The sequence below is a fragment of the Rousettus aegyptiacus genome, unplaced genomic scaffold (assembly GCF_014176215.1).
Source record: "Rousettus aegyptiacus isolate mRouAeg1 unplaced genomic scaffold, mRouAeg1.p scaffold_m13_p_5, whole genome shotgun sequence".
NCBI lineage: Eukaryota > Metazoa > Chordata > Mammalia > Chiroptera > Pteropodidae > Rousettus > Rousettus aegyptiacus.
This window is the reverse complement of record NW_023416308.1, coordinates 49,166,092-49,267,144: the sequence shown is the minus strand read 5'-3', so window position 1 is coordinate 49,267,144 and position 101,053 is coordinate 49,166,092. Positions and strand designations below refer to the sequence as shown.

At 38.3% G+C, this 101,053-nt stretch overlaps 1 protein-coding gene across 2 annotated transcripts; it reads right to left on the bottom strand.

Annotated features, from left to right (window-relative positions):
- Positions 1 to 33,922: 33,922 nt before the first annotated feature.
- On the bottom strand, positions 33,923 to 86,316 carry SLC35F2 (solute carrier family 35 member F2). 2 transcript variants are annotated; one of them, XM_016160589.2, is made up of 9 exons: positions 86,060 to 86,172; positions 72,679 to 72,916; positions 49,496 to 49,671; positions 47,449 to 47,576; positions 43,752 to 43,911; positions 42,745 to 42,901; positions 42,181 to 42,233; positions 39,192 to 39,346; positions 34,755 to 34,960 (listed from the first exon to the last, which is right to left on the bottom strand). In XM_016160589.2, the coding sequence occupies exons 3-9, from the start codon at positions 49,638 to 49,640 to the stop codon at positions 34,775 to 34,777; spliced, it is 984 nt and encodes a 327-aa protein (XP_016016075.1). In that variant the 5' UTR covers positions 49,641 to 49,671; positions 72,679 to 72,916; positions 86,060 to 86,172; the 3' UTR covers positions 34,755 to 34,774. The 2 variants fall into 2 exon arrangements, with proteins under 2 accessions (XP_016016074.2, XP_016016075.1); XM_016160588.2 differs by lacking the exon at positions 72,679 to 72,916 and having other exon boundaries at positions 33,923 to 34,960; positions 86,060 to 86,316.
- Between the last annotated feature and the right edge of the window lie 14,737 nt (positions 86,317 to 101,053).

Below are 101,053 nucleotides of genomic sequence, written 5' to 3'. Positions count from 1 at the left end.
TTGGAGGAAAAATCCTACTGCTTATTCATGAGTCAGTTTGATTTGTCTATTTGATTGTCCCATTTAAGTTTATCTAACATTATGCCAGGGACTATTGTGCCCAAAACATTGACAAATTCACAGATAAAGTCTTTAGAAGCTTCTGCATATTAATAGTTTATCCAATGATATCATGAAAGGGTGAGATTACACTTGGTATTTAGTTTGTCATTAGTTTGACCTAACCCTCTCCAGAAAAATATGCAAGCTGCCCAAAGTCACCTGACAACTGTTCAAAGGCCCAAGGGACAGTTTAACCCCGAGGATCTCCCAGTCCATTTTAAAAAATCAACATTATTGTCTCTCATTTAAGAAACTAAAAATAACAAGATTTCAAACCTCAGTGCCAAAGCTAATTCATCCCTTTTAATTAACCTCACTTAACTGTGCTGATACTTTCCTTTCTCTGAGCAATTTCCATGACTTAACAGTGCTCATTACATATCAACTTTGTTTCATGGTTCTATCCTATCTATCAGCAGGAAGACATGCTAAATAATCATTGACATTACTTCTATGCCTATTAATCTAGAATTTATCCAAGAGCCAAAAATATCAAAAAACAATATCAATATTGATATCAGCATTGAAGATCTAATTGGCATTTACCTTTCCCCCTCTCCATCACCACCATATATATTCGTAGGTATAAAATATTATAACTTTCAGGAATTAATGCTGAGCGTATGCCTAATTGAGAGCTAAACTATTATTTTAAATTTATTCCCCATTTCCATCCACCTTTTTACTGTGGGAAGCAAAAAGTGAAGACCTCATGTCAGCCATGAATTCTACAAGTATGTTACACAATGGGAGAATTCAGCAAGGCCTTCATGAAAGACGATAATCTCAGCACATCACAGTAACAAGGATGATGATCATGGTGCGTTTTTCACCTTCACATCTTTCACATCTAGCTGTTTATGAAGCTGCTCAGAAAGAAAGGAAAAAACAGTTTTCTGCTGTTCTCTTTCATTATCCTAAACACATAGTCATGTGTTTAATCAAGCTCAGAGAAACAGGGAACCCTATTTCCTGAAGTTCTCTCCATGTCCTTGAAACATTAATGACTAACAATTATTATCTGTATTCTTAATCACTTGTGGCACATGTGTAACTATTGTCTCCCTAACTGGATTTTAATTTAAAAGGTAGGAATAGTTTATTGTTTTGTTTCTCTAGCTATGCATCGAACCAGGGAAGAATCATAATAGATGCTCTAGAATGTATAGCAAGGGGCTCAGCTTGAGCCTCCATCACATCACACCTCCTACTGAGATCCAGACATATCTGAGTATGCCCGGAAAATATGAGTGGGGGGAGTTGAGGTCAAATCTTTTCATAAAATGGCCCAGAAGCCACCTGGAAGATAAAACTCTGAAAAGAAATGGTCAAGAAGATACATGGTTCAGCAACAGGGAGAATAGATAGACATTCTATTGTAGATAATACTCATTCACTGTATTTATTTGTTCAGGCCCTCTGAAAAGCAGATGCCAAGATGGAACTAAATGCGCAAAAGGAAAATGTAGGGAAAATGCCTATGAGAAAAAAATATGGGGAGCGAAGCAGAGAACAGAGAGTCATCGAACAGCAAAAAAGGAGGAGAAGAAAAGAAAGGCTGTGAGGAAGCAACTTAGACTGCAATTGAGTTCTAAGGAAAGTTTGACAAGTCTGTTAGGAAACCTCAAGTCAAAGGCGCTTGTCAGAGGTGTCCCATATCTCCCAGGGATGAATCCCATGGGAGCGTCCCATGGAAAGCCTGGACTCTGTATAAATGTGTTAATGATTTCAGAAAACAGCAACTGAGGACCACTTCAAGTATGGTATAGTCAGATCTGATAGGCACCTTCTTGTTGCCATCATACCCACATACTACCCTCCTACTTCTCCACAGCTTGGAGTCTGGGTCCTAGGAGGAGAAAGAGCTGTGGGTAAAAATTCCATAATTCTTTTAACAATTAACCTAAGTGTGTAACATTGACCAGGACACAGAGATTCTCCCTCTACCTGTGCCATCTTGCAGACCTCAGCACATCCATAGAACCAGCAATGTAATATCCTTCCATTGAAGTGTCACAGAGCCTGGCTAAAGCAGCAGTGCTGATCAAGAGTTATTTGCAATTTGTTAAGCTATGTAGTCCTTAGTAGCAAATAGCAACAGAGAGGAGCTTGTGCTATATAGAGCAAGAGAATGGCAGGAACTCTGTGGCAGCCAACAGCTCTTGTGTGTGACCACTTGTGAACCACCCCCTGAAATCTCTGGAAATAATCAGGAGGAACTTACAGGAGCATGCAGTCTTGCATAATAGGTGGAGCAAGAGCCAGAAAAATTTGTATTAGTCCTGTTTATAATAACCCATTTTAGTCCTGGATTGGTGACGTGACACCTGTTAATTTCATTTGACTTGGAACCAATTAAATTTCTCTTCTTTGAAACAAGTATATTTTGCTCTATAATAAGATTCTGCAAGCAAACAGCCTTCTCTCAGCACATTAACCATAGCTACTGCGAAGGGATGGGGCTGGGAAGTAGCAGCCAAAAATGTGTTTACTACTACGCTAATACCATCTGCCCTCAAAATGCTTCCAGATTTCAGATTGGCTTTATTTTTCTGATAGAAAATAAGAATTCAGCAATCTTTTGATGTGTTTTTACTGAGTCGTTCAGGATGATTCGAGCTTGAAACATTCTGTTCCTTAGTGAATTTGATCAAGGACATTTTCACTGAATCTCATTTAAGAATCTGTCAGTCAGAGTGACATAATTGCAGTTTCAGCAAGAATAATAAGAATCGAACAAAATTTCTTGTTGTTCTCTGTCAACAAGTTCATTTGGCGTTAGCCTTTGGCTATTAAAGCAGAGAGAACAGAGTCATGAAGAATCATGAAAATCTGTCTCTGCTCCCTGTGAAGGCAATGAGAAACGGAAGTGCCTAGATGCAGCAATGTGGAAAAAGATTAGCTGGGTTCAAGCTACAGGCTAAGTTTCCTTTTGGATGAAGGATGTGTTATCTCCGAGGGCAACTGGACACTGATTCTACAGCCTGGAGAGTAACCTAACCTTTTACACTTTTACAGTAAACGAGCGTGGAGTTGCCAGGGACTAGTATTCTCTGAATTTGGGAAGCTTATCAGGGAGAGGTAGTTCAGGCCTATTCTTATTAGCTTGCATTTTTCTGGTTCTTCCCCTTATTTGCCAAGGTAGAACAGGCAAATTGGCCCATACCTCAGTCCAATTATATCTGTGTCTTTGTGGGGGTATGCCTTTTGTGCTAACAAAAGTCCAACAAGATAACATTTTCTCCCTCTTCTATTCTATCCTTCTTTTGCTAGATGTTACAACACTCACTAGGCACTTACGCATCAATCACTCTCACTGAGTAACAAGCACAAGTACATAAGACATTTGCTGACATATCTTGAAATACGGCACTAGATACAGCTTAGGCTCAAGCTGAGGCCCTACCCCATTAGTATCCTTGCACAGGTAGTGCGACATACCTTGCTCTCTTTCCTTTGGGGCCACAGTGGAAATTGACATCTCTACACTTTGCATATGATTTATTTCAGTGATTTCCTGTAGCTCTCGAATTAAGTTCAAAATCTTCAGTTGCAGAGGCCCAATTATAATCTCACTTTTAAACTCACTGCCCTCCTCTCCAGCAATCCCAAACTTGCACTCCCTCTGACATTCTCTCCTTGTGTGCATGTTCTATTCTCTTTGCTTCTTTCTTCCTCCCTTCCCAAGCACCTCCCACCTTTGTTTGATGATTAACAGCAGTTATTGATTCAAGCATCATATTCCCTGATCCTTAAGGCTAGGATGGATGGGCCTCTATGTAGCCCTAAACACTGCTAATTTCACTCTATTGCATTGACCTTATTGTCCATATCCCCTCCTTAAGAACAGGATTTATCTGTCACTTCTAGTCATGTAGTATGGCGGTCCTCAAACTTTTTGGCATCAGGGACCAGTGCTCCTAAGAGAATCTAATGCCTGATGATCTGTGGTGGAGCTGAGTCAGTGATGCTAGCACTAGGGAGTGGCTGCAAATATGAACGAAGCCTCACTTGCTTGCAGTGCACCTCCTGCTGTGCAGCCCTGTTCCTAACAGACCACGGACTCATTCACTATATTTTAAAGTTTTGTGACTATATTTTATTTTATTTCCACGATTTCCAATAGGTTCCTTTTTATATCTGACTCTTCTGCTTTTATCACCTGCTAACCCTGTTTTATGGATGATAATTTTGCCTTTGAGGAATTGGGTGAGGTTTTTTTGGACAGTTTAAAATGTTAAGGGCCTTCCAAATTATTCTGTTATCTCTCTTTCTATGGTTATGAATTTTCCTACTTATGGATTCTATAGACTATTTTTCCTGACACTGAATATCTTTGAGTTCTTTTTGTTTGAGAGATCGTTCTCAGTTCAGGTTTCTCCTACATTTGGCCTACATGTAGAGCAGAACTAGTTACCTCACTCTTGTCTTACCAGTTGTTTCACAAATAAATAAATAAATAAATAAATAAATAAATAAATAAATAACCTGTTTCAGCTACCAGTCTTGGACAGAACAGGCTTCAGATGGGTAGGTGAATTTACTTCCCTATCTTTAAACACAGGATACATAGAATATTTGAGAGCAAAGAAAAATAGCCCTTATCACTCATAGTGAAAAAGAAAACTTGGTCTCCATCTTCATCATGACTGAAGCATGTTTAGTCTCTGATCTTGTGAAGGCACTGAAGCCTGCAGAAAAGTTGCAAAAATCACCAGCGAGAAACTAAGCAGCACTCGGAGAGTTGGAGAACTCTGGTTTATTATGCTGGCAGTCCCAGAAGAGCTAGCGCTCTGAAGATCTGGGCCCAGAGCTCAATTGCAAAATTGCTTATATAGAATTTATTTGGTATGGGCTGATTGGTTAATTTGTCCTCAGATGGTTACAAAGCAGGGGAGTAGCTATGGGTTGCAGTCAGTTACAAAGAGTTACAAAGCACAGGAGTTGCTAGGGAGTTATATTTGTTGCTTAGACAGAACAAGCAAAAGGGAAGATGAATCTTTAGTTAATTTTGAGTACGGCCTATGCAGCAAGCATATCTACAGAAACAGAACAAAGAGCTGATTAGGCTTTTGAGTGAAAATTCCTCTTCATTTGTCCTGTTTCTAATCCCAGCTTCCTAAGAACTGTTTTCCTTCAGGCCCTGCTTGTCTCTGTAGTTTCCCTCTCTGCATCTGTCCATAGTAGTTATTTTAGTTGGTTTTGAAAGTGATTGTATATATTGTTTAATATTTGATCTCTCATTCCTATGTATTTAGAACAGAAGGTAGAGATTTCTGCATGTACTCATTCTGTCATGCTGACCCAGAAATTTTGCTTCGATCTTTTAAATATATTATTACTGAAGTAAAAAACAAAAATGAAACTTTAATAAATTTAAAAATCAAGAAACTTAAACCTAATTCTTGGATGCTGAGGTAGAAGGGTAGGTGAATCATTTTTTTCAATTATCTCATTATGCTTCATATCATTATATAGACAATTGTAATACTAATTCTTATCACAATGATGTTCAAAGTATGTGGCTTCTTAAAACACTTGAGGCTCAAAAATTTCCTGGAGGAATAAATACAGTTTGAATTATTATTTACATTTTTCAAATGAGAAAAATTAAATAAGTCACACAACTAGTTAAATGGTCAACCCAGGATACATGAAAACAATATTTATGATCATCGAAAGATATATATTCCAAATCAAGTGCTCATTTTTTCACAAGACAAATGATACCCAAGCTTTAAAAAAATATTTATTGACAAAATGCATGCTGACGAAATGTTTAAATAGCTTTAAATAAATTTATAGTATATTAAATTCTATAATCTTAATAAATATTTGAAAAATAGTAGTAAATGTTATGTATTCAGTCCATAGACTGTGCTTGGTATAAGTAAGAACTCACAAACCTTGGTGGTAACTCCATAGCACCCAGGCATGCATCCAAACTACAACATTCATGGAACACCCTCAATTCCTTAAAGTTTCAACAATATTACATAATGAAACTCTACCTGAACTTCTCAAAGAGTTAGAAGAGTCTCGATATAATTTGATTATGGCAGAATCCAAATTGAATCATTCAATAGAAATACAGATATATGTATGTGTATTAGAATAATAATACAGATATACATATAAGAATATAGCTATATATATATACATAAGAAAATCAGTAGGATGTATATATATATATCTTATAATTCTTAGAAAATAATAAATTAAGATTAAAAGAATAGAAATATTAGACAAAGTGGAAGATAAGACAGAATATTAAATCTACCACCCCTTTTCTAAGACTGATAATCTTCAACTCTACTAATTATTAAAAGATGTTAGAGAAATTTTTCTTTTCAATGCAGCCTGCCCTTGAACTCATTACAGAAAGGAAGATCTTGCTGATAAAAACCAGTACTACCTTTTGTGAATATTTTTCATGGTTATTAGAGATTGAAATATGGCCTGGCCGTCATATTTTTTAAAACTATCTACAGAATAAATCTTCACAGGCAATTTGATTGCAGCGAAATATAATTACTAGGTAGAACTACCTCCACACAAACTTTTTAATCAAACAGATAGCTCTTCTTTCTCATTAAGAATAAGACAAAGTGTTTTTATTATTCATTATGACTAGCATTATTTTATTAAATAAAATTAATTTTTCTGAATGTAAAAAAATACACACTAATTGTGGAAAAAGAGAGAAATGTTAGGAGGAAAAAATAAAGTAGAAAATAGCAACATTTGCCACTATTAATGTTTTGTCACTTATCATCCAGTCTTCTATACATTTGTGTTTTTTTCATATCTGAGAGCACAATGTCACATACTTAGAATAAAAAAAACAGAGGTATACTACAGGAAAAGACCTGAGTTAGCAACAGTCATCCCCGTGGAGTCCTCATGGAGAGGTTGTGAGGTAAGGAGGAAAGGTTTTTTATTTCTTGCTTTAATCACTTCTAAACAATTTTTATGTTTTACTAAGAAAAAAAATCAATAATAAACTATATAATGAGAAATAAATGGAAGAAAAATTCTATTCTCTTTATTTTTAACTTTGTTTATAATATTCTTATGGTCCTAAATTTACACAGAATTGTGGAAGCTGTAAATTGAAAGGTTATTTTGTCCAATCTCTATTTTATAGATGAGGAAATTAAGGCCAATATAAGTTAAATGACTTGACATCAAGATCACATCTTAATCCCTTTGAGCTATATGCTTTGGTTAATATTAATTTACTTTGAGTAGTTAAAAGGCATGTGCCTTTTACCGATCCGCTTTGACATTAGTCTGGATTTGGCATAAGCACTATTCTCAGTCATTAAGAGCTTTCCCAACAGACTAATTCAAAGTAATTCCCCCTTCTTACTCTCTTTCATAGCATTCTGTTATTTCCCATTATGGCATTTACCACAAATTTTAATTATAAATTTACTTGTGGTTATTTACTGTTTTCTTCCCAGACTCTAATTCTTCAAAGGCTACCGTGCATGTGTTCTATTCTCCATTGCATATCTAGTTCCTAGCACAGTGCCTGGTATGTAATAGGTGCCTGATAACAGTCAGGTCATGAAGTTTTTTACTGTGGTTTCTATTTGTTGACTGTCCTTTTGCAGACACCCAAGTTAACTCATTGAGCGCTTACTATATTCTAGATACTGTAATAAGCATATTATATATGTAATTGTACTTTAATCTCATAAATTACCTATATTAATATCACTATTATAGAGTGAAAAAGGCAGAGCCTGGGAGAGTTTAGTTAAATGTCAAAAAGTCAAAAACCAAGCAAGTGGGAAACACAGGGTTTAATCTCAGGTTTAATTACAGGGTCTAAACTCTGAACGCTTATACTATGTAGCTGCTAATTTCCTGGATTCAATAGATGTTCAAGATTCAGTAATAGAAATAGCATCTTTTTATCCTTAATTTAACAGTTTTCTGGGCTTCTGGGTTAAGATAGCAGATTGAATATATGCAAATTCACAGACATTGCATATAATTTTGATCCCTCTCCAAATCCTACTAAAATGACAGTAGAGAGATATTTTTCAAAGGCATAAAGCCATAAAGATGAGGAGAATTGAAGAGAAGTAAGCAACAAATAAATTTGGAAGCTGTCAAGCAAAAGGACAGGTATAACTGATTTAGCAAAGCTAAGAGACCTGAATTTTAAACTGGTAGTAGGGAAAGCCAAGAGCCAATCTGATTCATACTGTACAGATTGGTGGCAGTGGGGATGAAGAGTAGAGTCGCTAAAATAAGGAGAGTCAGTTGAGAGCTTTCCAAGAAATTGTTAGGTTCCACAATCTCTTTATGCCCCCAACCTTGGCACAGTCAACAACTGCCCTCCTCCAATCTAAGGAGAAGACTGGGGTTTTTTTCCCTGAAGAGAGTCTCTGGATTAGGAAATCATAGGCAGAATTAAAGGCAGAAGTAGTCTACAGAAAGGGAAATTTAAATGAAAGCATATCTGGATGGTGAACCCACCTCCCACCTGAGCCTTCTTCTACTCATATTCCAGAAGAATGGAAACCAAGCCTTTACTGAAGCTCCCGGCAGAATTTTGGAAGAGCTCTCTCAAGGAATCTGAGCAGCCCAAGGGGAAAGGATACTGATATTGGAATTCCCCCAATGAAGTCTCCAATAGCTCATCTTACAAAGAAATGCACACTCGGCAAGCCTCACTCATACTCAGAGCCTTTTTAGCAGTTTTCAGTCTTACATACTTAAAACTTAGCAGAAAATGTGTAAGTTCAAGTCTAAAATAAACAGAAGAAAAGCAACTTGAAGGAAACAGATTATATAAAGAGAAGAAAACATGCGAAGAGGAAGAAATTAGATTGGTTTCCAATTCATCAGCAACACTGGAAGCTAGAAGACAATGAATAAATTACTCTAAAATTCTGAAGAAAAACTGTATCCATCTGAGAAGTCCATCTCCAGTTAACAAGCAATAAAATAAAAGGTAAAACAAAGATATTTTAAGACATCCTCAGTTTCAAACAATTCATGTCCCATAAATTCAGCCCCGACTTATATGATCTACCAAAAAGAGGTGTTCACCCATAAAAGAAGACACAGGATCCAAAAAACAGGAGAGTCCAAAGGAATATCAAGATAGTTATGAACAAATTATCATCTCAAAGTCACATCTGTATGCCTGAAATAAAGGGCAATCAGTCCACAATGGAGTAGGTCAGACTGCCATTATAGATGCCTTCAGGAAGATGCAACCCACTAGGAAACCTGAAGCATTTGAACATCTTGAAAGATTTAGAGAATCAACAAAATTTGAGGTTGAATAAGTGATAAATATTAGAAAAGCAAGGAAGCAAACAAAAAGATGGCAACTTTTACTCTTAGGAAAAATTAAATTTTCTGCAGAAAATGAAAAGTAGTTTATTACATGGCTCAATTAAAAATAGCATTTCCATAACTCAAATGTAGACAATGAATATTGGGCTAAATAAAATTAAAATATAACTCTATTGGGACATGTGGGGAGACAAAGAGAAATAAGTTTTTCTACTATAGCGAGAAATCAATATAATGCTTAAAACTGAAAATTCAAGGAGTATATAAACACTTTATTTGAAAATATGTAAGTAAATATGAAATGATTCAGCAAAAGGTGAAGATGTTAGCCTCCAGAGGGAGAAGAATTGGAGTAAGTGCAAGACTGCTGTGGTGTTTTGTAAAGCTAGTCTTTAAAATTAAATTGAAAATTAAAACCAACAAAAAATTTTTTTAATGTAGATAAATATTCTTGAATGGTAAAATGCTTTCTCTCTCTCTCTCTCTCTCCCCCTCCTCCTCCTCCTCCTCCTCCTCCTCTATCTTCTTCTTCTTCTTCTTCTTCTTCTTCTTCTTCTTCTTCTTCTTCTTCTTCTTCTTCTTCTTCTTCTTCTTCTTCTTCTTCTTCTTCCTCCTCCTCTTTCCCTCTCTCTCATTATAAATCTTATGCCAGTCTCTCCAGGCAATTAGCTGGAGAAGAGGATTTGTATTAAATATCAAATCGACTTACTCTAGTAAATCTGTAGAACTCAATTAGAAATCAAGATGATCATTTCCTTTCTGGCACTCTCCAAAACTTGCTGGAAATGGAAATTCCAGTTTTATCTTGAAACAATCTCTTTAATAACTCAACTTTCACCTTTGTGTAACCAACCCTGTATTTCTTTCTGGTTATCTCCACAAAAACTCTACATGATAGTGTATATAGATTTATGAAACTTCTTCCAGACTTTATTCCATTTATATTTTTTCTAACCTTGTTATTTCCCTTGGCAGATGCCTGCGTTAATATTTGACCCATGCAAGGAGTGTTCAGCCAAAGAAAGTCCTCAATCTTTAGTCAGTGGCCTGAGACAGATGGTGAGGCCCAGTTGGTGCCTTAGGGAACTCAGATTACATTTCCAAGGCGTTCTCATGTAACAGCTGTGTGCCTTTGATCAACACACTGAGAAATACAAACCCTCACGTCCTCCTCAGCACAAAAACAGCCAGCACCCTGTTCTCTTGGATCAAGGAAAAGCATGCCAACTGATTTATAGGACTTCATTGCAGTAAATACCCACATTCTCAGGAGATTTGCAGAGACACCAGACAATATGAGTCAGACAGAAGAAGGACCTCTGCAGGAGTGGGGGGGGACACCAGGGGGACTGTTTCCCTTTGTTGCTGCTACACCCTCAGCACTTGGAACAGTGATTGGCACATAGTAGTAGTTCAATAAATATTTGTTGAGTAAATTATTGAATCAATATGCTGCCACTCTACCTGACATGTCCTTTACTTTTCTCAGATTAACATATTTCTGCTCATCCTTTAAGATCCAGTTCATCTATCTCTTGTACAGCTCTCTTTGACCCACTCAAACTCTTTCTTCTCTATATATCTGCACTTTGAACACATTTTTATTGTTTGCTGTTATAACACAGCATTACAGTTACCTGTCCTTTCTACAAGACTTTTAATTACTTTAGAGTTAAGGCTTTACCTTATTCACCTCTGTATCCATGCTACCTAGCTAGCATAGTGCCTGAATATTTATTTCTTCATTCATTCAGATTTGAGTACTTGCTATGTTCCAAGCACTAGAATGGTCTCTGGGGATACAGTGAACAAGACATGAGCCTTTCATGCTCCCAACCTTACTTTCTATTAAGGGTTATAGAAAACTAGAATAAGTGTGATAAGTGCAATGATGAAGGCTGTGCATTCATTAAGAGAATACAGAGGAAGAGCATCACACTTAAAATATGAGGAATCAGAAAAAGCCTCCAAGAGGAGGTTTCCTAGAAAAATGAATAATGTCTTCCCACAGAAAACAGAGAAGTTAGCCAGGAAGGGTGAGAATGAGTGCCCCAGGGAGTATAGCAAATTTGGGGAATGGAAGAAAAGAAAAAGGAACAGAGAAAAAGAAAGGGAAAAATAGAGAAAAGAAGGGAGAGATAGAAAAAGCAGTGAAAGAAGGAAGTAAGAGATACTGTATTATTTGCCTTGTAATACTCCTTATTTCATATATAACCTTACCAAGAGTCCTGAAATTGCCAGGTACCCCATCTGATTTAGAGAATCTCTTTTCACTCCAGTTGCAGAATTATTGGTTATTGTAAAGCTGAAAAGGGCCTTCAGTATCTAATTCTATCTCTTATTCTACAAATATAAAAATTGAGTCCAACAGAAGTTAGTAATAACTATGTTTTGCTTTTATCTCTCCTTACAAAGCATTTTCACCTCTATGTAGTCTTAACCCAATTAGCCCTGTAAAGAAGCAACAGTTTTTTTGTTTTTGTTTTTGTTTTTGTTTTTTACATATCAGGAAACTGAGGCTCAATGGTACTAGTGGTAGAGCTGGAAGCCAGACCCTCTGGCTTATAGTCAATGCTAGTTCTAATACACCTCAACTACTCTACCAAAGTCACACCAGTAGGAACATCCTCATCCAAAACTCCGTCCAGAAGGCAAGAGCATCCTGACACCTGATACTGACTAACACAACTAATTATCACAGTATGTCCCAATTACAAAAACACTTGTGCTGAGTGACTCATTTGCCAATAGCCTGGGGGACACTGGAATAATCGAGATTTACTTGGTCTTGCCTTCATTTGGTGTCAGGTTATATAGGTCAGCCTTCTTACAAATTAAAAGATTATTATTTGACTATATAAAAATGTAATATGTCTATAAAAGCAAGACTCCATAAACAAAATTTAAAAATAACCCATAGACTGAGGAGAAATATTAACCGCATATTTAAAAGCAAAGAAATAATATCCAGAGTTTAAGGAATTGGTGAAAGTCAATAAGAAAAGGACTTATAACTCAATAGAAAACTGGGCCAAGGATATGAATAAGCAATTTTCAAATAGAAAAACTTAATAGCCAACAAAGACATGAAAAATGCTCACTATAAATCAAGATGCATAGTAAAACAATAAGATAATCTTTCACCCCAATCAGATTCGTAAGAATTGTATAGTCTAACAACAGGAAGTATTAGCGAAGATGAGACAACAAAGAACTCCACTTTGGGAAGGAATCAGACAATGTATAGCCAAGCTGAAAATACTTTATGACACAGCAATTAGTTCCATTTCTAGACAGATAGATGATAGATAGATGAAAGAAAGAGAGAGATTTTTTAAAAACGCACATGCACAGAGATATGTAGGAGGGTCACGGAAGCACTGTTTGCCACTAAAGTTTATAAAAAACAAATTCCAAAATGCTATATATTATGTTATCATCTCTATAAATTAAAATAATTGCATAACACTTAATACATATGTATAAACAAAAGTGTTAAAGCATGGATTGAATATATACCAAATTCATGATAATAGTTTTCTCCAGAAAAGAAGAGGAGTAAGATTAAGAGAAGGGAACATAAGAATTTTGACTTCGTTGGGCTTTTTTTTCCTTAAAAGTTTTTTTTTAATCTGAACCTTAAAATTAAAATATATATAATTCTTTGTTCATTACTGCACCAAAATTATTTTTCAAAACATTTTAATAAGCATAACATTTCACGTATAGGTTTAAAATATTTCCTCTTCCACCCTAGATTTAACACTCTCAGTTTCCTGATCTGTTAAAGGAAGAAAAGGTAGATTAGCTCTAAGATTCCTTTCAGTCCTGACATCTTAGCCTCCTATGAAATCTTAAAGACTTGAATAGATTGTAGATGAGTGACCTTGTGTTTGAGTAAGGTCTGGAAAGGGGCTAGGAATATACTGTCAGCTGTTACAAGGGAAGGAAGCCCTGGAACATTTTAAACTATGAAAGCTTCTTCTTTTCACAGTAGCCTCACCCCAGAGGCATTCCCCAGTTAGTGTCTTATCTATTTATATACTGAGAACCCTATCTAAATTAAGCTTTCACACAAGGTTTATATAGTGACGAGGTCTGGACATTCTGATACCATTTCTCTCCCCTGACCCTAAGCCACAAGCCTCGATATGAAACTTTGTTATCACTAATTCTTGTATAAAACGTTAGGCTTAAAGATTTGGTGACCATATATCCCATTGAACTGAGAAGTAGAATTTGTGATCTGACACAGGTTTGACAAAGGGACAGAATGTTTACAGTCATGATGGCCTCAGCAAATCCTTGGTCTTGTATGAAACTGAAGGAGCCAGTTAACAGGCTAGATGAAAAGATTGCAGAACCAAGGATTTTATAAATATCTGAGCAGAGAAATGCAAATCAAAATCACAACAAGATACCATCTCGTACCTGTTAGAATAGTTGTAATTACCAGAACAAGTAATATCAAATGTTGGAGGGGATGCAGAGAAAAAGGAACCCTCATACATTGCTGGTAGCACTGCAAATTGGTACAGCCACTATGGAAAACAGTATGGAGGTTCCTCAAAAAACTAAGAATTGTTCTACCATATAATCCAGCAATCCCTCTACTGGGTATTTACCCTAAAGGCTTAAAAACTCATATCTGAAAGATATTTGCACACCAATGTTCGTAGCAGCATTATTCACAGTAGCCAGGACATGGAAGAAACCGAAGTGTCCTACAATAGATGATTGGCTAAAGAAGCTGTGGTACATATATACTCAGCCTTAAGAAGAGATGAAATACTGCTATTTGCAACAACCTCGAGATAATCATGCTAAGTGAAATAAGCCAGACACGAAAAGTTGAAAATTACATGATATCACTTATATGTGGGATATAAACCTAAAAGCAACAAATTAACAGGACAAACAACAGAAACTCATGGACGTGGACAATAGACTAGTGGTTACCAGAGGGGAGGAGGGAGGGGAAAGGGGAGAGGTAAATGGAGCAAAAAGTGTCAAATATGTGTGACAGAAAGAAATCTAACTGGGAGGTGAATACATGATGTAAATATATATATGCCTTATGTTAAAATGCCCATTATTCTTGTTTCCTCTCCTGATGGTGTCAGCTAGTTCTTGAATTTCTCTTTCATTATTTTTCATTCTTCAGTTTCTCTCTTCTTCCTTCTGATGTATTTCTAGATTTCTGTCTTCAATATCACTCATATCGCTGATCTTTTCCTCCATATGGCCGACTCCATTTCCCAAGCTTGCTATTTCATTTTTCAACTCTTGCAGTGTGCTTTTTTTTTTTTTATCTCCAGAAGATCTATTCTGTTCTTTTTGAGGGTTTCAATCTCCTTGTTCTGCTCATCTAGGTGTTTTTTCAATTCCTGAAATTATCGATATGACTCATTTCGGTACTCACTGAGTTTTTTCAGAAGTACCATCCTGAATTTTCTGTCATTTAAGTCACTTATTTCTATGTCAGTAAGCTTATTTTCTGGAGATTTTTCTCCTTCTTTCTGCGATGCCTTCTCATCTTGGTTGTTCATGGTGTTTAATGGACTATTTCTCTGCCTTGGAATTAATAAAAGTGTTTTCTGTTGTGGTAGCTCTTATGCACAGATCCCAAGCTCATATGTGTTGGTGTACACTTTGTGTGTTTTTGTTCAGTTTTAGATGTTGAGCTTATTGTTGTTTTAAGGAGAGAGATCTGAGGACATCTCATTCTACCATGTTTCCCAGAATCCCCGCCTTATGTTAAAATGTACAGCTAAAACTTATCAAATTTCATTAGCCAATGTCACCATAAAGAAATAAATTAATTAACTAAAATTTAAAAATATATATTCAAGCTGTCCTTTAGGTGCACACAAACACTTCAGGAGAAATCTACTAGGGATAAGTTTCATTTAACCAAAAGAGGACTAAGAAAACCAGCAAAAGGACTAACAGTGAGCATTTAATATATTTCATTATATAATTAAAAATAAAACAAGGGTTGAAAAACAGGTAGAATTGTATGTAAACAAAATAAAAACAATGTTTCCAAAATCATGGGGAGAGAAGAGATAAAGGGGAAAACATAAAAAAGATACTTGATTATGAGGAAAAAAGATGTCATTCTAAATTTATAGTATTTATTAGTTTTAAAAAGAGAAACTAGGAGTACTAGAAAAGATTTTAAGACAAAGAAAACTATTATATGCACTCCCATATTTGTTGCAGCATATTTATAATAACCAAAGCATGAAAGCAGCCTGTATCCATCACTAGATAAGTGGATAAAGAAAATGTGAGATACACGTGCACACACACGCGCACATACACACAATGGAATTCTATTCTACCATAAAAAAGAAGAAAATCTTTCTATTTATGACAACATGGACGAACTGTGAGGGCATTATGTTAAGCGAAATAAGTCATACAGAGAGAGACAAATACTGCATGATCTCACTTACAGGTGGAACCTAAAATAAACAAAAAACCAAACTCATAGACACAGAGAAGAGACTGGTGGTTGCCAGAGCTGGGGGATGGGGAGTTAAAGAAATGGGTGAAGGGGGTCAAAGGTACAAACTTCCAGTTATCAAATAAGTAAATCCTGGGAACATAATGTGCAGCATGGTGACTGTAGTTAATAATACTGTGTGCATATTTGAAAGTTGCCAAAAGAGTAGATCATAAAAGTTCTCATCATCGTAACTAATGTATGGTGAGGAATAGTAACTAGACTTACTGTGGTGATCATTTTATAATATATACAAACATCAAATTATTATTTTGTATACCTGAAACTAATACAATGTTATATGTCAATTATATCTCAATTTAAATTAAAAAAAACTATTACAGCTCATAAATTTTTCTAAATACCAAAAGAAATATTTTTAAGTAGTAAGGAAACATAGTAAATATAATACATACAATAATTCTAGAATTGCATAAATGGCAGAGTTGAGAAGGAGTGATTTCTAGGATATATTGGTAAGTGAAAAAAGCAAAATACTAAGGCGTGTGCGTAGTGTGCTACCTTTTGTGTTTAAAGAGGGAGAAAAGAAATGGAGATGTTTTTATTTATTTTAAAAGAAACACGGGGAATGTAACCCAAAAAAATGATATTGATTACATACAAGGAACGGGGAGAAATGAGGAGAAATGGATAGGAAGGGGAGTGATGCTTCTCTGAGGTATTGTTTTGACTTTTGGAAGTGTATTAAAATTCTACACATTCAAATAAGGAAATTAAATCAACGAGAATGAGGGAGACTTAAAAATGAGTATAAACAGAAACAAATGAACCTAATTGTATTTAAAATGGGGCGGAGCACAAACAAACCTACCTACTGACCTCATTTCTAGTAAGTTTGTTTTTCATGGCAGCATGGATGCAACAATTCTGAATCTATCTTATATCTTATATTTACTGTAGGATTGAGTAAATGTGATTATGTTTGAGGAAGCTAAGTTCTCACTGTGGAAGAAAAAAGGTACAACTACAGAATGGGCAAAAAAAAAGGAATATCCCTGTGCAATGTTCAATTGGTATTGGAAGCATAAGCAGGAACTCATGATTTCTAAAACATACCAGCAGCAATGAGCATTCCTAGTGCCCAGATCTCAGTTTAGAGTAGAAGTTGCATCACCACTTGAGAGGGGGAAAATGATGTTGGAAAAAAAGAAGCTTTTTTCAACATCATTTTCAACTTTTTTATGGAAAAAAAATTAACGTGGATCCACACTTCACACCATTAATCAAGGTAAATTCCAGATGTATAAATCATTATATGTTAAAAGTAAATCCAAAAATCAAATAAGAAAAAATGTAAAATAAAATCTTCCCTCATGTGCAATTTCACTTTCTGAGGTTTTAGTTACCTACCATGTACAAGGTTAGAAAATATAAGGTGGAAGATTCCAGAAGTAAACAATTCATAAGTTTTAAATGGCACAGCATTCTAAGGAGTGTGATGACATCTTGCAGGTTTCACTCTGTCTTGCTTGAACATGACTCATCCCTTTGTCCAGGGTCTCCACACTGTATACGCTCCTGGCCCATAGTCACTTAGTGGCCATCTTGGTTATCTGAACGACTGTTGGTATCTCAGTGCTTGCGTTCAAGTAACACTTACTTTACTTAATAATGGCCCCAAAGCTCAAGAGTGGTGATGCTGGCAATTCAGATATGCCAAAGAGAAGTCATAAAGTGCTGGTTACCTATTGTCAGAAGGTGAATAGGAGCCTAACATATGTCAAAATGCCTCTGTCATTCACCTCACTTCATTTTTTCACATAGGCATTTTATCATCTCACATCATCACAAGTAGAAGGGTGAGTACAATACAATGAGATATTTTGAGAGGGAGAAAGACCACATTCACATAACTTTTATCACAGTTTATTTTTATAATTGTTCTATTTTTATTATTAATTATTGCTATTGCAGGCATACCTCAGAGATATTGCAGTTTTGGTTCCAGACCACCATAATAAAGGGAATACACAATAAAGTGAGTCGTAATCTTTTTGCTGGTGGAGAGTGTCTTGAATTTGTGAAAACTGCAACACCTGTGAAGTACAATTAAGCAAAATGCAATAAAACGAGGTAAGCCTATAATCTCCTAGTAGACCTAATTTATAAATCAAACTTTATCATAGCTATGTATAGGAAAAAGCATAATATATATGAGGCTCAGTCCTATCTGCTGTTTCAGGAGTCCACTTGAGGTCTTGAAAAATACATCCTTCAGATAAGGGGAACTATCCTAAAATCAAGGATAACCAAGATGGCCACTAAGTGACTATGGGCCAGGAGCGTATACAGTGTGGAGACCCTGGACAAAGGGATGAGTCATGTTCAAGGACTTAATTTTAGGACTTAATTTAAAGGTTGTACCGGGAAGACCTGAAAAGAAAACAAAGGACCTCCAATTTTTAAGATAAGTAATATGAATGAATAAATAAATAATGAGTAAATAATATAATTCGCAAAATTAAAAAAAAAATGACTGGAAAATATATGCCCCTCAAGTCAAGATCTTTCTCTTCCTCCAATATGACAAATTTTCTTGTTCTGGCCATTCAGTCTCTGCAACAATCATTGCCTCAGTTTTGAATACTCTTCCCTTAAAACTTCCTATGACCGACTCCTTACTATTCGGATCTCAGTTTAAATGTTATCTTTTCAGAGAGTTTTTTCTATCCCACTCCACCTAACACAGTCATCCCCTACCTGCCCCATCATCTTTATTACATCACCCTGTTTTATTTTCATCACATACTTATTATTCAGTGACATATTCTTCCTTATCTGTATGTTAACTCCTCTCTCTAACCAGATAGTAAGGCCCACGGAATAGGAAATTTGTCTGTCTTGTTCAACTGGTATTCTCAGTATTTGGCACACAGTTGGTGCTCAAGAAATATTTGTTGAGCTAATGAATATACTGATGTATGGAAAAAGTAGTACAATTCCTGTTGCCAGCTTAATGAGCTTTCCAGACAAGAGTGTTTGATCATAATTAATGACTAATTAATGGAATCTTGCTAAGCAATGCCAAGCATCAAATGGAGAATTGGACAGGATGACCATTTAATATGCCCCTTCTAAAAATAATATTTATGAGTCAAAGGAACACAGTTCCCTTGGATACTTTTGTTTTGATCACAGTGCCTGCAGGTCATTATTTTAGTCAAATGGATTAAGCCAGTTGAAATTCAACCCTCTATAGGACTATGCACATTCTAAATATCATCAACCCAGAGGAGCCCTGATGTTAATTCCATCAACAAGAGGTGGTATTGGTGCAGAATATTCCACCGGGCAGAAATATTCTAACCATTAATCTTTGTGACTCAAGGTCACTCACAGTTGCTTCCCACTTTAAATCCTGTGGAGTGACAGTCACCACATGATAATGGAAAAATCCCTACAATTTGCTAACCAGGTCTCATGAGTGAAGATCCAATGAGTTTCTTATGATCCAGTCTCAGGAGTAAGATGTCATGGTACCACACCTGCCATTTTGGTTAAGGCACAGAGACCTGATTTAACAAATTGTTGAATTTATTTCAACAGAGTACTTGCGTGCTTGGGAAATCTGTCCTACAGCTTCTCGGCATGCCATGATATTTCTAATGATCCATTTATGTAACCTTCACTTGCGCAGTGTGGTGTGAGCCTTATCCCTGTGAATTTGCAGGAATATGTGTTTATGATGTTTTATTTTTGTTTTATTTTGTTTTACCTTATATGAAGAGTTAAATTAAACATAACCCTAATTCTTAACATATTATCATCATCAATCTATGTAAAACACCTCTCTCGCTTTATCTCTTTACTCTTTCCCTTCATTCCTGACCCCTAAAGTCACTAATTATAATATATTTTATATAATGTTCTGAATTAGGCATATATCCTCATGAAATTTGTGGCTCTGTGTGTTTATGTATGTTTAACATAATTTCAATCATTTCTTACTTCTATCACTTTGACACTATTTTTAAGATATATTTATTTCTGTGTGAATATCTAGTTAAAAGCTTCTATCTCAGTCTGTATCCACTGTATTTTAATTATCCATCTTCTTGTGCAAGTGTTATTGCTATTGTCAACAGAATCTTATTTTTTTATATTATTTTCAAGTTTGTTGTTAGTGGCAAAGAGAAACTATGTTGATTTTTTTATAAGTTGACCTTATAGCCAACAATTTTGCCAAATATTTGTATTAGTTTTCATATTCATGTTGAATAGATCAGGTTTTACCTGTTTCGTTTCAGCTTGTACTTCTTATGCCTTTTTCTTATTTTAGTACTGGCCAGGATATCCTTTACTATGTTAAAAAGTAGTAGTGAACAAAGCTATTTATTGCAGTAAAAGACTGGAAAGAATCCAAATATTCATCAATGGGGAACTATTTGAATAAACTATAGTATAGCCACATGATTTTATATAGTATTAAACAACCATAAAAGGAAGTGAGGAAGATCTCTTATTTCACTATGGAATAATATTGGGGATTTCTTGTTGAATGAAAAAGCCAGGTTCAGAACAGAGTGTACAGCGTGCTTCCTTTTTATCTAAGAAAGAGAGGAGATACAGGTGTGAGAGAGAGAATTTGCCTCTATAAACTGTTAAAAATGATTCAAGGAGACAATTTAGGTGATAAAAACAAATTTTATTACACACTTCGTGAAGCAGGCAGTCTCTGTTCCCAAGGGTCTAGAGAACTGTAAAATTGGGCAGAATACAGGGAGCTTTTATAGGATAAAAAATAAGAAACAAGGAAGCAAGTATAGAGCCCAAAGTTGACTTCATTTTGGGATTTGGCTGACCAAAAATACTGATTTTCTAGTCAAGCAGAACATTTACAGGGACACAAAAGTTATCTAAGTTTCAGCTTGCTGATGTGGCACCTGGGGCAGGAGCAGCTCCATCGTAGGCCTAGAAATTTATTTCAACAAAAACTCTCCAGGATTTGGTGCAAAGTGGAGCAGAGCCAGGGCCTTAATTGTTTATACCTGTAGAAGGATCTCCTGACCTGACATTCTAGCTCAGTGATTATTGTCTGTATTTATTTTCCTTAGTGCCATATCTATTCGATCCCATTTTCGATTATTATATTTTTATACTTAAGATAGCTAGCTACTCGATTCTTCTTAGTTAATTTTTGTCCCAGCTTCCTGTTACTGATATCATATGCTATCTCTTTGAGTATATTTATTAAGCTTATTTTATTTTAAAAGCCTTATTTTATTTAAAGTCTTAGTCCGTGTTTTACATTTGTTAAGGAGAAAGCCACAGGCCCAAAACCTACATTTAATACCTTCTTTAGTTGCCATTTCAATCTCTCCCAGAAATGTAATCTTAATCAATCGGTCTGAAATTTTCTGGTCAACACCTAGGAGGCAATCTGTCACATAGGTCCTCTCCATCCCCCATAGAAAAGAGAGGCGATCTGCACGATAAAAATGTTTGCCATTCCCTTCCTCATTCAAAAGATATCCTGATCTAAAAATAATACTTTCTTTTCTTCTATTACTAGCTCCCCTGCCCCACACTTCTTCCTACAAAAACCTTCCGTTCTATTCGACCCCTAGGAGTGCCCTGCCAGCTGCTAGATGGGATGCTGCCCAATTATGAATCTCTAGATCTTCAAACTTACTCAGTTGAATTTTGTTTTCAATAATTCTGTTTCCTCTAGTCCATTTGCACGGTGTTCTTTCTCTCAAACAGATAGGACTCTTCCATTATCTCAATATTTTTGCCTATGAGTTCTTTTTCCCCTGGTGATATTCCCAGAGTGAAGAGCTAAGGCCTAGACTCCTGCTTGTATTATTCCTGGGGAGTTGTGGCTATTCTAGTTTTTTCATCTTCCCCAGGTGACTCTGCTTTGATCTCCAACTTATTGGAGAAGCTGCATAAACACTTCAAACATCTCCCCTGAAAAATATTTTTTCTCTATACATTATAATTGTCCAACCCTGTATCTGTGGAGGTGTGATATTATGATGGAAAATAAACGTTGATGTAAGAATTTCCAAATCTGTAGAGAATTTTTATGAGTTTATTTAAGTTTAATTGAGCCAAACAAAGGATACACCTGAAAGCAAGATCACAACAGACTGAGAAAAATGCCTTCCAGAATGACAATTTGCAGTTTCTTTTATGCATTTGGAAAGGAGGGAATTAAGGAATTTTAAATAAAGGTGGAAGAAAGCAAGGCAGGGATTGTATTGCAGGATGGTTAACAAGATTATGTGCTTCCTCTGAGGGGTCTGAAAAAGAGGATTACTCTGGCAGCTCAAAGGTGTGTTAACCTAGATGCACAAGAACAATGGATGGAGCATGCTTGAGGAAAGATAAACTATTTACTAAAAAAGTTATATGCCTGGCATAAGATTATGCACCATTGACCTGCCCAGTTAGGAATTTATGATATGATTACCCTGTGAGGTCACTGTCTGAGAATTCCTTTATTATCCACAATTTCTCCTTTTAGCCATAAATCGATCCAAAGGGATGCATTGGTGACCAACCTTTTGGCTGGATAGTGTAGGAAGGCTCATTCCTGGGAAGTCTCAGTATTGACATCTTGTTGAAACAGTAGACCACTGGGGATGGGGCAATACCCTAACCACATGATGTGAACTGAGGCCAAATTTTGCCAAAAAAGAGAGAAAAGGCAGGTAAATGGAAAGCAGTCAGGTTTTCATGGCTTTCATTGCAAACACACACGCGCGCACGCACACACACACACACACACACTCTGGATCATTTCTATTCTGTGCACTATAATGATCTGAGTCTTGCCATCTGTCTCATTTTTCTGTATTTTGCATCTAGTATAACATTTACAAAAGCCATAAAAAGAGTATTAACAGTTATCATACACATCTTCAATAACCATAAACAGTTGGACTTTATATAAAAACCCAAATAACAAATATAACTATTATTGGCAGTCAATCATTTTTAAAATCTTTGTCTCCTGGGAGCTCATTGTGAAAGGAAGCAGATACCTATTTGGCATTTTTTAAAGTGTTTTTATCAAGACTCCACTTCTCGATGGAGAGAAGTACAAAGTCACACTCCAAGGCCTTGGATCCAGAGAGAAAAACAGTCTGCACCCATGTTTGTAATCTACTAAAGGTGACTAAGAACACAGTCCCTGGAGACTAACTGCCTGAGTTTGAATGCCAGCTCTTTCACTTAGCGGTTGTATGACCTTGGGCAATACTCGACTTTTCTGTGCCTCAATTTCTTCATCTGTTAGGTGAAGATAATGAAAGCACATATCTCATAGCGTTGTTGTGAAATGAAATAAGTTAATGCTTTTAAAGAGCTTAATGCAATGCCTGCTACAGAAAGCCTATATGTGTTTTGTTTTGTTTTCTTTTCAAGTTTATCTTCCACTTTGTGTCTACCTCCTTGCCTGTGCTCATCATGTTCTCTCCTGGAACAAGAGATCAGTCTCTATCATCCTCTCTCTTCCCATCAAAATTCTACCCATTCCACAAGGCTCTGCTCAAATGACTGCTTTCCTCTGCAATCTCCCTTTTTCCTTTCAATCATCACTCCAATATCACTCTTTATCTCTTTGATAACAGTTGTCATATTCTGCCTTACATGGATAATAAGTATATTTATTCATCCACAAATAATAATGAGTTCGTACTAAGTTCCAAGCACAGAATAGAAGGCAATGAATAAGATATACAAAGTCCCTGGACTGCCCTAACTACAGAAAGAAGAGACTTGTGTCAATGTTTGTCTCTTCTAGATCATACCTCCTGAAGGCAGGGATGAAGTCACATTCACTTCATCTTTCACATGCTCTAACCATAGGAGGCACTCAAAAACTGTTAACTGGATTGAAATATATTTGAATTAAATCAAATGTTACCAAGTTGACAAAGTTTCATTTGGATCACTAGTTAACTCTCATTTTGGTCGCTTATGACCAGGAAGAGAGCTAAATTTCCTTTAAATCTTCAATAATGGCCTTTCTCAAACCATCTCTTCAAGCTTTCCCTATTCAGGCTCTGAAATTAAGACGGATTTTTTCTCCAGCTAAAATCAGAGGGTCAGTTTCCAGAGCAAGTGTCTCTTGTTGCTTTTCATAAAGTCTGTATGAACAAAGCCTCTGGTAAGATGAAATCTGTGTTCATGACTCAGTGCTATGACCCATGGGGTTACTATGAGTGAATGTGACATGGCTGAGCTCTGACTCTGAAAATACCACCATGTCCTGAATCACAGAGTGTGTCGATGGGACTAACTCTGTAGGCGCCTCTACCGTGGAGTGCTATGAGAAGTCAGTATAATGCAAAATTAAAACAAACTAATTCATAATACATATGTCAAAAAACTCGTAAAGTTTTTATTTTTCTTGTGATGGCTATTTTTAAAAGTAGAAATTAACAAGTTCAGAATTTTTTTCTCATTTGTATAGGTGTGGCTGGGAGGTCTCTAAACATGTGTATGGGGTCAGCTGTTGTTTTTACTCATATTTAACAACACCAAGATGGAGAAATAGATAGGGTAAGGGATCTGACCAAGATCACAAAGTCAATAAGTAGCTGAACTGAAACTCCAGATTTGCACCTTACACTTTTACCAATAAAGCATACTGCACAGATATCAAGATATATGTGTGTGTGACGTGTTGGGATAAGAAATAGAAAACATCTACAGAAAAACATGGATAATAAGTATATTTATTCATCCACAAATAATAATGAATTCCTACTAAGGTAATCCGAGGAAGGCTGGGCTTCTGAAGGTCTGAGTTAACCTGCTATCTCTCTGTGGATGCAGTTGCTATGGGGAGTATAAATTCTCAGGAGGCATGGACCAAAATCTCCGGGACTGCAATCTCAAAGCGAAGCACCACACAGAGACCTTGGGCCAGGCAGGGAGTTGGTTCTTGCCTAACTGCCATGTAGCATGGCTTCTTCTGCTGCAGTGGATGTGGTATAAGAATTAGGTTTTCTTTTCAGGGTGAGGAGGCAGCAAAAGTGTCAGTCCATCTGCCGTGTCCGCTATGGGGGCTGGGCAGAGAGTGTGAAAGAGATGGCAAGTAGTTTATTCCTTTCGTAGAGGGTAAATTTTCACTTTCACAGATGGATGATAAAACAAATCTGAATGCAGTCTTACAAATATCCGAGTTCTAATTAGGAGCTTAATGTTTGCAGCCCAAGCTGGGGGAATACGGAGCCTCCAAAGTAATGCGGTCTCAATCAGATAAATGTCCTTTCTCTAATTATTAATTATTATAAAGTCAATAACAGGATTCAGCTGAACAAAGTCCCCGGGGGCCTCTTGTTCCTGGCAAAACTCCAGTATTTATTTTCCAAAATTTTTATTTCAACACCGCCACCTAGTGTCCAGTTCCCTGAATTACCAGGCCTCAGGTTACCCCTTCAGGGAGAAGCTATTTAGGTCTTAGAAAAGTTAACAGTCTCTGCCTTGGGAAAATATCTATGACAATTTGTTGAATGGAAAAAATTAAGTTAAAAAATGGTATGTACTATATATCTTTGTACATATAGACTTGTTCAAATGTGTATATGCATAAAAATCTGGAAAACTATTCTCCACATAATTGATGGTTGTTAAGATTTAAAGGAACTTTTGTCACTTCCTTATTCTTATCTGTACTTCTTCACATTTTCATAGCAATAATTGATCATTTGTGTAAATAAGGGGAAAGTTGAACTTCAAATGAGCCCCCAAGATGAGAATTTACCCAAATATATAAAGTAAAATATATTCAACAGAAATGTATTGAGCATCCAACTATGTACAATGTATTCTTTTGAACTTTAAGTACACTGCTAAAGTCAGATAATGTCTTTCTACTGTAACACTAGGTACCATTTAATGTATGTTTACTATGTGTTAGTCACTATACTGAGCTCTTTGCGTTATGAACCTTAAAACAATCATGGAGTTGAAACTGTTGAGGTGAGAATACTGAGACTCAGAGAGGTTAAGTAACATACCCAAATTTACAAAGACTGTATGAGATTCAAATCCAGTTGCTTCTCTAAAACCTGAACATTGAACCACTATACAATTCCCCTCCAACTTTCTAAGAGATTCCGCCCCACATTATCCGTAAGTATGGATAGAAAAGACAGTTAATTTTTTTGAATGCCTACTAAATGTCAGGCGCCATTCTTTAATCCTCATAGAAATCTATTAAGTAGACATATCTTAGAGTACAATCACATGAGAAGTAAGCAAAGTCCATCTTTAGATAACTTTACCTAAGGTCGCAGAGGTAATAAACACAACAGATAGTGTGTTAAGCACTTGTTATATGCCGGGCCCTTTTCTAAGGACTTAACATGTATTGATTGTTTTAATCCTCCAAACAACCCCATGAGGTAGTAGGCATGATTATCCTTCTCATTTTGCAGATGAAGAAGGCTCAGAGAGGTTGAGTAACTTGCCCAAGACTTAACCTAGTAAATAAAAAATCTGATTTTTGAACACAGGTTTGACTAACTCCAAAGCCCAGATCTTTCCCTCTATCTGATGCTTCCTTGGGCTCAGGGTAGTGATCAACACATATTTAAAATAAAGAATTGAAAGATAAGTCTGCCACCATTCCAATTTAACAGAAGAGAATCTGGAGCCCATCAACTTGAACACAGTAACATTCCATGGTCACTCAGTTTGTCAATGAGATTAGAATTCAGATTGCCTGACTCAGCCCTCTTCACATCCATAAAGTTTCTTTTGCTATGTAGAAAGGTAACATGCTCACAAGTTCCAAGAGTTGAGACTTGGACTTCTTTGGGCGGGGCGAGGGGGAGGTGCGGGTAGGATGAAGGGTGACGGGACAGGGCAGGGCATTATTGTACTAACACAGCAGAGTAATCTTTAGAGTTTTTACATATTTGAAATTATAATTTTAAAAATTTGTTCCCATAATTGTTTATTTTCATTAAATCAACAATGAGTCCTTAAGAAGGTTGCTATTTGAAGTGCCAGTTCTCCTCTCACAGAGAGCAAACCCAAATTTCCTTATTTGTTTGGTGGCAGCCTCCTAACCCTCTGGGAGAATTCTAAGGTTGAAAGGCCATACTCCACAGCGACACTTCTGGACTGTACGCTGTTTACCACCAGACCAAAGTTCACATGGAGCTGGTAAGTCTTACTTTTTGTGCAGCATCTCCTCCACAACCTACTATGGTTTCTTATCCTGAGAAGTACCAAGACAGGTCACAGTTGGAGGGTACAAGGTGGAATCTGGGTGAATCCTATAGAAAAGAAACAATGCAAGATGAGGTAGGTTTGAATAAAAGGAGTCAATGAGCATGAAAAGACTATTGGACACTCATGTAACCAATACTCCCAGCCAAGATGTGGACTATCTCCACATCCCAGAAAGTTTCTCCCTGTGCCTTTCCAATGACCCTTGTGCTGCCCTTAAGGCAATAACCATTCTGATTTCTATTCCCATTAATTAGTGTTGCCTGTTTTTGAACTTCATAAAATGGAATCATATAATACATACTCTTTTGTACCTGGCTTCTTTCACTCAATATAACATTTTTGAGATTTAGCCATGTTATTACATATATCAGAAGTGCATTCCTTTTTATTGTTGAGTAGTATTATATTTATAAATATGCCAAAATTTATTAATTTTTTCTCTTGTTGATGGATCAATTGTTTCCAGTTTTTGCTATTATGATTAAAGCTGCAATAAACATTATTGTTAGTAGAGGCCACCGGACTGACAACCCCTATTAGCTCAAAGGTTCTCTCCCCTTTAGCACAGTAGGGCAGTATGTAGTGTCCTGACAGAGATGCACACAAATAACCCCTAGGTTCCTCCCCAACCAAGCACCTGGTAGAATTGCATTTCTACATCCTTTTGAATTTGGATGTGGTCGTGTGATCTGCTTAGGCCAATGAAAAATGATATATGTCACTTCTAGGCAGTCGTTAAGAACCAAGGAAGAATTTTCTGTTTCCTTCTTTCCCTCCGTTATGGCTGCTCCATTGGCCTGGGTCCCAGAGTGAAGACAATTTGAAGCGGACACACAGTGGACATGCCGTATGGGCAAATTTCTGTTGTTTTAAGCCAATAATATATTTGGTATTATTTGTACAGCAGCACAACCCATTTTGCCCTGATTGGCCTCAATTTCCTCATCTGTTAAATGGGGATATTAATAAATTTTACCTCCTTAGGATGTTGTGAAGTTTAAATAAATAATGCATGTTTTTTAAAATTTTAGCACACTGCCAGATGCATACTACTTTTAGGTCAACAAGAGCTATGAGAGTGGAAAGTAGCAAAGAATGGCTCAAGATCATCCAGATTTTTAATGACAGAACCAGTTTCTTTCCTCCCAAGGAGTTGCCTGGAGATTCTACAAAAGTGGTGATTGCCTATTCAGATATAAAGATTTTGGCTTCCAAATATTGTCATTTTCACCAACATTCATGTTAACATTGGAGTGATCATAATTTCCTCTAATTCCTCTTCTATTTAACTTGCTCGTCATTTCTCAATAACTTATGTTCTAACCATAGGAACTACAACCTGCTGATCTAGGTTTACCTTTCTCCCAATTAAAGTAGCATTTCTTCAAGTATCTTCTAAAATTCTTTGTTCTGCCCCATTTTAAATAATGCCCAAAATTAGACTTCCTGGGAGAGATTAATGTGCAGTTAACAGATATCACCATTGTGCATCACCCTGAATAGTAAATCATCTTTTGGTTTCTTACATCAAAAAATTATTACTACCTGCCAAATCAAAAATAGTTATTCACAAGTTTAGGATTGAATGGAACATGAGAAAAACATAATCAACAAATACAAATGCAGTGTTAAGAGTCCCTGTTTTTGTTTTTGTTTTTCAATTATGAGTCCCTTGTTTTTAAGGCTTTATGTTTGGTGCTTTATTGAATATTAATTTAAAAGTGTGTATTTGTGAACTTTCTCCTTTCGTTAGTGTTTCAATATACCACAAAGTAGGACAAGATCTGTTCACAAGAAGTTTATAATTTCATTAGCAGGATAATATATTCACATGGATCGTTAATTAGGAAAGTTAGCAATACAAGGCAGAATTCAATATTTTCAAATTCAATATTTTCACAGAATCCCCACTTTCCTCTATTACATATTAATACCACAAACTGACTTTTGAAAGCCCTAGGTGCCTCAGCCTAGAACAATGTCTGACTCTGTTCTCCGTAAACATATTTTCGAGTGAATAGATGAGTGATGCTGCTGCCAGCCAAGTTTCATTCCAGCATTATCCCCACTGAACAGGTTTTTGACTATTTTGCCTCATCTTGCCCATCCTATTTTATCAAAATTAGTGAGAATAAGATTCCAAGGATGAATTTAATTTTTATAAATGTAATATAATAGAACAAAAATGTAAACTATATTTTCCAAAAAGTGCAATCACAAAAGCGATGTATCTATAGCTTCATCAGAATCACTAGTCTATTAAGCTATAGAGGGGAAAATTTTTTTAATGTATACAAAATACTTACAAAATGCTAAACATTATCACCAAAATATGTGTCTAAAGTATGAGATGAAGTTGAATATCCTGTATTAGCTCTCTTGGAATGAACCTCCTCACCCTTTACAACATGTAGGTGTACTGACCTCCACATTAGACAGTCACATACATTCTGAGGAATGCAGTATGTTTGTGCTAGGGGATAACTGGTGTGCGTCAACAGAGTAGGAAAAATGAGGAAATGTTACAGGCACTCTGAAGAGGTAGGAAACTCTGTGGACTCTGAGGAGGAGATGGACTTGAGCTGAAACTTGGAGAACAAAGTAAGCATTAGATACACAGAGATGAAGTAGAAAGAGGAGTCGTACCTATGGAGAAGTGCCTGTAAAGTGTGTGAAGATAGAATCCAAAAAGCTGTGAGCATAATCAGGGAGGAGTCTTACTGGTTGGGTTGGTGTGAACAAGCAGTTGCCGGTGATCATATTGGGATAGCAAAAACAGAGTCCATTAGGCTTAGCTTGCACTTCATTCTAAGAATAATTGGGTGCCATCAAAGGTTTCTGGATCAATTGGGGATATTTCAGACAGGTTCCTCTGGAAGGAATACGTAGTATTGCAAGAATTTTAGAAATATGTAGAGAAAAAAGAAACTGCTCAGAGACTCAGGTTAGACAACCGTAGGACTGGTCCAAGCAAAAGTAATAAGACTTTGAGCTGGTGAGAGGACAAAGAAAAAGAGAGAGAATCAGAGAGCCAGACATGAGAGACGTCACCAAAGAACAGACATTCATGCCATTTTGATTTTGAAGGGTGGAAAATACATCCAGTATAACTTCAAAGGTTTGAATGTGAGTAGCGCTATAACATTGCCGTTAATAAAGTTTGAAAATCAGAAGTGGAAACTCAAAGGTGAGAGCAGATGATGGAGCAAATGAAGGGGATAGAAATCACGATGTGTTTCATTTTAGTTTACTGAGTTTAAGGCAATGGTGAGAGCGAGTTGGAGAAAAATCCATTTTAGAAGGTTAAAGAACATTCTAAGGGTGCAAGCCTATTGTAGTTGGGGGTCAAATGGAATTCTGTCTTTGGTATCCCCAGTTACCTACCTTTCTTGAGCTCATCCTAGTACCAGGGGCCTAAGGCTCTAATCTTTCCATTTCTTTTCCCTGCCCTATGCAGGCCCATCTGGGAGATTCATTTGAATGTTTTCCCATAACCTAGCCAGACTTCTTAAGAGATAAGCCTGCAGTCATTGAACTTCAGGCAATTAGAGAGTGTCCTGTTCTCTACAAATAGCTCTCCCAGACAGTGTCTCCCGGCCTCGCCTACAGTCCTCCACCTCTGCTCTCCACAATGAGATAGGGGCTTGGACCATATTTCTACATCATGACCAGAGACTTCTCAGGATAGTACACTGTGCTAACCAGTCAAATTTGGTTCTTGACTGAGCCAAATCTCCCTGCTCTGGCATGTCTCACACTTGAACTAGCAGGTCAGGGATGAAGCCTTGGCACTCCCCCTTCAGCCTAGTCCCCCAAACTGACAGTAGAGATCAAATATATATTGCATACCAATTGTCTCCAACTAAAGGTACCACGTTCACTCAATCCAACAGACGGACTAGGGAAATAAAGTACTACAGGAAGATTCCAGATGTGTGTCAGGGATGGAAGCAGACTCCCTGAAGCTGCTGCAATCAGTCTTATCAACAGCAATTTCTGGAGAAATAAGGTGTCAGGGGAACAGGGGGAAGGTGATGATGATGATGGTAGTAGTATGTGTGTCTATGTGTGTCCCCCATCATGTAAATGTGCATGCACTGAACTAGCAGGCTTTTCATGACAACCAAGGTGGATAAGGTCTCACATGGGATCACAAGAACAAAATCAGAATAGGAATCTGAAAGAATGTGAAATACTCAGGCAAAAACGAGAAAAACACAGTTACCAGGTAGAGAGATCAGGGAAGGTGACCCTGCATGGAAACTCCAGCCACTAGTACTGCAAGTCCTATATCTCACACCTTGTGCATAAAATCAGGCCTCCCCAATGGGGAAGGCCCTAAATACTAATACTTGATCGAGTGATGATTATATGGCATCATCTGCACGGTCAATTGGAGCCAAAAGTTGTTCAGATGGTTCATTTTTTTCATTGGTATCACTCTTTCCCCCTTTCAATCTATATTTCCTTCTCCAAAAGTATCTACATTTTAAATTAAGATTGCTAAAAGAGGGTACTATTTAAAACAAGAAATACAATGCATGATGAAAGCATTGGGAGAAAAAACTTTGGGGTGGTTAAAAATTTTGCTGTTCTTGCAAAGGCTTTCTGCCCCTTGATATACCACTTATATATGGCCAGACTTCTCAAAACACCCTTTGTAAGACTTGGAGAATCGCATGTTCAGCTTTACCTAATTTCCTCATAAATCTCTCGCCTTTTAATCAGCTAAGTGGCTATCTGCTCAATTTCCCTGATTTATTGATATCTTTTGAGGGCTGAGGATTTATGTCCAGACACTAAGTGATTAAATGTAGATGAAAATGGCACATCACCATAATAATGATAGAAAAAGGAATCGTGACTAAGCATACATAAGACCTCACAGAGACAAATGCAGACAGCTTCTTAAAAGAGCAGGCTCCAGAGCTGCAGAAAAAACTGCAATCAAGCTGGGTTTTACACAAAAATCTTCTCAACTCCTCTCACTAGAGATGCCGTCACATTCGCTGGCTCGGCAGTTCCACAGAATCGTGGCCCCCTCAGAATTCACTGTTTCAAGAAGCAAGGAGGAATCATAGGCTGCTAGCTAAACTGAAAGGAATCCGGGATTCTGTTTTCTTCTTATCTGCCAAAACTGTACGACCTGCAAAGGATGTTTCCACTTTTCTGAAACCTCCATTTTTCAACTGTAAATCAAAAGCAATCCCTGCTGAGAACAGTTGTTATAAACCCTCTTTTAAAATAAAGCATTTTAAGAGGACATTAAGGAGGCGCTATAAAATGAGTTTATTCTTTGTCACAGGTCTGTTATAATTGTTAGAGCGCCACCTGCTGGAAACACCACTGATAATACATAACCAATTTTCTGTGAGATGCTGGTTATCAGAAAGGTGAGAAGCATTAGCTACCTATTCACAAAAGTGAACCTAGTTTCAAAATACAAGTAGTAAAAATGGCACCAGCAATTTTCTTACAGTGTCACCACAGTCCAATTGCACAATTTATTACTTCTCTACAACACTAGGGGACAATCTAGCAACTATTACACTGTTCAGCAGAGGTGGTTTTTAATGGCATGAATAACTACAAAAAATATTGGAAAATCGATATTATTTTAATGGACTGAACGATAATTTACAGGAGGTTCTCGACTTAAGAATGTATTGTGTTTCAAAACATTGCATACGACAGATGTTTAAAAACACATTGCCCAGACTGGTTAAACTCCTAGTCTTCACAACTTATTTAAACCAGGATGAAGAGCCTTGCAGTACTATCATTTAATTGCCGAGTGTCATTTGCAGTACTGCTTCTCTGGAACACTAAATTCTAAGTTTCAACGTGGGATGCCCAGATGGGACTGGCTTTGCCCCGCCCCAGAGCAAGCAGGCAGGGGGAACCACTTGGATTAAGTGGGATGGGTGGAAAGAGCACAACGGGGTAGGATAATTTACTACATACACACATCTGCATACAAGGCTTTACTTTAGGTCAACCTTCCCTTTAAATCTGAACTGGAACCAGGCTTCATTTAATAAAAAACAAACGGGAAAACCAAAAGACTAGAAAGATGAAAAAAAAAAAAAAAAAGACTGCTGGAAGAGTTGGGTACCTGACCTGGAAGAGATCAACCTGTGGCAAGATGGAGCTGCTAAATGGCAAGCACTTCAGTAAGTGCTACAAGGAAGATATGAGTAAGTGCCCCGGGTGCCTAAAGGAGGCGGACCCAGCCAGGCTGGCCTGGAAAGATGACATTTGAGCTCAGCCCTGACAAAAATGTGGGATGTTATCACCTGAGATGCCCTTCTTCATCACTATCCCTATATATATACAAGTTTATTCTTAAGCAAGGTATTTTAAGAAATAATCAGTTATTAATCAAACTTAAAGTCTTCCCCCAAAATGCCAAACATTTTAATGTAAAGTTTTTTCACACATTGACAGTTGTTACTGGGTAGGAAGTGAAAAACAAACATCGGTTTTAACCGGCTGCAGAGAAGGAAAGTTTATTTCATTCTAAAAAGTAATTTAAAAAAAGAATAACATTAAGGTAATTCAGAATTTTAAAATGTTTACTCTGTTTATATGTTTATATCTGTGAGCTCACTCTGAATTCCCCTCCATCTTGGCATAGCCCCAAATAGACAGGTTTGTTTTACCTTACAGAAGACGTGATTCTGAAAAGTTGGATGTGGAGAAATCTTGAATATATTAAGTGATTTGAAATCTACTAGGGGAACTGGTTAATCAAAGAAATCACACAGTGGGTATATTTTCATGAAATCAAAATCTTTTAATAATATGAATACTTACCCTCAATTTATTCTAATTTTACCGAAAAAAAAAGTTCACATACAGAGTATTTGTATGGTGGCATGCTGGTAGTTGCTATCATAATGATGTTATCTACCTATTAACACTTTGTACTGAAGAAGTATAAAAATCTCATGGCACAGAAATATTGAATAAGAAGCAGTGTAGTATCCTCTTTTAACAATTGAGAGAGGGTTCCTCGGTTTATTGTACCCCGCTTTAATGCTTCTATGGTACTCACGCCTGCATCTCAGGATTTCACCCATGCTGCCCTACCCATTTTCCTGCCATACGCAGTCATCAGACTTCATCTGTGGCTGTGGAAAATGAGTACCTCAGAAGTACAAAACCCAGATCGCCAACTGAGGAAACCTACTCTAAAACCATCACAGACCACCCCTGACCACCCAGTGTGACCTAGACAGCCCACTTTCAGGCCCTGTCCTGAAGCTGGCTCACGCCTGGGTACCTGCCCCATTCTGCTTTCCCACCTGTGCCTCCAAGACCTCAGGGTAGGGCCCACACCTGGTCTCTCTGACACTAATAGATACTTGTCCTCAAACACACAGAAACACAGTCCTGGCTTTGGCTTCTGCTTTATTTTGCTATTTCTACTTTTGATACATTATTTTGTATTTCTTTGTTAAATCTAACCACTGGATCCAAATCCAATGCTTTGGAGTGATTGCGCTGAGTCTGACAATTTTCCAAGTGTCCCCTCAGCAGTCGACAGGCTCTGCTTTACCCTGGTGACTGCTCTTCATTTCCCAAGAAGCCTCGGGTGTGCGTGTGCACCTCGTTCTCCAGCTACAAGACAGCAGAGTGGGTCTCCTGGAGGTTCTCCTCAAGCTTCAGTCCCAGATTGTCGATTCCAATGGTGGTAACTGGTGGCACGCTGCTCTCGGCCGGCTCCGCCGTGCGTGTGGAGGTGGAGCAGTACAGAATAAACCCCAGCATGATGATAGTGAAGGACAGGATGTAGAGCCCAGAAAACTAGGAGAGAACAACAACTGTGGATTATGCTCCCTCACATACACACCTTTGCATCTGCCTTTTGCCAACCGTGCTTTTAGGATTACCTTCTCATAATCTTTTTTCCAAAAGTTGCCTAAGAAGATGCTAAGGCCCAAAACCCTCCCATATGTGCAGCCTGGTGAATGCCTGGGCTCTGACAACATCACCTGGCACATCAGCCAAGTGGTTCCTTGCATCTCTAGGAAATAGAACTTCTGCCTTTTTCTGTGATAATCTAGCTGCACCCTACCTCATAACTAGTTCTACTTAAGGAAGGGAATCAAAGGCCAACATGGATACCATGAGAGAACCCAACACAGGCCCAAAGGCTACAACCAACCGAAGATCAAAGGTGCACGTACAGATACGACAACCTGTCAATGCCCCTCATGTATGCTATTCCAATAAAATTATCTTGTCTCTGTAGGTAAGTGTTCCATGGTAAAATTTATGGTAGACTGAGCAGATTCAGATTTTTAGAGCTGAAAAGAATCTAAGACATCATTTTTTCAGAAGAGTCTAAAGCCCAAAGAGGTTACTGGTATAAGGTCCAGTAGGACAATCACAGAGAATGGAGCCCTGCAGGAAACATCGCCTATCCTCTCTGCTAAGAGGACCGATTATAGCAAGAGCACGTTCTGACAGATACACCACAGGATGGATGGGGTTCCTGCCGACCTTCCCCAACCTGCCCTTTTTTAGGCCTGAAAAATCACCACCCAGTAATTAAGACAGAACGCTAATTCATTGTGCATTTTTGCTGAAAATGACATTCAGATATACCCCAAAGTTTAAATAAACAATAAGTACTCTGTATATTTGCTCTTGTTTGAACTGAGGATCCATACAAAAGTTCAAGTATTAAGGAAATTAATGTTTTTAAAAGCATGAAAAATAAAACACAGAAAGAGAATAGGAAAAGACTGACCAAGAATGGTGTAGTAAAAATTAGGGAAACTATATAGCATAACTATGTGTAATTAAATGCCCAGGATAATTTTTTCCCCGTTGGAACAACTACACACAATTTATGAATGGTTCTGCTAACCTGATTTTAAAATTAAAAATGGGGCATGCAATTTTATTAAAGCCAATAACTATTTTTAAGTTAGTTTAGATTTCATAGTATGCCCAATAAAAAAAAGTTTTAATGAGGGATAACAGAGAAAAACAATAACAAAACAGAATGGGTTGAAAAAGAGAAAGAAGATGAGGGAGAAGAAAAAGCAAGATACACTTTTAAAAGTAAAAAGAAAACTAAATAAGATTATTTATTCATTCATTCATTCATTCATTCATTCATTCATTTATTGTGACATTGGTTCTAAATAACAGTTTAAATGATCATTAGGTAGATTGCTGGTCATCTCTAGCTTTGTGTGAGCTTCTGTGGGTCACGGTTGGCTTCAACATAATTTTTTTACAGATGCTTGATTACTTGTTAACCTTAAACCTTTAGGACTCACTTTAAGGAATGGATAGCTACAGCTGTTCCCAAAGCAGAAAAGCCTTCACTGGATTCAATGATGATGCAAAGCCAGTGATAAAGTTGAGATGAGCAACCAAACTAATTTCCTACTACTGGCTGTAATTCTCAGATCCAATACTCAGCACAGTGCCCAATACATAGCTGGTGTTTAATAATGTTTGTTGGGGAAAAAAAGATTCAGAGAATATTAGGGGAAGTTAAAGCTATTTAGAGTACCTTGAACTTTCATATTTTATAATAAAATATTTTATCATGCTCTCCCATAAAATGTTCACTGTTACCTGTGAGAAGACCTATATAACTTATTCAAAACATGTCTTATTTGGTTCAGTGGTTTTAAATGTTTAAAAGAAAAAGTATCTTGACCCTCTTAAGAAGGCAGGTGATTAAATCAAGACATCTGTATTAAAAGAGAGAAATTCTGAGGGAGTGAGGTAAGTCTCCTAAACTAGAGATTCCTACCTTTTTCTTTATTTAAATTCTACCCTTTGTGTCTGGATATATACAGAAAGTTTCCGTGGCTATTCTGTTTAATAGGTATTTACTCAAGATCAATTCCAAAGGAGGCAAAGTCTGATACAGATGAATGTAGTAATTTTTCAATCTCTATTCAACTGTCTGTTTCAAAAAATCAGAGCTAAAGTTATTTTAGATACTACAATTTAAAAAAAAAAATGATGATATACTGGACTTATGACTCTAGTCTTTAAAAACTACTTATAAAATGGTAGGTATTTACTTTATGCTCTGATCAGTTTTCCACCATTGTAATTTACTCTGAAGATCACAGCTGACCTACTCTTTGCTCCTAAGTCTTGAAACAACTTTTGACCAAAAGCAATAAATCTGATCTGAGAGAAGAGTCAGCTGCTAGACAGTCAGGGACAAGGAAACATAAAGCAAAAGAATTGGAAAGGAATTTACAGTTTGAATGTTCCAATTTTGAAAATAACAGTTTAAAGTCATGTGGCCAAAACAATGATCCAGAGAAGAGCATTTTCATATTAAAGTTAGGGCACTTAAAGAGCAAATATTTACATTAAGGGAGCTTTGGTAGTAACAAATGTACTTTTTACCTTTAAGCTTTTATTTCTTTAACCTTACTTCCTCCGTGGACATTATTTTACTTATGACGGAAAAGTAAAAGTTAAACTACTAGAGCTAAATTGGTATGTCTGGTTTAAAAAATAAAAAAGCACATGTGAGCAGAGCCATAAATTTTGTACTGGTGAGCTCCTGGGCTTTTTTTGCTTATAGTAGCTATCAACTGACATTGAACTTCTGGTCAAAACTCTTATTATACTAATACTAAGATACTATTTGCCTTTTTCACTTTCATTCTCTTACAAGTGTACAATGGAATGTTCCAGAGGATACATGACATGTGACATCACAAGGCAGAATGAAGAACTAGATGTGAGAATCCAGCCATTTTCCATTAAGCCATACATTAAAGAGATTTTCAAAAATGTAAATCATTGCCATTTCTGCTAAACTTTTTAATTGGGGAAATCGTTTTTTCAAAAATATATTTTACACTAACATGAGTTTATTACTTTTTAATGAGTTACTATTTTTAAAATATCTTGGTTTTAAATTCTAACATGATAAATCATAGATGTAAGTGGCTTGTAGTCCTCAATTTTTAAGCATCTAAAAAGGGTCCTGAAATCAAAAAGTATAAGAACTAAGCTCCTAAGAGTTTTCAAATTAGCTGTGAAGTACAAAAAAATCTACTTATTTAGTTCTCTCTAATGTGTAAGACTTTAAATTCATACATAAACTTGAGATTCTCATCTTAATAATGAAAAGAGGGAGAAAGGTACAGTAGAAAGAAGACAGAACTATAAGACTGATAGGTGAAGATTTAGTCTTGACCTTACCAAAAACCAGCTGCTCAGGGGAAGTTACTTAATTGCACATAACCTCCCTGGGCCTTTATTTCCCCAACTCTAAATAAGAAAAGGTGTATCAGATTCTTTGGAGAAGATATATTCATTCTCCTGCTTCCCTTGACACTGATCCACTTCCTCCCATCCCACTGTCCTTGGAATTACCACGCGTAACAAGAGCTTTTACTGATGGGAGTAGGTAATACTTGTGAATGCTGTGGTGGTGTGGAGACAGAAAAAGTCTGAAAAATCACCAGACTGAATTACCTTTAAAGTCTCTTCCACCCACTACATGCATAATAATATAACTAACCCCCTTCCCTGTCCATCAGGTACTCCAGACTTTTTATCTCTATACTAGGGCTTTGCAATATATGAGTGCATCATCAAATCAACATGTCATACCCTTTAAACTTATACAACGTTGTAGTCAATTATCTCTCAATAAAGCTGTGGCAATGGGAGTGGGGTGGTTGAGAAGCTCAGAATGCCCAGCCTAGGTTAGATGTTCTCTCTAAGTCAACAGTAACTCTGGGACTCCTTGTTTGTCACCAGGCAACACGCATTAGCATTTCCATACACTAGTGTCCTGGACTACACCAAAGAGGAAATCACTGCATTTCACCTTTTAGAAAAACCCTAGGAGAGCATTTCTTACTTGGGCCATTTTTCTAATTCAGAAGCAGTAACAAAAGGAGAGAGAACTGTTCAATGAAATTCTTGCCAAAAGAAAGAGGTTTTATTTTTGTATCTAAAATCTTGAAGAAACCTGCTACGTCTTTTGGACTAAGCAAGTGTTCTTATTTGAACATGATTTCTATTTGCTTACCTTATAGCCAAAGAGAAAGAGTCCAAAGAAAAGGCTGTAGAGGTCAGCTGTCAGGATGCCCAGGTTGACAGAAGTGGCACTAGTAATTTTAATCACCAGTGGCATGAAGCTGTACAGACAAAACATACAGAGGGCAAATGCCACAAACAACAAGGCTGTTTAAAAAAGAAAGAAAGAAAAAGAATATCTATTATTATAGTAAGAAATGAGAATGCTTAAGGTTTGGCTACCATATAAAATTCCCTGATCCTTTAGCATATGATCTGCAAAGCCCATTGTTATCATCAGCACTGCAATGGGACATATAAAACTCTCAGAAAAAAATAATAACAAGATGTGATGTGAGTGAAGGACCTCAAAAATCCAAGAGAGTGTTAGATAGTCAAGCAGATAACTTTCACAAGATGTCTGAGGACTCAAACTACAGATCTAATTGAAAGCTACTATAATTGAGGTTAGTCTTGTTCAGAATTCCTAGTAAAGAAAGGCTATTCTTGAAGGTAGAGATTAAAGATTAACTTCTATGGAGAGTCACTTACAAGTTCTCAGAGAAACTCAGTGTAAACCACTGTAGCTCTCTGTGTACTGAATTACTCTGTGATTTCACAAAACTGCCTAAATATTATTAAAAGGAAGTATTTATTTCTTTTCTTTTTTTATTTTCAAGTATACAGTACATTGGTTAGACATCTATATAGTTCATAAAATGATCCCAATTACTCCCTCCCCCCAACCCTCCGCTTACCCAACATATTAATGCTAACTACATTCCCTATGCCATGCTCCCCATCCCTGTGACCAAGAGCTACTTCTTTAGCCCTTTACCCCATTCTCCCAGCTCCCTGCCTCCAAACCCCCTCCCCTCTGTCCAACACGAAATTGTACACTATATTTGTGAGTCTGTTTTGGATTAGTTTGTTATTTTTATCCCTTAGATTCTGTATATAAGTGAAATCATATAGTGTTTATCTTTCTTTGTCAGACTTAAATACCTTCAAGGTCCAGAAGCAATATCTTTTTCCATCCTCTTACTTTTCATATGCAGGGGTCTTGTGTTCTTATCTTTTCAGCCACTCTTTCTTTTGGTTGGAGCACTTAATTCTTTTCCATTTAAGGTACTTGTTGATAGGAATGTAGTTGTTACCATTCTTTATTCCTGTTTTCAATACATGTTTTTTCTTCTTAAAGAAGTCTCTCCAACATTTTCTGTAATACTGACTTGGTGGTGATAAATTCCTTTAGCTTATTTTTGCCTGGGAAGCTCTTTATCTGTCCTTCAACTCTAAATGATACTTTGTTGAATTATTCTTGGTTATATACCCTGGGTCTTCATCCTGTCGAATATTTTTTGCCAAGTCTCTGTCCTGCATAGTTTCTATTGAGAAATCAATGCCAGTTTTATGGGGGCTCCCTTGGAGGTAACTATCTGCTTTTCTGTTGCTGCCTTTAATATTCTTTCCTTGTATTTAACCTTTGGAATTTTAATTATGATGTGTCTTGGTGTGGGCCTCTTTAGAATCCTGATTTTTGGAATTCTCTGAGCTTCCTGGGGTTTTATGTTCATTTCCTTTGCCATGTTAGGAAAGTTTTCCATCATTATTTCTTCAAACAGCTATTCAACAGCTTAATTTCTTCAGTTACACAGATCAGATGAATATTTGGAGCCTTAATAGTGTCTCATATCCTCCTTAAATTATTTTTATAGTCTTGGCATCTTTTTTCTTGCCATTCTGATTGAGTGTCCTGTTTGGCTTTCCTGTCCTCTAGATAGGGCATTTGATCCCCTTCTTTATTCACTTTGTTTATTCCATTTAATATACTTCTCATCTCAGATAATGTGTTCTTCATTTCAGACTGGTTCCCTTTTATAATTTCCATTTTCATTTTTATGTTTTCTATCTCTTTGCTGAAGTTCTCACTGAATTTATCTACACTTCCCAAAAGTTCATTGAGCATCTTTATAACCAGTGTTTTAAATTCTGCATCTGTTAGATTACTTGACTCCATTATTTCTGGATCTCTGTTCTGTTCTTTCATATGGTTTCTGCTTCTTTGTCTTTCCATTTTGACTACCTTTCCGTGTCTGTTTCTACGTACTAAGCAAAGCTCCTAAGTCTCCAGTCTTATTAGTGTGGATTTGTGAAATGTGGCCTGTTCCTGAGAGGGATTCAGCTGCAGGCCAAACTTAGCCCAAGCCTCTACCCCTCCAGAGCCACCTGTTAAGATTCAGTAAGCAATCCACAGATGCTATGCTTATAGTTGCCTCAAAAGGCCACACCAGGACTAGGCTGCCTCCACTGTGAGTCTCAGTTAAGGAGCACCTGACTCGCTGAGGGTACACCGGGATGTGGCTTGGGTGGAGCCGCGAGTTGGGGCAGGCGGGGTTTCAGGGAATCTTCTGGGTGAAGCGACCTTTGTTTTCCAGGTTGATGATGTCTCTGCTATGGCAACACTGTGTGGGGAGTGGGGAAGGCTCGACAGGAAACAACGGATACCGCGAGCACTTCGGTACAAAGCAAGTCTCGCCTCAGCCCTCACTCCGACAATGTCTCCCTGTAAGTCCCTGCCGCCCGCTGTGCGCAGCCGAATCAGCACTGGTGCTCAGAGCGAGCAGGTCCATCACCGCAAAAATCCGCTCACTGTCATGGGCCTTTTCAGAGGCAGCTGCCACTGCTGCAGCCTCCGTCTCACTCAGCTGCTGGGGACTGGGCAGCCCTGCATCCTCACCCCGCCCAACCTTCTGCCATTGCAGGGTGATTTCCTGGACTTCTCCTTAGTTGTATGGCTTGTTCACCTAGATCCCAGGTGATTTTTTTCTTGCTGCTGCTCCTTATTACCATCACAACTTTGATTTGGTATCCAGAACGATGAACAGAGCCTCTATCATCTATGCTATTTTTTTTCTCACCCTGAAGTATTTATTTCTTGATGTGTGTTTGTCAGTTAGAGGAAAGGATACTGAGTAAAGAATTATCATTTATGTACATACCAATTTTCCAATCCCAGTCAATGTTGGCAATATCTTTATATTCCACAAGCAATCTAAGATTAAAACAAGAGATCACAGAGAGATCCACATATTAATTTTCACTATTTTATAAACATTTTAGTTGTTACACTTTAGATAAGGTGAGGAATGATATCGACTTTTGAATTATTCTTAAAGTATAAAAATAACTGTCTTTTTAATAAAAATTACTAACAATAAAATTAAAGGAGTCAATAAACACATATTTGACTCCCTCAGAAGCACTCTTCAATAGTAATCAGCTATAGGAGAAAGACAGTTAGGTTTTTCCTTTTAATAGGAAGTTAATATTTTCTGTAAATAATTGAAAAAGAAAGTCTTAACTGGTAATGCCTGGACCACATGTATAAAAAAATGATGCCTAATTCTTGACATTCAAAAATCCTCTGCTATATTTAGCAAGTTACTGAGCTCAAATTTGAATTTGGACCAAATAAACACTGAATATTAGTAGTTAGAAAGTTTTCATCAATGATATAATTGCTTTTTTTTTGTTTGCTTTTAAGGAAAATTTTAGACTCTTACAGCTGTATGCCGCTGATAATTGTTCCAAACAAGCCCACCATTCCTAAAAATTCCTGTCTGCTCAGCTTCTTCACAATGTATTCTTCACACACGTTAGAAACGGCGTAGAGGCAAGCCCCAATAAGGACCAAGACGTCACCAATCAGTACATCACTACCTACAGGAAGACAAGCCAGAAAAAGGAGCACATTATCAATAGGGTAACCTTTCTAGCTTGCTTCCAGGAGTTTATCTGGCTCATGTTTACTTGACGTTAAGATTTTATGGAAGGAGAAACCCAATTTCTAGAAGTTTAAGGACACTTGATCTTACTTCCCTGCACAATTCTTCCGTGATTTTTCTTATTTTGATTCTCCAGACAGTAAGAGACTAGTAATATGGTGGTATATGCCATAATTTAAGGCCTCATAAAATGATTCCATGACATGAGAAATCAATGAAATTTATTGAAGGCAATTAATTGAAAACTAAAGGAAAAGAAGCTAGGTAAACAAGATAATTTCTCTCCTAAAGCAGATATTGAAGTCACCTGTAGACTGGGTGAAATCATTGACTCCATCGAGATTTTTATGCTATTGATTGTCTGAATTTTGATCCAGAGACTATCGAAGTGTTTTAATCTACAGAATGACTGAAAAAAGTCAATCATCCAGTGGACAAAGAGTCTCTATTTGATTTTTTTTAAAAAATCTATAATAGGTTTTCCAGTAACAAATCCAAATGCATGGGCCAAAAGAAGATTATTGCAAATCTATAAAGAAACTTCTTTCATGAGACAAAACTAGTGTGACAAAAAGGAACAAGAACTGTGGGCAAGTAGGTACATAAAGAGTGCTTTGTGGAAGTGGTTACAATACCAGAAGCAAGTAAATCTAAAAATATATTGAAAAGACAGTTAACCAAGACATGTTTTCTGCCTTTTACTATGTCTTCGAAAAATAAAAGTGAAAACCTAAGCACAATCTTTTGCTGTGACTGAACTGGAGAAACAAGTAATACATTCTTACCTGAATCGTTTTTCCTTTCCGCTAATATGTCTGCACCAACCATAGTTCCTACACCCAACAGAGAGACAGCCACAGCAATGAAGTGGACCACTCTGTATCTTGCATAAAGAATAAACCATGAGAGAGCCATCAACACAGGAATCCCAAAGCAATCCAAAAGCTGCATGGAAGGAGAAACAAACAGCTTAAAACATCTCTCATTAGCTAAAACATGGGTAATTAAGTAATAATAAGTTGGTATTTATTGAGCTCTATACTAAACACTTTACCTGGATTAACTTCATTTACTCCTCACAGCAATCCTATGAGATTAGAACTGCAAATCCCATTTTACACATGAAGAAAACAAAGGCACGGAGAGGTTAAATGAGTTACCCAAAGTCACATAGTTAAAAGTGAAATGGAGGGCTACTGAACCCAGGAATTCTGCCCAAGGGCCTGTGCAATGTACCTCTACACTCCCACCTGCATCTATCTTTAGGTCCAATGGGCAGACTTTCCTTCCTGCGTGTACCCATTCACTCAGTCAACAAATATTTAAGCACTTTGCATGTGGGAGACACTGTGAGGAGCTGGAATATAGAAGAGAACAAGAGAGACACAAGCCCTGCCCTCAGGAGCATGCAGAAGGCTACACGATGAATGAATAATCACACAACTAGATATCAACTGCAACTGGGCTAAGAGCTACAAAAAGTACTGGTTATTATGACAAAGCAAGCAGGCACCATCTCCTTGACAAAGTGTCATCCAGCTCCACCATGTAAGACAGACACTTGCTCACAGCAAATACTCTTGCTCATCTGTACCATACGCTCCTCCATCGCCTGTTGATCCTGGGTCTAGAAAATACTTGCTACACTCTTGATATCGCCAGTCTGGAAGGCAGGGAGATTAAAGGTGCCAAGATTATAGCAAATCCAAAATCATTTGTATAATAAAGGAAAGAGATTTCATTCGCTCAATTCTTCACAAATTTCATGAAGTAGTCAAAGATAAAATATATGCTTTATACTAATAATCTTCCCAAGTCTGCTGTTTTATTGCTCACTTTGTTTTTCTTTTAACCTTGTCCCTGATTCTCTCTGTCTCGGTTTAACCTTGGACAAGGCCAGCCCCTAAATCTCCAGCAGCCTGTTTGATCCTGTCCACAGTTGTTTACTGATTGCCTTTCACTGCAATGTCATTACTGGAGCCAAGCACCATGTGCAGGAATGGGCACCTTGCCTTGTTACTTATTCCAGCTGCAGAACTCTCATCTCCTAAATGCTTTATTGAGCCTGCCTGAATAAAAAAGCATTAAACAATGCAAATGATAATAGCTTGTCCCAGAAGGGATCCTGCTGTAATGACTTAACAAAATCTGAACTACATTCCTTAAACATAAAAAAGTGGAATACGTCACTCTAAAAACTCTCATGGGAGACACCCCATCATCAAATTGTGTCATAAAATGAAACTTAAATTTCCTCTCTTTTTAAACAACTTTCGGTGGATAATGAGTGGCCATATAAGGGAGTTTCCTATGTCATGGTAAGAGTACCGGAGTCTTCAGGCCTCCAACCAGCTGTGTGATCTCCAGCCAGTCATTATCTGAGTCAAAATATGAAATGAAGATATCAGACCAAATGATTTCACAAGTCGCTTCCAACTCTAAAATTCTAAGACTCATCTGACATCTATCACATTGTCATTTATTTACACTGAATCTCTTTTTAAAATGTATTCTTGGTGACAGATGTCTTCTCTTTGATGCTTTCATTTCTAAGAGTCTCTCTATTTAACTTAATCTTTGAATAGTCACAGTATGCAAGGTACTAAGCAAGACCCTGGGGTGTGAGGGAGACATAGGTATAAAACTGAGTTAGACTTTATTAGAGATACAATGGAGTATGGAAGAGAAAGTAAAATTGAATTAGGTGTTAGAGAATGGAGGAGGGGTGCTTCAAAAAGGGCTGCATTCTAGAAAGGATAGAGTAACATAAGAGAGAAGAACTCAACTGTGGGCGGCAAACATGTGGCAGTAAAGTGGGAGGAGACGTGAGTAGAAACCTAGGCCGGGGGATGCCCATGGCCACGTCATCAACTTTGTGTAAACTACATTACTAGTTGTAAATACAGAATCTTCGAAGGAATCCTGAAGAAGGAGGTTCAAAGACCATCAAATTTCAACTTCCACCTTTTCAGGTTACCCAGACCAGAGACTTCCTAGAGAATAAATAAGCTAAAAGAATTCCACTGACAGGAACTCTCCACTGCTGAAGGGAGATTTAGTTATTAGATGGCTTTTTAAAAATACTCTTCTCACTAAAACTGTAAGTATATAACTTCTTCTGAGAGGCTGGGATGAAAGAAATTATTTTTGATAGTATAAAGCATTAACCTCAGTCACAAAAACTCAACGGTAAGTGTTCTGTTTAACAAAGCCTTTATGTTTATGCCTTGCACCAATTCAGAACTTCTAATCATCATTAGTCAGAGATCAAAGTTTCTGGAAATTGTAATCAAGTAATTAAATTGTGTGTGAAATTATACGAGTAGATGTGACTATAAAAATGGTATTTCCTACATACTTATACCCTCATTACCCTTTGTTAAATGTATACTTAATCCCATTTGTGATGAACTTCATCCTCTAGGTAACTCCTGGTTCTAATTATTATGAAATTCTGGGGTTTTTCATGTACCTCCTAGAATATCTATTAACAAATATTCCTTATCTGTGCTTTTAAACCCATGCCAGTCAAAAACCGAGAGGTTTGCTGCAATCTATGCTTAAAACAATGTTACAGAAAAGAACATATTTAATAAAATGCATTCTGGTAATAATAGCGCTGAAAACTACTGAATTTTCATCAATTCTATCTTTTTCAAATGAAATAAGTCTAATCTCACTTAAATTTTTCCACATTCCTAAAATTTGGAGATCAAATAAGAACATCTCTGTTTTATATAGTAAAAAAAGTACTGCATCAAAGTTATAAATTCAATAAACTGTGAAGTCTAAACCTGGCAATGAAATCTATCTCACTTTCACCTCCATTTATAAAACATTTTATTGTTAGACATGGTGAGTCAGTGTTATGATAAGTCCCACAGTTAGCTAACATTAAGACGATTGAATCCATCTTCCTCAACTCCATCAAGATGAAAAGTATTGCTATAACAGAACAGTTTACCTTCAATCCAGCAAAAAAAAAAAACTTAATAAAGGAATAAGGATGTAAGTTTTGCCTTTGACTACCATTTGTACCCAAGATGTTTAGTAGGTTCCTTCCAACCGGTCCTTTGTCTTGCATATCTACTTCACTTGCAAACCTCCAACTTTTCTGTAGCACAAAGGTACATCCACTTTATATGTCATGTTTAAGCTATGCATAAACAGAACTCTTGTCAACATCACAGCATCAATTGCCAACTAAATATTTGTGCTTATTTTGGTAGAAACTGTTCTAATCTGCTATAGCATTTGCAGTTTGGGAACTGATTAACTTGGATATATTTTCACTAATTCCTGGAAACCTCACTCATTAGCACAGATGCTCCTCTCGAAAACAGGCTGCATCCACCTGTGTTTGGGTTCTCTTCAAATGAACAGGTTTTCAATGAAATTAGCTTAACATATGTTAGTTCAGGTGTGAGTTCAGCTTCTCTTTAAAGCTGTAAAATCCATATTGGCCAGAGGACTTCCTCTTACCTGGACACTGGTTAGAGTAGTATACTGGTACGCTCTGACAATCAGGTAATTGGCTTCCACATCGGCTAGGCCTAGCAGGATGTACTTCCACCATTTTCTTTTCAAGATGTATAAAAGGTTATCACTGCCTGGTTGAAAGACATGTGGGTTAGTACATGTTACTTAAATATGATGCCAGGCATGTTAATTTAGGGTTTATTGTATATTTTGCATGTGGTCTGTCTTAATTTCCATTACTCATAAGCCAAATTCCTACAACCGTTCAGCAGTCAGATTTTTCTAGTATGAGACTCAAGCTAAGGTGTTATCACAGACTGAGTGTTCAATGAAAGCACCAGAGAGAAAGTAAGTAGGAAAAACATGGTTAAATTTCCTTTCCCATTGTAATAGAAATATAATAAATATCCAGCAATGAATTTGGATGTTGCCATTCCTGAAAAGCTGCAGATTATCCTAGGAAATGAATGTTTTCTTATGAATTGGTTATTTAACCTCCATTCATGGGCTTCTTCAAAGGATACTCTGGGATGTGGCCATTCTTTTGGAAGAGATGTGATCTCAAGAGAAAATTAAGATGGTGATAAGTTTGGGAAAAAGACTTAGTGGTGCCACTGAAGAAACACCTTTTATTCCCCAAATTCTATTTATTCAAGTTAACTGTGATTCATTTCTTTGGAGAATCTAGCACCACAAGAGATATGGAGTTGGCTTTATTGTATGATAACCTCCAAGGAAATAAAGGTAGTGTGAATCATAACCAGATAATTATCATTAAAACCCAATTAGCAGTACCATCTTGAAAACATAGTCTTTTTCAACACGAGATGGCATGGAAGGCACCTAACAGCCATCCCTTAGGGATGTACTTACGCATCATACTGACTTCCTAAAGGCCAGTGCTTACAGAGAAAACAAAGTCCAGGGCTATTAACCACGTATCAGTCAAAGCTTTTGCCAAATTTGGTTTATTCCCCTTCACATGGTTTCCTCTCTCCCACAACTGGCTTCTGTTTTCTTTCAAAAGTAAGTTTATACTTACACATGGGAATACTAGTGATGCTTTAAGGTTCATATTAAAAGAGGATTAGCAAACACCACATTGGTGATTTTATTATACACTGTAAAGATGAGGAAAATGGAAGTACTGCACCCTCCCAATCGATTTGGGTTACTCGTTGTCTTCACATTCCTAAATTCAATCTCATTTATCTTGTTTTATAATACTATACTCTCATTATCTTGCAGGGTTGTCGTCATGAATAGGAGCCCCTAATGCAGAGTGGTGATGAGAGCATGGGCTCTGGGGCCGGCTGCCTAGATTGAAATCCTGGCTCCACTAGTTACTACGTAGATGACTTAGAGCAAGTTATCTTAGTGTTACATGCCTCGGTTTGTTCGCCTGTAAAGTGGGGGTGGTAATAATACTCACTTGAGTTGTTGGGAGGTTTCAATGAGTTAACAAATCTAAACAAATAATGCCTGGCACAAAAATGTGTCAGAACCTCGTTTTTCCTTTTTGTGTAGCTAGTAAGAAATGATTCTATAATGATTCTAAAACAACTTAACTAGCTAGTGATGTTAATTCCTTGGCAATTCCTTGTCTTTGTTTCTCTCACAACGTAGACTTGATCTACATGCAACTGATGCTCCAGTTTAGCATTCTGCACTTAGTTAAAAATAGGTATTTCAGAGAGTGAGGTTCTAGACTCTGTTTTTAATATTATCACTTAATTTTATCAACCACAGGGCAAAAATAAAATAAAAGCTAATTTGTAATGGCATTTACACTTTTTTGACTTCTACTTTGTAACTTCTACTGTTACAGTTTGGTGTTACTTATTTTAATCAACAATTTTAGAGATTATACATAAATTTCTAATCACTACTTTTGCAGAATTAAGGTGTCATAATTTTCTAATAACTTTTATAAAAACAGCAAGTTTCTTATTCTTAGTTTTGCTTCATGTTTTATTTTTCAAATGTCTAGAAGTCAAAAATTTTAATGACGATAATTTGTTGAAAAGGTTGATTCCTACATTTGACATACCTGATTGAAATGCCAGCATCACTGTATAAATTAGAAACAGCAAGCAATAGTTGATAAAGCTCTGAAGCATAGGAGTGTTCACTTTGTATTTTTCTGTCAAATACTGGCTGGTGATGGCTGTTCCACATATACACAGGGACAACATCTGACCCAGGGCAATTGTTTTCAAAATATTCCTAGAAAGTAAAGAAGGAAATCAGAATAACGTGACGTATAACAACCATCCTTTAACACAAATACACAACCCGCAAAGCGCACACAACACACACACACACACACACACACACACTTTAGTGCTCAACAAGAAGGGAATTGCTAATTCTTTCAGGTGGTTCTTTATTTTGTTTTATTGCTTACTTCATACACACAAAAATTAAAGTGCTGGATTTTGAGAGATTACATTTACGTTTCCAATTTCCCCTCATTACCACAAAAATATATATTCCCCCATTTATTGACCATCTGAGATCGTTTTGATAACTTAGCTATGTCATATACTATTTGAAGTAAGTGTGTGTACATACGTTATATGTGTGTGTGATTTTTAACTCTAGTTTTAAAGTCTTCCTATTCATTAAATGTTTAACACGTTCGCTTCCTTTCATTCTCCCAGAGTCTCTCTTTATTCAACTAAAAGTGGCTTTCAGTGTTACCTGCATGTTAGAATCAGAGCTTTTCAAAATGCCCGCATCAGGCTGCTCCTGAAACCAATGACGCCATCATCTCTGGGGGTGGGCCCTAGGCGTGGGCGATGCTGAAATCTCCCCAGGTGATTCCACTGTGCGGCCAGGATTGTGACTCACTGCTCTAAAAGCTTGCACTTTGAATCCACAGAAGTATAAGACCAAGACACTGCCCTTTGGCATTTTAAAGAAGAGAGGCACCTTAACCACTAGCTGGAAAAGAGCAGACAGCAAACTACAAAACAGCAGTCATGTAAGAGTGATGCAAGCCAAGCACTGAGAGAGCACACAGGTGCTACTGATTTATTCTGAGTGAGGGCATTAGCGGGCAGGGGGAAATTGGGAAAAGTTTCATGAAAAAAGTAATCGGGCAGGTTTGGAAGCATATAAAGGATTTCTTAAAGAAGAAGTGGGGAAAAGGTAATTAAGGAAGAAATAACTAGAACCAAATGGAAGGGTGGGCTCGGGAAACACCAAGTAGCCCAGTGCGCCTGGGGCATAAGGGCAATAGCAGAGAGAGTGGTGGGCAAGAAGCTTGCAATAGTTAGGTTGAGGCCAGATTGTAAAGTTTTGAATGATACACTGAGAAGTTAGGCCTTTATGCCAGAGATCACTGGGAGCCATGAAGGTTTCTAAACAGAGGGATTTATGAAAGTAACTCCAACAGTTATGAAAAGGAATGATGAGAAGGGAATCTAGGCAGAGAAGCCAGTTAGAGGCTAATATAATGACCCAGACCAGAGTGACATCTGAACATAAAGCCATGTCAGCATGAATGGAAAGTAAAGAATGATATGAAGGACTCCACAGAGCCTAGTAACCCAATACATTTCAGGAGCAGGTACTGAAAATGACCTCTGGGTTTCTAGACTAGGTGAATGGATGGATATGAGGCTGCAGTCTAGAACAAGGAAAACAGGACAAGATGTAGGTTTAGGCAAGAGGAGAATAGTGAGTTCAATCTTAGAGCCATAGAAATTGAGGTGGCTGGAACATCAAAGGGAGGAACAACAAGAGGTTTGTGATAGGTAGACTCTTAAGATGGCCGATAAATGAACCTCCGCTTCCTGGTATGTTTGCACCATGTAATCTCCTCCTCTTGAGTGTGGGTAGGATCTGTGACTTGCTTCTAACCATAAGAACACAGTAAAAATTATAAGATGTCATTTCCATGAATATATTACATGAGGTTATAACTTCCATCTTGCTAGCCAAATATCTCTATTGATTCTCTTCTTTTCTGGCTCTGATGAAACAAGCTGCCACATAAAGAGGCCCACATAGCAAGGAACCGAGGGTGGCCTCTGGCCAACAATCAGCAAGGAATTGAGACCCTCAGTCCAACAGTCCACAGGAAATGAAACCTGCCAAACCATCATGAGTTTGGAAGCAGATCCCTCCCCAGTCAGGGCTTCAAATGAGACCCCAGCCCTGGCCGAGACCCTGATTACAGCTTGTGAGAAACCCTCAAGCAAAGGGCAGAGCTCGGCCATGCCCAGATGCTTTATCCATAAAAACTGTGAGATAATAAATGAATGTTGTTTTAAGCCATAAAGTTTGTAGTAATTTGTTACACAGCAATAGATAACAAATACAAGGTTGAAATTCTGGGTTTCAGAAAGTTAGACCATATCTGTTTTGCTCTCCACTACATATTCAGTACCTGTATTTTGTTGTCACTCAATAAAGATTTGAATGAATGTAAATGAATAAAGAAATTACTATATATGTTCAAATATAAGCATGAGTGCCATAGTCAGAGAAAGACAAATTATGAGACTGTCATGACACAGAAGCTAAGAGTGGAAAAATATTTTAAGAAAGAAGTCAATACTATCTATAGTGACAAAAACTGCAGAGAGGAAGGTTGCAGGTAAGATGGAGTAAGTAAACGCTGTTCTTGCCTTCTCCCATGACCACGTTAAAATTACAACTAAGTTATAGTGCAGTCAACCTGGAGAACCATCTGAAGGCTAGCAGAACAAAATTCCTATAACTAATTATATAAAGAAGAAGCCACGTTAGACTGGTAGGAAGGGCGCAGACATAAAACAGGCTGGTCCCACACCTGCATGTGGCAGTCGAGAATCAGGAGAGAAATCTTGGCTACAGAGGTCCAACCTGAGAAGTAAGGGGCCCCAACCCCTCATCGAGCTCCCCAGCCCAGGTTCTAGTGCCAGGAAGAGGAGTCCTCAAAAACCTGGCTGTTAAAATCAGTGGGGATTCCGACCATTTGGGTGAAACAAAAGGAACCTGGAAACCCAGACGTCCCTTAAAAGGCCCATGCACAGGCTCGCTCGCTCACAGGCACTCACCATGGGCTCCGGCAGAGGGATGACAACTCAGGAGGTGCGAGAGACACACATGAAAAGACCGAGTTGTGTATCTTCAGGAAGAGAGTTGGACAACCGCCATTATCACTGCGATGAGCCCTCCTCTCCTGTAGCACACAGGCAGGCTCCATTTTTCCTGTGTTGAGCCCTCCCCGCACATTGCCGATTCTGAATCTGCATGGTGAACCTGGCTCGCTCCACCCTGGTGACGCCCTAAGACCCCACCCAACCGCCAGAGGCACTTTTGGTGGCTGGACAGCCAGCTCTGCCCTACACGCAGCAGGAGACTCAGCAGTAAACAGCCAGCCTCGAGCACCACCAGAGACATTTTCACTGGTGGGCAACTAGCCCCAACCCAAACTGCAATCTTTCTTGAACAAATCTCGGGGGTCTACAGGCCCAAGGCAGGTGGTGGCTGGCCTCAGTGTGACCTGAGACTTTTGTGAGTCGCTAGGCTTAGAACTGGTGAAAAAGCATTACCCTGGTAAATACCACTCACCTCACCCTGGTGACTCCATGGGACCCAGCCTCACCTAACTCAAGTACTGCCAGAGGCTCTTTCATTAGCTGTGCATCACAGGCTGCCAGCAAGCAGTCTCAGGCTTCCGAGTACCCTGGACATTTTGCTGAGCTACCCCAGACCCAGTATTGGTAGCAGCTGACCTCGGTTCGCAGCATGGCCTCTCTCATGCAGCTCCAGGTCCAGCACAAGCAGTGACCAATCACGAATAGCTTTGTAGCTCCTACTTGGTAGCCCTGGGCTGGTCACAGGCAGAGGCTGATCTTGGCCTATATGGGAACCCCTCCTAAGGAGCCCCAGAACCAACACATCCCAAGGCCTGCTTTAGACCACAATAGAGCATCACCTAATTAGCCCCACAAGCAGCACACCCAAAGCGTGGTCTCAACAGACACATGAGCCTGCTGGGGCAAATTCCATTCCATGGGGTCAGTCCACACACAGTAGCTCATATGCTATGGGCATGGCCAATCTTCACAGCCAGTCAGCCAATCAATCCTACCTACTGATGTGCCAACAACAATCAAGGCTTAACTGTAACATAAGAGCACAAACAACCCACATAAGGGATATTCCTAGAGCACCCGGCACAGGAGACCAGGGAGAATGCACCACTGGGCCACACAGGGCATCTACTACATAAAGCCACCAACCAAGACTGGGAGGCATAGCAGATCTATCTAATACATAGAAATGAACAGAAAGGCAGCAAAAACGAGAAAACAAAGAAACGTGTCCCAATGAAAGAACTCAAGAAAACTCCAGAAAAAGGGACTAAATTAAATGGAGGCAAGCAATCAACCTGATATAGAGTTCAAAATACTGGTTATGAGGATGCTCGATGAACTTAGGAAAAGAATAGATGAACTCAGTGAGAACTTTAACAAAAAGATAGTAAGCATAAATAAGGACATAGAAACCATAAAAAAAAGAACAACTCAGAAATGAAGACTACAATAACTGAAATGAAGAATACACTAGAAGGAATCAACAGCAAATTAGATGAAGTAGGGTTCAAATTGGCGCCTCAAAAGACAAGGTAGCAGAAAACACTCAATATGAGCAGCAAAAGGAAAAAAAAAATTTTAAATGAGAAAAGTTTAAGGGACAGACGTCTGGGACAATGTCAAGTAAAACAACATTTGTATCACTGGGGTACCAGAATTAGAAGAGAGAGAACAAAAGACTGGGAACCTATTTGAAGAATTAATGATGTAAAACTTCCCTAACCTGGTGAAGAAAATAAACTTACAAGTACAGGAAGCGCAGAGTCCAGGCCCACACAAAGACACAACATAATTTAAATGCCAAAGGTTAAAGACAAAGAGAGAATCCTGAAAGCAGCATGGGAAAGGTAGCTAGTTACTTACAAAAGAGCTCTCATATTACTGTCAGCTGATTTCTCAAGAGAAACTTTCTAGGCCAGAAGAGACTGGCACAAAATATTCAATGTGATAAAATCAAGGACCTACAACCAAGACTACTCTATCCCGCAATGCTATCAATTAAAAATGATAATGAGATAAAGAGCTTCTCAGACAGGAAAAAACTAAAGGAACTCTTCACCAACAAGCCAGTACTATAAGAAATGTTAAAAGGACTTCTTTAAGAAAAAGAAGGGGATAAAAACATGAATATGAATAATAGAATGGCAATAACTATGTACCTATCAATAATCCCTTTAAATGTAGATGCATTAAATACTACAATCAAAAGGCAAAGGGTAGCTAAATGGATAAGAAAATAAGACATATATATGCTATCTACAAGAGACCCACTTCAGATTGAAAGACATACACACAGACTGAAAGTGTAGGGATGGAAAAAGATATTTCATGCAAATAGAAACAAACAAACAAAAATACTGGGATACCAATACTTATATTAGATAAAGTAGACTTTAAAACAAAGACTATAATAAGAGACAAAGAAGGACGTTAGATGATGATTAAGGGATCAATCCAACAAGAGGATATAACCCTAGTAAACATTAATGCACCCAACATAGAAGCAACATATAAAGCAAATATTGACCAATAAAAAGGGAAAGATGGACAGTAATACAGTCAGAATAGGGGAATTTAACACCCTGCTGATACCAACTGACAAATCTTCCAGGCAGAAAATCAGCAAGCTAACAGCACCCTTAAATGACATGCTAGACTAAATAGATTTTAGTGACATTTTTAGAGCATTTCATCCCAAAGCAGCAAAATATACATTCTTTTCAACTACACATAGAACATTTTCCAAGATAGACCACATATTAGGCCACAAAACAAATCTCAATAAATTTAATAAGACTGAAATCATATCAAGCATCTTCGACCACAATGATATAAAAACTAGAAAGCAATTATGAGAAAAAAAAAATCGAAAAACACACAAACACATGGAAACTAAATAACATGCTACTAAATAATGAATAGGTCAACAATGAGATCAACAAAGAAATCAAAAGATACCTTGAGACAAATGAAAACAAAAATAGAACAACCCAAAATCTATGGGACATAGTGAAAGCAGCCTTACGAGGGAAATTCATAGCAATATAGGCCAACTTCGAGAAACAAGAAAAATCTCGATCCAGCTTTACACCTAAAGAAACTAGAAAAAGAACAGCAAACAAAGCCAAAAATGAGCAGAAGGAAGAAAATAATAAAAATACGAGTGGAATTAAATGAAACAGAGTCTAAAAGAAATACAAAAGATCAATGAAAACAAGAGTTGTTCTTTGAAAAGATAAATAAAATTGATAAACCTTTCCCCGGACTCATTTAAAAAAAGAAAAAGTACCTAAGGTAAATGAAATCAGAAATGAAAGAGAAGTGAAAACTGACTCCATAGAAATACAAAAAATTGTAAGTACCATGAGCAATTATATGCCAATAGATTGGACAATCTGGAATAAATGGATAAATTCCTAGAAATATACAGTCTTCCAAGACTGAATCAAAAAGAAACAGAAAATCTGAACCAACCAATTACTACTAACAAAATCAAATCAGTAATTAAAAAACTCCCAACAAACAAAAGTCCTGGACCAAATGCCTTAACAGGTGAATTTTACCAAACATTCAAAAAAGAATTAATGCCTTTTCTTCTCAAACTATTCCAAAAAAATTCAAAGAGGGAAGACTCCCAAGCTCATTTTATAAAGCCACCATTACCCTGATTCCCAAATCAAATAGAGATATCACCAAAAAAAAAAAAAAAAATTATAGGCCAAATCCCTGAACAGAGATGCAAGATCCTCAACAAAATATTAGCAAACCAAATTCAGCAATACACTAAAAAGATCATACTCCATTATCAAGTTGGATTTATTCCTGGGATGCAAGTTTGGTTCAGTATCCACAAATCAATGTGATCCGCCACATAAACAAAATGAACATGTGATCATATCAATAGATATAGAAAAGGCTTTTGACAAAATCTAACATCCATTTATGATAAAAACTCTCAGCAAAGTGGGAATAGAGGGAACATACCTCAACATAACAAAGGCAACATATGACAATTCCACAGGTAACATCATATTCAACAGAGAAAAGCTAACAGCATTTTTCTTAAGATCAGGTACAAGACAATGATGTTTACTTACACTACTTTTATTTAATCCAGTATTGGAAGTCCTAGCCTCAGCAATCAGACAAGAAAAAGAAATAAAAGCCATCCAAATTAGAAAGGATAAAGTAAAACTGTCAGAATTTGCAGATGACGATACTATATAGAGAGAACCCTAAAGATTCCACCAAAAACCTATTAGAACTGATAAATAAATTCAGTAAAGTAGCAGGATACAAAATTAATATTCAGAAGTCGGTTGCATTTTAGACACCAAAAAGAGAAATTAAGAAAACAATCCCATTTACCATTACATCAAAAAATAAAATATCTAAAAATAAATTTAAACAAGGAAGTAAAAGATCTGTACTCACAAAATTTTAAGACATTGAAGAAAGAATATGAAGAAAATACAAATAAATAGAAGCATATACCATGCTCATGGATGGGAATAATTAACATTGTTAAAATGTCTGTACTACCCAAATCAATCTACAGATTTCTAACAAAATACCAATGGCATTTTCACAAAACTAGAACAAATAATCCTAAAATTTACACGGAATCATAAAAGACCCTGAAAAGCCACAGCAATCTTGAGAAAGAAAAACAAAGTAGGAGGTCTCGTGCTACCTGATATTAAACTATACTACAAGGCTATAGAAATCAAAACAGCATGGTATTGGCATAAAAACAGTCATACAGGTCAATGCAACAGAATAGAGAGCCCAGAAATAAATCCATGACTATATGGTCATTTAATCTGTGATAAAGGAGGCAAAAATATATATTGGGATACGGACAGTCTCTTCAATAAATGGTGTTGGGAAAACTGAAGAGATACATGCATAAAAAAGAGACTAAACCACTTTCTTACACCATATACAAGAATAAACTCAAAATGAATTAAAGACTTAAATGTAACCCCGGAACCATAAAACTCCTAGAAGCAAAAATCGGTAGTAAACTCTGTGACATTGCTTTGACATACATACATACATACATACATACATACATACATACATACATATAAACAAAAAAAAGTTTTTTGGATATATCTCTTCAGGCAAGGGAAAAAAGAAAAAAAAAACAAATGGGACTACATCAAACTCGAAAGTTTCTGCACAGAATAGACATGGGGATGTAAACTGTAGCATGAGGAAGAGGGTTAATAATGTTGTAATAAATATGTAAGGGGGAGAGGGGTACTAGATTTAGTGGGGTGATCACTTTGCAAGTTATGAGGATCTCTGATCACTATGCTATACAACTGAAACTGGTATATTATTGTATGCCAACTATAATTGAAAAAACTCATTGAATTGTACAATGTAAATACAAGCAACTAATTGTCTATTGTATTTCAATAAAGATGAGAAAAAAAATGGAGACACCTCCTTAAAGCACTTTCCAAAAACTGGGGGAAAAAATACCTATGATGACTACAATAAAAGCATTTTCTTTAAAAAAAAAAAAAAAAAAAAAAAAAAGTTTCTGAACAGCAAAAGAAACCATAAACAAAATGAAAAGATAACCTACTGAATGGGATAAGATACTCGTCTATGATATATCTAATAAGAGATTTAGATCCAAAATTTATAAAGAACTCATACAACACTACACCAAAAAAAAAAAAAAAAATCCAGTTGAAAAGTGGGCAGAGGACCTGAACAAACATTTCTCCAAAAAAGATATACCAATGGCCAATAGACAAAAGATGCTCAGTGTCACTAATCATCAGAGAAATGCAAATTAAAGCCACAGTGAGAGATCACCTCACACCTGTCAGAATGGCCATCATCAATAAATCATAAAACAACAAATGTTGGCAAGGATGTGTAGAAAAGGAAACCTTCATGAATTGTTGGTGGGATTACAAGTTGGTACAGCCACTATGATGTTCCCCAAAAATTTAAAAATAGAACTACCTTATGATCCAGCAATTCCACTTCTGGGTTTCCAAAGCACTAATTTGAAAAGCACTAATTTGAAAAGATATACACTCCTATGTTCATTGTTGCACCATTCACGATAGCCTAAATATGGAAGCAATTTAAGTGCCCATCCACAGACGACTAGATAAAGAAGAGGTGATACATATATACAATGGAATATTATTACTCAGCCATAAAAAAAAAAAAAGTGAAATCTTACCATTTGCAACAACATGGAAGGATCTAGAGGGTATTATGCTAAGTGAAATAAGTCAGATGGAGAAAGAAAAATACCATATGATCTCACTTACATGTGAAATCTAAAGAACAAAATAAATAAACAAAATAAAAGAAACAGACTCAGATACAGAGAACAAACTGATGATTGCCAGATGGGATGGGTTTTGAGGAGCCAGGTGAAAATGGTGAAGGGAGTAAGAAGTACAAATTGGTAGTTACAAAACAGTCATGAGGATATAAAGTAGAGCATAGAGAATATAGTCAATAATATTGTAATAACCACGTATAGTGCTAGACGAATTGAGGGGATCACTTCGTAAATTATACAAATGTCTAACTACTATCCTGAAACTAATATAAAATAATACTGAATGTCAAGTCTAATTGAAAAATAAAAATAAAATAAAAACTGCAGAAAGTGGTGGCATTATAGCTAAAAGACACAGTTGTACTGGCAAGCTGGAAGTTACTACAGCTCTTTGAAGAAAAGCTTTTTGTTAGTGGTAATGCCTAAAGTCACATTCCAGTGGATAAGTGAGTAAAAGATGAGCAAGGGGATGCACCAAATACAAATTGCTCTTTTTTAAATGATGAAACGGAAAATAGGAATGGAGAAAGACAGCATAAGTAGTACTGTGGAGGACAGATTTTTAAATTATTATTATCTTGTTAAAGCATCATGGAAACTTAAATATGTTTGAGAGAAGCAGAAGGCAGTAAAAATGAAAAGTTGAAGACAGACAAAAAAGAAATGAACAGATGATGAAGCAGACAGTTCCTGGAAGGTTTAGGGACCAGGACTGAGAACACTGCAACTTTTATTTAAGATGTTCTCTGTATAAATATTCCCTTCCAGACTTGTTCTAAACAAAGCAGAAAATACCAAAACAACAGAAGAAACAAAATATCTACTCTAAGAGTTTACAATGTATTCTTTTCTCTGGAATATTTGCTTCAGTAATATGCTAACCTCAAACAAGGACAGAAAAAGGGGAAGTTTACTGGGGGAGACAATCCTAAATATATTTGTAGGGCATCTGCTTACCATATGCCTGACTATGGAGACACAAACCTGAATAGGCTCTCTCTGTGTCGCGAAGGCTTAGACTACTGCGTGCAATGTTAGGCATGGAAACTAGCAGTTAGGGCACAGTCAAGACCAGTTTGAATATGGGCTAGTTTCAAAAGAGAAAACTTCAAGAGTTAGCAAGACAGGCGCACTAAAGAAAGGCATTCTGGGCAGAAGAAACAGCATACACCCTAAAAACAACATGGCACATTCGGAGATTTCAACTGGGTTGGGGTAGGTGCAGCACAGAGTAGAGGAGAGAAAAACAGCAGCAGATGAGGATGGAAAAGTCAACAGATGCCTGATCAAGAAGGGCCTTATATGTAATGCTCTAAAGCTGGCATTTTGTCTTGCTAGTGGTAAGATCTTTGGAATCTTCTGAATAGGAGTAAAGTAGGTTAGCAAGGCAGGAATTGAGCATTTCTGGATCCCTAGATATGTCATAACACATATGTCATAGCACATAGCACCGAAAACTTACTCTTAATTTCTAACATGGAAACCAGTTAAAGAGAAAAGTTGACAGACAGAAGAATCTAGAATAATATCCAGTTTTCTGGATCGGACAACTGGATACATAGCAATGTGGTTAATCTAGTTCCTGACAACAGGAGACAGCATGCTGGATTTTGTTTAATTGTGAGACAGTAGAGAAGAAATGTCCTGTAGGTAGTCTGGAGCTGAGAAAAAGGGTTGGGCTGAAGAAACAAATTTGGGAGTCATGAGCATAAAGGTGGTAGCCGAAGTTGGTATATAAATGAAATCACTCAAACATATACCTATAATTGAAAAGAGGGTTAAAAAAGACACTCTGGGAAACAGCAGTATTTAAGGGGCTGCAGGAGAAAGACAATTTAGGGAGAGATGAAGGGGCAATGACAGAGAGGCAGAGAGAACACAGAAGGAGCTCTCTGGAAGAAGAGCACATGGCCTTTCGCCGAGGAAGTGCTGTACAGTTTGGCCTGCAGCTAGCTTCTCCTAATCCTCTGCCCGCTCCTCTCTCACCTACACAAACCCAGTATCTACACTGTAGCAAGAGTCAGTGTTCCCAATGTTCATCTAATGGGATCATTCGCATGTCTAAAACTTTTCAGTAGTTCCCGTTTGCCCTGCGTTAAAAGCCAAACTTCAAAATGGCCTATAAGGCAACTTAGTATCTGACTCTTGCCTAGCTCTCCAGCCTTATCTTGGACTACTCTCTCACAGCTTTAGTTTTGAATTTTTTAAAATTTCTTATATAATAAAGTATAATGTATAATCAACTTGTATTCATATATCTACCAGGCAGCTTAAGAAATAAAATACTGGCAACATCAACACAAACTCCTTGTGTTTTCTACAATCTCTTAGCCCTCCTGAGATAACTACTTTTCAGAACTTGGCATTTATCATTCCACGCATTTCTCTATATTTTGATATTTATGTGAGGATCCCTAAGCTATAAATAGCACTGTTTTGCTTGTTTTTAAATTTTATAAAAACAGCATCATAATATATGTATACTTTTGCAGCTGGCTGTTTTGATCAACATTGTTGTGAGAGTCATCCATATTGATACATTAGTTCTAGTTTATTCCTTTCCACTCTGCAATTATGTCACTTTATCCATTCCCTTGCTGATTTTTAGGTTATATGCTTTTTTTTTCTTTTTGGCTCTTATAAACAAACATTCTCACTTATGTCTCTTGATGTTACCTAAGAGCTTCCTGGTCTTAAACAAATTGGTACAAATGGGTTGCTGATGTCCTAAGATATAGTCTTTTCAGCACTCAGGATGGCCTGTTGGGGACTACTTAAGGCGTCTGCTGGAAGCAGTGAACTCAAAGCACCTAAAATGTTACGGCTTTCTATTTGTGCCATGAAGTTTAAAAGAATCATTTGCTTTTATCTAAGAATGGAGCTGGACATAAGCATCTTCAACTTTGTTTTGCTAAATGGCTTTTCAAAGGGTTATATGACTCCATGTAGTTTACTCTGTTACTCTCAAAAGGAAGGAGCAGAGAGCCTCCAACCTTCAAGGGGAAGGAACGATATTAGAAACTAGACAGATGCAAAAATATTTTATTCAGCTAGTGAAGAAAATTTTCACCCAGGTGAGCAAGAGGTTAAGGACTTGTTCCCACGGGGGGCAGTAGTCTTTCTAGGGATGCTCTGCGTATCACAGGCTGCTGAGGCAAACTGAATCCAGTTTGCTACCACTTTCTCTTGTGCTTACTTCTTCCTAAAGAAGTCACTGATTCTAGATTTTAGGCTGCCCTGTCCTGGGCAAAAGAAATTCACCACTGAGTCCTGTAGAGAAGGAGTCTACAAAGGCAAAGAGTGGAAAAGCGCATTTATTTTGGAGGGACAAGTGTCACTGACCCCAGCCACATGCTTCCCTTCGGAAACCTGTGATGAGGAGTACCTGGTTAAGGGCGGGATTCCAATTTCCCTGTATCTCATTGTTTAACTGGTATCATCACAGCACATATTCGCAACATAACCCTCACAACAACCTTGAGAGAAGTAGCAGTATTACACTCCTGTTACAGATGAGACTCAGACTGGCTCCATCAATCACCCACAGTCATATAGTCAGTAAAAGGCAAAGGAAGTCAATGCTCTTAGCTATTAAAAAACTAGATAGGGAAGTTCAAATTTGCTTAAAGAATATAGGGAAACCTCTTTTTCCTGGAAGAAAGTCTCAGAATTGCAGAACTTTGGTGTTAATGCTACAGAAACTGTGGTCCAGGACAGGGAATTGTTTTGCCTCAGATCATACAGGAGCAGAGGCAATGCTCTTTGTCCTCACCCTCCTTTCCCCACATCCCACTCTTAACCCTCCTTCACTTCTCCATTATGATTTACAACAGAGCTTATATTAGAAAACCCCTCTTCAAAGGATCCTTGCACCTCGGCTTGCCGATAGGAAAGGAGTCCAGCCTTAATTCTCTCCTACCTATGATAACAGTGCTTCCCTTATATCAGGGGGAAGTCGCCTATCCAAAGTACAGAGCACCAAAAAGTTAATCAAGTGGCTGATAACCTAATCAAAGTCAGAACATTTTTCACATCTCACAATGGACTTGAAAGCAATGATAAATTTGCAACAGAATAAAAAGTGGGGAAACATGAAGCCCTATTCAAAAATTGACAAAATTCCTCCAGTAAATTCACATTTGCATTCTTAAACAGCCCAATTAAGCTAGATGTCCTCCAACTATAAAGTATAACCATCTTTTTAAAAAGAGGAGAGTCACAAATTGAGTATGGAGATTTAAAGTTACAGGAATGCACTTCTCTTGGCTCCAAATCATAATGACCTCATCTATAATGGAAAATCAAGAGTGCAAGAGTGAGCATGAGAGAGAGAGGGAGAGTGATGCAGAGGCTGAAGGGGGTGGAGGGTGAATAAAAGGAGAAAGAAGAGAAAAACACTCAGACTTGCAGAGAGAGATACTGAAGGCCTCAAAACGATGTTTGTTACTTATGGTTTCACACGTAACCATTTGAATCCCCGCCCCCCCCCCCAAAGTCCTAGTTACATGATATAAACTGAACTCGGGGACTTGTTACATCATAACAAGACCCGTTCCTCTCTAAAGGAAGCTGCCAGTGGCAACGTGCATCTAACCATGGGGTATATCCTGTCATGGTTTTTCAAACGGAACCTCCACTGAAGTGAACTTCAATGGCAGGATATGGTCCAACTTCAAGATGTTTCCCAAGGCAGCTTCATGCTGTGGGAGCCAGGCACCAGAAAGCAGAACAAACAAGAGTTAGGGGTCATTTGGGGCAGAGGTAGAAAAACAGGTAAATGAGAAACTGAGGAAGGTCATTTCATACTTTCCCATTTCATTATGGGAAACAGGTAAAAGACAGGTAAGAAACAAGTAAAAGACAAACTGAAGAAGGTCGTTTCTGATTACATTACTATTTGGATATATTGTATGAATTTAAGGATTGAAAAAAGAAAAGCTTTTAAGGCATTTAATTCCCCCCCTTCTTTCTTCCAGAAAATCTAAAGTACATATCTTAACACTCCTTCCATTCCCAAACAGATACTAATGCACATGCTTTCTAATGACCCTATATACCTTCTGTTATTCATTTATTAAGTCAGTAAGCTCTCCAGTCACGTATTTGCTAAAGTTTGTTGGGTGCCTACTAGGTGCCAAGCAAAAGGAGCATAAAAATTTAAAGACCTATTTATTTCCCAGTCCCAGACCAAATTTCTCCTACACCAGATCAGGGAGCTCATGCCATGTGCCCTGAAAAAATACCACATCACTCTATCCTGTCACCTGCCACACTGCTTGTAGTTCTTCTTCGCCTGAGACTCTGAGCTCCAGAAGGACAAGGACATTACATCCTCTGTGATTACACAGTGCCTGGCACGTCTAAGTGCTTAAAGGGTATGTGCCACTGCTGAACATGCCAAGGAGCTTTCTGCCTAGTTGAGGAGAAAGACCTCACAACACAGAACCACAATGAAGTGGGAAAGTCTGAAAATAGAGTTGTGTATGTGGCCAAGGAGAAGGAAGAGTCAAATTTCCTGGAGAGGGTTCATGAAGGACAAGACCCTTGATCATAGACCAGAAATGTGAACAATTTCCAGAAAGATTCAGAAATGAAGGAAAGGCTATAATATGGGTTTTTACCTAATTCAAATACTAGTTTTCCATAAAATATACATAAGACACACTCATGGGATTGATTCATTTCTTTAGCTCTTCTTCACTTGCAGTATCAAGTAAGACCAGTAGTCCTCTACCTGGGTATATATTAGAAAATCATTGAGGGCTTAAAAAAAAAAAAATGACACCAAGACTCTAGACGAACCAGCTGAATCACATTATCAGGAGGTGGCGTCCAAACATCAGTCTATTTTAAAATCTCCCTAGATGAGCCTAATATGCAATAAGGGTGGCAAACCACTCAATTATTTTCTCCCTTTTGTTTGAAGAAAAAAAGGAGTTCCAAATGACTGATAAAATACATTGTTTGAATGCAAATCACACGTTTTCTTCACGTTATGTCTCAATAACTCTGTGCTGCTAGATTGCACATTGTCAGCTAAAGGCAAGATTTAGTATTAGGGCTAAAAGACTTTTATGGAGCATAGCTTCTTTGGGGAGATTTAAAAATCCATTACATCTGCCACCTGTAAATACCTGGTACAGAATAATAACCAACACTCCTAGAAAAATCCTATTACAAATCTGAGAAGAAATATTCATTTAGACCAAATCCTCATATTTAGCGCATAGATTATCTAGTGTCTATTACTGAAGTATTTTAAATTATATTGGAAGTAAACTAGAAAATAAACAAGTAGTTTTTATTCACATAGTGCGTATCAGCCTGGCTGACCTATTATATTCTTCCAATATCTGCATTTCGATGGTTCAAAAATTTAGCCATTAGTGTGTGATCTAATTCTAACACACATAAATAGCTAGTTAGCGGTTTCAAAGAACACACATCCTTATATAATAAAGGCATACTCGATATTCAAAGTGGCCAAGAGAGACAAATTTCAAAGAACAGAAAATGTAATAGCATGTACATATTATTACCTTAAAAAGGAAAGCAAGTAAAGAAAGGAAATTTGTTTTCTTTTTCCCCACTGGATTATGTCTTAGTCATAGCAGGTGCTCAGTAGATGCTTATTAAATTAATGAACAAATGCTACAATTAAATACTGAGATGCTATAATGTTAAAATTCAAGGTAGACAAATATAGACAATGAGACCCTTCCAGTGGTTTGCAGCAGTTTCGTTTTGTTTGGGTTGGGTTTGGTTTGCTTTTATAAAAGGCTGATAGAGACAGCACCCCAGCTGTAGTCTAATGGGAAAGGAGTATTCCTTCTAAACACAGTGGAAAGTATAGTAGACGTTAAAGAGATAGAGTGACTCTATCTCTTAGTAGTATTATGAAGTTTAATAAGTTAGCATTGTCTCAAAAACTGTTTTGTTTTTTTTTTAATGGGTGTAATACCACCTGTGTAAGGGTTAATTGATGTATATAAAAGTCCCTACCACCTCAAACACTCAACGAATTTTCACTCCTTTCTTCTTCTTAATCTGGCTCGCCCAGCCTTTATGAAACCCCTCTACCAGAGCCGTCCAATAGAACTTTTTGCGATGATGAAAATGTTCTATACATGTACCATCCAATACAGTAGCCTCTAGCCATATGTAGCAAGTAACCATTTGAAAAAAGGCTAATGTGAATGAAAAAGTGAATTTTAAATGTTATGCAATTTCAATTTAAACAGTCATTTGTGGCTACAGACAACTACCATACTAGATGGCAAAGCCATGGCCCAGCATTGTGCAACCCAAGTTACTGCAGTGATGGAAATGTTTGAGAAGCAGCTATTGAGCACTTGAAATGTGGCTTATAGTGTGAAAAAGGAACAAAATTTTCACTGTGTTTCACTGTAATTTGTTTTAATTTAAATAGCCACATGTGGTTGATGGCTATAATACTGAAGAGCACAGCTCCAGATCAGTGCTTCTCAAATTTTAATATGATATGAATCACCCGAGGACCTTGTTATATTGCACATTCTCATTTAATGGATTTGAAGAGAAGCCTGAGATTCTGCATTTCAAGCAAACTCTCAGATGATGCCTGTGCTGCTGGTCCATGAACCATACTTAGTAGCAAAGTTCTAAAGCAGGCTTCCATTTCTGAGGCCTCTCAACTCTAAGAATCCATAAAACTAGTGACAGCAATCTATGGGCTGTTCAGAAGGTGCTTTTGACACTTCAAAAAGCTTAACAGTACTTTTGACCATGGCTGGGGGGTGGGAGGGAGGGGCGCGATTTCTAAATTTTACTTCTAGGAATCTATCCCAGAGATACTTTGGCAAAAATACAAAAGGCAAACATACAGGCTACTACTCATTGCTGCACTATATATAATAGTAAAAGACTAAAGAAAAAAATAAAAATGTTTAACAATAGAGAACTCGCTGACTAAACACAAAAGAAGTACTGTGTAGCTATTAAAAGCAAAGCAAATACTTCTATACACAGCTAAAAAGTGACTGCCAGGATATACTGAAAAAGGAAGCAAATATGGAGAAAAATGAGAGGAGATGCTAACGTTTACCTAAATTTGTTAATATTTTTAAATGGAAAGATAAAAAAAATTTTTTTTAACTATTTTTTAAGATACCTATGTCAGGAAAGAGAGCAAAGAAAAAGGTATATATATCTGAATATACCTTGTTTTATAGATTTTGCTGAGAAGCTGCATAAATATTTTATATAACTATAAAACAAAAATTAATTTAAAAAAAACCACATCTAAAATAAAAAACAAAATTTAAATAGACAAGTATGTTTTAAGTTGGTGGCAAAACAAAATAGAAAGGAATTATTTCAAGTGACTTTAAAACACACTGCTTTGACAGTACATTCCTAATAGAATATACCATAGGAACAGTAAGAACTGTAAAATATCTTAAATTGTGTAGAAGTGGTATTGATATTGAGACTGCGTGTATATACTGTGGAAAAAACCAAACAAGACATTATACTGATGTATTAATTTTCGGTACAGAAAAAAAAGATACAGGTGTGAGATTAAAGACTAAGTTAAAAATCTATAGTTCTCAACTTTATTGAAAGTTAAAATTAACTCATATGGCATTTTATATATTTTTAAGCATATATTTCCTATCTCTATCCACCAAAAAGCCCTGAAACAATGATCAATCAACAATCATGAAAATTCCTAGTGCCTAGAATATGCAGCTAAATAATATTTCATACTAAAAAGAACTAGGACTCCTTAGAGAATGACTGCTTCCAGAAGTGGGGCAAAAAATGCACAAAATAAGGTTGGGACCTCTGGTCACACCAAGTGGCTAGAAAGCTATCAAAGTCTACTGGAGTCATGACAAAAAGACATCTGAGCATCAATACAAACAACTGTAATGAAATACTTCCTTTGTGTTTAAATCCATGAGTTAATCGCAATACTTAAAGTTTTTAAACCTAAACTCATTGGTCACCTTCGGAGGAGACTAGGGAACCAAACCATTATTTTGAAAATAAACAAATAAAGGAGAAAAAAGCAAACATTTATCCTTCCCTTCCTATAAAATTATACCTCGGGGTAATGAGTTGATGATTGGAAGTCTGTCTTTGTAGAAATATGTGGATAATAAATAAAAATGAAATGATGGAAATACAATATCACTTTACCCTAGTAAAATAATGAATCTAAGCAATAAACTTCAATAGCTCCTAATACAACAAAGAGAGAGACGAGCAAATATTACATACCTCTTGAGGGCTTTACACAATATCTATGAAATATTCTTGCCAAAAAAAAATAGGACCACAGGATTTTTAACAGGGGTCTATGAACCAGGTCCATGAAAATATTCAGGGGGGATCTATGAACTTGGGTGGGGAAAAAAATACATACTGATTTTCAGTAACATTTAACTAAAGTTTAGCATTTCCTTTAATTAAGAACATAGGCAACAAACTATAGTAGGACTAGGAGTACCTATGAGTTTGCCACCAAAGAATTCTGACATTTTTATATCATACAACTGTTGCTGAAATTTCAAAATATCATTTACATTCATCACTGCTCCAAAATCATGTTAAAACTCACAATGAGATCTTGCTTTTTAACATGTTTTTTAAGGGAAAAAAGCACATATGTTAATATATATAGCAATGCATTTTTACAGCTTAATACCTAAATAAATGTAATTGGTTTCCATTATAATCTGATGTATTTTACTTTTATGCATTTAAAAACATTATTCTGAGAAGAAAATACTGTAAAGCCACCTGAAAGAAACAATGGGCAAAACCCAGAATGTAGAAAACTCTACATGACAAATGAACTATTTCTTCAAAAATAACCTGAAAGAGAAAGAGGAAGCCTACAGAAGAAAGATGTAGAAATAATAACCCACTGGGATAGATGGGCCTTTTGAGCATCTTGATTTTGTCAACAAAAGAAAGTCCGAACCTACAGAAAAATTTGAAGTTTATTTGAGCCAATAACTGAGGACATGCCCAGAAACACAATTGCAACAGATTTAGAAAATGCCCTTGAGAGTGGTAATTTGGCAACTTTTTTTATACGTTTAGAATCAAAAGAGGAAAAGGTAAAGATTACATGAAAACCTCTGGTGGTAGATTAAGGAGGTGGGAGAAAGCAAAGCTGGGAAATCTCTCAGATGGGATAAAAAGTAAAACAGAGATATACATCATTTAAGGTGGTGGGTACAAGATAGTTAACACTTAACAATTACAGTAAATAGACATGTATGTGGGCAACAAGATAACAATGCTAAGTTCTATGGTCTCAAAACTAAGGAAACTTTGGGCCTGGGATGTGACTATCCACTATGACCTGCCCATTTAGAGATTTATGATCAAATCATCTTCTGTGGTTACTATTAAAGAGTTTATCAGGCCTGCCACGTAGCCTCCTGAGTCTGTCAGGTCTGCTATGAAGCCCCTTCTTCGTTCACAATTTGAATAAACTATTTAGAAAATTATGAAATAATTGGAGAAATTTGAACATGAGTAGATATTTGATATTAAGGAATTATTGTTAATTTTCAGCGGAATAACAGTATTATTATGTTTTAGAATAATGTAATACCTAATGGTATCATTATTACTATGTTTTTTAAGTCCCTTATCTTTTAGAGATTAATACTAAATGAAATTTATGCATGAAATTATACAATGCCTGAGATTTACTTTAAAATAATCCAGGAGAGGTGAAGTGGAGAAGTATAAATGAAACAAGATGAGTTAAATAATAATTGATACTGGGTGATAGGTACATCACACTAAGTAATAGTCTCTACTTTTATTTGAACATTCCCATAATAAAAAGGTTTTTAACATCTAACAGAAACCCCACATTCACCCATAAGGCTGTTCAGAAAAAACGAAACATCACATTTATTGCTTTCAGTTATAATTATGCCAATCAAGTGTGGTTAACATTCATTTTCTCTTGTTAATCAGAAGCTTTGGTGTCTGATTAGTCAAAAAGAGAAAGAAAATAAATTCAATATTACTCAATAACTGCAATTCAGAGGAGTTTCAATATCTTTCAAAATAAATAATTCCTGGCAGAAAACTAAATAAATGGATTTATAATAGAGAAAAACTCTGAAGATTCCTGATTTAATATAAAACACATCACATTGTATTCTACTTAGTATATGTCTTAGGCTGCCCAAGTAGGTTGTAGGCTCCTAAAAGGCAAAAATAATGTCTTATCCATTTTTGTTTTTCCAGTATGCGAATCAATATGGGCTAGCTAAATTGCTGCAAAGGTAAAAAATGTCACCAGAGAAACAGGCCGTTCTGAAGCCTCTATTAGTCTATGTACCAGGAGAAACTAACTATAATGGACTACAAAAAGAAATTATTCTAAGGTGTAACTTGGAAATGTATCAACCCAAATACCACCAGAAAGCATTCAACTTTAAAATGAAAATGTAAAATAAGTTACAATGCATATGGAAATAGGATTTGAAAGAGTGATAGGGGTCTGCTCTGTCTGGGCAATATAAATGCTAGAAAAAGGAAGCTTGCTAAGTTTCTCCAGTCCTATATAGGAGCAAGACTCTTTGAATGCATCGACGGCTAAGCTTTAACTCCTCGGAAGGCAGACACAAAGAGTAGAAGAAGGGTGTCATGAAGGAGGTAGGGACATATAATTTGTTTTGTCCTTGTTGTAGAATCACCAAGCAATTTCAGATCTTGTATTTCCTAAGCAGATTTGTCTGTTGAGATGGTCTTACTGTGACGAGCTGTCAAATTTAATAGTCATAGTTCTCATTATAAATACATTTATTTTCAAGTATAAATGTAAATTTGAACAGGAAGAGCCACCTTATCTAGAGCCTGGTCACCCCCAAACGAACTGACCGTGATGTTCCAGACACACAGAACTAGAAAATCCCACCAAGGAACAGGCATCTATGGTTTCAGGTGTCAGCCTTCTAAACTACAATGCTAAAAGCATGTTCATAAATACCACCGTCTTATATTTAATGAAATAATGAAGCAAGCTTTTCCAAAAATTGCCCTATGAATTATAACACCCATTACATATTCTATTTATGATTACTATACAAAATAATGGAACAGGATACTTGTGAAATTAGCAGAATATTTTTTCTCCACTTGTCTTCACAATACTTTCTATTGAACTTAAACTAGAAAGGAGAGAAAACTAACCAATTATGCAGTATTCTATAACAATGCAACAGAAGTTTAAAGAAGAGCAAGCTTAGTGTTGGTCTAGATCCAGCGAGTAACCCCCCAGATTACATTCAATCGCTTTAGATGTAACTCAGGGTATTTTCAGCTGAAATGAACTTCAACCTCTGGGCCTTCCCAACTCTGCTTGTTCCTAGAGCTATTTCATTCTATTCTGACCCTGCAGGAATGAGAACAGGCTTAGAGCCAAAGGATACTTGGAGAAGAGCTAAGGAGTCAATGACTAAATTGATCGATGGTTCAAAATGCCTGATTAACTGAACCTTAAAATTAATGAGAAATGTGAAGGACTGTATGGCATTTTGTTTTATTTTGTTTTCTACTTTATCCACTTTTGTACATACTAACTTTTCTAACACTGAAACATCTATTTTTAAATCTCTGTTCTTTCTTAAAAGAACCAGGAAAGTGAAGGGAACAGCAGGAAACACAAAGAATAACTTTAGAAGACTTCTTGATGCCTCATTTTGAATCCTTGTGCTAACTGATGTTCACAGCTCACCTTCCCTCTTTTGTTTCTGCCCCAGCCTCCTTTGCACTGTGATTCTCTGTTGACAATTCAAGGTTTCCAAACTGCTGACTTAAACTCCCTAGACTTGCCAATGGGGCATCCATCATCATCATTTATTTATTACATTCATGCTAATGGACCCCATCGGAATACTTTGTTTTTATAGTACCTTGCAACTTATGAAAACTTTTCTGTACCCTACCTTATTTGATTTTTGATCAGTGCTGTGGGGTTACAGGCAAGGAAACTGAGAGGTTGAGAGAAGTGAAATGAGGTGCTCAACTGACATTCAAAAGTGGCAGAATCAAGTACAAAATAAAAACTCTCTGGTACTAAGTAAAGCACATTTGTTAGCTCACTATGCTCCCTCCTACATGATCATGTAAAATAATCTCAAAATGAAGGGTCCATTCCTTCTTTTTTTCTTTCTCTAACCAAATATTTGATGAAAATGGATGCTGCTTCAACAATACAGGTTGGTTGATGCTAACCACATCTCTTTTTAATACCTGACCTTTTATATGATCATTCAATATGACTTTAATATTATATTTCCCCATATATTTATAGCGGGTAATATAGCTACAGGCTCAGTTATTATAGAATCAAATAAGTTATAGAATTATAATTATTTTACATTTTACTTGAAATTTTGTGTGCAAATGTATCCTAACATACTCCAATCAGTTTAATAAATATTGTCCACAGTACTGAAGTATAAAACCCTCTGCAATACCCGGCAACTTTAATCATCACAATATCATCCCACAACCAATAAGAGAGAAACCTTGCCAGTATTAGATCCTCTAGAAAAGTAAGAGTTAAGCAAAAAGTCAAATGGATGCTAGTTGAAGGGACCAGCATTCAATGCCTTGATTGGCTACTGAACCTTAACACACACACACACACACACACACACACACACACACAGAAAAAAGAACCACTTGAGGTGTTAACGGTAACTGTACCTATGGACTGCACAAAGCACACCTGGAAACTGCAGCCTTGTCCAAGGGAGCCAGTCTATCTCAGGGATGATCAAATCAAGTTTCTACCTGTGTCTTTTTTCAGGAGATGGGGTAGCCTTTTCAGTAGGACATCACTCCAAGACTTCTGCGTAGAGACTGGACCATGTAAGAATTCTCCTTGCCTGCTTCGTGGAAATAGTCCCAGCTGGCAGGCAATTTCAGCAACCCACAGTGACTTTTTTACTTCCATCTTCTTATTGGTGCCCAGTTCAATTCAGCAAATGTTTTTTTAGTAACTAGTAAGTTCCTGACATTATGCCAGGCTCTAGGAATAAAAAGAAATAATAAACAGAACTTCTGCCCTCATGGAATTCACAATACAGCAGTGAAGAAAAACAGTAAACAAACGAGTAGGATGGGGCATAACCTAATCTGAGACTTCATGGAAAGTTTTGCTCATAAAGTGATATTTCACCTGAGACTTGAAGAATGCACAGAAGTTGTTGAGGGCAAGAAAAAGGGAACACGAATTGCTGTGCTGCCCCAGCAGAGGGGATAATATTGTGAATTCTCCAGCATGACCAAAGCACGGAGATGCAGCTCATCCAAAAGATGCAGCTATCTCTTTCAAACTCATGGTACAATTGAAAAAAAGTCTAGCAATTCTTGATTGATTATTTCAAACATTGACCATGTGCAAAGGTTGTGAGTTAGTTGACTTGAGAAAAGGTTTCCTTGACATTTTATAAATTATTGCTTACATTTTTCCCAGTATCCAGGTGGTCTTTGTGCTCTAATGCTATTTTTTAATTTGAACCATTTTTTAGATTCTATCACCAAATGTAGTAGCTCCCCAAAAATGTCTATGCCCTAGTCCTGGAACCTATAAATAGGTCACCTTACCTAGTATGATATAGGAATATATTAAGAAATATATATTTTTTGGTCTGGGCTCCTGGTTGATCAGAAGTACAAGGTGACAACCTGGGACTTGAGACTAGTGTCTGAAATGGGGATTGGGGGAATAGAAGGATAATCTTTTTGGACTGAGCCCTTAACCTGTGGGGTCTACACTAACTCCAGGTAGTTAGTGTTATAACTGAACCATAGGATACCTTGTTTGTGTCTTGGAGAATTGGTTGATGAGAGAAAAAAACCCACATTTGTTGTCAGAAGTATTGAGTACAGGAAAATGGTTTTTTCCTTTTCCGTGGCAAAAGGGACTCCATTGCAATTACAGTTAAGTACCTTCAGATGAGATTAGCCAGGATCATCCAGGCAGGCCCAATCTAAACATATGAGTCTTTAAAGGGAGCACCTTTCCAAACTGTTGCCAGATGGAGATGTGACCACAAAAGAAGAGTCAGAGAGATACATTACTGGTTTAGAAGGTAGAGGAAGGAGCCATGGGCCAAGGAATGCAGGTAGACTCTAGAAGCTTTTAAGGCAAGGAAATCCATTCCCCGCTAGAGCCTCCAGAAAAGAACACGACCCTGCCAACGCCTTGATTTTAGCCAAATGAGAACTGTAAAATAAATGTGTTGTTTTAAGCCACTGAATTTGTTAATTTGTTATGACAGCAACAGAAAACTAATACATTATTATTTATGATACTTTAAAGCAATACTTGAATCATAAAGCTGTAACTATTTATACTCATCTCAATGAATTTCCTTAGTAATAAGATAATCACATCAAATAAACAGTCTATGAAATAACTGCAGACAAAGCTGATCAGGAGCCATTCTGGATTTAAACACTCTCACCATTTCCAAGGGAGAAAATAAAACCATGACATGAAGCCAGGAACGCTATAACTAGTTTTAGGCCAACCAACAGAAGCAAAAATTATAAATCCTTTATTTCTTCTTATATATTACATCCTGTATAACTCTTAGATAGTCAAGAACACAGGGAAACATAATAATACTCATCTGCTTTACAATAAAAGGGAGGCAAGTGCTAGTCACTGAACTAAGCTCTTGATGTATTAATTTATTGAATTTTCATACAACCTTAAAATGTAGGTATCATTTTGGCAAAGTTCAAGTCTTTTAATCAAACTTACATGGTAAATAAATAGCAGCACTGGATTAAAATCCAAATAAAACTCTAAAGCCATTCTTTCTATTCTACTATGCTAAGAAAATGAAATAATTATGAGAAGAGAGTAAGAAAGGTACCTAGTTTCAGAATGATGACCTCTTAATTCCTATGGCGTTTGAGTTGTAACCCTCTTTCCCCATTTTCCACATTCTGCCTATAGCATTACCTATGTCTGCTTCATTTGCTTTACCAAATTATACATGCATGGGTACTTTTGTGTCTCCCCCCACCCCCAGCCATACACACATCCACACAATACATAGTACTGTTATTATTATTATTGCTGTTGTTACAATTGCTATCATTACTATTCCTATTGTTACTGTTACTATTATTGTTATTAATAATAACAATAATACCTATACTTACTTGAGTGCACACTATGTACCAAGCAGTGTTCTAATAATCTCACAATTTCATAGTCCTAATTCATTTAATCCTCCCAACAATCCAATATCACACGGGTAGCAAACAATAGAACCTGGAGAGCAATCCAAGCAGTGTGGCTCAAAATCATTATTATATTGGAAGTACACTACTGTCACCTATTAGGGACTCAAAAAATCCTAACGAAAGTGAGGTGGTTCAATAAAAATAATTGTGAGCCAGGTGCCTTTCTAAGTGCTTACATATGTTGTTTCATTTAAATCTCACAAAAACTCTTGTAAGATAGGGATTATGAATACAATTGTACTGGTGAGAAAGTTTCAGCTGTTCAGAGAAGTAATTTGCCTAAGGTCAGAAAATCAGTAAGTCTATATATTTTTTCCATTCTACATACTGCCTCCCTAATAATAACAAAAGTAAAATATATAATATTGAGGATTATGATACCATGCAGGGAGATCAATTGATACAAATTATCCTGCATCTCTAACAATGGGTATTCATTACTATAACCTATTTGATTACATGTTCTAAAATTAATTATTTTAATAAGGAATGTTCTAATGAAAATAAGAGGACATAAAATCTATTTATGATATCCTCCCTCTGTCTGTCCTCCAGTTTTTCATTGGCTGAAATGAGAAAAGGTGAAACACACTTTCAAATCACCTATTCTCTTTGGATATGTGTCAGAGGAACTGGAGTCCTACAATTTAGATGAGAAGGAGGGACAACACTAAACTGTGCGCAATCTGTGGAGGACACGGCCTCTACCTCCAGGATCCTCCCTGCTCCCAGACTCCTCTCCTCTGTGAGAATCCTAAGAGGGGCAGCAATGTAAATACACTCCAAAGGCCAGAAACTGGAGCTCCAAGACTGCTGACACGGTGGATGCAGAGATGGGGAAAGGGTAAACTCTCAGAAGGATGGGATTAGTACGGGGTAATGAATGCACTGCTGTTTCAAGAGTATGGATGATGAAAGTTGATGACCCTATGACAAACACACAACCTTCTCTCTACCCGCCCCCGTCTGGCACAGGCACTGAAGAATAGTTACTTTCCCTGTTGTCAACAGGCAGACAAGAAGCCATGCCCCTAAAATTTTATATTCCTAATACTGCCTGCCCATTGAGTCAGAATGGGAAGTTTTGAAGGACTTTTTTTTTATAACTATTATAAAATCTACAATAATCTCCAAGTAGATATCAAAACAAAACTACAGTTTCCAAAACTTGAGGGTTTTGTTTGTTTGTTTTGTGTTGTTTAAAATATAATCATCTGAGGAAGATAATCAACTGGTCTGCAGTTAGAAGAATGAAATCAACAGTGAAAAGCAAAGCACAAATAGAAAATCCTGGTGTGGTTTGGCTTCCTGGCTCCAGCTGCCTCTCTGCTCTGTAGCTTGGCACTTTAACCCTCCTTGAATTCTGCAAAGTAATCCTCTTTTTTACCTATACCAGTGGTGAAATGGATTTCTCTAACAAACTAAATAAACTCATCAAACACCAACCAGACACCAGAAGAAAACAAGAGTCTAAGCCTGACCTAGAAAGTTCCTGGGTTCTCACCCGGCAAGGGAAACGGAGGCGTAAGGGAGGTTTTTCCCTGTGAGTCATATTAGCCTTTCAACACGCCCCTGGGCCTCAAACCAAAAAAAACTGATTCCCCTCCTTCATCAGCTTCAGCTGCTACTTTAATCCAGCTAACTTTCAACTACTCTCAAACTTTTCAATGGAACTGCCACTATCAGGCAAGAAGTAAATGAGCACTATTAGTAGGGAACCTGACGCAAACCCCAATTTTTCAACTCTCAAGTGTTATCTTTAAAATCCATGTAAATTGCATTGTGCATAGAGCATACTGTTTAATATAAAAATAATGTGCACAGTATCTTCGCAGATAATACAGATATTTCACAGAAGCAGAAACTCATAAGGCCGATAAACTACACACAAACCCAACTTCATTAGTCTTCAGAGATATGCAACTTAAGAGATACTCTTTTTACATTCATATGGCTGTCAAAAATTTAAAAGCCTGATAATACCAAGTTTTAGAAAGGATGTTTGTTTCAAAGGACTTTTCACACTTGGCTGTTAGGAGTATAAACTGATACAACCACTTTGGAAAAACTGTCATTACTTGATAAAGTTAAACAGTCACATACCCCACAATACAGCAATTCATCTCCTAGATGTACGTAATGTGTATGTGTATGTAGAAAAGAAGCTCTTACAAGTGATCAATAGGAGACATGAAGAAGCATGTATTTAGAAGTCTTGTTCACTACAGCAAAAAAACCTGGGGAAAAAACCAAACGCCCACCAACAGAACAAATGAATAGTATAGTATATTCACACAAAAAAACTATTAGAACCAAAGTGAGTGTTTTGCAGCATTGGGCAACAATATAGATGAATCTTAGCAATGTGATATAGGGAGAGAGGGAACAAATCTCAACAGATTATATATAGTATGCTATCCTTTTAATAAAGTAAAAAATAATCATAATAAAAAAGTTTTTTAGAAATGCAAAGAGGTACAAAATTACATAAAAATGAAATTAAGGAAACAGTGAAAGGATTCAGGAAGGTGATTATCTCTGGTTGGAAAAGAAGGGGTACAGAAGAAGGCATGACCAATAATAGGTAGATGTACATTACCATCACGATTCTAGTTTTAGGGCTCGTGGTGGTTTCCAGGAACTTATTGCAGAAAAAAACTAATTTAGCCATTCATATGCCAACAAGGAAAGTGTGTCAGAGCTAGGGATTATGATTAATCCACTCCTGTGCAACAGGAGTCTGTCTAAAAAATAGATCAAATAATGCTTCGAGAAGACATATTCTATTTATCCTGTGACTTTATAAACCCTCTGGCACCTCTGAGGATACAAATGGCTGAGAAGAAAAACCCTGAGGGAGGGCCAATTATAAACAGTCCAAGGCCTGTTTTTTTCTGTTTGCTGCCCAGCTCATAAGAGGCAGGGTAGCACAGTAGTTAGGAGCACAGGCTCTGAGGCGGGACTGCCCTAGCAGGGGTGCGGGTGCGGGAGGGGGGCGGGGGGGGGGCAACTCGGTTGTGTTCTTTACAGCTGTGTGACTAATCCTGTTACAGGAAAATTACTTAACTTCTGTGTCTCATCCCCACATGTGTCCAATGGGCTGTCAGTGATAGTACTATAACACTACATAAAATTATTGTGAGGATTACATGAGTTAATCCACACCTGAGGTTCTAGAATAGTGAGGTTGCTCTAGGTGCACTAAGTAAGCTTTACTCAACAAAGACTGGCTTTTATTATTTTTATCTCTGCCTTGATACCACTGTGAAAAGCTTAGGAAACACTCTTCTAAACTCTTCTGGGCAGGCTTACCCCAATACTACTCTGGGAAGCTCTAAGTCACACAGCACACTACTAGCCTCAAACTTTCGGTGAGGATTTGTTGGACTGAAGAAACTGAGTCGATTTGTTTCTAAGTACTCTGGTTCCAAGGAATGACTAGAAAAAAGGTTAGGACTTATCTGTGGTTTTTCATGGACTCTATCTCTGCATCATTAACATAAATAACCAAGTTTTTGCGATATATCAGTTATCTGATTACCTTAATCAACACAGAATCTTGTAAGCATCCCCCCCAAAAAAACTCAAAATCTATGGACTAAAAGTTTTTATACTTTATTAAAAATGGAAACCTTTTAAATCTTTATACAGGGCCTATTTATTTTCACTATAAGCAATTCTAAGAAACTCGGTTGTCTGGTGTCTACAGTGTTAATAGTTAATTAGAAGTCATAATCCAGATAAAAAATGCAGGCTTCCAGAGATATGTTCACAGAAAAAAAAAAATCACATGTGACAACTAAGAGAAAAAATTCAGAAAAATATAATTCATTTCAATGGCCCCTAAGCATATTACTACACCTAGCAGAATAATTAAAGTTCATAATGATGATCTTGGATCATAAAGAAAAACTGTTGTTGATTAAAAGAAGAATAGTCTCATATATTTGTTTTAAATACACCATGAAGACTTTTAAATAATGTTTTCTTTTTTTCTTGATAGAATCTCCAAAATTAGTTGCAGATGGACTCATGAAGTAATTCAATGGTTGTCCTACCCTACAAAGTTGTTTGATGCAAACCAATTAAATGTTGAAGAACTGCTGCCCCAAATTATGAATAAATTAATTAACTGAAGTGAGTGATCCACTACATAAATAGTACCATTTATTTCAATTTAAAAGTAAATGTTAACATTCAAAGGAGAGAATTTTAAGTTATCTGTAAAATTCACCTGTGTGAAATAGTTCATTTTCTCTAATGATCCTCAGTAAATAATAAAGAACTTTTTATAGTTTTTTAATAGTTTTTATAGTTTTTAAATAAACTTACCAAAACTTATATGCAGACGCAGATTCGCTTCTTCCACAGATTCGCTTCTTCTACTACTCAAAATATCTCTAAAAACTCCTCTTCGGGAATATCCTAACTTTATTTCAGTCCTAATTCTTACATCTTATTTACCAAATCTGGTTGTAAATACATTTTTACTGTTTCTAGAAATCAACTGCTCCCATTTCAGTTCAATGCCAGGCACAAAGTAGCATAGGTACTTCAAAGACAAACTACCATCCTCTGGCTTTAAGCCATTCTCCCAGGCTAGTGATCATGACTTTTTACTCACAATATGGTAAATTTAATGAGTTAGGAACAGGTATCGGAAAGGTATAGAGGAAGGGCACCCAACCCAAGATGTGTAGAGACAGAGGAGTTAGAGAAGAACACTGCCTGGCTTGCTGCTGTCTATAAAGTCTTGAAGCAGCTATGAGAAGAGACGAGAAAGAAAAAGCATTCCAGGCAGGAACTACAGGTATAAAGGCACAGACTACGGTGTGTGCAAAAGAATCAGAGGCATGCTGGTGTTGCTGGAGAGCCACGTGAGAGGTGGACATTCTGGGAGTTGAGCCTGGGGAGGGAAGAGGGCCAGTGATAGAGGGCCCTGTAGTTCATGTCAAGAAGCCCGCACTCTCACAAAAGGACAAATATTGCACGATTCTACTTATATGAAGGATCCAGACTAATCAAATTCCTAAAGACAGTAGAATGGTGGCTGCCAGAAATTACAGGACAGAGGGATGTGGAATTAGTGCTTAACATGTACAGAGTTGCTGTTTGGGATGATGAACAAGTTCCAGAAATGGAGAGTGGTAGTGTTGCACAATATTGTGACTATATTTAATGTCACTAAATTATACTTAAATGGCTATAAGTATACTTAAAATGGTTAAAATGATAAATTTTATGTTATATATATTTTACCACAATGAAAACCACTATAAAGATTGTCCAGGTAAAGGAGAAGAAAAATAGGGAGGGATAGGAGGGCATGGGAGGAAGGGGAGAGCAACAGCCAGAAGCAGTAGTGACAGCCACAGCTTCAACTCCATCCAGTAATCAGTGGTCCTCAAATTCGTTTTAGCTGCAGAACCCTTTCTTCAAACATCTCAAATAAAAGCCCAACTATAAAACAGGCAAAGCAACAGATCTGATGGGTGCCAGAGGCCTACCAGCAACTATTTCCCAACTTGTCTCCATAATGGACCCTGAGGAACCTCCAGGAAACCCAAAAAGCTCCTCAAGTTTGCAAACCACTGGTGCAGGTGATGGGAAGAAGCACAAAGGTTTCAGCCCGAACATGACACAGTGAAATTTCTGAAATAGTAAAGTGGGTCTGGTCTTTAGAATCAAATGAACTACCTCAACTCTGCCTCTCAATAGCCATGCGCCCTTGGGCAAGTAAGTTATTTATCTTCTGTCAAAGGGACTAAAAAAGTAACTATTTTTACAGGATTGTCTTAAGTACTGAATAAATATAAGTAGGATGCCTGATACAGGGTGAATTCTCATTGGATGGCAGCTATTGACACTTTACTTTTATTTGTCATTATTCTGGTTCCTGTGTAGTGGCATCTCTGGCCTTTACCCACTAGATGCCAGTGCAACACTCCTCCCTACACCACACCTCCAAGTTGTGACAATCAAAAATCTCTCTTTAGGGGACAAAAATAGTTATTTTTTCAGCGGTTTGGGGGAGGTGGAAGCATGGGTGGTCACTAGGACAGGAGGACAGGTGAAAGATTATAAAAGCCGGAACTGGAGTAGTGACAATAGGGATTGGAGGGAGAGATAGACTCTAGAAATATTCAGGAAGTGTTGTCGAGGCAGGAAATAAGCATGGGGCGCCATCTCCCTCCAAATCAACCAGAAGAAAGAAGCAGAGATGAGCAGGAAAAACCCAAAGGTTGCCCAGAACTGGTCTTAGGAGCTGAGGGGGAGCAGACTATAGGCAGGAGCAGAGAACTGCCAAAGGCCCCGTGGAGGGCATGTTGGAGAACAGTTTTGAAAGTCCACCCTTACTTCTCCCCTATATTCCATAAGAACAATTACTGCCTGTCCTTTTAAACACACCTTGCAGTGTTGAGAAGTTAAAGATTCAGGCTGTCCAACCAGGAATCATTCCTCCATCCACCCCCTCCAAGCTCCTATGGCGAATGAGCAAAAACCTAGAGAGAATACCTCCTCTTTCTTCTTCCAGAGAAGCTGATGATAAAGCCATGGTGACAGAATAGCCTGGTGGAGTGGAACCAAATGAGTAGTCATCAACAGCGGTTCTGTGTTGCCTAAGGATTTTCCAACTTGGGGTTCAACCTCTCCCTTAAACTAAGTCACCACAAGGGACTCAGATCCAGGGCTGGTCAATGGCTCTTGCCCAGTACTTAAGGGGATATATATGAGAATGCTCATCACAGTGTTGTTTATAGAGGCTGGGAGCTGGAAACTATGTAGGTGTCTATCCCTAGAGTACCACAGAACCACAGAATTCTCAGCAGAAGTTAGTTAGAAACAGAAGCTAGATCAGTGGTTCTCAGCAAGGGGTGACTTTGTCTCCTAAAGAGACATTTGACAATGTCTGGAAAGATTTTTGATTGTCACAACTCGGAGGTGTGGTGTAGGGAGGAGTGTTACACTGGCATCTAGTGGGCAAAGGCCAGGGATGCCACTACATCCTACAATGTACAGGACAGCCACCTGAAACAAAGAATTTTTTGACCCAAAATGTCCATAAGGCTGAGATTGGGAAACACTGAACCAGATGAACAAAACAACATGACTGGGTCATAAACATATAATGCTGAATGAAAAAAAAAAATGTATAAAGAGATGCAATCTATTGTAAAAATTCCTCTTTGGAGTTAGGGATTCATTCAGTCAATCATCTGATACTCATTGTGTATCTATTGCAAGATAGGTGCTGCACTTGGCAGTCTACAAAAGTCATCAATACTAGATAGGATTCCTTACCTCCTGGAGTTTAGAAGTGGCAGATGTTAAGTAAATCTCCCAAATAAAAGAGAGAAAAGAGGAAATATTTTGGAGACTGGTAGAATCTAAAGTTCCCCAATCCTCCACATGCAGGGGCCACAAAAAGTCCCTAAATTTACAACTTTGCTTAAGTAGTAATACAGCAGAACTACACACACCAGCTTAGGATTGTGCTGTTTACAGTGCGATCTCAGTAGTTTTTGCTGAATGAATAGATGAAGGCCATACAGTTAAACACCACTAAATGACTCCTTCAAAATTTTCCAGGCCTCAACCTTTGAAACAGGAAATTGAACAGAAAGGAGGAACTAAAGGGCCAGGGCCCTTTGCCAGACAACAAGGAGTACACGTGTAGATTGCCCAACTACTATTATTCATTTCTCCTCAATTTCATGCCACCTCACACTAAGCTATTTGCACTTCCTTGAACAAAACCCTCTCTGGCACCTCCAAGCCTGGACTTCCCTTCCTCATCTAGCCAACCTGGAAAACTTTCACTCACACTTCAAAATTCTGATCATTTTCTCTGTCAAATTCCCCAACCCTACCTCACCCTGCTGGATTTGATCTCTGCTCTCCTTTGTACCATCTGTACTTTGTGCTCACCTCTGCAGCATTTATCATAACTTCTTATCATAATCTGATTATGTGCTAGCTCTCTTGGGAACAGGAACCAAGTCCTATTCATCTTTATAGCCCAGAGACGAGTCTAGAACCTAGAACATCATGGAAAATGAAACAATGAATGAATAAACATGTCCTGCACTATGCTACAAAAAGAATAGGATAAAATCTATGCCCTCAAAAAGCTTAGCACCTATTCAATGAGAAATGATAAATATACAAATAATTAAAGATTTTCATTAGAAATGTAAACTTCATAGTTGTTATAAGAAACATGTATTTTTAATATATAAATTAGAACAATGCTTTAGAATGTAAACTGCCAGATAGTATGCAATTAAATAAATCTTCAGGTATTCCTGGAAATCATATCTCTCTATTACAGTATTTGTCATTTGAGTTGGTAGCAGTAAATGACAAAAGACAAAATTACAAGCAGAGTGCACTTGGAAACATATAGCACTCATTATGAATGCCTGACACATAGTAAGTACTCCTAAACTTTTATCTGTATGCTAGTGAGGCAGGTGTATCAGCAGTTGGGGCTACCCAGAATATATCCGTCTCATAATGAGAACACAACCAGCTCTAGGCCCCAAACATTCCCCCTACATTTAGTACCCAGTTCTTAACTCCTTTTTGTAAAAGGAGTAGAAGAGTTGGGTAATCACAAACTATCCCCCTATATTCTATCCAGGTGATGATAACACACTCATTCACCAACCTCTCTTCACCCCCCATAGTTCCCCGGCCACAATTGGGGATTCACGGAGCCAAACCCAAGTTTGAAAGATGAATTTTAATACTGAGAGTTTAAAATATTGAGTATAAGGAGTACCAGATATCTGGTAAACCACACTCTTCTGATTGCTAGGTAAGACAAAAAGAAACTATAAACCAGAATCCCAGTGTCATCCCAGTGTCTGCATAGTTGCCAGAAGTTAAGACTGAAACTCTTCATGAAAAAAAGTTTTGCCAACTGAAAAAGGAAGCTCCAGCCCAACACCCTCAGAATGAAGATCAATAAAGGGAAGACTGAAGGGAGTGTAGCCGAATGAAAAGGAAGCCTTAAGAACCTTTGTCATCCCTCATTCATTCATTTGTGTGCCAAGGGTTGTGGGAAATACAAAAATGAAAAAGATTTGATTCTTGTTGTTAAGGACTTTGTCCATCAGGAGTATAAGATGCCCACAAATAGCTATCACACAAGGAGAAAAGTAAAGATGCACAAGGGAAGTGCAAGAAAAGTGTGTTCACAGACAGAAGAAATCTCATATTTAGGAAGCTATTAGATACTCTTGAGTGTAAAACATACCAGAATTTGGAAATATTAGAAAATTAGAAGAAGAAAATCATTGCTAACTTTGTCACATCTTGCTAAATTGGTATCTGCCATATTGTCTGTCCCAACATCAGGAATGCTGGCACCTCCTGGAGCAATGTTACATCTTCCAATCACAGAAGAATGGAGAGCTGACAGCAGGTGATGACTAACACGGGCAGAGTGGTAGCATGAGCCATGCTGTCTGCCCACTTCTGTGTAGTCAGCCACTTAATCCTCACAACAATCTCACAAGATAGGTACTGTAATTATCTCCATTTTGTGAATAAGAACTGGGGCAGAGAAGTTATGTGACTTGGCTAAGGTCTCCCATCTGGTAAGTGGCACAGACAGGATATGAGTCCAGAATCTGTGCTCTTAGCCCTTACACTCCACTGCCTCTCATTTGGGAACTTGTGGTTAAATTTATCAGGACATATACAGCTGCATAATACAAGATGATTTTTGGTCAACTTTTCCCTCTAAACACATCTGTCTATTTAAAACTATACTTCTTTGTATGACAAAAATACATACACTATTCTTGATCTAGTTTTGAAAATGGTATGGCTTTGACAATCTTTTTAAAGGGAAATTCGCTTGTTAACCTGAAAAAAAAAAATAGCAAATGCCTGTTCCACAAAGGTACCACTGGCCAGAAGTGGTTAAGGGTGTAGTTTGGACTGGGGCTTGCCGGCACCACCCCTTAGAGGTCATCACATGGCCTTAGACAAATTGCTTAGCCTTCGTTATTATTTCTCCATCTGCAAAGTGGGTATGATAATAGTGCCATCTCATAAAATGGCTAGGATTAGATTTTAGCATCCATTTAAATTGCTAAGCACAGTATTTGACACAGTGAATGTTCAATAAATATTAGCTTTCATTATTTAGGTCCTGGGTTATCTGTATTTCCAGAATGCAAGTCCTTCTGTAACCACAGAAGTGCTTTCTCTGTCCCAGAGTTGCTGTCAATCCCTTAAGCACATTTCTATTACCCACAGAGCACAGTGACACTAGAAGCAAGCTTTCCTGGTTCCCAGACCTGGAGATGGCCATGTCGCCTCGCTCAGGCCCGGGAAGGAGGCAGGCTCTGGACTACCTCCGGCGGCACCACAAAACTTAACCCAGATTTCTCACTTGGGTGAACTCATCCGTTAGTGGAGGATCACAGGCCCTGTCGGAAGGGCTCGGCAGCAGAAGGAATGCAGGCGCCGGCGCCAGGAAGGAGCTCACCCACCTGCCAAGTCCGAGGGTGGGCACCCCTCCTTCATAGCGTCCCTGGAGACTTTGCCCCGTCCCCACTGGGAAGCCACCCGGGACTGGTTTAACAGTGTCAACAGGGTGAATTTCCCCCCCCCCCACACACACACACCCCCATAAAATACATTCCCGCGATTTCTAAGAGAGAGCCGAGGGAGGAGCACCAAGCGCTTCACAAAGCCAGGTAAAGAGCTACATCCCTGGTGCACATGTTGAGCCGCCTGAAGCAGCTGCAAAGTCCGCGCGGCCGCCTCTCCCTCGCTGCCCCGCCGCGTGTGCTCCGCAGCCACGTGCGAGCCCGGCCGCAGGTCCGCAGCCCCCCGCGCTGCTGGGCGCTCCCGCCGCCCCCCGGGGCCGCGGCGCGCTCCTTCCACTCACCAGGTGAAGACTTTGCCTTTTACCCTGCGCAGCAGGCCGGCCACCCTGCCAGCCGCTCCCTGCGTCTGAGGCTGCGGAGCGCCAGGTCCCGCCGGCGAGGCTGCTTCCATCGGGGCGCCTGCAGTCTCCGGCGCCCGGAACCCCCCGAAGTGCCGGGGCCCGGAAGACGGGAGGCGGCGCCTGTGAGGCCGGCGGGAGCTCGGCTCGGCCTGTGCCCGCGCTCGCTCGGTCGTCTAGCTTCTCCCGCGGGCTCCTTCTGCGGCGAATCATTAACTGTCAAGCCCCTAGGGCCAGACAATACATTTGCAGATTACAACCCGGCACCTTGGGAGGAGTAGGAGGAGAAAGGGCACTTTTTTTTTCTCGCCTTGGCAGTCGAGCCTGAGTGTTGGGTGACACCCAAAATGCATTTCAGGTATTTATGGCTCCTTATTTAAAATCAGCATTAAGGTGATGACGAGACTTTATGCCGGCGTGTCTGACCTTAAGAAGCAGTGAACTTTGCTAACTAGAAAAGGCCGGCTGACTCCGGCCTCCATCTCCCAGTCTCCCTCCCTCCGACTAATTTAAAAAATATATTTTCCACCTAAAAGAACTGAAAACGTTTTACTTCTGTTTTTTGTTTTGTTTTGTCCCCCCGCCCCTCTCGCAAAACCCTAAAAGGATCCTGGTACCATGTCTTTGTGGTGTGTCTCATTCCTCACTCGGTGTTTGTTTTGCCTTTAAGTAATCAAGAGTTTTCGCAGAGGTGCCAGCAAAGGGAATGGTGCCAACTGCTGGCGCTCAGCCAGGGTGCCCTGGGCCTGGGCCACGCCATCTGATGCTTCTGCGGGTCAGTAGGGACTAGGAGCTGAGTTTGAAAAGTTCCTGACTCTACCAGCAGAATGTAGGTGGGTCGGCAGACACTCTGCTTCCTAAACGAGCCCGGGAAGGCAAAAGAAAAGGTTTTGGGACCCCTCTTTTTTTTCTGACCACCTCCTTTCCTGGGCAAAGTAGGAGGGGAGGAGTTGAGGAAAGAGTGAAATAAATGTAAATTCGAACGAGTTGGCAGTTCTGTGAGATTCCGAGAAAGAAAATAGCTTTTTAAAAATGAAATGTAGCTTTAAGAACCCCAAGTTTAGCAGCTACAGACACCTCGAAGTCTACGTGAAATGACTTTTCTTCGTTGTTGAAGTGACATTGGAAAAAACTGAAAATTAAGAACATGGTCATCCATACAAGGATGACTGAATATTATGATACAACCACATTGTGAAACATTGTGAAGACTAAAAAGAATGAGAAAGCGGTATACCAGACCTTGAAAGGATTTTCTCTAGCTATTTTTAAGTGAGAAAAGCAAGTTGCAGAAAAGTATGTTTAATATGATTTCATTTTTTGTAAAGCAAACAGTCTATTAAACCTTGTACATTGTCAATGTTGAATTTTACCTGAGCCCTGTGCTCCTGGAAAAGAGTGATGGTTAAGAAACCTCCCACCCTTTTGTGTTCTTGAAAGTGGCATACTGCAAAGAAACACCCTTCTTCATGTGACCTCCAAGTTCACATCCTTGGCCTCAGAAATAATTGGCTAAACTACCTGTCCCCACTGACCAATTGGAACAAAATGCTTGTTAACCAAATTAGTTAAATTCTTCTTACTCCAAGCCTGGGAACTTTCACCCAGCTTGGCCTGAGCCAGCATGCAACCCCTCTTTGTAGGCCCCTCCTGAAAATATGCTTGTCTCAGAGTAAAAGATTTTCTGATCTCTTATCTAATCAAGCCACCCTTTCATCCATTCTCCCACATGCTTCTATTGCACTAACCCTCTCATTTAGAATAATCCTTTCAAAAATAGTATTTCCTTGCCTAAATTAGATTTTTTGTTTATTTGATAATATGAATATGGTTAGTGAGCATGGAGAAAGCGTAGTATATACGTCAACACAAGTACCCTTAGAAAGAGTAAGAGCTACAAAAGGAAGAGGAAAAAGAAAATTGCACTTAAAACATTCCAGCATGTCTGATATGGTCCCTTTTACATAAAAGTGTCTGTTTTGTATAAATACATGAGATTACAAGATGGATTTCGATGTTGCGGCAGGCTGAATAATGTCACTGCCAAAACGTCCAGCTACTAATCCCTAGAACCCAAGAAGGTTACTTTATGCAGTAGTCCCTCCTTATTCCTGGTGCACATGTTGAGCTGCCTGAACCAGCTCCAAAGTCTTTATTCATGGTTTCCCTTTCCCTGGTTTCAGTTACTCATGCGTACCTCCTTTCCTGAGCAAGGTGGAAAGGGGAGAAGTTGAGGAAATTGTGAATTGTCCCTTTGTCCAGCATATCCACACCATATATACTACCCATTAGTCACTTAGTGGCATTCTCAGTTATCAGTTATACAACTTTTGTTGTATCCTAGGGCTTGTGTTCACATAACCCTTATCTTACTTAATAATGGCCCTAAAGCACAAGAGTAGCGATGCTGGCAATTTGGATATGCCAAAGAGAAGCCATAAAGCACTTTCTTGAAGTGAAAATGTATGTACTGTGCTGGCTGTAAAATTGCTGCTTGGCTATTGCTCATTGGAATATAGGCTGTCACCCATAGGAACATAACATTCTAACAATAAGCTTTCTGCTTTACCCCCGCTTGCACAACCGAACTGTGGGTTGACAGTAAATAGAAGAAAAATAGACTTTTGTGTTCAGACAGAATGAAGAATGGGGTTTAGGGCTTAAAAACTCTGTACCTTTACATTTCGGGGCTGCTTAATTTGGAGTCTGCGTACCCCTGGCAGATCCAGCTAGCTGAATAAAGAGTGTTTCCTATAACTCACTGATTTCTGGTGGTCTACGTGTCATCTAACAAGAGGTGGCAGCTACAACAGTACAACTAGGAAAAAACATATCTAGGAGTCGGTACCATCTGCAGTTTCAGGCATCCACTGAAGATCTTGGAACATATTCCCATGATAAGGGATAGCAAAAGAGACTTTGCAGGTGTGATTCAATTATATAATCATAAAATGGAGAGATTATTCTGAATTATCTGGTGGGCCAAAAGGTAATCACAAGTGTCCTTATTAGAGAAGCAGAGGGAGAAGGTGATACACTGATGGAAGCAGATATTGGAGCAATGTGCTTTTAAGATGGAGGAGGTGCCACAAGCCAAGGAAAAGAGGCAGCCAATAGAAACTCAGATCTTCAATAAGGAAGTAGCTTTACCAACTTCAACCTTAACTGTGGCCCAGTAAAACTGATTTCAGACTTCTGACCTTCAGAACTGCAAGAGAATAAATTTGTGTTGTTTTAAGTCACTAAGTTGGTAGTAATTTGTTACAGCAGCCATAGAAGACAAATGAATATATAAACATATGTATATATATATATATAACTTATAGAGATCATGATATACTGTCAAATGAAAAAGTTGCAATGTTGCAAGATAATTATATAATGTTATATATTTATATGCATATATTTATGGTTGCTTGTGTTTATATGAGCAATGAGAAGCGTGTGTAAGAATGCACACCAGGCTATTGATATTGGTTTGAGTCATGGAAGTGGAGGGGGGATAAAGAGGAGGGGAATAAGGGAGAAGAAATGCACTTATACATCTTCATTTTATGTTCTTATTATAGGCATATAGTGTTATGGGTGGACAATTTTCCAGTAAGCCAGTATTAAATATTTACTTCTCATTCTGTTAACCATGGTATGGTAATCTGATCAAGGATTCTGTTAACCAGGATGTGGTAATCTGATCAAGGAGATGCTGTTAACCAGGGTAATCTGATCAAGGATATGCTAACGGCCAACTGTTAACCAGGGTGTGGTGATCTGCTCAGGTATGTACTGGTGGCTATATAAACTGCCTCTTCTGGGAGCTTGGGGCTGATCTCTTCTAACCCTGCATGGTAGAGGGTTAGTCGCCAGCCAGCTAATAAAGGCTCACAATTCATCTCACTTGGCTCCGTGGGTCTTGGATTTGATCGCACCACAACACTTGGAGGCCCCGGTGAGATTTCTCCAAAGGGGGAGATCTTCTAAGACCCACGACCCCGGCCACCTTGGACGAGGACCTTCCTCAGCCCCAGACGCCAGGCAGACTTGCCCAGGAGGGCAGGCGAACAAAAGGTACAATTCTGTAACAATTGGGCACAAACCATCTGTAGCAGCTTCACCAGTGAGTCAGACTGCACTACAGGTATTCAGGTTTCTGGGTATCTGTCAGAACTATTGGAAGGCTGGACGCAGCAATACTTCCTTAGTTCGGTCAAGGTCTGAGACGTCAGACGACTTCTGGTATTACAAGTATTCAGGTTTCTGAGTATCTGTCTGTCTGTGAGCCCTAGGGCACATCTAAGTTTCGGCTTAGACCTGTCTGCCAGTAAGCCCTAGAGTTCATCTAAGCCTCGGCTTAGACCTCTTCCTGTCTGTGGGCCCTAAGAACTAGTGGAAGGCTGGACACGGCACAACTTCCCTAGTATGGTCAGGTCTGAGACATCAGATCCTGACTCAGTACCTGCCTGATACGCTAGCATTTTGTGTTACTTGTAGTCTGTTTTGTCTGTCTGTATTGTGTCTGTCTGTCTGGACTGGTCTGCCTTAGTCTGTTACTGTTCTTGTCTGTCTGTATTGTGTTTGTCTGTCCGGACTGGTCAAAATGCACTGTTACCTTCTTATTGCCTTGGCTTTCATAAGCACACTCTATATATCGCTGCGTGGTATTTTAATTCTTTCCTTATATCTGGCCTCTGTGGCCCCGTCTGATTGGACGCTAGGTCAGAAGCTGATCCTAGCCCTGGCTTATTTGGCTTTTGTGGGGGTCTTGCCTGTTTTTATTAACATGAGTCAAGCTTCTTCCTCGAATCATTCTACCCCTCCTTCAGCACCTTCTTAATCATTTTATGGATTTCAGGAGACGAGCCCACGCCTACGGAGCCTGTGTCACTCCCTTTGACCTTCAGAGGTTCTGCCAGTTAGATTGGCCCACATTTGGAACAGGGTGGCCATCAGAGGGGTCACTCAACCTGCAAACAGCCTTTCAGGTGTGGAATATTATCTACGGAAATCCTGGCCACCCTGATCAGGCTCCATATATCGATGTGTGGATTGATATTGTTTCTGATGCCCCCAAGTATTTGAAGGACAGCCGCAGCGGAAAAAAATCAAAGATGACTCCCAAGTCTGTCCTTTTCTCTACGCCAAAGGAGCAAAAAGAGAAACTGTCCAAACAAAGACCTAACCCTCTTTACCCTGTCTTACAGGCACCCCCTGAGGACCCTGAGATCACTAATCCTCCCCCTTACGCCCCTTATGACCCGGTCCTATCTCCATCTAACAGGGAGGCAGAACCCCTCCTGAGTCCTCCCCACACCCGCACTGGGGTTGTGTACCAACCCCCACAATACCCTGATACTGTCCCTGACTCGTCAAACCGGACAGCAGTCCTGGCCCCACTCCAGCAATTGGCTCCCCCGTTTGGGGGAGAAACTCAGAGGCCATTCATGGTCTATGTTCCTTTCTCCACCAGCGATCTGTACAATTGGAAACACCAGAACCCCTCATTCTCGGAGAAACCCCAGGGATTAACCTCTCTCCTAGAGACTATTTTCTTTACCCATCAGCCGACCTGGGACGACTGTCAGCAACTCCTTCAGGTCCTGTTTACCTCAGAGGAGCGGGAGCGGATCCAGAGGGAGGCTGCAAAGGTGGTATTAGAGCCCAACGGGCAGCCTTCCACCGACCCGACCCGCATCCAACATGTTCTCCCAAACACTCGTCTGCCTTGGGACCCCAACACCGACCAAGGTAAGGAGGCTCTCCAATGGTATCGCCAGCTTCTGCTCCAGGGCCTCCGGTCTGCCGCCTGACGACCCATTAACTTATCTAAGGTAAGCGAGGTCATCCAAACTAAGGATGAGTCGCTGGAGGCGTTCTGGATTATATACCCCTATTGACCCGGAGGACTCTAATAATAGGAGGGGTGTGAATTTAGCTTTTGTCAGTCAGTCGGCCCCAGATATTAGAAAGAAATTGCAGAGGATGGAAGGGTTTGAAGGAAAGAACCTATCTGAGCTGGTAAAGATAGCCCAACGAGTATCCAACAATAGAGATGAGGCAGATATAGCACAGACTAAGAGGATGACCAAAGTCCTGCTTGCAACCTTGTAAGAAGCCCAGCCAAAGGGACCGCCAGGAAAAGGCAGAGGCCAAGAACAGACACCCAGGGTGAACAATAGACCCAGAAGAGTCGGGTTAGAAAAGGACCAGTGCGCATATTGCAAGAAAAAGGGACATTGGAAGAATGAGTGCCCTGAAAAAGGACAAGCCCCCCAAAATAAGGCCCCCCTCGTCCTTTTCAAGGACACAGAATGAGGAGGTCAAGGCTCTTACATTATGAGCCCCCGGGAGCCCAGGATAACTTTAAAGGGGTTATCTCACTCAACCCAGCTACCCTACTACCCGACAATGCCAACCCTTGCATGACTGCCTTGAGGTCCTAGAGAACGTCACCTGCACCAAACCAGACCTGACAGACAGCTCTTGGCCAAATCCAGATGCTACTCTATTTACGGATGAGAGTAGCTTCGTCTCAGAAGGAGTCAGGTATGCCGGGGCTGCAGTGATTACCACTGAGACTGTCATCTGGGCACAAGCCCTAAGCCATGGCACTTCAGCTCAGAAGGCTGAACTAGTAGCAGTGACTCAAGCTCTGCGGTGGGGTAAAAACAAGACTGTTAACATCTACATGGACAGCAGGCATGCCTTTGCCATGGCACACGTACATGGGTCATTATATAAAGAAAGGGGGCTACTGACCTCAGGAGGAAAAGAAATTAAGAATGAAGAGGAAATACTGGCCCTTCTTGAGGCGATTTGGCTGCCAAAGAAAGTGGCAATCATCCATTGCCCAGGGCACCAGAGCTTGGGCTCTGAGACAGCACAGGGCAACTCCTTCCCTGATCAGACAGCGAAGGAGGCTGCCTGAAAACCAGTAGGGGCAATTGACATTCTGCCAACCCTACCACCCAGACACCCCTACCTACACTCCAGGGGAAGTTGAACTATGCAACAAGCTGGGAGGCAAAGAAGAATCTGCTGGATGGGTTAGGCTCCCGGATGGACGTACTGTAGTACCTGAGGCCTTGAGCCAAGACCTTATAACCCAGGTTCACCAGAGCACTCACTTGGGAGGAACCAAGTTAACTGAACTGTTAAAAAGAGATTGTTACATTCTGGGGCTGCAACAAATGGCCAAACAGATATCAGCCCGGTGCCACATCTGCGCACAAATGAATCCAGGGCCCTTCAAGGAAATACAACAAGGGGCGAGACTTCATGGACAAGCACCGGGGGAACATTGGGAGTTAGATTACCCTGAGGTCAGCCCGGGAACTATCGGATTCAAATACTTGTTTGCGTTCATAGACACCAACTCAGGATGGACTGAAGCCTTTCCTACAAAGCAGGAGACTGCTCAAGTAGTAGCAAAGAAATTAGTCTCAGAAATAGTGCCTCGATTTGGCCTGCCCATAACCCTGGGGTCCGACAACGGCCTGGCGTTCATCGTCCAGACCAGCCACTCTCTAGCAAAGGCATTAGGGATCAATTGGAAATTGCATTGCATTTATAGTCCTCAGAGTTCAGGACAGGTAGAAAGGATGAATAGGACCTTGAAAGAAACCTTAACTAAGTTCAAGCTGGAAACTGGCGAAAACTGGGTGAGTCTCCTTCCTTTTGCCCTTTTAAGGGTACAGTGCACACCCTAATGTAAGGGCTTCACGGCTTATGAAATAATGTTTGGAAGACCCCCACCTCTCCTCCCCAAGTTAGGGGAGGAAAAGCTAACAGAAATTCATAATTTTTCACTGCTTAAATCTTTGCAAGCTCTCTCTCACATGACAGGAACCTCACCAACTGGTCTCTGCCGCCAGAACAACTGCTCAGCATCCAGTCCAGCCACACAACCATGCTCCAGGTGATTGGATCTGGGTGAGAAAGGTACAGCGTGCTTCTCTTGAGCCCCGCTGGGATGGACCTTTTCCTGTCATGCTCACAACACCCACCACGGTCAAGGTAGCTAGCTGGACGCCGTCATTGGATTCACCATACCAGAATCAAGGCTGTGCATCCACCACAAACATCAGAAAAATGGACTCTGTGTTGGACAGAGGACCCACTAAAATAAGGCTGTCAAGGGTCCAGTCTGGACCATCTTGATTCTCTCCATCCTAAAATGAGGGGGTCTTTGTATGGTTTTAGATGAGGCCTAGACTTACTATTCAATGATTTGAATTCCCCTAGAAAACCGGTGGGGAATGTTGTTGGTGGACAATTTTCCAGTAAGCCAGTATTAAATATTTACTTCTGATTCTGTTAACCAGGGTGTGGTAATCTGATCAAGGATATGCTAACGGCCAACTGTTAACCAGGGTGTGGTGATCTGCTCAGGGATGTGCTGTTGGCTATATAAACTTCCTCTTTTGGGAGCTCGGGGCTGATTTCTTATATAACCCTGAGTGGTAGAGAGTTAGTCGCTGGTCAGCTAATAAAGGCTCACGATTCATCTCAATTGGCTCCGTGGGTCTTGGATTTGATCGCACCACAACAATACTACTACTGCAATTTGAAAAATATTCAGTCAAGACATTTTTTGATAGGTCATGTTAATCCTAACTCAAGACATGTTAGGTTCAACATGTCATCCTCAAAGGAAAACGAGACCAGGAAATACAGTCTACCACTGATGAGGATTCTAAAGTTATGAACAAGGTTATAGGTAGTATTTTCTAAAGAGATAATCTTCCTCAAAAAGTAGCAATGGTAGTATTGCTCTAGCATCTCTCCAAAATGAGGTCACCTCCTCATTAAGGATTATTGATCAGTCTACATTATTTTGTTATCAAAATTAATATACACTGAGTGGATCTATGGGCACCAATTCACGAGTTTTTGTCAAAGAAAACTTACTGAAACAAATTATTTAGGTGCTGAAGATTTTTCACATAATAACCTTCTTCTTACTAATGTAAAAACATAACTACCACTATGTGCCAGATATTTTATATATGTTTTCAGCCCTGTCCCAGTTATCAAGACAAATGTATCAAATCATCCCAAATCTTAGTGGCTTCGAACAACACTCATTTTATTACCTCTTCTTATGTCTGTGGGTCAGAAATTTAGGAAAGCCTGTGCCAGGAGGTCTGGTCCAAGATCTTTCATAGAGTTTCAGTCAGAGAGTAGCTGAAGCTAGAGGTGGGTGGGGTGATGTGGGGAGGAGTATTAGGGCTGGAGCACCTAGGGGCTGAATAGCATCTCTCTCTCCACTTAGTTCCATGTAATTTCTTGGTTTGGACTAATTTGAGCTTCCTCACAACCTCGTGACATCAGGGTAGTTGTTCTGCTTACATGGCAGCTGATTTCCCATCCACCTAACCAAGGGTTCTAAGAGAAAAAAGCCAAAACATAATTGATGTCCATCATAAATATGCATGTAGTTAAACAAGTTGAATTTATTACTCCTTGCAGTGAGGGAGATCAAACCCCATGGGAGAACCATTGGATGTCTCAGTAAGAGGATGTTAGAAAGAACTTATTATAGGATTTGGGCTTTGGCTGAGTGGTTTGAGGGAGGGTCTGAGGAAGCAAGGATTGAGTCTCTCTAGATTGAATGCTGTCATATTAGATGCAAATTCGATTGGTATCTCAAAATATTTTATCTATACAGAGAGCAGACTAAAGTGAAGATAAAACTGCAATTGGTAAAGAGGTAGTAGTCACTCATTGTGACCTAGAGAAGGAGAGTTGGTTTTTCTGGGTAGCACAATAACCTTGTTTTTGTGCTTAGATAAAATTATGAACTGGGCTTGCTTTATCTCATTTATCACAGTCCCAGAGTAATATGGTCTGAGGATGCTTGTGAGTTTGCGTATGTTCAATGAGATAAAAATACAGCCTAGTTGTGAATGGCAGACAAGCTTGACATTATTAAAGACTGCTTTTTCTCAGTATCTTCTTTCATACCTAGCCTCAGAAGTCACACAGCACCATCTTCACTGTAATCACAAGCCCATCCAGATATAAGGGGATTGAATTCATATGTTGAAATCTAATTCTCAATGTGATGTTATTTGGAGGTGGGGACTTTGGGAAGTAATTCGCTCATGAGAATGGATCTCTCAGACAGGCCAGAGAGCTAGCTCACTCTTTTTTCTGCCATATTGTTACTGCAGGTTTGCCAGCTCACATCCAAGCCAAACAGAACACAAACAGAAGATTGCAGAAGAAAAGGTAAAGGTTTATTTAAGGAACTGGTACTAACCCAAAGGCACAGGTGATCTAGTGTCTCAAAATGGTGAGAACGCTGGTGTCTAGTGACTAGGTTATATAAGGGAAAAATCATTAATTATGGTTATTTATGGGAGTTTGGGTCATGGGCTCTGCTGATTGGTTGGGGCTAAGAGAGGGGACAATTGATCATGGCATCAGGTCCTGATGTCAGTCATAGACTTATTCTGTCCGGTTTCGAGGGGGTGCAATCCATGAGCCCATTCCACTTTCATGAATCCAGAGCTAAAACATAACTAAGGCCAAGCAAGGTGATATCTTTGTTTGACTAAAACAAAGATTGTGGCTTGCTTATTGTATCTTGGTCATGTTTAATAGAACTGAAGCTTTATTCTAAAATGGGTTTGATGCTAACCAGAATCTAATGTCCTAAGGGCTTAAGGATTAAAAGGAGTGGACATAGCGTATTTGTACAGGTACAAGAATCTGGTGGAAAGAATGCAAGTGAGTCAGTTCTATAAGGCTAAACAAAATGCATGTGAAAGAAATGAGTTTCATGTGCAATTACAATGTGAGGATACAAAGAGAAGTCAGCAGAAGTCAGCAGTCTGCATCCCAGGAGAGGGTTCTCACCAAAACCCTACCATGCTGGCATCTGGATCTTGGACTTCCAGCTTTCAGAACTGTGAAGAATAAGTGTTTGTTGTTTAAGGCACACAGTCCATGATAATTTATTAAAGCAGCCCTAATAAACTAAGACAACCCACACATCTCAATGAGATCACAAGGGATAGGAGATATTGTTGCCACTATCTTTGTAAAATATAGTATGCCACAAATGCTTTAAAAAATGCTAGGCTTATTAGCAATTTTTAGCTTATTAGCACTATTTTTAATAGCCTATTAGCATTATTTTTTCAGGTGAGTAAACTAAAGCTCAGAAAGATTAAGTAACTTGTCCAAGATCTTCAGAATAGTAACTGACTGACTTTGCTATCAGGGTCGCCAGGCTGCCTTTCTGATGTAACTGACAAGCACACATGAGCCTCTTTCCCAATACCTCTTTCTCTCTGTCTGTAAAAATAATTATAAATAACCATAATTTCAAACCTCACAAACGAACTCATAAAAAAGAGTAGAATAGTGGTTATCAGGGGGAAGTAGGGAGATATTGACTAAAGGGTATAAACTGTCAACTATAAGGTGAATAAATTCTGCAGATCTAATATATAGCATAGTGATAATAGTTCACAATACTATATTGTAAACTTGAAATTTACTGAGAGTGAATCTTAATTGACCTCACTACATACTAAAGAATGCTAACTGTGAGGTGACGGATGTGTTAACCAACCTGAATGTAGTAATTATTTAAAATATATATATATATGTGTATATATATATATATATATAAAATCATCACATTGTATCAATTATATTTCAATAAAGCTGAGAGAAAAGCTGTTATTTTAAAAGATCCTGTTCATATCATCTATTAAATGCATCTGTTGCCATTACACTTGCGACTCAAAGACAAACAGCTGTCTTGTTCCAGCTAAGCCCTCTTATTTTCTGTTTCAGAGGTATTCTAAGAATCTTGGTGTCAATCTTTCTTTGATTTAAATTACCAAAAGCATACAAGTTACCAAAAATGAGAATTTCAGAACTATTTGCCATTAAGCAGAGTGAATCAATAATACTGTATGCTTAGGTGGAAACTTTGAAGAATTTGCATTATTACCGTTGTCTTATTAGAGGACATATTGCAAATTAATCAACCACTACTGATTGACTGTAAATTATGTGCAGACCACAATTCTAGATATGATCTCAGGTATTCAATACACAAAAGACGCTTTTACCCTTCCTTCCATCCTTCCCTCCACAAATATTTTAAGAACATGTGTTATGTTCAGGGCCCCATACTAGGTGTTAGGGAGAATGTAATAATAAATGTCTTGGTTCTGGCCCTCTAATTGTTCACAATTAAATAGAGAAGACACAACCCTAAAGGAACTTAATATCTCTTCAAGGACATATTTCAAGAAATGAGCTTTTTCCTGGATTATTCCTTAGTCCCAGCCAGCTCCCACTTCATTTCTCTTTTCTGCCCACAATTCCAAGAGCTTTCTCTTCCCTTTACCTCTTTCAGATGCTATTGCCAAAATCCTTTTTTTCTGAGATCTTCCAACCTCCGAAATAAGTAGCTAAGAGTCAACAAAAAGGAAACAGAGATGAGGTTGAACAAAAACACTATCACAAAAAGAAGGGAACAAAAAAATCATCTGAAGAAACCTACAGTTTGTAATTAACCATAGCTATCCCCTGTTGTCTAGTTTTAAATATCATCCAAGGCTGATGGCTCAAATTTTTGTCTCTAGCATGGTCTTCTTCTGAGCTCCAGATTCATATATTTAACTGCTTACTTGACATTTCCACTTGGAAATCTTAAAGCCATCTCAAACATGGCCCATACAAAACTCTGTTTCCCCATTTCCTGTTCTTTCTTGTTTACTCTCATCCCAGTATACAGTGCCTCAATTTATTAGTTCTCAAACTGAGAATCTAGGGATTATATTTGATTCCTTCTTTCTCTTAGTCTCCCCAACTCAATACAATAGTCTTTTATTTCCATTTCCCAAAAGACATCTTAAATCCACTTGCTTTTCTCTGTCTCATCCACCCTAGGCCAAACCACCAAAATCACTAATCTACACCACTGTAGTAGACTATTATATCTTCCTATTCTATTTTTACCTCTATACAGTTTATTATCCAAAATGCCATGTGATGAAGAAGGCAGAGATTACAGTGATGCAGCTGCAGGATAAGGAACACCAAGGATTTCTGGCAAGTCACCAGAAGCTAAGAGACACATAGAACAGATTCTCCCCCAGAGCCACCAGAAGGAACCAACCTCACCAATACCTTGATTTTCAACTTCCGGCCTCAGAACCATGAAAGAATAAATTTCTATAGTTTAAGACCCCCAGTTTTTGGTAATTTGTTATGGCAGTTCTAGAAAAGTAATACACAATGGGGAGATATCAACTGGGAAAGAACATGGGGGAGCCTTCCTGGGTGCTAAAAAATGTATTTTGGCCTGAGTAGTGGTTACATGGTGTATACATATGCAAAATTTCATCAAATTACACTTTTATGTGCACTTTACTCTGTTCTATCAAATTTTTAAAAGTAGGAAACCAAAAGGAAAAAGCATAGTTCAAGGCATTGAGAATGGGAGTTGACTGATGAATCATATTGCTCATAATTCAGTCCTTTGGCTACTCACTAGCCATAGTCAAATTTCTAAACAATGGAGAAAGCAAAACAACCTGTTGCCTAACAGGAGGCAATTATCCTTCCTAGTAAAAAGATATGCAAAATCTCTCACAAGTGTATTTCCAAATTCTCAAGAATCACTGCATCCATCTTTGGATGTTCATTCCTTGTTTGTTCAGGCCCAATCCTGCCATCATATTGTCTAAACAGTGGGCTAAATTATGAAGTTAATCACCAACAATATACCCTACACAAATAAGGAGGAAGGAAAAGGAAAAAATTATGGAAATTGGTTTAAGTATAAAATATTTACCCAAGACAAGGACTCAAGTGCACATATTTATATTGGAGGTGATTTCACAAAGAAAGAATTGAAGAATGGAGTGAGTGAGACAGGAAAGGAGGGAAGACAATAAAGTGTCCATTCTTGTGCTGGTTATCACTGGGGGCAACTGAAGCTGATTCCACTTGGAATCCTCTGACCAACAGATCAAATGCAACTCCAAGTTGTCCCTCTAAAGCAGGGGTCCCCAAACCCCAGGCCGTGGACTAGTACTAGTCCATGACCTGTTAGGAACTGGGCCGCCCAGCAGGAGATAAGTGACAGGTGGGCAAGTAAGTGAGCGAAGCTTCATCTATATTTGCAGCCGCTCCCCAGTGCTGGCATCACTGCCTCAGCTCCACCTCAAATCATCAGGTATTAGATTCTCATAGGAGCATTGGTCCCTGGTGCCTAAAAGTCGGGGACTGCCTTTCCTTTAAAGGATGGAGGTGAACATTTATCCAACCACTGTAAGCCCTCAGGGTAGAGAGTTACCCTCTGGGCATTAATGCCTCTCTGTTTCTGAGCTACCCTGTGCTTGAGCCTAGCAAATTCCCACAAGTTCAGAGAAAACCCTGAGCAGTAAAACAGAGAAACACTTGAAGTGAGACACTGTCAGCAAGCAAAGGAATTGTCCACTATGGAAACTATTCACAATAATTGTAGCCAAAATCAGAGATGGCACCAAAGGTGTCTGTTACAATATATAACACAGAAAGGAAAAAATCCAATTCCTACTACGAATCTCATTTCTGTGACTGATCATAAAACCAGAGTTGATATTTATAATTTTCTTCTTCATTACTCATTCTATGTTCCATTTGCCCTCAGTTAGCAACTCAACTGGTTTGGGCTTGATCTGATAGAATGATTCAAACTAGTAACTAGTAAAATACAGTGGTTAAGAGCCTGGCTCTCCAGTTATGTTTTCTAGGTTTGAAGCCCAGCTCTACCACCTATCAACTCTGTGAATTCGGTCAAGTTTTTTAATCTCTCTATGCTCCCAATATGTTCATCTGTTAAAAATATATATATATTTTTTAAAGATAAGGAAAGTTTCTCCATAAAGTTATTGTGAGAATTAAATGAGTTGGTATATATGAAATGCC

What these genes read in the sequence shown, in the direction of transcription:
- SLC35F2 (XM_016160588.2), bottom strand. Translation starts at nt 86,169, where the DNA reads ATGGAAGCAGCCTCGCCGGCGGGACCTGGCGCTCCGCAGCCTCAGACG. An exon ending in GATGCTGGCATTTCAATCAG is followed by an intron (nt 47,577 to 49,495) that starts GTATGTCAAATG and finishes TCTTTCAACCAG; the next exon opens with GCAGTGATAACCTTTTATAC. An exon ending in TCTTTCTCTTTGGCTATAAG is followed by an intron (nt 34,961 to 39,191) that starts GTAAGCAAATAG and finishes GTTCTCTCCTAG; the next exon opens with TTTTCTGGGCTCTACATCCT.